The sequence below is a fragment of the Delphinapterus leucas genome, chromosome 2 (genome assembly GCF_059928025.1).
Source record: "Delphinapterus leucas isolate spDelLeu-1000000601 "Yukka" chromosome 2, BTC_Dleu_Yukka2, whole genome shotgun sequence".
NCBI classification, from domain to species: Eukaryota; Metazoa; Chordata; class Mammalia; order Artiodactyla; family Monodontidae; genus Delphinapterus; species Delphinapterus leucas.
This window is the reverse complement of record NC_143130.1, coordinates 40,257,592-40,386,127: the sequence shown is the minus strand read 5'-3', so window position 1 is coordinate 40,386,127 and position 128,536 is coordinate 40,257,592. Positions and strand designations below refer to the sequence as shown.

The window sequence follows — 128,536 nt, the reverse complement described above, 5'->3', positions numbered from 1 at the left end:
GGGAGTGTGTGGGTGACAGTCCCTGTGGGGGCGTGGACCCCCTGGGACCCTCTCCCTGAGTCCTGGGTGAAAGTGTGCTGAGCCTGTTATGTGACCCTGCCTCCTCTCTCTCAATATCAAAGTGAATAAACACACATACACACACACACCCAAAATACCATTTAGACAATAATGCTCTATGTCCATGACGGGTGACTGTAACAGTGACACTTTGTCAGCTTCTGGTGAAGGACTGACAGTTCTGAATGTTCTTCTACGGTCCCTGGGCAGCTGTGCCGGGCTGGGGTTGGGCCAGGCTCAGGGTGAAAGTGTGGACTCTGTAGCCATCACCTCCCCGTGGCCTTCCACCTCCCTCAACTCCTGCCCTGCCTCACTTTCTCTCCTGGCCCCTCTCCTGGTGATGCCTGTTTGCTCATTCCCTGCCCTGGGCCTGTCCGTGTTCCCTGTTGTAGCCTCAGCCTGTAGCTCCAAGTCCAGGAGAAACAGGGCGATCAGGTAGGCCTGAAGCTGAGGCCTCAGCCCAAGCTTAGTTTGCAAGTCACAGAGCATGTCTGAGCTTACCATGCTTCCTGGGCAACAGAAGTTGCATATTAGTTCAATGACAAAGACAATGACCCAGTTGAGTTCTATTGGGAGCTGGCTGCCATCCTTTTGAATGGCCCTCAAGGATCAGGACACACAGGGCCTACCGGACTGCTGGGGCTGACTCACGCTAAGGCTTGTATAACAAATGCCTTGGCCCTCAATGCCTGGGTACTCCCACTGCCTGCCAGAGACCCTCTCCTTGTGAGGGTCCCGGGAGGCATACACAGGCCCAAGGGAGCAGAGGAGGGCACACTCCATGCCCACCTTGGAGCCAGGCCTGAGAATGCAAACACCCTTCCCCTTCACACCCTACTAGGCCCCAGGAAGCCCAGCCCTTTCTGTTATGCCTCTCACCCCGCATGGTAATTTGGTGTCTCTTTTCCTAGATTAATATGGTTATAAAAACTAAGTTAGGGCTTCCTTGGTGGCGCAGTGGTTAAGAATCCGCCCGCCAAGGCAGGGGACATGGGTTCAAGCCCTGGTCCAGGAAGATCCCACATGCCGCAGAGCAACTAAGCCCGTGCGCCACAACTACTGAGCCTGCGTGCCACAGCTACTGAAGCCTGCGAGCCACAACTACTGAGCCCGCATGCCACAACTACTGAAGTCCACGCGCCTAGAGCCCGAGCTCTGCAACAAGAGAAGCCACCACAATGAGAAGTCCGTGCACTGAGCAAAGAGTAGCCCCCGCTCGCCGCAACTAGAGAAAGCCCGCGTGCAGCAACGAAGACCCAGTGCAGCCAAAAATAAAATAATAAATAAAATAAATAATAAATAAATAAAAACTAAGTTAGCCTGTCCCTATGGCTCCAGGTGACATGCCAGGCACTGTTAGAGCTCCAGAAATGTTGGTCCCATCATGAAGTTCCCTGTGTGGTTTTTGCTTGGCTCACCATGATTGGATTTGGGTACTCTTTTCTTCTGGGTTTGTGCTTCTACTAGAATCCTTTCCTGTTTAAACAATTTGTCTTCTTGCATTACAAAAGCTATACGTATGTAAGAACCATCCATCCCACCCTGTGCCATCCTGACCTGATCTCATCTCATCGGTCCTCCCCTGGCTCACTTGGCTGCAGCACATGGCCTCCCTGCTGTTTCTCTATCCCTCCAATTGCATTCCTACCTCAGGGCCTTTTACACTGGCGGTTCCCTGTCTGGACCTCTCTTCCTTGACACCCATGTGACCACTCATCTCTCAGGACTTTGCTCAGATGTCACCTTCACTGCCTCCAGTATGTTAAAATGCAAACAGCACTCCCCACTCCCCTTCCCTTGCCTCACAGCACTTTTCGTCATTGGACACACTATATTCTCCTCATTTGTTTGTTTGTTGCCTTTCTTCTCCCACTAGAATGTCAGCTCTACGTGAGCAGGGATTTATATCCGTTTTGCTCATTGCTGTTCCTCAATGGCTATAACAGTGCCTGGCACATAGTAGGTGCTCCATAAATACTTGTGGTTTTTTTTTTTGTTTTTATACAGCAAGTTCTTATTAGTTATCCATTTTATACATATTAGTGTATACATGTCAATCCCAATCTCCCAATTCATCACCCCACCATAAATATTTGTTGAATGAATGATTTCATTGTAGAAAATTTGAATCTACCTAAAAGCACAAAGAAGAAGTAAAAGATGCCTAGAATTTCCAAACCTTCCAACTGAGTTCCCTGTCTCTGGAGGCATTTAAGTGGAAACTGAGCATCCATTTGGTGAGGGGTTGTGGAAAGGCCGCATATAGTGGGTGGAAGTGGGATTCCTTCTCTCAGGGAAATTCTGGGGTCCTGTAGAAGGCTCCCCACTGTGTTACCCCCTAACTGGGATCGCCTCTTGGTGGGTGTAGAGCCAAAAGACCCAACCAAGTCAAAGAGGGCAGGATTTATTACTTGCAGCAAGTGGGATCTTTCCTAAAGCAGTATCTCTTCAAATAGCAAAACTGGGAAACTTCTAAGCTAAGGGGACATGCATATTCATGAAGGGGCCTGAGCAGAGGAGAATTTAGCATAGAATTGGGGCAAAGGTGGACAGGGTCCAAGCTTTAGTTGACTGAAGTCACGAGGGTCAGAAAAAGTCATCATCGTTTCTTAGGTTCTGACCAATCTGGGGGTCTCAGCATGTAGTTACCATCCTCCACCTGGGTGGGGGCCTTAGTTCCAGCAAAACTCAAAGATGTGTATCAGGTTGTGATGTATATCCCTTGAGGAGGGACTAGGACTCTGTTTTATCGCTGAACTATTGTTTCTTGACTGCTTTTCCTTTGTTCCTGCATTCCCTCACTTCCCTTAAGATCATTAATTACTGAGACCTGTTCAAGGGCAAGCACTGTGGCCAGGCTTAGATCACTAAACGGCTTAGGCCAAAAATGGCTTCTCTTATGTCAAGAAAGTCATGCCTGGTTCTTTTTCTCCAGGGAACCCGTACCCTATCTGCTTACAACTGCCCAAGTCATTCTCCGCGATTTAGAGCCACTGACCAGCATAGGGCTCTTCCTTTGGCCCTCAGCACTGGGTGAGGAGTCCTACAACCCAGGAGGCTTGGGAAACAGGGTGGAGTGGAATCATCTATCAGAGCCAAACAAGACTGTCCCAGGAGGAAATACAGCAGAGACCTGCTCAGGGTTGGGCAAACAGTGACAAAGGTGGGGTGAAGCCACTCACTGGCCAGGCTGATTCAATGAATGTCAAACCATCCCCACATCCTCAGATGTGTCCCCATCTACCTGCCACAATGTCTGGAATTCCACCGCTAGATTTAAGTTTCTGCTTTTAGCATGCACTCCTAGGAGGGTCAGGTGTTCTGCCATCTCAGCCACATAAACCAGGTCTGAATTTGCATGTCAACCAAGAATGGGTCACGAGGAGGTGTAAGTTTTGGTAATGGGGGCATTTAGAAGCAGGGGCACTGCCAGGAAAGTACGCAGCCTACAAACACTGTTCTCTGTGACAGGAGTCCTCGGAATCGGAGACCTCAAAGTAGCGGTGACCTCACAGATAAACCCCAGTGCAGGCACTGGAGCTGGTTATCTGGGACAGGAAGTGGCTAAGGAAAGCATGAACCAATGCAAAATCCCCTCTCAACAGTTGCATAATTTCTCCAAGGACTCCGTCTTCCCAGAAATGAGGTTATTGGGGCAACTCACCTGTGGGGAACATTTCCCCAAATGAACTCCTTGAAGGTTCACTTGGGACAGACACTTGGGGGATGATATTATGGCAGACACATCACACATGCCACCACTTCTTTGTCCTAGCCTGTGGCAGACATTGCTAATCCATCACCACACAGCTGTGGACTCCTTTCCACAGTGTTCCAGACAGTCACTACTAATCTATCAGAATTCACTCATGAGGTGAGACTAAATGGCTATTGCTGGTGGAAGAGCCATTCCTGAGTGTGGGGCAAAATAAATGTGTCTACACCATCCCTGCCCCTCAGGAATCACAGGGTTAGGATTCCTCAGATGAGGAGGCCAAAGCTCAGGAAGGGAGTGAGACCCGGCCAAGGTCACGCGGGGCATTCTTCGGGGAAGGAGGATCTGGAGCTCTGGTCTTCCTACTCCTGGCCCGGAAGACTTGGCCTGTGACTGGACAGTTGGTCTGGGAGACAGAGCACACACGTGTGTGTCCCTGTGCCCACACGCCCAGAAGGAGAAGCCTTTATAGCCCCTCACGTCAACAAGCGCAGGGGGTGAAGTCCCAGGGTGGTTGGGTTGACCTTACAAAATTTGGACTTTCTGGGCTCCATGAGTCAGTGGGGCAGCAGTGGGCAGATGTCGGGGAGGCCTGGTGCCTGGAACATGGTTGTGGGCCCGACATGTTTGTTTGAGCCTTAGTATCTGGCCTGTGTCCAAGGCAAAGTCCCCAGTCCTCTCAGACAGAAGCAGCCAGGCTCAGTCCAAGGGACAAGACTTGCTTTAGGCCGGTCCCCACTCTGGGCAGGTTATCTCTGCTCTCTTGGCCTCAGATGCCTGATGCATCCATAAGGAAGCTGACCTGTGGCTTAACTTGGTTGAGCCTCAGTTTCTTCATCCATTAAATGGGGATAATAATACCTCCCCTGCTGAGATGTCACATGCATGGGATGAACTAATTCTATAAAATGTTTGGCATGAGGCCCTGCACACAACAGGTCCTCAGGGAGGGCAGCTAGAATTACCCGAAGACTTTTCCAGCTCTAAGAGCCCAGCCTGTGACCCACCCATACCTTCCTGCAGGAAACTGTCCATCTCACACTGGCTCTGTAGTCACCAGAACTCAAATACCTTGGCCAACCTTGGAGGGTGAGAAAATTGGTTTCTCCTGAATTTGGGGAAGGGCAAGAGGGATGAGGAACAGCCCAGAAGTTCCGAAACAGTAGCCCCCAGCGCCCACGTCCTGTGGCCTCCTTTGTGTGTTAGTGGGGGGAGCTATGGACAGAGGCCCCTCCCACTCATGGAGGGAATTCCCTGTGTGGCCGGGAACTTGGTGGGTAAATCAGCAAATCTCCTGCTTGGAAACAGGTTCTGGAAAGGAGTGCCCACCTCTGGCTTCCTAAGGGCCATTCCTGGGGACCACCGCTCTCTGTGCTCACCACATCACACGGGTGATGCTGGGGAAGGGGACATTGGTGGAACTGGGTGGGAGGAAGAAGAGCTGGCATTGACTGATCTATAGTGTTTTAAAACAAAAATCATATAGTTTTAAAATTTTAAATGGAGCTGGTAATAAGATAGTATGTAAAACGAAGCTTGTATACACACACACACACACACACACACGGAAAAAAACGGAAGGAAATATGCCAACAGGCTGAGAATGGTTGTCCTAGGTGACCGGCTGGAGGCTGGATTTTTACTTCTTTGTGCCTTTCAAACTTTCGACAATGAGCACGATTTGGATTTGCTTTTATCATCGGAATAGCGACAACAAAACCCACTATCTTTAAACAAAGGTACACAAAGCCTAGGGTTTGGGCTCCAGCTGTGAGCAGAGGGCCGACTTCCTGACCTGCTCCCCGGGGTGGTGACCCTCAGGCTGGGGGGCGGGGGCGGGTCAACCCCCGGGAATGGTGAGGTCTGGTTCTCTGTCCCTCAGGCCTGGAGGGGGGGGAGGGGGGAGGGGACACACACGTCCTCCCCAGACCGCTCCATCCCCCAGTCCTGAAGGCAGCACGTGTCCTGCCAGCCATGTTGCTGGCCCGCTGGCGGGGCTGGGCTGTGGCTTTGGCCACAGGGGGCTGCTGACTCCCTGCCTGCTGGGAACTGGGCCAGCGGACGGACGTGGTGACTGGCAGCAGTGACGTTTCCCCCACTTCCTTTCACCTGTCCTGCTGCGTCTGCTGCTGAATCAGGATCCCTTTGGGGACAGACAGTGGGATGTGGCATGACACAGCAGGATGTGGCGGGACGCTCTGGGCGGCCCTCCCGAGGGTAAGACAGGCTTCAAAGAGAAACAAGATGCTGCGAGGAAAACCAGTGCACAAGAAGAGAAGCTCTGTGTCCCCACTTGCGTGCACCTCCTGGTCCTGTGGTTGGTTTTTTGCAGTCTCTTCTTGGCCATGAGGCCTGGCAGGGTCCCAGGGGCTCTGGTCTCAGAGGGCCTCATCTGCAGTCTCTGGGCCCTCAGGGGACCCCAACATTTGCTTGTGCCTTCTTCTTTTTTAAAAAAAATTTATTTATTTTTGGCTGCGTTGGGTCTTCTTTGCTGCACGCGGGCTTTCTCTAGTTGCAGAGCGCTTTGTTGCGATGCACAGGATTCTCACTGTGGTGGCTTTTCTTGTCGCAGAGCACAGGCTCTAGGTGCATGGGCTGCAGTAGCTGCATGTGGCTCGCGGGCTCTAGAGCGCAGGCTCGGTAGTTGTGGCCCACGGGCTTAGTTGCTCCACAGCATGTGGGATCTTCCCGGACCAGGACTACGAACCCATGTTCCCTGCGTTGGCAGGAGGATTCTTAACCACTGCGCCACCAGGGAAGTCCCTTGCTTGTGCCTTGACCTGAGCACTTACCCATGCGCCTCGCAGCAGCCTCTGTCTGTGCCGTGGGCTGGCCGACCTGCCCGCATTCCCCACCCTTCCTTCTTCATTGCCCCCGCGATAGAGACCAGAAGAGCCTCAGAGTTTTTCAAAGGGGGACGCTTTTGGCATTGGGGGGAACAATGCTTCATGTAAAACTCTCCCCTGCCTTGCAGATGTCCAATCACTGTGGCAACCTGAAATGTCCCCACACATTTCCATAGGTCCCGTCGGGGTGAGAACCACTGAGCTGATGCTCCAGCCCTCACCCTCACTCAGGTGGGTGGTTCACGTGCCTCCACTCCGGACAATGAGTTCAAGGGCAGGTCTTCAGGGTGAAGAATTTTTTTGTTTGTTTGTTTTTTTAATTGAGGTAGAGTTGATTTACAATATTGTGTTAGTTTCAGGTGTACAGCAAAGTGATTCAATTATATATATATTTTTTTTTTCAGATTCTTTTCCACTGTAGGTTATTACAAGATACTGAATACAGTTCCCTGTGTTATATAGTAAATCCTGTTGTTTATCTATTTTATATATAGTGCTATGTATATGTTAATCCCTTACACCTAATTTATCCCTCCCCTCCCCTGAGCTTTTCTAAGAGAAGGGACAAAAATCCTCTGTCTGAGCTCCCCAACCAACACCAGCAACCATATACATCTGGGCTTTTCCAGATGAGAGGAACAGAGTCGCCATTTTGCCAAAACCACTGAACATTGGGGTCCTCAGTTACCTACAGCCAAACGCATTGCTAACTGCTACAAGTGGAGAAACAGAGGCACAGAGAGGTCAAGTCATTCACCCAGGTTCTCTTTCCTGGTGAGCAGTGGAGGCGGGATTCATACCCAGACATTCTGGGTCCAGCGGCCCCACCCTAACTACTGAGCTAGGCTGACTCTGAGCCCTGCAGAAGGCTTAGCCTAATTCCACGCGTAGGTGCCTGAGTGCATCTTTCTTCCCCTGAGGAGAGGGTTCATTCCTGTCATCAGATTCTCAAAGGGTCCATAATATGAATAAGAAACCTCCTTCTTTTGTTTGTTTATTTTTGTGCCACTCATTTTCCAGGTAATAAAGGTAAACTCCAAGAAGAGAAATGACTTGCCATGTTGGAGACCAAGCTGAGATGGTAAGTGGGCCTCACCTGCAATTCTGTGCCTTTTCTATTGCCCCCCACCCCATCCCTTCCTCCCAGCCCTTATGGCCCCACCTCACAAAGGCCTGGACTGGGTGCAGTAGCCTCCTCATTGGCCTCCCTGCCTCTTGTTCTCCACTTTGCACATGGCCTGAGAGGCTCCTATTCAAGGCCTGCTGTGAATCTGCCCCAACTCAGCTCTAAATACTAGCATTTTCCTATATCTACTGTCTAAAAATGGCCACAGAAATATTTCTGGTCCCACATGGTCTTCTAAAAGCTTGCTGCTCCCTCTCCATTTCTCCTCTCCTTGAGATTGAGCAGGATTTAGTAGCTGCTTTTTTTTTTTTTTTTTAAGTAAATTTATTTATTTATTTTTGGCTGTGTTGGGTCTTCGTTGCTGCGCCCGGGCTTTCTCTAGTTGCGGTAAGTGGGGGCTACTCTTTGTTGCGGTGCGCTGGCTTCTCACTGCGGTGGCTTTTGTTGTGGAGCACAGGTTCTAGGCACGCGGGCTTCAGTAGTTGCAGCACGTGGGCTCAGTAGTTGTGGCGCACGGGCTTAGTTGCTCCACGGCATGTGGGATCTTCCCAGACCAGGGCTCGAACCCTGCATTGGCAGGCAGATTCTTAACCACTGCACCACCAGGTAAGTCCTAGTAGCTGCTTTGATGAAGAAAATGCAGCGGAAGTGATGCAGTGTGGGCTTCAAGGCTAGGTCACAAAAAGTGGTAAGTCTTCTGCCCCCCTCTCTCTATTTCTCCCTCTTGAACTTTGACCCCATCAGCCACGTTGTGAGGAAGCCCAGGACACACAGCAGGGCCTCATGTAGAAGTTCCAGCCAGTGCCCAGCTAAGATCTCTGCTGATCCGTCTCCAGCATCAATCACCCCATGGGAATGAAGGTGCCTTCAGGGTTGCAGCCCTTTGCTTTCAAGTCCTCCAGCTGAGGCTCCAGATGCTGTGGAGCGGACACAAGCTGGCCCCTCGGAGCCCTGTCCCAATTCTTGGCCCACGGAATCTGTGCGCCTAGTGAAAAATGTATCACTCCCTCGAATAGGAGACCACTAAGGGTTTGGACTTGGAGTTGAGGGGAGCTGTAGATGCTTCTGAGCAGGGGAGCTGTGTGACTACAGCGCTGGGCTAAGAAAGCCTCTGAGGCCACGTGCAGAGTGGAGAACAAGAGGCAGGGGGGCTACTGCACTGGTCCAGCCCTTTGTGAGGTGGGGCCATTGGATGGGGAGGAGGGGACAGGGGGCAGAAGAGAAAGAGCTCAGAATTGCAGGTGAGGCCCACTTACCATCTCAGCTTGGTCCCCAATGTGGCAGGCAAGTCATTTCCCTTCTTGGAGCTTACCTTTATTACTTGTAAAGTGAGTGAGACAAAAAAAAAAAAAAAAAAGAAAGGTTTTTTTTCCTCCCATTTCTTCACATGTAAATTCTCCCCAGTGCTCAAGGCCCAGCCTGTGTCTCACCTCCCCATGGTCAGCCCCTTCAGGTGGGCTCTCTCTCCTCCCGAAGGCTCTGGTTTTGCTCCCACCTCTCATGTCTTGCCTTGAACACATGTCCTGTTTGCTGTATCTAATTGATAATTCACTTCTATTTTGCTTACTTTAATTGCCAGGCCATTTCCACTGCATGACTGTCTCTTACTTTGATGATGTTTCCAATTTCCCTCCCGGGGCACTCAGATGAGAGCTTCTGTAGAGTCTGTACTTGGGGGAGGAAAGGCTAGGTCATGGATATGCTTGCCTTCAACCTGGCAAGATACCACATCATGCCCCTGTCAAGTGGCCTTATCTGTTCCTCCACCAGCCGTGGGGGCCACATTGGGTAGCGCCAGTTTTGTTTTGTTTTAATTTTTGCCAATTTGATGGGTGAGACATAATATCTCGTTGTTGTTTTAATTTACATTTCTCTGATACCAGCAAGGTAGAGCCTCTTTTCTCATATGATTATTGGCCATACATACGGGTTTCTTTTCCTAGGAGGTATTTGTTCACAACTTCTGCTGAATTTTCTGTTGGGTTGGTTGTCTTCTTGATTTGCAGAAGTCCTTTATATATTCTGGAAACCAATCTCCTGCTGGTCGTATGTATTGCAAGTATCTCCTCCCAGATTGTGGCATATCTTTCAATCTTGTTTATGGTATTTTTTGTTGAACTGAAGATTTGAATGTTAATGTCATCAAACTCATTATATTTTCCTTCACAGCTGATGCTTTTTGCACCTACGATATTCTTCCCTATCAAAAAGCACAGGGAAGCTCTCCGAGTTGCTGGTTGCATCCTATTTCTTGGCGTGGGTGCAGAGTACAAAGCTGGGTTCACTTTGTGAAATTTTATGGAGCTGCACACTTATAATGTGCACTTTTTAAATGCATATTCTAATTAACAAAAGGTTTGTTTAAAAAAGAAATACTTCCTTACCCTGAGGTCATAAAAATATTCTCCTAGATTTTCTTCTAAATGTGTTAAAAATTTTGTTATTCACAAGTAAGCCTGGAATCCACCTGGAGTTGTGTGTGTGGTGTTAGTTGGGGATCTAATTTTACTTTTTCCATATGGATCACCACTTGTCCCAACACCATTTATAAAAGAGTCTGTCTTTTCCCCACTGGTTGGTGATGCCTCCCCGTCATATAGCAAGTTCTCGTTTATGCACAGTTCCACCCCTGGGCCTTTCTTCTCTTCTTCTGTTCATTTTATCTCTTTATAGCCTGATGCTGAAGGTGGTCTGCTTAATTTCCTTAAAAGGTTTTTTAAAAAAATAAATTTATTTATTTATTTTTGGCTGCGTTGGGTCTTCACTGCTGCGCACAGGGCTTCTCTAATTGCAGCGAGCAGGGGCTACTCTTCTTTGTGGTGCACGGGCTTCTCACTGCAGTGGCTTCTCTTGCTGCGGAGCACGGGCTCTAGGCACGCAGGCTTCAGTAGTTGTGGCTCACAGGCTCTAGAGCGCAGGCTCAGTAGTTGTGGCGCAGGGGCTTAGTTGCTCTGCCACATGTGGGATCTTCCCGGGCCAGGGCTTGAACCCATGTCCCCTGCATTGGCAGGCGGATTCTTAACCACTGTGCCACCAGGGAAGTCCCAAAAGTTTTAATATTTAGTAGGACACAGTGGAGGACTTGAAGACGGGAAATGGTGCAGTCAGAATGACGCTGTGTCGAGGTCACTTTGATGATTGAAGAAATGGATTTTAGAGGCCAAGGCAAAGGGTCAAGAGTCCAGCTGGTGGCTGCTGCAGTATCCAAGCCAGAGGGGAGCAGCATGGCCGAGGCGTGGGCTGATGTTGGATGTGTAATGGATGTAAAGCAGACAGGATTTGCTGATGGATCAGAAAAATTGGGGATCAAAGATGACTCCTTTTTTTTTTGGCCAAAGTAGCTGGTGGTGCCATTTGCTGAGATGGGAAGGTCTGGGGTGAAGCTGACAGGTGGGCCCTTAGAAAGTGCCTGACAAATGAATGAATGAATGAATGAATGAGTGGGGGTTGGTGGGGGGAGTGAGCCGGCAGGGCCACCCCACCTCCTGCAGCCCTTCCATCTGATGCCTTAGGGAGGATTAAGCACCATCCTCCTAGTTTAACACCATTAGTTGTTTCAGCACATGTGTGTCATTTCTCCCAACCACTGTCATCGCTGGTGGGGAGGAACATCTTCCCTGTCCGTGCGATGGCACCTCCCCACCCCCACCCTGGCTCAGAGCAGGGCCCCCAGATTCATGGTCCCAGGACACTGGCCTCCAGACTCACAGGAGGCGCGAGGCACCTGGGGAGGACTGAGCAGGCCGCTGAGGCTGCAGGACCAGCTTTGTTACTCAACTCCCTCCTCAGTAAAGGAAGTGGCCTGGGTGAGTCTCCATGTCATTTGAGGGTGGGGGGTGGGCGGGGCCTGTGCTATCAGCCAGGGTGAAGGAAGGAGCCCCTGGCACGTGGGCATGAAGGAGGCCCTGCCACCACTGTGGAGAAGCTTATAGCCTCAGAGGCCCTGCCTGTGTGTGGGGCCTCAGACCAGGGCGGGTTTTTTTGCTCTGTTTACAGCCTGCTTCTGGCTCATCAGCCCCGGCTATCATGAAAACACCTTTAGTCCATAAAACGTGGAAAATTGCATCTGAGCACTCAAGCTGAGTCATTTTTCTGAGCAAGCCTTCAGTCGGGGCAGTGTTTTGGGTGGGGTGGGGCTCTGTGTAGGTCTGCGTTTAGCCTGTGGGCAGCCCCAGGTGGCCTGGCCAGCCGGCCAGCTCGAGGCCCAGGGTGCAGGCTTCGTTCTTAAAATCAAGAACGATTTTAAGCCTCTTGTGTGTGTTGAGAGTGAAGCCCTGACACCAGGATGGCTGAAGAGCAGGGAGGGACCCCTGGGTTCTCAAGTCGCCAGATAAAAATGGGGGCGTGTTGGGCCGGGGTGGGGGGAAAGATGAGGAAGAGAAAGGGCAGGGAGTGTCTCAGCTGGGGGTGGGGAGGAAGGCCAGGCTCAGCCTGTGTCCTTCGCTGCCCGTGCACCCGGGAGCCCTTGGCTTGAGCACTGTCCATCCCACCACAACCCTGGCCAGGGGTGACCTTCACACTGGGGCCCGGCATGACTCTTGGCTGTAAGGGAAGGAGGGACAAGGGTGGGAGAGGAGAAACCAGTCTTTCTTAAGCAACTACTTCATGCCAAGCCCTTGGCTAAGCTTGTTCTTAGGGCCTCGCGCCTGGTCCAAGAATGCTGGATGCTTGCCGGCTGCAACGCCTTGGGCCAGTGACTTCACCTCCTAAACGTTCTGTCCTCATCTGCCTCATCTTCCTCATCTGGCCTCAGGCTTGTTGTGAGGATCAAGTGAGATGATGCAAAGGCACAGTCAATAAATGGCCCTTCATGTTTTTATAAACAGTAATGATATGGTTCACATTTATTGAGTACACCCTGTACCAGGCTCTATGCTAAGTGTTTTCCTCACAGTAACTGACTTGATCCCCCCCAGCAACTCTGAAGTAAGTTTAGTCCCATTTTATAGCTGAAAACACTGAGGTGCAGAGACATTAACTTGTCCAAGGCCACAGGAACACTAACGCTGGAGCCAGAATTCTGACCCAGGGGATAATAATTTATGTATTATTAAATACATCAAGTCAGTTGGATTAAATTGGTGTTTCTCAATGTGAATTCTCCAGAACCTTTGCCTTTGCTCCATTTAAAAACTTTGCTTCACCATCCGATAAGCATGTACAATGCTGGAACATTGCATTCTCCTTCTGAGAGATTCATGGGTCACTCTGATATATCAAAGGCTCTCAGATGTGCTGTGATGAAAAGGGAAAAAGCAAAGAAGCTGTTTATGTTTAACTCAGCATTTCCAAGCTTGTCTGCTCTCAGAGCCTTATTTCTGAGATGCCCTTAATAAGATGAAGCTGGAGACATACACATTTTCACGAGGCACTGCTGACCTTCAACTGCTGCGTCACAGGTCTTTTACTGTCTTATGGGGGCACCCTGTGGACCACCCTGGTTTAAGGACCCTGTATTGTTCCTTTGTTCTCTCATTCATTCATTCAACAAATGTCTCTTGAGTTCTCACAGGCACAATGACAGGTAGAGAAGATGCAACTTCTATTTATTTATTTATTTTTGGCTGCACTGCGAGGCATGCAGGATCTTAGTTTCCCAACCAGGGACTGAACCCATGTCCCCTTCAGTGGAAGCACAGAGTCTTAACCACTGGACTGCCAGGGAAGTCCCAAGAAGATGCAACTTCTTTTTTAAGAATCTCATAGTCTGACGGAGGAGACAGTGTGATCAGAAGTTGCAGGGACTGGGGGGCTGAGTGGATGGCACCTACCCCGCCTGGAGCCAGGGAGGGCATCCTTGAGGAGGCGTGGCCTCAAGCAGGTCAGGTGAAGGACGTTGGGTGGTCAAGGCTGAAGGCGAGTCTTTGTACAATCTGTGGAAAAGCTCTGCAGTATCTCAACTTGCAGGACATCCCTGGGATTATCGGATTCCAGTCTATGAAGGCTATTTTACAGCTCTGCACATTGCAGGTAACTGATAGTGATTCAAACTAATTCCTGTCTATGCTGTAGATTCTGAACCGACCTGTAGAACAGACTGACTTCCCCTCCTCAGTATTGCCTCTGTGTCCACATTCATTTCAATAGTCCTGATCAATAAATGTGTCTGTTCTTCACATTCTCTTTTGAACTGATTATAATACCTCTCTTATTGATTTGGGAGTATAATACACTTTCTTTTTTTTTTTTTTTTTTTTTGTGGTACGTGGGCCTCTCATTGTTGTGGCCTCTCCTGTTGCGGAGCACAGGCTCCGGACGCGCAGGCTCAGCAGCCATGGCTCACGGGCCCAGCCGCTCCGCGGCATGTGGGATCTTCCCGGACCGGGGCACGAACCCGTGTCCCCTGCCTCGGCAGGCGGACTCTCAACCACTGCGCCATCATGGAAGCCCATAATACACTCTTTAACACCTGTTCATTTTTATATATGTGTGACAGTCACGATTCTACCTCTTTCTAAAAGGACAGTAGCAGGAGGCTCCCCAGGCAGAGGGACACACAAGCAAAGGCCGGGAGGCTTGCCCTCAGCACCCAGCAGTGAGCAGCGGGTGGGATGACCCAGATCCTCACCAGAGCAGACGGTCAGGAGTTGCCGAAATGGGCTGGTTTTTCAGCCTCCACTTAGGAAGGGTGGAGGCAGCTGGAGTAAAACGAAAACATGCTAGTTGCCAGGCATCGATGTGTATGGAAACTGGGGATTGCGCGGCTCTGTGTCACCTCCTGATTAGTGTGTCTGCAGGGGAGTTGAATGCACTTCTGCAGTGGGATCCATTGCATCTTCTGACACCGCCATTGAAGCACTCTTTCCTCACCCGCGGTCAGGGAGCAGACAATCGGCATGGCCACTCTGTTTAATGAGCTCGCCCTGGCGCACAGACGCAGGGAAAACTTACTAAGAACAGAAGTGAGCAGGGACACCTGAAGCCTTGTGTCTGAAACCAGGCTTGTTAGAATCCCCAATCCTAGGCACCAGAGCCCTTAAGTTAATTAGCTAAAAAAATTCCTGAAATGCACAAAAGAAGGTGAAAGAAACTGGACTCTCTATCTAGGAATGTCATATAATATATGTACCATTTGAAGGAAGCTGGCTTGGGCTCCTCCAGCCTCGCCCCAAGTGACCTCAGGCTCTGGGGGAAGGATTTCTTCATTTCTCTTCCTCCTCTCTTGTTAATTTGTTGCTGGTAGCTCTGGCTGAAGTGCTGATGGAACCCCCCTTTCCTGTCCTCCCCAGGGTGGGTCCTGTTTGGGGGCCCTCGGCCAGGCACGGCTTTGTCCCCATTCCCTGCCGGTGTGCCGCTGTCAGGGTGTTCAGTGGGGCACAGCACTGGGCATCTGTGATGTGCCAGGCTCTGTGCTGGGTACCCATGACCCAGACCCACTCTGCTGTCACAGAGCTCACTACCATGCAGAAGGGTCAGGGCTGTGGGCACAGGGGAGGCCCCATTGGATGTTCCTGCATCAGTGAGGGACCCCGTGTAGGCAGCTGAGGGGCCAGAGCTGGCAAAGGGGAAGGAAATGGCCATCCAGTCTCAGTACCTGCCCAGACTGGCTTCTGAGCTCACGTAGACACTCTGGACAGACTCCCAGGAATGCAGGGAATAGGGCTGAGGGACTGGGGCGATGGCTGGACCCATTTCCCTGGGACTGGGTGGTCACCGCGCCTTCCCTGAACCCCTCAGGCCTTCTGCATGGGTGGGGCCCCTACATCCCCTTCTTCCCTGGCAGGCAGCCCAGCAGGAACCTCTCTGCTCCCCAAGCTCTGCTTTCTTGTTTGAGTTGCATAACAATCTGCCCACACCAGCTCTGTACCTTGTGCACCCAAGACTGCAGCCCAGCACTGACCTTTGGCTAAAAAACCCAACTAGCCAACCAAACAGACCTCTGGCATAGGGAAAGGCTATTGGTGGTTCTGGGCAGTCTTTCTGGGCAACTGGCTCTTGGGGACTGGCTGGGCCTGGAGTGAGCTTGGGTGAGTCCCAGTGAGGGGTCCTCCTGGAAACTGTGTCCTCCTGGCGAGAGGCCCAGCATCCCATCTGTGGGGCCTGCCTGGAGAATTTATCCTACACACACACACACACACACACACACACACACACACACACACACACACACTCATGCAAAGGGATGTCATCACAAGGGTAGTCATCACAGCACTGTTGTCTTAGCAAGACTAGAAATAACCTACATATCCAACAGTGGGGGATGGGGGATAAGGGATTCTGGGCGTCCCCTCAGTGGAGTGCTGCAAGCCCGGAAAAAGAACGAGAGTCCCTGGAGTGTGCTCACAGGGGAGGGGGCAGCTCCTCTGTGCCCATCCCTCAGAGGCTGCCATAAACCCTGCAGCCGGGGCTCCCATGTCCCTCAGAGGCCCCCTCCCCATGCAGCCTCACTCAGCGCCCTCTGCATCACACTGCTCTGTCCCTGCTGGGTACTGGGGCTGGGGCAGAAAGGTGAGCTGGAAGACCTCAGAGCCAGGTGGGCTGCCAATCCCAGCTGTGTGGCCTACAGCAACCCATTCGCTGCTTTTTTGCCTCAGTCTCCCCATCTGTAAAATGGGGACAATTTACCTACCTCGCAGGTGAGGTGAGCACCTGGTACACAGAGTAGGTGTCCGACAGAGGGGAATGTGACTTTCAAGTTCTGCCCAGTGGGAACTGTGGGCGTGCAGATCAGAGGCCGGGTGGGTTCAGGAAGGTGGGGGAGCCGCGGGCAGGGAGGAGCAGGGGCTCAGGCTGCAGCCTTGCCTGTCACACGCTCTGTGTGCGCCCACAGCAGACGAGGGGAAGAGTTCACGCCGCTGTTTCCTGAGGGAGGAGGAGGCACATCAGGGGACACAAGGTGACAGCCCCAGCCCTCACCCCGCCCCCCTCAGCCCCCGCCTGTATGGAGATTCACCTGGCACTGCTGGGGTGGTGGCGACCTCAATTCACCCACGGGTGCTGGGGGCTTGCCCCAGAGCTGCGTTTGCTCAGTGAGCTCGCTACGTGAATAGAGAAAACGATTCGAGGGAACTTCTGGGGGAGCTGGTGGATACTGTGTGGGGTGATGCTTCCCAGGGTTCTAAGGGGCACAGGGTATGCTGAGCTGGAAGGCACGGGGGTCTGAGAAGGAAGTTCCCACTGGGCCTGGAGGCCGGGGACCCAGCCCTGCCCGGGGTCCTCCATGGTGTCTGAGGGTGTCCGACCCCCTGGACCCACAGACCCTCAGTGGGCTCTGTAGGTAATCTCTTTCCCCTCAGGAAAGTTGGACTTTTTTTCTCGATTAAACTCTTCATCACTTTTCTTTTGTTACTGACTTGATGATTTCCCCCTTTCACTTCCCCTCCTCCTTTAAGCTTATATCTCATTGTTATTCTTTTAATATACTTTAAAATAAGAAATACATGTTATCTTTTTTATATCTTTCAAGGACCCCATGAAGAAGATTTACAACGTCCTTATTAAAAACAAACAAACAGGGCTTCCTTGGTGGCCCAGTGGATAAGAATCTGCCTGCCAACACAGGGGATATGGATTCAATCCCTGGCCGGGGAAGATCCCACATGCCGCGGAGCAACTAAGCCCGTGCACCACAAGTACTGAGTCTGTGCTCTAGAGCCCGTGAGCCACAACTACTGAGCCCGCGTGCCTAGAGCCCGTGCTCTGCAACAAGAGAAGCCACTGCAATGAGAAGCCCATGCACCGCAACAGAGAGTAGCCCCCGCTCGCTGCAACTAGAGAAAGCCTGTGCGCAGCAACAAAGACCCAATGCAGCCAAAAATAAAACAAACAAATAAATAAATAAATTTATAAAACAAACAAACAAAAAGGGACTTCCCTTGCGGTCCAGTGGTTAAGACCTTGCACTTCCATTGCAGGTGGTGCAGGTTCTATCCCTGGTTGGGGAACTAAGATCCCACATGCCTCCACACAGAGCGGCCAACAAAAAAAAAAAACCAACCGAAAAAACAAACATACAATGTCCTTATTTTTCAGATGAGGAAATAGTCAGCGAGGACAAGGGACCTGGCTGAGGTCACCCTACTGGTAAGAGGCCAAGGCCCAGTCTCACTCACATGCCTTCCTGGCTCCCCGACACCAGGCCCTGGCTGGCACTGGGCCATAGGGCTGAGCAGAGCAGGCTGGCCCACGGGGGCCGGGGCAGTTCACAGCCCACAGAAGCGCGCAGGGGCCTGACCTGTGGGTTTGGGAGGTATGTCAGGGAGGCCTCCAGAGGAGGGGGTCTTGGGATCTAGGGGTGAGGGAAGAAGGGTAGGAAGGGGATTCTGGTGGAGGAAAAAGCATGTGCAAAGGCCAGGTGGTGTGGGGAAGGCAAACTTAGGCCAGGGTGGCTAGAGTGAGGGTGCAAATGGAGAAGGATGGGGTCAGGGCTGCACTCAAGAGGTGGGAGTGGGAGGTGAGGGTAGTGGAGTCAGATGGGGTTTGGTGCCCCCAAGGCTACAGGGAGGAGAACCCTGGCCGGGCACGTCCCAGACACTTACCAAGGCTGGGCCGGGCCCTCAGCTGCCTGGGTCCAGGGCCAGCTAGAATGGGCATCTTGTCTCACAGGCTTAGGATCCCAGGACAGGGACAGGAAACTCTGGCCAAGGGGCCAGGAGACAAGCTCAATGGTTCTTCCAGCCGAGATGGGCTGAAGATCCTGGAAACCAACTCCCCTCTTCAGCTCTTCCCAGGATTTAGGTGCCCAGGTTGGGATCTGCAGAGACTCTGGGTCCTCATGCTGCCTTCCTAAAAACCTTATTTACATTAAAGTGTTAATGACTCATACAGCTTAAAATGTAGTGGTTCTCAACTCCGGCTATTCAGAAGAATCATCTGAGGTGTGTGTGAAGGTAATGACCATTGTTTATATAAAAATGACACATGCTCATTCTCAGACAAAACAAAACAAGCAATCTAGAAAAGTACAAAGAAGGAAGCCATAAATCCCCCCATTAGAATGCCAACTTCCTGAGCACAGGATTTTTCTCTCTTCTGTTCTCTGCTGTATTCTCAGCTCCTAGAACTTTCTGGCACAGAGCGGATGCTTAATACAGCCCTTCATTTACTGTTAACATTTGGTGAACGTCATATGTACACAGGGAACTTTGGAGAGACAACAAGGTACAGGTAGAGAGTAAGGTAAATAGGTGGAAATAATTTTTAAAAATGGGATTGTACCACACGTGCTATGTTTTAAACTACTTAATTTTAATTGAGTTTAACAGAAAGAAAATGAAAAAATTGCTGAATCTTAAATAAATTTTTACTTTCCACAGAGGTATTAGTTCATAATGAATGTCTCTAACAGTAAGAAAAAAATTATGAAACTCATTAAGAGATTGGAGTCTTGGGGAAAAAGAATAAACCCTTCACTTTGGGCAGGCTCAGTATTTCTTGGGATGAAAAAGATGATCACTTCCTGTATACATCCTCCCTCCTCACACGCTACAGTTCCTGATTTTGATGCTAATATTTTCACTTTGTCAAGGTTTATAACACATACTCTGTTCTGCAACTATAATTCTCCTAGTATTTCGTCTTAGTCCTGTACTTAAATAGATTCCATTCCATTTTGTAAGCTCACTGTGCCCCTGAGTTTTGCACTCGGAGTCATTTCTTGGCTGAATCAGGAAAATCTGTGAAGGACTTTGAATGAGACCAACAACAAAAAAGACTGGTGGGTGTCCTGCATTTAGGGACTCATGCCATTCATTGTCTTTGAGCAAATCTAAGTTGTAGAAAACCTAGAGTAGGGCTTGTCCATCAGAAATGCAAATGGATTTTGTCCAGTGGAATACAACTGACTGCTGTCTGTGGCCATTCATCAGTTTTACACGTATATGTAAATTCATTTCAGTATTTCTTATCTGCCTATATATGTGTGTGTTGTTCCAATTTTCCTTTGAATCAATTGGAAAATATTACTTGTTCCCTAATTACTTAATGAGTTTAATAAAAATTTTTGACATGTGTTCATTTTATATTGTCTGAGAGTCATGATTTTACCTTTGAAAAATGGACACTTTTTTTTTGGCTGTGCTGTGTGGCTTGCGGGATTTTAGTTCCCCAACCAGGGACTGAACCTGGGGCCATGGCAGTGAAAGTGCCGAATCCTAGCCACTGGACCGCCAGGGAACTCCCCAAAACGAACACTTTTAATGGTTAGCTAGATTTCACGGCTGAGTATGTTTTTTTTTTTTTTTCTTCAAAAAAAGGCTCAAGGGTGCTATTTTCCTCGACCCTTTCCATGTTGTCTACGAATCCAAACAACCTCACTAGGTGTCAAATTCTTGGTTTCCCCCTTTCCATACCACTTCGAACACTCAGCTCCCTTGTCTTCTGGTCCTGAATGTTGCTGTGGAAAAATCTGAGGCTGTCAACCAAAAAAAAAAAAAAACAAAAAAAAACAACCCTCACAAGGCTACAAATAAGGAAAGAGTTTATTTGGGGTCTTAAGGATTTTAAGTCAGGAGACACAGACTTGGGTAAAACCAAAGAAGTGTTCCAGGGGAGAGGAAGAGTCAGGGGCTTGTAAAGGCAAAAGCCACGAGGCTGTACTGACGCAAGAAAGGAAATATTTGTCCTTAAGGGATTGGCTGTCATGAATTATTTGAGGGTAAGGGTCCAATAAGTATCTGGAGTTTCTGGGACATTGGACAGATGTTCTGGATGCCTGTGTTAAGACGAGAAGATTCCATCTGGGCTGAGGCGTGCTTAAGTCACACTCCCTCAGTGGCCTCCGGCTCCATTTTAGAGAGCTCCCTTAGCAATACTGACTCCATTTTTATTTTCTTTTCATGAGGCCAGACTGATTTTTCTCTCCCCTCATTGTTGACTTGGTTTTTCCTCATGGGTGCCTGAAGGGTTGTTTTCTTTATCCTTAAAGTCCAGCAACTCCACTGGATTCAGTGTGCTCCCGGTGTCGATCAGTCTGAATCCCTCTTGTACCCTTTCAATCAAAACAGTGGGTTCTCTCTTTGTTTCAGGGAGAGTTTCTCTAAACATTCTTTTGCTTTAGCTGTTGGATAATCTACTTCAGGGACTCCAAGACCTCTGAGGTGGGAAGGTCTGTGTTCCATAATGATCATCTTCTCTTTAGTTGTTTGAATTTATGTGTCCTCTTTCTCTGAATTCACTGTGACTAGTTCAAGTTTCTCTCTGTGCCATGAATTTGCTTTTCAGACCTGGGCCCTGTGTTGCAACTCCATTTTTAGATGTGCAGTGGTCCTGCTTGGGTCCTTAGTGTGTGTCCTTTCCTCTTCAAGCTCTCTTTGCATCTCCTGATGCTATATATATATATATTTTAAATTAATTAACTTATTTTTGGCTGCGTTGGGTCTTCGTTGCTGCGCGCGGGCTTTCTCTAGTTGCAGCGAGCGGGGGTTGCTCTTTGTTGTGGTGCGCAGGCTTCTCATTGGGGTGGCTTCTCTTGTTGTGGAGCACAGGCTCTAGGCACACAGGCTTCAGTAGCTGTGGCTCGCGGGCTCTAGAGTGCAGGCTCAGTAGTTGTGGCGCAAGGGCTTATCTGCTCCACGGCATGTGGGATCTTCCCGGACCAGGGCTCGAACCCGTGTCCCCTGCATTGGCAGGTGGATTCTTAACCACTACGTCACCAGGGAAGCCCCTGATGCTATTTTTTAATCATCTCTCCTCTGTGCTCTTTTTATATCCGACTCATCTTCTCATTAACTCTTCTCTCTCCTGAAGCTATTAGTTTCAGGGAAGCTGCCTTTGATCCTCAGCCCCATCCCCTCCCAGCCGTGCCCTCATAAGATTTCCTTCCCCTTCCTGGCAGTTGGCAGGGTGGCCTTGTGAGTTCTTTTCATCTTGTTCAGTTAATTTAGCAACTCCACCACTTCTCACATGGGAACCAGGCTGCCTTCCCCCAGAAAGACGGTTTCGAGAGCTGTGTTGTTTTTAGTCTGCTTTTTGGGAGCCCAAATGTGCAGGGGCTGGGGGAGACTCCCCACACCGAGGCCACCCTTGCTGGGGGCACAGGTCTTCTGTTTCCTGCCATCCCTCACATACCCTGCACCCCAGACCCCCTCTGCCCAGCCAGTCAGGCCTGTGTCCTACTCCCATGTCCCAGGCAGCCCAGGATTCGTGAGGACAGAGGGCCCTGGAGGCCACTGCTCTGGAGATTGTTGGCTCATTCTCTTCATAACTTGTCGTTGTTGCTCACTTTGTCAGGTACTGGGGTAGGGAGAGTCTGTGTTCTCCCCTCACTCTGCCTTCTAAAGTCTGAAATCCTCTCCTAGGCAGCCTCTTAACAAATGCAAATCTCCAGGTCCTGCCCACCCAGAGGCCTAGAGGCCCAGAGACTTGGATTCTGTGGGTCTGGGTGGGACCTCTCCCTTCCCATCCCAAGTGATGTGGGTGTACAGGTCAGGGTTGAGGACTGCTGAGTCATTTACCAGGGCCATCTACATTTTTGTCAGATTAAAGGAATGTGTCTCTGATTATGTAAAATCACATGGCTATGAACATTTCATAGTTTTGGAATGTCCTAGTGGGTGGGCATATTGGATCATTCATTCTATTGGTGAGGATTCGGAGGCCCAGAGAGGGAAGTGACTTGCCCAAGGTCACGTAGCAAGTCAGCAACAGGTTTGAAGAACTGAACAGACAGGTTTGAAGAACTGGAAATTCCAACCCCAGATATGGGGCCTCGGGATCAGGGTAGCCAACCTCAGAGAGCAGGAAGGTCTCTGCCTGTGGCATGAGCAGCTCACTTCCCATCTTGGGGCCTTGAAGAGAATATATGGTTGTGGCCCTTCCCCTGGGGAAATTCGGTCCGGAGCGTCACTGGGGACGGGGGCCAGGCCAGGAGGCACACCACCAATCCAAGCCCTCCCAGGAGGAGTGACCCCACTTCCCCTCATGCCTGCCTCACCCCATTCACCCACTGTCCCATAGCCACGCTCTCATCACCAGGCCAGGACCTGGTCAGGACCTTGGGCCAGGTGGCAGGTTGAGTTGTCCTGGTGAGGAAGCAGCATCCGAATAGGTGGGGAATCTGGGATCAAGGCTAAAGAAGGGTCGGTCAGGCCTTTCTGGGAGGGTCCCCCACCTGCCCAGGGAAGGGGCTGCAGGAGCAGTATGGGCCAGGACAGGGCAGTGCAGCTTGACCCTCCATCAAGAGGATGGGCCAGGGACTTCCCTGGAGGTCCAGTGGTTAAGACTCTGCGCTTCCACTGCAGGGGTGTGGGTTCAATCCCTGTCAGGGAAGATCCTGCATGCCGTGGGACTTGGTCAAAAAAAAAAAGGATGGGCCAGGAGCCTCTGGGCAGCTGGGTCGAGCTCTCAGCGTGTCCTGGGTGTTGTCAGCCCCTGGCCTGTTCTCGTCCTGCCCCACCAGCCTGGTGACATCAGGCAGCCTGAGGAGAATCCCGGGCCCAACACCTGCCTGGTTTCAGGGCTCAGCTGCCTCAGGGACTAGCAGGACCCTCTCACAGGTTGCGGTAAGGGTGGATTCCTGTAAAGGCATGGGAAGCGCGGGCTTCCTGTAATGGAGCTGCTGAGCTCGGAATAGATCCATTCCACAGGGAAACAAGAAATACTTGATTGGAGTATTTTTGTGAGGAGATGGGGAAAAGGAATCTCATCCTTCCCCATAATAAAGCTGCAACTGCTTTTCTCTCTGGGCCATTTCTGCTCTTTCCTTGCTAAACGCCCCCTCCTCCTCCTCTCCCACCCCCACCTGGATTCCTCTCTGTTGTTCAATCCCAGCCCTCTGTTTGCACAGCTCTTACCAAAACAGGGGGGGCTGACAGTAGACCCCGAGGGTGTCCCGCTGAGTGTGTGAATGAGGACGGTGGCCACGGCTTGCCCAGCGCTTGCCATGCTCTGGGAAGTCCAGGAAGCGAGCCTGTGGCAGGACCATCCTGACCCCATTAGACACAGGAGCGCCCAGGGAGGAAGTGCCAATTTGGGATTCAGACTCAGGCCACCCAGGCCCCAGCTGCTGCTGCAGCTGACCTTGAACCCATCACAACATGCACGGGCTTCTTGGCTCTACAGCAAGCCCAGAAGGAGACAGGCCAGGTATCTACCACCATCCCACCAAATCCCATTTTTCAGATGAGAAAGCGAGGCTAAGGGAAGCTAAGGGCTCACGTGGCTGATATGCCCCAGAGCCTGCACTCACCCTGTTCTGCAGCTCTTTCGACTGTTTTAGTCTGAGCTGCACCATGGACTCTGTACACCTCTCCATGCCCGATCCTCCAGCTGTCCCGGCCACCCTGCCGAGCACACCATCTGCTTGGTCTGTGATGGGGCAGCTCCCTTCCTCTTCCCCAAGGCTTGTCTCCCCCACCAGATTGCAGGCAGCCGGTCATTATGGCGAACTGTCATCAGGCTTTTTTGCCTGGTGTTCACAATTCCTAATTTGTTCTCCCCATTTTGTAGTGTCGAGTCCTCTCCTCACTTTGGAGAAGGCTTGGCTCTCAGGTAAGGAGGTGCAGAGCTAGCTCAGTCCTGGGTCTTGGTTTCAGGGAGCCCCTGTGTGCTCCTGGGAGGAGCTGTACTGTCCAGGGAGCCTGCTGAGGCCTTCTTCAGTCTCTCTGAGGCAGGGTCTCTTAACTTTTTAGGGGTGCTGGCCTCTTTGACCATCTGAAGAAAGTCGTGGCCCTCCTCCCAGAAATCTGCACAGACATACAAAAAGAGTACATACAATTTAGAGGTTTATACGCCCTCTGACATCCATCCCTGGGTCTTCCAGGGGTTCCTAGAGTCTGTATTGAGACCTCCTATGTTAGGAGGTGCTCTCTGCCAGTTTCCAGAACCCAGAATCTGGTTGCTTATGACGATTAGATAGCTGGATGTGTCCATGCCTGAAGGAAGCTTTTTTTTTTTTTTTTTTTTTTTTTTGCTTTTTGTAGATTCATTTACTGCTTTAAAGTTTTTAATGGTTCGGCAGTTACAGGAATTTTTTTTTAATCAGAAAGAAAAATATTTACATCTCAAATACAAAAGAAAATTTTAAATTATTCTTGGTTGATCTCTAAAACCCAACCACTTACATGCTCATGATTTTTTTTTTACCAACTCACTTTATCTATTCAACATGTGCATCCTGTGTACTTACTAAACATTTACTTGCACTTGTATTTTCTGTGTCAGGTTTATTCTCTCACCCTGGAGAGAGATTTCACATGTTGCTTCCTCTTCTCAATTGCATTGTCAGGATTAAGGCTTATGGCATCAAAAGTTCCTTTGTCAATACAAATATGAAATCCAGACAGCTTCGTGGAAGGATTCAAAAAGGCTTCTTTTTTTATAACTTAAAGAAAAAATCAATTAATTAATTTTTGGTTGCATTGGGTCTTCATTGCTGCACGTGGGCTTTTCTCTAGTTGCGGTGAGCAGGGGCTACTCTTCACTGTGGTGTGCAGGCTTCTCATTGCAGTGGCTTCTCTTGTTGTGGAGCATGGGCTCTAGGCGCACGGGCTTCAGTAGTTCTGGCACGTGGGTTCAGTAGTTGTGGCTCTCGGGCTCTAGAGCGCAGGCTCAGTAGTTGTGGCACACGGGCTTAGTTGCTCAGCAGCATGTGGGATCTTCCTGGACCAGGGCTCGAACCCGTGTCTCCTGCATTGGCAGGTAGATTCTTAACCACTGAGCCACCAGGGAAGCCCCCAAAAGTCTTCTACGTTCAACATAATGTTAGATAAACCTTCTTTCTCTATAATACTTCCAGAAAGCTGTATTGCAGAAGGAGAGTAATCCATTTCAGAAGTATTAGAGAAACAAAATTTTGCCTCCTATTCTTTTAGTGATCTCAAGCCATATTCTTCAAGATCTTCATTTTCTCCCAGTTTCCCTCATTTCCTTCTCTATCAGACCAACAAGGTTAGCCAGTAAAACGCCATTCCCGTTCCAGCATCAAGCACTGATGCATCCAGTGGAATCTTGTGTTTCTGCCTCCACCTTATTAGTCAAGCCATAACCAGATTTCTCCTGTATCCCCATACTCTTGGAAAGTCTGCAGCTCTCTCTCGTAGACAGCATCCCAATGCTCTCAGGTGCCCAGTGCAGACGGGGTGAAGTCATCCTCTCCAGGACTGCCCTATCGGGTGGTGGCTTCTTTTTTTGAGAGAGCAATTTCAAAAAAAGGATCAGGTTGAGAATGGCTGAGCTGAGTGAGGACTACACCCAGTTTATTCGCCAGTCAATTTCTGCACAGATATATGCAACAGACGACACATGGGGGGGGTCTATGCTACAATAACAAAAGTTCATGTTCAGTGAGTGCCAGGCAGTGTGCTACCTGCTGATCACGCATTATCTCATTAAATCCTCATAACAATCAATCCCACAGGGTTATGCTATTATGATCACTCTCAGGCAAAGAGAAGTTAAGTAACTTACTTAAGGTCACACAATAAATGGATTCAGTTGGCCTGTGACCTCAAGCACTCTGACTCCAGAATCATTTGATAGTCTTCCTTGCTATGAACTGGTTGAAACACAGCCCGCGGGGTGACTGGCCCCATCCTGTTCTGAGGTTTGGCTTTGGATGTTGTAGGGTCAGGGCAAAGGGACCAGGCTCTAAGTGGATGCTGAAATGACAGTTTTCTGGAAAGCCTCTGTAGCACACTGGTGCCCCAAGCCCCCTATCTCAAATCCCCAGTGGACTGTATCATGAAGTGGCATTTGCCTGGCTTGGCAGGGAGACAGAACTCCGCTCTCCAGCAAATTTGGGAGGTCATGTGACCCCATTTGACTCCATAGGCTGGCAAGGACTGGGAAATCTCAACTTACACTCTTTCCAACGCTTTTAAGGTTTCCTTTACCTCCAGTGCTCTCTGCAAAGCGCCTGCGGGAAACAGCGTTCCTGCTTCTGCTTCCCTGTTGCCGAGTCTGTTGAAGACGTACTCGGATGCTGGAGGAGCTTTTCTGTGACAACAGACCCCTTCCTGCAAATAGCTCTCACCAAGCAAGGCTGTTCCACCTGCACATTCCTAAACACCCTCTGGAGGCTTCCGGCCCACCCTAAAGGCTCGGCTGACATTGCGGGAAGCCAAGGATGAAAGAGGTTGCCTTGCCCAAGGCCCAAAGTTAAGTTCCCAGCAGCTAAGGTTTGTATTCGCCCTGAGGGCTGACCCCTGGTGCCCTTTCCTCTGCCCTAGGCAGGTCTCAAAATGTGGGCCCGGGGACTTCCCTGGTGGCGCATTGGTTAAGAATCAGCCTGCCAATGCAGGGAACACGGGTTTGATCCCTGGTCCGGGAAAATCCCACATGCCAAGGAGCAACTAAGCCCGTGCACCACAACTACTGAGCCTGCGCTCTAGAGCCCTCGAGCCACAACTACTGAGCCCACGCGCCACAACTACTGAAGCCCACGTGCTTAGAGCCCGTGCTCCGCAACAAGAGAAGCCACTGCAATGAGAAGCCCGCACACGGCAAGAAGACCAGCCCCCGCTCGCTGCAACTGGAAAAAGCCCACGTGTAGCAACAAAGACCCAAAGCAGTCAAAAAGAAAAAAAAAGAGTGCCCGGGGTGGCTGGTGGCCTCAGCATCACCAGGGAGCATGTTAGAAATGCAGACCCTTAGGCCCCAGCCCAGATCTTCTGATCCAGAAACTGTTTTACCCAGCCCTCCAGAGATGCTGAACCTTTGAGAACCACTGACCTAGGCTTCTGCCTTCTCAGCTGTGATGAAGCTCTGCACAGGTAGCGATGATTAGTTTGAATTCCAAGTCCTCCATGCATTCTGGTCTTCCCCACACGTGAGTGGACTTCAGAAAATCACTAAATGGGGAAATCGGCCAGCTTTCTGAGAATGAGTAAGACACTAATAATCAAAAGCATCAATGCACACATACAAAAGGAAATCTAAGTGAATACTGAGGCCAACTGGAAGGCAACTTTCACTTGTCTTGGTGAAGCCAACAGAAGCAGTAAGGGGGGAGCCTCCCCACAGGCCTGGCAGTACCAAGTGGGCAGCGGGATTTTAAGATCCAGTGGGCCCCAGGCCCCCGTCCCCATCCTCCTATCTCATCCTCTCATGGGGAGGGCCGTCTAGGCAGGTGCCTTCAGAGCGGCCCCTTCACCCACTCATCCAGCATGTTATTAGGCACCTGCTGTGTGCTAGGTCCTTCCAGCCAGAACCCCGGTCTGGGGCAAAGTGCAGACCTCAGCTAAGGAGTGGCAGGACTTGTAGGGTGGGGGTCCTTGCAGGCCACCTGGGGCCTCCTTCTCCTTTCCCCCGTGCAGCACCCTCTCCTTGAGCTGGAGCTCCTGCTGTGCTCCCCATTGGCACCTAGGCAGGTGACCCAGCACAGGGCACTCGTCCCCTGGAAGTGAGAAGGGTGGCCAGGTGGGGAAGTGTTGCCTTCTGCTCAGGAATGGGCAGGGTGGCCCCAGTGGCGATGGCCAGACCCTGGGGTCCCCAGCCTAGAGGCCACAGGGCCACTCCAGCCTCAGCACCCTGTGCAAGTTCAACTCCACTGACGCCTGCTGGCCTCGCTTGGTCCTGGCCCTGGGCTGGCCCTGGGAGGGGGTGCTTGCTCCAGGCCCACAGCCTATTCCTAGTCCACTGGGGGCTCTGACCCCACAGCCCTTCTGGAGCAAAGCTAAACCCCAAGGTGGCCGAGTGGCTCTCCCTTGCTTTATTCTGATTATAAAAATGATAAGAGTTTTTTGTAAAAAGTCAAGCAATTCAGAAAAGTAAAAATCATCTCAATTCTACTACTGTTAATATTTTGGTGAGCAACCCTCTCTATCTAAACACACACACACACACACACACACACACACACACACACAGGTAAAGTGACAAAATCTTTACTAGCCATGTTGTTCTGTAGCCTTTTAAAAAAAATGAGCTGAGCTGTCATTTAAGAGACATACAATGCCGAGTGCTGTGCCTTATGGCATGGTCCTTCCTGCAGCCCACAAGGGACCTGGGGTCCCAGGCTGGGCAGCAGGGTGGCATGGATTTACAGCAAAGGGGTAGGACTCTGTTCGGCTTCTCAAAAACATGCTGTGGATGACTTTCTAGGTCAATAAGCAGAGCATTCATCACATGCTCTTAAATATAAAAAATAAGTTAGCACAGAGTTGGCATTTTTTTGTGGGGTGTTGGTGTGGTCTTTGCGGATTTACTTGCCAAGCTCAGAGGAGGCAACATGGGCTGGACAGAACCCTCATGCGCACACGCATGCATACCCCACACATCGCAGGAGATCCTGGGCCCCAGGGGGGCTGCACTGGGGCCTGGACCAGGGGCTCCCAAATTGACCCCTCCGGCAACAAAGCGTCCTCCTACCTGGAAAGGGCCAGGACTGTCGGTCTGCCTGATGTGGGATCGCTATCTCTCAGGGATGTCTTCAAAGCATGTCAACAGCCCCTGTCCCTGCCCCATGTCCCCTCCTTGGCCAGTGGGATCTGTCGACTCCTGTCACCTTGCTACCCTGAGAGCTGCTACTTCTCTTGCTGGATGAGCAAGAACCTCCCGCCTGTCTGCTGGCGTCCGGCCTCACCCACTCCAATCCTTTTCTGACCCTGGGGTCAGAGTAATTTTTCGAAGGCAAATTGGATCACGTCTCTCTGGCTTCAGAGCCTTCCCTGGGGACAGGTCCCGCTCCTCAGCCAGGACCATCTGGGATGGCTTCTCCACCTCCCGCAGCCCGTCCTTAACCCTGGGGAGGTCCCCTCTCAGGCCAAGCTTCATCACACCTCCAGCCTTTACCCCTGCGGTTCCCTGGGGTGTCCTTCTCGTGTTCTGAATTCCTACTCATTCTCCAAGGCTCAAACTTCATTTCCTGTGCCCTCTGGACTGGATTAGGTCTCCCCTGGGGGCTCCCACAGCACCCCCACACCCCAATGCTGCTTCTCCTCTCCTTCCCCCGGGGTGAGCGATCGCTGTTTCCCTCCCTGACTGTGACCTCGCCGAGTGCCAGGGCCATGCCTGGGTCTCTGTGTTTGGCCCAGCAAACATTTGTGGAACATCTGACCAGAGGTGCTGGCAACCAGCTCGGGCGGCAGGGCCAGCGGCTACGTTTACCGTGCAGATGAGAAGTTGAGGCTCAGAAAGGCCACAGAGCTTGCAAAGGTCACACAGCGAGTGCGAAGGGAGCAGGACCGCTGGGCTGGGAACCGGGACCAGGCGGTGACAAGTGGATGGCGGTCCCCCGTGGCAGGGCACGTGTGGCCTGCATGTGGTAGGCTCGTGGGGCTGGCGTGGGAGGCCTGCTCTCGCAGTAACTGTCAAACCACGGCCACCGCAGAGGTTGATGCTTCCGTCTTGAGGTTAGTAGGGATCCCTGCTCCCCAGGTCACGAGAGGCTTGGGGGCCCCTCGCTGGGGAGGAAGCTCTGGGGTGCTAGCCGTGAGAGGGACTCTGGCCGCAGGTCTCGTTTTTCAAACACGCCTCCTTCCAGGCTGGGGTTTCAGACCTGTCCTGAGAGCAGTGAAGGTCACCGGGTCTGGATGTCCAGTCACCTGTCCTGTGGAGGGGGACGCAAGGACCTGTGTGCTCTGTTCCCACACAGAGCTGGGCAGGGGCCGAGGCCCGACTTCTGTGGGAACTTAAGGCTCCTGGCAGAGGCTGAATACGTGGGACCAGGACAGGCCGTGTGTGTGGGACCCACAGGGATAGACAGAGGCCCCCTGAGTAGGCTGAGGGGCCATCCAGGCTACTGATGCTCACCAAACTCTCTGTGGGATGCTGGAACCACGCAGTCAAGCTGTGATGACACCAAAACCCCATCCCCCACACCTGCAGGCAGTAGGGACACGGCCTCAGGCCCTCCTCCCTGGTTGGGAAATGCCTCCCTTCCTCAGAACCACTTGGTTGTGTGGACTCAAGTTCAGGCTTCCGGCTAGCCTCTTGTCCTGTCCTCTGTCCTCTGCCCCGCAACCAGAACAGGGGCCCAGCAGCCCACTCTAACCTCTATGGGATTCGGTTTCCTTCTTCCTTCTTCTCTTGCCAACATGGAACATGGGTCTGGCTGAGGAAAGCCGGTCTGGGGGTGGGGAGAACAGGAGAGTGAGTGTTTTTTAAAAGGCAGGAGCTTTCTAAAGGCCAAGGGTACTTGTCTTAGTAGCTCTGGTGGTGTCTGGCACAACTGTGGAAATTGAGCCCTTGACTCCTAGCAAACGGGGGCTGGGCCCATGGCCTGGAGCACCTAGCAGGGGCCGGTAGAGGCTTGGGTCCCCCGAGCACGTCCCACCAGCCTGCTTCTCCAAATCCTGTCTGTGATGCCACGTGGGGGACGTGATTTCTGCCTTGAGTCAGAAGTGACTGCTGGAGCCTCCTGGGGACTCCACCCTGGCCTCCACTAAAGGCCTTAGGGGCCATTGTCCCTCTGCTCAAGGGCCTCTGTCAGGATGGGGGCACAGGCTTGGGTGAGATTCACCCCTGCCACCAACCCAGGCTGCTGCTCAGAGCAGGAGAGCCAGGGTGGGGACTCTGGGAGCCTCCCAAGCACAGGGTGGGCCTTAGGGGCTCAGAGCAGCTCCAAGCTGTAGGAGGAGAAGCAGTTTATTAAGAAGAGCAAGAGGGCCTGGACCACAGCCTCCGCTTCCTCTTCTGGATAAAAAACCACAGCTTAGCTGTGCTGGCTGATAATTCTGCAGCTTCTGTCCCTGGGGCCTGCCCCAGGGGCCTGAAGTTTTGAGCAGGCAGCCCCTGGGGCTTTGGCTGGAAAAATGGGGTTGGGAGAGGAGGTTGGATTGTTCAGGGAAAGAGCATAGACCTGGATTCCTTATAATTTATCTTCTAAACTGGAGCACTTTCAAGAATGAAAGGGAGCTGTCTTAATTATTACACCTGGGCAGCAGATGCAAACTGAGATGTATGTTACCCTAATTACCACCATTTCCTAGCTGTGTGGATTTGGGCAATTACATAACCTTTCTGAACTCTAGTTTCTGCATAAAAAAAGACTGATATGTGCCTGTTTCCCAGGGCTGGTGGAAGGATTAAAGAAGTGCATTACTGTGTGTGAAAATGCCTGAACAGCCCTCAGCATAGACCGGGCTCTCCATGTTTGCTCTCTTCCAGTGAGATAGTGGGTTCCCTGTCCCTGGAGATAAGCAAGGACTTGTCAGCTCTCTGGAGCAAGTTCTCATGGTGGGAGAGGGGCTGGGGAAGGTATGTATATAGCTGGAGAGTCAGATTCTAATCCTTCCTGTGCCCTCCAGAGGGGTGACGGTGAGGGTGGGAGAGCCCGAGCCCCCACCCTCAGGCCTACCTGTACCTGGGGAGGGTGGGCCAGTGAAGGGTCCTAGGCTGGAGCTCCTTCGTGGATTTGTCCCCGCCCCTCCTCCCAGGTGGTGGTGATTTCGGCACTCATGGAGGACCCCTACCAGCGCCCAGCCTGGATTGGCTTCGCTATGACCATCTCTGTCTTCAGCTGCCAGAGGTCCCAGTTTTGGTTCAGGGAAAGTCCGTGTGCTTCTGTCCTCCTAAGATGGCGCTGTATGGATACGGCTGCATTCTCTGGGAGCTGGAGGCTGAACTGAAGGAGGCTGCTTGCATTTTCTGTGGCTGCTCCTGGGGACTGAGAAATTGAACAGACCCTGCTCCAACCCAACATTTTTTTTTCTAATTAATTATTTTTGGCTGCACTGGGTCTTTGTTGCTGTGCGCGGGCTTTCTCTAGTTGCAGCGAGTGGGGGCTACTCTTTTGTTGCGGTGCGTGGGCTTCTCATTGTGGTAGCTTCTCTTGTTGCGGAGCACGGGCTCTAAGCACGCGGGCTCAGTAGCTGTGGCTCGCGGGCTCCAGAGCACAGGCTCAGTAGTTGTGGCGCATGGGCTTAGCTGCTCCACTGCATGTGGGATCTTCCCGGACCAGGGCTCGAACCCGTGTCCCCTGCATTGGCAGGCGGATTCTTAACCACTGCGCCACCAGGGAAGCCCCGCAACCCAACATTTTTAAAGAGGTGGGTGTGGGGCCTGCCTGACCCCGGGCTACCCTAAGGTCTCCAGGCTTCAGGTTCCTGCAGCGAGTTCCTCTTCAGTGCTTGGTGAAAGGCGTAGGTGACAGGGGTGGGGGTGGTGCTGGCCCTGCTCACAGACTCTGCGTTCCACCCTGGGGCTCCCACTGCACTGCCTTCGCCTGTCCTCCCCATTGCTCTGGGAGCCCCTGGAGGCAGAGTGGGCACTGCCGAGGGCACAGCTAGCTCCAGAGTCCGGGCAGAAGAGGGGCTCAGTAAAGGAATGAATGAACGAGTGAGGTCAGAGCCGGGAAGTGACCCGATGTCTGTGGCATCAGCTCTGTGCAGAGGCTACCCACTCTGTCCCCAAAGCCAGAGCTGCTGAAGGTAGAAGGGTGTGACCTCCTGCCAGACACCCTCGTGCACTGCCAGCTCTCCAAGGCGACCTCAGGCCAGCGACATTATCCCAGCAGCCTCGACTACTGGCTGCTTTGCCCTCCATCTCCTCTCCTCACCCCAAGGTTCTTCTGGCCACTTGAGTCAGAGCTTGCCGGAAAGATGGTTCCTGAAAATGTCAGCTCTTGTAGGCATCTGGAGGTTAACAGTGCATGGCCCTCAGCAGACTCCTGTCTGGCCAGTCTCTTGCATTAAACGAGGGACCAAGGGCCCAGGTGGAGGTCGAGGAGGCAAGAGGTAGGCGTGCAGCTACAATGGCGGCCCCTAGGGGTGGGTGCAGGGTCTGCCTCAGCACCGTCTCCAGGCCAAGGCCACAGACTTCCAGCCAACTCCGTCTTCCAACACCTTTGGCCCAGGCAACGTCTCCTCAGCTCTACCCTCTTGACGGAGGTCAAGGAGAGAAGTGGGACACCAAACAGGTGTCACCAAGGTTGCATGACAGCTAAGAAAAGATGTCTCCAAAAATGAGGGACTGGAAGTCCGAAAAGAGGTGCCAAAACACTATGAGACTTGCTGGCTCATTAGCCGATTCAGGGAGGGGTCTTGAAAAGTAAGGCTTCCCTGATGCTAAAGGACGTCACCAGCATTTAATGCATTCTTAACATTTGACCCTGTTCTTGTGGACCCCAGATTCGGAATATCATCTAAGTGCTGACAATCTGCTAGGCAAGAGAATGGCATCTCATTGTTCTAATTGGTACTTTTAATGAGGGAGATGGAGCATTTTTCACATATTTGTGGGCTGTTTGCATTTCCTTTTCTGAGAACAGCCTAGTCACATCCTTTGTTCATTTTTCTACTAGGTTGTCTTTTTTTTCTTAATGATTTATAGATACTCTTTGTATATTATGGATATTAATCCTTTGCCATATATTTTTTCCCTTTTTCCTCTGTCATTTATGTTTTAATTTTGTTTACGTTGTCTTCTACAAAAAGTTTTACAGTTTCATGCTGTCCCATGCGAGTCTTTTTCTTTGGCTTCTGTGTTTCATGATGTTGTACTTAAAATTTCTCTCACTGAGATGATTCAGCTGCTGCTTCAGATGTTCTGAGAACGACGGCCACAACACTTGCAGTGGCAGCAAATCATGCATGTGTTTCAAAAGAAAATGTTTATTTTAAAAATAAGAACTGTCACCCCAAGCACTTATTTAAATATTAATAGATATGGATAAAAATTACAAATGGTATTATGAAACTAACAGCTTTATATTCACAGATGGTCAGATGCTGACAAACAACAACTAAGATCTATGTACACTGAGATGAGATTTGGTTGTTATGAAAATGCATATGAAGGCTTAAGAAACGGCCTATTTACAGGCTTTGGTGGAGCCATAATCCCCAATTTTCTACTGACTCCTGATGCCGCTTGAGAGCCATGCAAAGCTGAACTGGGTCCAAATATGCTGGAGGATTTAGTTTTAGAAGGTATCCTTCTGCATGTGCTGGACCCCCTAAAATGCGACAAAGAAAAGAAAATTAAAATGTCAAATAAAACCAAAAGTGAACAGTTTTCTTTCTCTTAACCTGCATGCAGCTATATAATCCATGATTTTCCTTGGTGTTCCATGTCTCTGCATTTTCTGCCTATAATGGCCCTGGATGGGGTCAGTTTCCTTTACAATTCAAGGAGTAAATGACTGTCACCCTTTACACCAATTTGTCCTACGTTTGTCCTCTTAAAACGTCAAGGATTCTGTGACTTGAGCCCAACCCCATGTGCCTTCTCTCTACCCTTTCACAGACCCCTCCCTCCAGGCATCTGAGCTGAGATCCATGCTCCCCATCTACTCCGACCACAGAAAGGAAGTGAGAATACCTTGTTTTAAGGCCTCAATGCCCAGACAATAGACACTGTGGAATTACTGTGCTCCCACAGTCCAGAGGAAGGGGGCTTTGTGGGTGGGTGGAGACAGAGCAGAGCGAGCCTCCTCCTGCAGAGGGGAAGGCTGCAGATGTGGTTCCCCGGGCCCGCAGCAGCGGGGGCCTGGCACATCTCTGTCAGGGCCCCGTTGCCAGAGGCTTGCTTGCTCGTCTACATTCCAAGATCTGCCTGCTCTCACTTCCCACTCGCTGCCTTTAAAAAAGGGTGAGGGCTTCCCTGGTGGCGCAGTGGTTGAGTGTCCACCTGCTGATGCAGGGGACACAGGTTCGTGCCCCGGTCCGGGAAGATCCCACATGCAGTGGAGCGGCTAGGCCCGTGAGCCATGGCCGCTGAGCCTGCGCATCCGGAGCCTGTGCCCCGCAACAGGAGAGGCCACAACAGTGAGAGGCCCACGTACCGCAAAAACAAAATAAAATAAAAATAAAAAATAAGAAAGGGTGAGAGGCCCCTGCCACAGCCTATTACAAAGTCCTTCCAGCACCTCACTTCCCCCACTGATCTGAAGATAACAGCTTTTTCTCTCCGCTGAAAATAAATGGTAAAAAAAAAAAAAAATCACAGGGTCAGCATGTTAGCCTTTCCCTAAACGAGTATTTCCCGCCCCATTGTAACCAGGCTGAATTCATGCCTGGTGTTAATTCCCTTCCATCAGGCACACAAGTGGCCTCTGATCTGATCTCTGAATTTAGGGGCCCGGGTATGAGGGCCACCAGTCTGCTAATGACATTTTGGTGGGGCTGAGGGAAGAGTGGTTTTTTAAAAACTCTTGCTCGAGGGCAATTTTACTGCAGAACTGGCAAAGATGTGCTAAACCAGCAGAGAAGCAGCCTTAAATTTCCCTATGCTGATTTCCTGCTGAGATATTAAGTCCCCAGCAAAAACCTGCTGTTTATGTTGATTTGCAGAATGAATCTGCCTTCAGCAGCCTCTATTTCACCAGAGTCATCCATTTTACTCCCACTCAGAGCCCAGAACACAACCAGTTCATTGCGTGTTCTTCTGAAGATGTGAAACTCTGAGGGTAGGGTGGGGTGTTAAGGGTTCTGGCAAAGAGCCACGTTTATTTTGTGGCTGTGTGGATCCTCAGCTAGGTGAGCAGCCTGGACACGTGGGAAGCCACCTTGCAGAGTGGTTCAGTGGAAACGAGGATAACGGGGCACAGATACAAAGAGGCTGCTACAGGGTAAAGCAAAGTTACACTACTTCCTGGTTTTAGCCAGTAGGGACCAGAAAATAATCCCACCTTAAACACACGGGCTAATTAAAAACTAGCATCAAAAGTGGTACTGGGGCTTCCCTGGTGGAGCAGTGGTTGAGAGTCTGCCTGCCGATGCAGGGGACACGGGTTCGTGCCCGGGTCCGGGAAGATCCCACATGCCGCGGGGCGGCTGGGCCCGTGAGCCATGGCCGCTGAGCCTGCGCGTCCGGAGCCTGTGCTCCGCAACGGGAGTAGGCCACAACAGTGAGAGGCCCGCGTACCGCAAGAAACAGAAACAAAAAAACAAAAGTGGTACTGGCTTTTGGACAAATATGAGTTTTACTACTTACTAGCTTAGGTTCTAGGCCATAGGGCAAAGTGCTTCCATCTTATCAACAAAAGTTGTGAAAACAATAAGAGAGCCAATGGTTTACTCTGTTCTAACTAGCAACAATGAGGAGATCATGATGGGTTTTCAGGAATCTCCGTGGACCACGTGCAACAGTGAAAGTGCTCCAGGCAGGCCTGGGTGAGCCAGTGTCCAGTCCTACCTGTGAGACTGGTACCAGGCTGGGGACAGCTTCACATAAACCTTCCCCAGGGGAAGCTTCAGGAAGCCTCAGCTTTCTCATGATAAATCCCAGGGAGTTGGACAGAGGCCTTTTAAGGTCTTCTACTCTGTGTGAGTGCCTGAGGAAATGAGTATTTCCCAAGATGGGGGAATAAATGAAGAAAATAAGAAAATGTCCCTACTGAAGAGCGTCTGCAGGTCACTTGCACACTGAAAACCACAAAAATTATTATTCGGCCGTAAAAATGAATGAAATCCTGCCATTTGTGACAACATTGATGGACCTCGAGGGCACTATGCTAACTGAAATAAGTCAAGGACAAATTCTGTATGAACTCTCTTACATGTGGAACCTAAATATATATATATATACATATATATAAACCATGTTTGCAGATGCGAGAACATATTGGTGGTTGCAAGAGGTTGGAGTGGGGTGGGTGTAGGATAAATGGGTAAAGTTTTTTTTTCTTTTAAAAGTTTAAATAGAATTAAAATAAATAAATAAAACCCACAAAATTAAACTAATATTTACTAATGCCTTTAATTTCTGTACCCCAACAGAAGGATTAGCACATACAAGATGTCTATTTATGGACTTAACAAGGAAATGACAATTTGGTAACATCTGCCTTCCTTTCTTTTCCCCCACTCAATTTTTGGTCTTTATTACCCAGAAGGAAAAGAGGTAGAAAAACTGAAAAAGAAAAACACAACAGGGCTTCCCTGGTGGTGCAGTGGTTGAGAGTCCGCCTGCCGATGCAGGGGACACGGGTTCGTGCCCCGGTCCGGGAAGATTCCACATGCCGTGGAGTGGCTGGGCCCGTGAGCCATGGCTGCTGAGCCTGCGCGTCCGGTGTGCTCCGCAACGGGAGAGGCCACAACAGTGAGAGGTCCGCGTACCGCAAAAAAAAAACAAAACCAAAAAAACCACAACAGCTTGCACAAGTTTCCTGAGGACTTGTTCCCTTTTCCTGTAAGCATTTCTGTTACAATACATAAATGCTTAGGGCCACATTCTCCAGACTGATGGGGTGGTCACAACCCTACCAGACCTTACCTACAAGGCAAGGGCAGAGCATGTCCTTGCAGAAAACAGGAAAAAGGGGCTGTCAGAAGCAGTGTGATTATGAAGAAATAAGACGCTGCCCGGATCGTCACCAGGACCTTACAGTAGTGCTATCTTTGTTCTGCCTTGGTAAGCAGAGAGCACCCAAAGTGGGTGCAACCCAGCTTAGGAGCCAGGCAGATGTAGGAAAGGGAAGATGGCGGCGCTGGACTGACCTCTTGGGGTTCCTGCTGTGGCCTCTTCTCTGCTACCCTGCAAAGCTTGGGAGGCTGGCTCTCCCAGGTGTTACTGAATGGCAGGGGGTGTGCGGAGCCTCCGGGTGGAGGCCCTGCAGATTCTGCAGCAACAGAAGCGGTGTGGCAAGTATTGGCGAAAGCATAAGGGTGATGAGAAAACAAAACCCTTTGTTGGGACTTCCCTGGTGGCGCAGTGGTTAAGAATCCTCCTGCCAATGCAGGGGACACAGGTTCAATCCCTGGTCCGGGAAGATCCCACATGCCGCGGAGCAACTAAGCCCATGCGCCACAACTACGGAGCCTGCGCCCTAGATCCTATGAGCCACAACTACTGAGCCCACGTGCCACAACTACTGAAGCCTGCGTGCTCTAGGGCCCCCATGCCGCAACTCCTGAGCCCGCATGCTGCAATTCCTGAAGCCCGTGTGCCTAGAGCCTGTGTGCTCCACAACAAGAGAAGCCACTGCAATGAGAAGCCCGTGCACTGCAACAAAGAGTAGCTCCCGCTCGCCGCCAACTAGAGAAAGCCCGTGCACAGCAACGAAGACCCAACGCAGCCAAAAATATATATATAAATAAAAAGAAACTTTAAAAAAACAAAAACCCCTCTGTTTATTCAGCTAGTATATGATTTACAGTATTATAGGTGGAAAATTCACTTAAGAGCAACTGGCAGAAAAAAAACGTTTTTTTCCTAAGGTAATGTCAAAATTGGAGAAGTTTTTGCAAACTAGAAAACTTTGATCATCAACCTAGGAGTAGATATCTTAAAAATCTGAAACAAATGTTTTTGTTTGGGATCAGACCTTAATCCTCACTCCACAAACGGGAGAGGCAACATTTAACAATGGCAATGGCTTATTTTAATAAATGCTTCAAAGCAAATCAGAGCAGCTGTACTTTTATATTTTTCTCCCTTCTACCCTACATTGCAGAAAAGGTGGCAGAACTTACCCTTTTGTCTTGGAACCACTGAAACCAGTTTTTCTCCTCTTAGACCTTTGGGAGGCTGGCATCCTTTTCCTCTTTCTTTCATTTTTGGTTTTATTTGCAAAGTAGTGAGAAGATATGGGTGTTTCCTCATCCAGCTCCTCAGGGGCATTTCTTCCAGTGCGTCTGCTGCTGGAGGGGCTTCTCCGTGAGGAATCGTCCTCAGCTACAAATGGACAATGCAGACATTTACCCGTGATGCCATTCTGATCCAAGTGTGGTTACAGTCTACGCGGAGATACACAGCACGGAGATACACGGAGTGCAGTTCAGCCAAAGCCCAGCTGCTTTCCTGTAGCATCTTGCCATTTGGATTCAAACACCCCACAAGAACTGAGCACTTCTTTTATTTCACAAAGCCCCAAAGTAGTCAATGGCAATTTATTTTTAAAGTAAGGGGTTCAGAGTTCATTAAGAAAACGTGTGATGCTCTTTAACTTAAACAGAGATGTCAGGTTTTATTAGCTCACATTCTGTAGCCCACGTCCCTGTTATTGTTTGGGCAATTAATCCTGTTAAGTTCTTTGCAAAGTATAAAGTGCTAAAAAAAGACAATTTTATTTATAGTTCTACACATGCTGAAAAAATAAGTCCAACATAAGGAAAACATAACTATGTCCTGCACCTCATCTTTGGGCGATAGTTACTTAGTAAATGGCTGTCAGAAAATTCTAGACCACATTTTACTCTTCTTTGCATAATAGTTGTGAACATTTCACATACTATGCAGGAAATGGGTCTGTATGAAAGCACACATTTGCAAAGAAGATGGTAATTTCCATAGGTATTTGCAACCCAAGGCACACCCAAAGCACGAAATCTCCTTCTAGGTTAACAGTGACCAGGTCTTCATTTTCTGAAGATATTTCCTGGCTGGTCTGGTTCACCCTCAGGCTACCCTACCTTACTGCATGGTAGGAAGGGCACACGGGCAGACAGTGCAGCTCGGGTGAAGTGTGCTGTCATCCCAGCTGGGGGACTTTGAGGAAATGAAAAGGCCTCACCACTTTTCCCCTCTAAAATGGGTGTTGGGGAATATCCAGCGAGGTCCAGTGGTTAGGACTGGGCTCTCTCACTGCAGTGGGCCTGGGTTCAATCCCTGGTCAGGGAACTAAGCTCCCGCAAGCCACGTGGTGTGGCCAAAAATAAATAAATAAATTTTAAAAAATAAAAATAAATTAAAAAACAAAATAAAATCAGTGTTATAAGGATTGAATGACACAGGATAGGCAAAGCTCTTGGCTCTGTCCTCCCTCAATAAGTGGGAGTGATCATGACCACACTGTGGGCTGTTTTTGCAGAGCAGCCCTACCTTACGTGGGCAAAAATCCCTATCCAAACAAGTTACTATACTAAACAAACATTAAGTTCCCACTAAGAGGTTAATGTATTTGAAGTAAGGATTTATGGAATAATTACCATACAGAGGAATTAACGAAAACCTGACTCTTCGGCGTTTTGTCAATGGATAAAACACGACCGTGGAGAGACAGAATGTGAAATGCATGCTCACTCATGTCTCATCCTGCTACTCTGAGAAGGACCTCTCCCGTGGTCCATTACAGAAACAGGGAAACATTTCACTTGGCTAGTCTGCATATGGCAATACGCTGGAGGAGGGCGCCCGACTCCTGCACCTGTATCTCCCACAACGAAATTTTTCTTTGTTCTCGATTTTTCCCTGCGTCCATGCTTTCTATAGCTCAGCGTTGAGCTTCGTAATTAGAGGTGCTACATGACAGGCTTCCAGCAACCTTTGGGAACGTCCACTAATGATGCACTCACTCGGGCAGATTCTTTCAGTGACTAATAACAATAAGATTCTCCAGTAGTCCAATTACATGTTCATTTTCCCAAAACATTTAAACTCCACTCTTAAACTTTAGACATGATTGTCAGATAACACTTCCCGTCCTCAGACATAGAAACTGAAAAACAAAGAGGCTATGTGTGGCCTGCCAAGGATTACAGAGTGAGATGGTGGCAGATATGTGATCTGCACCCAGGGTTCCAGATTCCTCAGGCACTTGCCTTAACAGAACAAGCAACTCCTGGGCCCAAAGGTCGTCCTCTGGGTCCTGTTAGCAAGTTCAGTAACGGGTCTCCCCTGGGGGACCTGAGCACCGGTGTCCTCTAAGAGGTGCCTGGCACACCACTGGGGTCTCCTCTGAGAACCTGGATGTCAGTGTGACAAGGTGTAGGGACCATTAACACAAGCCAGAAACCACATGATTCTAATCCAGTGAGATGCATCGTTTAACATTAAAAGAGGCTTTCAGAAAACCCATATTTGGCTGTATACTGAACCTGGTAATGTCCACTCAGAATATTTCTGTAATATTGGAATCACTTCTGCACCATATTTTTCCAGTTTGTCTTCAGTAACACCATCAATTTGAAGCAAAACCTCAGGATCAGACGATAAAGATTCTGTGCATGGGCATAAAATTAGAAATTTAAATTACCACCCAGAGAAAACCCACTGAATTTATGCTCATTCACCCATTCAGCACATGTTTGTTAAATGCCAACTAACTGCAGAGCACCGGGTACATGGGCTGATTTTCTAAAAGGCAGTTAAATGCCGACAGAGGCAGCGCACAGGCCCAGAGGGCAGGAGCCTGTGGTCCAATCCCAGCAGCAAAGGTGCGTGGAGTCAGGGCCGAGAATGGGAGGGAGCACGGGATATGGGGGTAAGCGGAGTGGGGGTTCCTGGGCAGTGTGCCCGAGAGGTAACTGGACTTTGCTCTTGGCCCACTGTTCTCACAACCAAGGCTTGTCTAGCTACAAGTATGGTGATGCTTGTTTGCAGAAAAGGCCCACATCTGTATTTCCAGCTCTGACTTCTCCCCTGCACTCCACATTTGTATACCCTACTCAGTAAGGCCTTAACTGAATTCTTACTTCCCCCCAACCCAAACCTGTTCTTCAGGTCTTTCTGCACGTGGGTGAAGCAAGTACTCTGCCTTTAACAAGTAGGTCATTAAGAATCTTCTGCGTAGGGCTTCCCTGGTGGTGCAGTGGTTAAGAATCCGCCTGCCAATGCAGGGCACAAGGGTTCAAGCCCTGATCCAGGAAGATCCCACATGCTGCGAAGCAACTAAGCCCGTGCCTCACGACTACTGAGCTTGCGCTCTACAGCCTGTGAACCACAACTACTGAGCCCACATGCTACAACTACTGAAGCCTGTGCACCTAGAGCCCGTGCTCCTCAAGAGAAGCCACTGCAATGAGAAGCCCACGCACAACTGAGTAGCCCCCCCTCGCCACAACTAGAGAAAGCCCGTGCACAGAACAAAGACCCAACGCAGCCAAAAATAAATAAATTTTTTTAAAAAAGAGTCTTCTGCGTAGAGAAGGAACAACAGTCTTATAGCTAGACAAGGCTGTTATTTTAAAGATCACTCTGGCTGCTGTACATGGGAAATGGATTGTAAGGGAAAGAGGGGAAAGCAGAGCCTGGTGGAAGCCACCACAGGTGCGAGAGAGGACGCTGTGAACTAGCGGGTAGTAGTGAAGACAGAGAGAAGAAATAGATTCGGACATGTTTTGGAGGCTGGGTCTGTAGGATTTATTGATGCACTGGCTATGGGCAGTGAGGCAGTAATAATTCCCATGTATCTGAGTTGAGCAAAGGGTGGATTTCAAATCCGTGATTGTAACATCATTTCTACGTTTAGAGGAAAAGAACAGACCTGTGGGACAGACCAGAAGGTTTATGGAAAGGGTTACTGGAAGATAAAGTGGGGGAGTCCCAGATCCCTGGGACTTCCCTGGCGGTCCAGTAATTAAGACCCCACGCTTCCACTGCAGGGGGTGTGGGTTCAATCCCTGGTCGGGGAACTAAGATCCTGTATGCTGTGAGGGTGTGGCCAAAAAATATAAATAAATAAAATAAAAAGAAATGCAGATTCCTGATAGAATTTGTACCTTATCTGGAGAGCTGTTGGAATTTTAGCCAAGTATTTAGAAGATTAAAATGAATATCATGTTCACATCTGGAGATAAGGAGACCAGTTAGGAAACTTCACTAATAGCCTAGGAACAAAATACTACATTTCATGGTTTCTAAGATATACTCTTTTTTTTTTGCGTTTTGGCATTCCTGAGGTCAAGAGGCGCCTTACAAGTGCTGACGGCCAAATGGCAGCTGTGCTGTCACTGCCTCCACATGTGAGATCTCAGTCATAGCTATCAGTGCTGCCGGCATGCCGACAGCGCCACTGCAGTGCTGGTTCCTCACGTGTTGAATTGAACTGCACATGAAATGTGTTAGAAAAGACTAGATTGTGATTAGCACTGAGAAAATGATTGTGCATGCAGAAAAGCTCAGAAATGGAGTAACGGGGGATAAATTTGGCATTAACAAAGCAAATTGTATGTCCTGGAGGAAATGACAATTCCACAGTTTCTTGCAAGAAACAACCAAGTGCTTTACATGACCTGAAGTAGATGAAGCAGTGTTACATTTGTGTTACTGAGAGACGTGCAGCCTCCCGCGGACACTTTCTGGTATCATCAAGAAAGTGCCACCATCAAATTAGAACGGGTGACAAGGATTTTGATTAAAATTTTGGGGAACAGAGTGGAGCATGCTAAAAAGGCTGTGTCACTAATGTTCCTGATGACATGAGGGAAAACAAAGACATGGACAACTGACTCAAAAAATAATTCAGAAGAGTCAGGTTTTGAATGTGAATTTTTACAAGTACTTAAATCAACCTACTTTGATTGTATGCATTTTCCATATATGCACAGTTATATATGATAAAAATCTAAATAAAGTAAAAACAACTCTTTCAATAAAAGCACTGTGTCACAGTTTAATTAGTAGAATTTTTTCTTTCTCAATAGTCCATAAAATAACCATGTGGCATTTTAGAGTTGATGAAATACTGTAATGACCTATGGTGGCAGGAGTGGGAATGGAAGAGAGAGAAGTGATGATTATAAGCTTTTATGAAGGAAGAGGGTGGAAGGAAATGTACACTAGTCAGTCAACCATGTGGCCAACTTATTTTCCAGGGACTCTACTATTAGAATTCTGGGTTGAGCTGTCTGAAGCCATGGAAATAACTCACGTCAGCAAGGATTTATCAAAAAATACTTAGACACAGCAGTGTGCTAGATCCGGATTCAGAGAAGCATAAAACAAAATCTCTTTTCAAAAGGAACTTAGCTCCGCATTGCAAAGACACGTACACACATAGTAAACATCATAAGGCAGGCAAATAAGGCACACAGATTCATTAAGTGACATCTGGTGTTAGTGATGAGAATTATCCACATCCTAACATGCAGCATTAGACTGAAGTATAAGATTGAAATGATACCATATGTCTGAATAACAAAGTACTGTGTATATCTTAAAAAATATATTTTATCTCAAGAATGAGTTTAAACTGTTTTTCTGAGCTTTCAATTCAGAGATCAAAAAGACTGAGATATATTAATGCTCTTGATAAGTTCCTTAGCAAGATTAACTTTTAGCCTATTAACTTATGCCATGCAACAGAAGACTCACACACACCAACCTGCAAGCTTCTTGAGAGTGACGGTATTAAAAATATTAAAGTAATGGACACCAAAAACTTTTCCCAGAGATTTGCAGACTTCTGTAAGCTCTCCAAGACATTTCTTAACCATCTCTTCCCTCTGAGATACCTTTGTCACTAAAGCTTTTTGTTTTTTCACACTGCTGGAATTTTCCGTTTCCATAAAGTCTACCTTTGTGAGAGAAAATGAGAGCACAGGAATGAGTGCATGCACATAGAGGCTTTATTTAATGCTTAATTACATTTTTTGGGGGTACTTCTGTTATGCCAAGTAGATAGTAAGTCCCTTGGGAACGGGGCTGTATATTCTCCATCTTTATATTTCCCATGCCAGCACAGACTAGCTTTCTGATAAATGTTTATTTAATGAATATACGATGATTTAATGATCTGACAACCAACCCACTCAATTCATTTTGACAGGTGTTACATTACTTGGGTTCAATTTTAAGATCTCTTTCTAAATTAAGAAGAATAGAATATGTTCATATAGGACAGTATATATAAATTCAGTATCCATAAGCTTTGGAAAAGACACTTGAGTTCACAGTAAAATAGTTCTGTCTACTCATTGTGAGATAATAAAATAAAATAAACATTTAAAATACCATACCTTTAAATGCCCATTTAGTACATGTTGGGCTTTATTTCCAGGCATCACATATGCAATTGGTTGATCATTGGCATTGATATATAAGTCTTCATCCAAAATCCTGTCAAGTATCAGCTTTTTAAAAAGTCTTTCAGCATTGTGTCTTGAATAAGCGGATCCCTTTCCAAATATTCCTGATTGAATTTTTGCACTCTTACTCCCTGGTAAGAAGGTAAGAGAAATTAGATCAGTAAATGTAGGTATACCATAACTCTAACAGAAGAGGCTAAAAAAGCCATTTATGGACAGGTCTGGGTAAATGAGATAGCTAAGCTCTTCCGCAGGAAAAACCATGGCACAAATAGACACTTGTTTCCATGAAGTAAGAATATTTGAGTAGAATGCTAAAATAATTGTATGTACTTCTCTTCATCTTTTTATAACGTGCATTGGCCAAAAACAGCAGCAAAATTAAGCTTATCATTTTAGCATGTTGCATGTACAGCTTATAAAATTATATTAGAGCAAACAAATCAAAGACAGTTCATATAAACCCTAATAGCTTCATATCACTGTTGCAGAACACTCCACAAGGCTGTATACTTCCCTCCTCCTCCCACTGACTGAGAGTCCCACCCACAGCTGGATCCTTGGTTTCACATCCACGCTGCACTAATGACTAATGTTTTCATCATAAACACAATTTAAAAAATTTTATTATTTTTTTGGCTGCATTGGGTCTTCGTTGCTGCGTGTGGGCTTTCTCTAGTTGTAGCAAGTGGGGGCTACTCTTCCTTGTGGTGTGCAGGCTTCTCATTGCAGTGACTTTTCTTGTTGCGGAGCACAGGTTCTAGGCGCATGGGCTTCAGGAGTTGTGTGGCACGTGGGCTCAGCAGTTGTGGCTCGCGGGCTGTAGAGCGCAGGCTCAGTACTTGTGGAGCATGAGCTTAGCTGCTTCGCAGCATGTGGGATCCTCCCGGACCAGGGCTCGACAAGTGTATTCTTACCCACTGTGCCACCAGGGAAGCCTCACAATTTTATTATAACAATCTACTTAAGAAGGCTTGTGACACTGATTATAATCAGAATTAACAATTACTTTGTAAAGCTTTAGCTCTATTTTAAGAGTTCCAAATAATTACATTATTGTAAATTTCAGATGGCTTCTGGTCATAGATGCTGAATGATTCAAGTTTTTCCTTCGTCAAGTGATTTGTATCCCTGAAATGTCACAGTCCTGGGGCAGGACTACTGCTCTGATAACCGGCTGGCTGATGTGGACCAACCCTAATGCTGAGAATAACTAAGAAATCTGGATGAAACATAAACAATTTTCTTAAAAAACACCTAAGAGCTAATGAGAAACTGAAGAATGTGTCAGAAAAATGTCTGACTAAGCAATGTACCTGAAAGGTACAAACAGAGATGTAGATGAGGGTGTATTTAAAAGGCTATCACATCACTATTTACAATAGAACAATATGTCCTAAAATAAAACTATTTAAATATATTTCATCAATATGATAAAATATAAATTAAAAACTACTTAAGAATAAAAAATAAGAAAATGCTTATATCTTGTTATATAAAAATGACAGAAACTATACATACAATATGATAAATATGTGATTGTGGGCAAACACACATTAAAACATTAGCAGTTTTTTTGGGAGTTATTTGTATTTTTCGGTTTTCTACACATTATAATGTAGAATGATCATGTATCATTCTTATAACAAATTATTTTATCTGCAGCCCCTTGTACCCCCAAAAGAGTCCAAACTAGGAGAAGGCAAGAATCCAGAATAGGAAGACCAGCATTAAAAGTTGCTTTGTCCTGAGAAACGTACAGATCCAGGAGACACAGCTGAGAAACTGAACAAACCATCTTCCTACTCCAATCTAGGCTACTAATTTTTTAATTGCTTTATAGATTTTTAATTAAAGTAATACATGTACATAGGAAAAAAATACAATATAGCACAGGCGGATTTATAATTAAAAGGAACATTTCTCTGTTCCACCCTTCCCCTCCCTAGTCTCACTCTTCTCCAAGGGAATCACTTTTTTTAAAATTTTAATTTAATTTTTTTATTTTTAATTTTTTTTGGCTGCGCCTCGCAGCATGTGGGATCTTAGTTCCCTGATCTCTGGTCGAACCCACACCCCCTGCAGTGGAAGCACAGTCTTAACCACTGGATCGCCAGGGAAGTTCCGTAAATCACTTTTTTTTTTTTTTTTTTTTTGCGGTACGCGTACGCGGGCCCCTCACTGTTGTGACCTCTCCCGTTGCGGAGCACAAGCTCCAGACACGCAGGCTCAGCGGCCATGGCTCATGGGCCCAGCCGCTCCGCGGCATGTGGGATCTTCCTGGACCAGAGCACGAACCCGTGTCCTGCATCGGCAGGCGGACCCTCAACCACTGTGCCACCAGGGAAGCCACCGGCAATCACTTTTTAAATAGCTTGTTTTCAGCTCTTCTGGTGGTTACCTCTGCATGGAACCCATACTCTTGCTGTCATGCCACTGGCCAGAATCACCACCTGACATTTATTTATTGACCCTTCACAATGAAAGATGAGGCTTTATCTCATTTATACCACCCCCTTCACTTTACCCTGCCCTGAATTTTGCTAGTTACATAATACTGGTTCATCTATTGGTTTTTGGGGTAACTTTAGAGTGTCTGACCACTCTCCCTCCCCACTATGTAGGAGGCTACCAGCACCCCAAGCTGTCCATATACTCCCCTTTTATTTTTATTTATTTATTTATTTTAAAAAATTAATTATTTTTGGCTGCGTTGGGTCTTCATTGCTGTGCGCGGGCTTTCTCTAGGTGTGGCGAGCAGGGGCTACTCTTTGGTGCAGTGCGTGGGCTTCTCATTGCGGTGGCTTCTCTTGTTGCGGAGCGCAGGCTCTAGGCACGCAGGCTTCAGTAGCTGTGGCATGTGGGCTCAGTAATTGTGGCTCGGAGGCTCTAGAGCGCAGGCTCAGTAGTTGTGGCGCACGGGCTTAGTTGCTCCGCATTATGTGGGATCCTCCCGGACCAGGGCTCAAACCCGTGTCCCCTGCACTGGCAGGCGGATTCTTAACCACTGTACCACCAGGGAAGTCCCCCCTTTTAATTTATTGTACTTTTATTTTTACATCATCAAGATTAACGTCTATATCCTGCCCTGTTCTCTAACCATGTTTAAGTCTATACATTGATTCTATTGCAGCTAATCAGCAACATTTATATTACAACAAGCTTCCTTCCCCACTTAGAACTCATGACTCTTGTGCAACTCTAAGGAGGATGTTCACTGTATTCAGACAAACGGATTATGTTTTTGCATATTTTATTAATTACTCAAAATCATGCAGCCATTTCCTTTGTTTTCTATTTGACCTTGGCTCTCTTTTATAATCCTTCCTTGGGAGTTTCTTTTTTTTTTTTAAGATTTTTTTTGCTGTGGGCCTTTTTTTTTTTTTTTTGTGGTATGTGGGCCTCTCACTGTTGTGGCCTCTCCCGTTGCGGAGCACAGGCTCTGGACGTGCAGGCTCAGCCGCCATGGCTCACGGGCCCAGCCGCTCTGTGGCATGTGGGATCTTCCCGGACCGGGGCACGAACCCACATCCTCTGCATCGGCAGGCAGACTCTCAACCACTGCGCCACCAGGGAAGCCCTGCTGTGGGCCATTTTTAAAGTCTTTATTTAATTTGTTACAATATTGCTTCTGTTTTTTATGTTTCCGTTTTTTGGCCCCGAGGCATGTGGGATCTTAGGTCCCCGACCAGGGATTGAACCCACACCCCCTACATTGGAAGGCGAAGTCTTAACCACTGGACTGCCTGGGAAGTCCCTCCCCAGGAGTTTCTAAGTGCCTTTCTCCTTTTGTTGTTGAGAAGTAACATTTGTGTTCTTTACTGTCATCAATAAAAAAATTCATTTCTTGTTCTTTCTCTATATTGCTTGGGACTTATTTTTCCCGACTTTCTGTTACAATTTGTACAGACTGCTTACTGGACCTGCTGCATAGCTGTGACTCTGGGATTTCTTCTCACTGGACCCATGGGTCAGTTCCTCTGTTTATGGTATACATGATATCACCTTCTTTGCCTTCTAGTCTCCAGGGCTACTGGCATTAATCTGATGTCAGTTTGGTTTTGGTTTGCTTTTTCTTTCCAAAGCTTTCTGGAGTATTTCTGAAGGGGTCCAGAACATGCCACAGTGGCATAAAAATTATTTTGAGCAGAAGGTACTTGAATTTCTGAAATCCATCTGCCAAAAAGCAGAGACTCCCAAAAGAACTCAGTTGTCTTAAATCCCCTCCCCAGGAGCAACCAGAGAAAACTGACTCTTAGCATTGGAGATGAGAAGTCTCCATACAACACCTAAACAGACACTGTCACAAAAACTGCCATGTCTCCCGCTATCTTTCTCCTAAGGGCCCATTTATCTTTCCCTCAAATCATTTGTTTCCTCCTAACCCTTCTCCCACCTCTACTTCCTCTATTAAAATGGTACACCAGCCTCAAATTCTAATTGCCCCTTTGAGTCACATTTTCTATGAACTCCCACACATACGTGATTAAATCTGTCTTTTCTCTTGCTAATGTCCCCAACAACTAAATATAACAGAGTGGAGAAAAAGTTTTTCTTCCCTAACATCTCGTTACTCTTGGTATTCTTTTTTTTTTTTTTGCAGTACGCGGGCCTCTCACTGTTGTGGCCTCTCCTGTTGCGGAGCACAGGCTCCGGACGCGCAGGCTCAGCGGCCATGGCTCACGGGTCCAGCCACTCCACGGCACGTGGGATCCTCCCAGACTGGGGCAGGAACCCGCATCCCCTGCATCGGTAGGCGGACTCTCAACCACTGCGCCACCAGGGAAGCCCCACTCTTGGTATTCTTAAATTTCATCTTATAAAGCATCTTATTTAGCATTAAGTGGGCATATTTAAGAAAAATTTTGGCCACGCTGCGTGGCTTGTGGGATCTTAGCTCCCTGACCAGGGACTGAACCCAGGCCACAGCAGTGAAAACACTGAATCCTAGCCACTAGACCACCAGGGAACTCCCCAAGTGGGCATTTTAATTAAGGGTTTTTTTCTTTTCCATTCTGGGAAATTTTCTTTTATCATTGGTTTGATAATTCCCTCTCTCTACTTTCTATTTCAAAATTTTATTTGTCAGATTTTACATCTCCTAAGAATTGATCTATATTTTGTCTCTCACATTTTCCATATAGCCTTTTGCTCAGGTCTTAAGAAAATTTTCTTGACTTTATCTTCCAACCTTTCCACTAAATTTACTTGCGTCAATCATTTAAAATTTTTAACAGCTCTTTCTCTATTTTCTGTAACATTCTATTATTATTTAAGTCTTTATGAAGATACTAATAAGGAGTTTCCCCTCCCATATCCCCAAAGCTATTGCTTATTTCCTAAATTATCTCTATCCCCAGGGTCAAATACGCTACTTATTTGGTCTTTTGCTTTTTTCTTTTTGGCTGCACCTTACGGCTCACAGGATCTTAATTCCCAGACCAGGGATCAAACCCTTGCCCCTTGCAGTGGAAGTGGGGAGTCCTAACCACTGGACAGCCAGGGAAGTCCCTTGGTCTTCCTCTTGACTTTTTTTTTTTTTAAAGATTATTTATTTATGGCTGCGCCAGGTCTTAGTTACAGTGAACGGGCTCTTTGTTCAGTGTACGGGTTTCTCTCTAGTTGTGGCACGTGGGCTCAGTAGCTGTGGTGCGTGGGCTTGGCTGCCCCGCAGCATGTGGGATCTTAGTTCCCTGACCAGGGATTGAACTGTCGTCCCATGCATTGCAATATGGATTCTTAACCACTGGACCACCAGGGAAGTCCCCTTGATTGTCTATTTATATTTAGTCTTTAAGGACCAGGTTAAACTTTTTAGGTGGATTTCTTGTTATTTTATATCTAGGTCTATTTCCCCTCAAATTCCTCCCCTGAATGGGGATATCTAGTTACCAGTTTTGCTTTACGGTAAGTGGGCTGGGTGGCCCCCAAATGCCACTTAGGGGTGCTGGCTCCCAGCTCAGATGTCTCCCTACTCCTCAAGCAGTTTATCTTTGTTCTAGAATCAACTGCAGGCTGCTATTCCATGCAGTTCTTTTGTGAGCAGACTTTCTTTTAACCGTCCCCTCCTATTTTTGGCTCCTCTGCTTTTACTCCCACTCCCCAGGCCTCTGAGCTTCCAAGTCTGAGTCAGCCTGGTGATAATGGGGTTCTACCTGGTTGACAGCCCCTCTGCTGTAACTTTCTCTACATTTATTGTGCATTGTGATTTACTGCATTTCATTCCATTTTTCAATATGCTTCCATCCATTTCGTCAAAGATTTTTAAAACCTCTAATCTGATGATGGTCTCTTTCTGGTTTTCTATGCTGTTATGGATTTAATCCTCATTTTATTTCCTTGCTACTATTTTAATGGGGCCTCAAGTGAAAAAAGAAGACAGATACTTATGCTCATGCTGCCATCCTGAACTGGAAGTCAGTCAATGGGTAATTCTCCAGGGAAGTTATATTCCATTCACTCAGATGAAATTGTATAAACTTTATTATTTTCTTTTTTGTTTGTGGAAACTCATCTTAGTGACTTACATAAATTCTATAAAAATACTTGGTAATAATTCATAAAAACTGTTTTTCTTTTGTTACTCAAAATGGTTTTATTCTAAAACTCTTAGCTTCTATAAGAATACAGAAGAGATTTTTTCTATGCACTTGTAATGAATTCTTTAGAGGTTCAACTTTTTTTTTTTTTTTGGCTGTGCCGTGCAGCTTGTGGGATCTTAGTTCCCTGACCAGGTACTGAACCTGCGCCCCCTGCAGTGGAAGTGCAGAGTCCTAATCACTGGACCACTAGGAAATTCCCTAAATGTTCCATTTTAATCGATGTAACTCAAACAATAAAGCAGATGACTTACCCAAGAAAATGTCGACCAGCATATTCATAGTAAATCTCCCAGAAGGACCTACATGTTTTATATTTCTTGTTCCTTGTGATGAACTGTGTTCTTGAACAAATCTTACAATATTTTTTACATCATCAGTCACATCTCTTGTCTTATAATCCTATGAATAAAGAGATTACCTTTTGCTATAATTAAGATACTGATACCTAGATCGCTAGGATTTAATACTAACTGTAACAGTCCCACAATAAACCATTTCCAGACTAAAACCAAGACCAAAAACCAAGGAAGTTTCAAACGTTCATTCTTTTCTAAGTTCTTATATTAACCTTATGTCTAGAATAATTAGCACTCTATTATATCTATTTCATTTCTGTTTCATAGACAGTTACCTGAGAGCATTCTGTGGGTAGAAATATTCTTTTTCTTTCAAAACCCTTCATACCTCTTTTGGTCACTTACTGGATGGTGACCTTTAGGGATGAAAAACATTGTCCAACCATGCAGATGTATGAGTTCTGATCTCTTTTGGGTCTTTGGTGCCACAGTCAATCCTTTTTATCATCTCCGGTCAGTTCCCTTTCTCATTCCCCTCAGTTGTCTCCAAACTCTGCCTACCATTACTATGTGGTCTTTTGCTATTGTCTATCCTAGTTCTCTAACCCAATACTAAGCACCTGCTGTTCTCAAAAGCTGCATCGTGCTTCTGTGTATATGTAGTTCCTCTACCTTCTAATCCTTGTTCATCCACTACAGTCCTGAAGACAAATAGGTTTCTTGTCCTATACTAACAATTGGTAGTGATTCTGAGGCTCTATCTGGCATCATCATGAAAGAGTGCCCCATCACTCTCTCCAACATCATTCCTGCCTTAATTCTTGGTGACTAGTGTACAGAGATGATCCTCCCACACCTTGGCCTTTGGCAACTTGATCTCCTATACTCCAGTGATCCTGTCCTCCACATATGTCAGCCCCTCACTCCCATGCTCACACCCACTACCTAGCCTTACTAGTATCAGCAACCCTTTTGTTCTCCGACTGCTACCTCCTGCCTTTCTAACTCACGCCATCTAGTTTCTGACTCCAGCAATCCACTGGGACAGCCTATCCACTGATCCTCGTCCTCAGATGTTCAGCTTCAACTCCAGAGCCGATCATTATAACATAACCTTTCATATGCCTTCAACTCCCCTGCCCTTGGGTCACACTGTTTGACAAAACACATGAGATCCAGTTCTCCACCATTCCATGCCTACAGCTGTGTAGCTGAACTTGGCAGGAGAAACACACACAACTATGCTGTTTTCACTTTCAGTACAGGGCCACAAACCTCAAGTGGATCCTTAACGCTGCCAGGTAATCAATGATACATGCTTAGTCTATCTCTCCCCCATTCTCTTGGAATAGGAGTCAGTAAATTATGGCCCATGAGCTGTATACCTGTTTTTGTAAATCAAATTTTATTGGAACACAACTATGGAAAAATCGGTGTATTTACTGTAATTTATGTCTGCTTTTGGGCTAAAATAGCGGAATTGAGTAGTTGTGACAGAGACTGCCCACAAAGTCTGAAATGTTGGGTTGGCCAAAAAGTTCGTTTGGGTTTTTCCAAATAAGATCTTACGGAAACCCGAATGAACTTTTTGGCCAAGCCAATATTTACCACCCTCTGGCCCTTTAAGATAAAGTTTGCTGACCCCGGCTTAGATGACAATTTCACACTTTCTCCTTTCTCTTCAATCCCCACTCTTGTCCTGTCAGATGACTACCTTGCTTCCTACTTTGCTGAGGAAACAAACAATTGGAAGAGAGCTTTCAAAACTTCCTTCACTACATCCATCCCCAGCACCTGCCCCGCATTTTCTCTTCTTTCTTGCTGTTATTATAGACGAACTATCCAAGCTCCTGTCTAAGCCAGTCTTTGTCCTTCTGCACTAGCTCCCAAGCCCCCTTGCTTACTCAGGGACACTGCTTCAGCAATTCTTCCCTCTCCTCACACATCAATTTCCATCCTCCGTAGGTACGTTCCTATCAGCACACAAATATATTATTTCTCCTGTCTCTTCTTGACTCCACTTCCCCTGGCAGCTACGGTTTCATTTCTCTGTTCATCCTTGAAGCAAAACTTGAAAGAATTCTCCATATGCACTGCCTCCAATTTTGCCCTTCTCCACTGAAACTGGTCAAGTCCAGGTCCCATATTTCCGCGGTGCTAAACCCAACGGTGACGTCTCGGTCCTTATAGTACTTGGCTCGGCAGCAGCAGGTGACTAGGGAGCGCTCCCTCCTCCCTGATGCACTCCTATGCTTAGTTGCCTTGGTCTTCCTCCTACCTCACTTGTTCTATTTCCTGGTCTCCTTTCCTAGTTCTTCCTCTTCTCCTCAACCTCTTCAAGTCTCAGGGCTCAGTCTTTGGTTTTCTTCTCTTCTGTCTAAACTTATACCAGTGAAGATTTCATCTGCTTTCATGACTTCAAATTCAACTATATGTCAACCACTCCCAGAGTTATGGTATCACCAGCCTCTCTTCAGAATTGCTGGATCCAAGACATATCTAACTCACTACACCCCAGACCAAACCCCTGATCTTCTCTGCCAGCCTTCCCCAAATGTCTCGGCTGAGGGCTGCTCCACTCTTCCAGTTTCTCAGCCCTTCAGGCACCGTTCTGACCGGCCTCCCCTCTCCCCCTGGGCAGGCACTACCCCTCAAAGGCAAAGGCATGCCCCCCACCTCAGGGCCTCTGGTCTTGGCTTTAGCCAAGAACATCCATATTTGAGAGCTGCTCAGCTAACTCCTTTCTTCAAGTCTTCGCTCAGGTCTCATCTTTGCAGTAAGACTTCCCTGGGCCACTGCATCCTGCACCCCATTCATCGTTCCTGACTCCTTACACTGCTGTACTTTTCATCAAAGTTCTTTCCTCTTAACATGTACTTGTAACGTATAGTCTTTATTTAGCCTCCCTCTGCTAGAATGTAAGCTCCACAAGAGTAGGGATCTTTATATTTTGTTCAGTGATGTATCCCAAACTCCTAGAACATTGCCTATCACAGAGCAGGCATTCAACAAATATTTGTTGAATGAGTGAACTGATTAGCAATGTCTACAGAGTGGGGTGTGGTGGGTTGAGATGGCCATAAATCCACGATTCCACCCCAAGAGAGAGTAAATCACCCTCTGCTTGGCTAGCGCTGCCTACGGTATCACAGTGATATGAACACATACATGTCTGTCTCCCCTCCTGTCTGTGAATTGGCTATATCATGTTCATATGTGAATCCCCAGCACCTTGCACAGATATTTCAAATAATATATCAACTGTGAAAATGCTCTGTAGGGGGCTTCCCTGGTGGCGCAGTGGTTGAGAGTCTGCCTGCCGATGCAGGGGACACGGGTTCGTGCCCCGGTCCGGGAAGATCCCATGTGCCGCGGAGCGGCTAGGCCCATGAGCTATGGCCGCTGAGCCTGCGTGTCCAGAGCCTGTGCTCCATCCACAACGGGAGAGGCCACAACAGTGAGAGGCCCGCATACCACAAAAAAAAAAAAAAAAAGCTCTGTAAACTGTGAAGTACAGTAGACATTAAAACATAGAATTACCATGATAGGTACAATACAGTACCTAACGATTGAATTTAACAACCTCCCAAAGTTATTTTTAGGACAGATGATAGCAAACGCATCCTGAAGCTATTGCCCTTACTCTTTACAGTTTTTTAAAAACCAGTTTACAGAGTAATCTAATTGATCTGAATTCAAACACATAGTACACTAGTTACAACCCTTTTGAGAATGAAGATGTTTAAATATAGAGTTGAATGTAAAATATTCTACCTGCCCATGCTGGATCTTTTTGGGTATTTACAGATTAATGATATTTCTTAAATATCCTATAACCACCAAAACAGGTCCAGTATATATATATATATATATATATTTTTTTTTTTTTTTCTTTTGCGGTACGCGGGCCTCTTACCGCTGTGGCCTCCCTTGTTGCGGAGCACAGGCTCCGGACGCGCTGGCCCAGCGGCCATGGCTCACGGGCCCAGCTGCTACGCGGCATGTGGGATCCTCCCGGATCAGGGCACGAACCCGCGTCCCCTGCATCGGCAGGCGGACTCTCAACCACTGTGCCACCAGGGAAGCCCCAGTATATATTTTTTAACAGGCTTCTAGTTCTACAGATATTCCACAGAAATACTATTAAAATGTTTCTATTCCCAATTAACATGGGGAGGAAGCCACCGTCCCCTTGTTAAAATCCCTAGGGCCCACTTACTGCAATCTAACTTGTATCTAACTTTTCTAAATTAAGAGAAGAAAAAAAAAAATCTTGGCAAGTTCCTCATCACAAAGAATTTAAAACTTTCTTATTTTACCTTTGTTTTACAGCAATTATCACAAGAAACATCTGGGTATTTCTTACAAAAATAAGGATTAAATCCATTTTCGCCAAAGTAAGCCAAAAGCTGTATTCTCCTGCATTCTGTTATATTTTCACAGTAATGTACCATACTATACAAATTATTGAAGTGAGTCTCTTTCGTATGATGGTTTCCATCTTTTTCCACTAAAAGAGATGAAGAACACAGCAAACATACTTATTAGAGTAGAAAAATAGAAAAGAATATCACAGAAATATTTAGAATAGGTTCATATAACTTTAAATATTAAATGAAATAAAATTATTCATAGCACTATATATCAACATGACATGAAGCTATATGATAATTAACTGAATATTTATGTTCATCTTCAAGACTGTAGTTTTGCAGGAATAAACATAGGTTGTCAGGAGTAGCTGAAAAAATTTTGCAACTCTTCATCATTCCCAACGATAAATATCTGAATTATATTTACTATATTTATCAGACAAGGATGTACTGAACCCAGCATCCAAAGCAAGCAGAGCATGGAGCCACGGCAGTGGGCTGTGCATCTCCCTGAGTATCTGGGATCAAAGTGGTTAAGCCAGTGGTTCTGAAACTATGTCCCAAGGACCCCCCAGGGCTGGGCGGGTGCTGCAATGAATTCACAGGGGTGCTGGCAGGTGTTTTAAATTTAAGGGAAACACAGCAATACCTGACACCTGTTGAACACCACACAAGCAACTAGTTGGAGGTAGTTTATGATGTGCTACTTTCCTTCTAATGACATTGTGAAGCTGAAATTTTGGCAGTTGCTATGATAAAAATAAGTACCTCCAAAAAATCAATGCGAAACAGGAAATGAGGGTGGCAGTGTCCAGTCTGATTCCAAGGTCTGAGAACAACATGTACATACTTTTCATTTGTAAGCAATTGTTGTTAGTTAAAAATGAAATAAAAATTTTTTTTCTGGTTTATGAGTATTACTTTTTTCAAATGGTTGCTAAGTGTTTAGCATTTAAATACTTACTAAATTATTTGGACCTAACTTAATATAGGTTCTGCTTAAAAACACAAATGGACACACTAAGTTTAAAAGTTTCATTTTTGCACTGAGAATTATCTTGTTATAGTGCAAGAGACATGGAATTTGCAATCAGATGAACCTGGATTCCATCAGGGCTCTGCCACTTACCTAGCTCTGTATCTCATTTTCCTCTTCTGTAAAACGAGGAGAATAATAGTGGTATCTTTTAGGGTTGTTGTGAAGATTAAATGAAGTGATATACATAAAGCATTTAAGACAGCAGCATACAGTAAGTGGTAAGGAAACTTCATCATCATTATCACTAACCTTCCCCTTACCGCTGCTGCTGCTCTTGGGGGCAAGTTACAAAACCTTTCTGAAGCTCACTTTTCTCACGGGACTATCTCAAAAGCTAGTGGTTACAAGCAAATAAGGTGAACATTACTTGGCACAGAGCTTGGTAAGTGCCATTTCCCGTGCTTAGTATCTCTACCAGAGTTCATTCAAAAGTGGTCTCAAAACAGGCAATTTTACTTATTTATCTATTAGAAGGGGACTGGTTCAATAAACATGGAATACCATACTACGGAACTCTTGTAGTCAAGCTATGTGTACTAGTTGGAGTCATAATTACACCCTAGTGTTGACTGGAAAAAAATCAGGTCAACATATACATATTAAAAAAGCACATTTATATAATAACTATAAATAGAGTATAACCTTTAAAAATTGTGAATCACTACGTTGTACACCTGAAACTTATATAATACTGTAAATCAACTACATCTTAGGGGAAAAAAAAGCACATATAATGGAATCGCATTTATATTGTAAAAAACCCTGCATTTGGGAAAGGTAAATATCAAATATAAGATATTGCCTAACTCCAATGAAGAGGTAAAGGGATGAGATAGGAGAGGGCTATGTAGGGGTTTTATTTCCTAACCTGGACGGTGGTACGTGACAGTTCATTATTTTTTTCCATTTTACCTTTCTGCATGCTTGAAATATACCAGGATGCATGCAGAAATTGGGCCTGGAAGGATACAAAGGAAATCAGTAACTGGAGTTATTTCTTAGGGCAGGACTGTATATGAGGCATGATTTGGAAATTTTTCAGTCCTCAACACATCTGTATCATTTGAATTTTACATAACAAGCATGTAATACTTTTATCGTAAACATGAATTAAAATAAAACTTCCATATCTATCTAAGTGCCTCTATTTTAAGGAAAACTGGACCCAAAACACCACAACTGCAGGGGTAGATGACAAAAACGAGACTGAGGAGGACAGCATGTGTCCCCGATGGAGCTCAGCTTACTTAGTATAAGCCTCTTCAGTCTGGTCACATCGTGGTAGGTATAGAAGAGCAGGCAGTGAGAGATTTCCCCATCTCTTCCAGCTCTGCCAGATTCTTGGTAGTAACCCTCCACGGATTTAGGGAGGGATGCATGGATCACAAATCGCACATCAGGTTTGTCAATCCCCATTCCAAATGCAATCGTCGCACAGATAACCTGATGTAAAAGCAAAAGCCTATTAGGCTCATAATGCATTTAAAGGAACATTTTTAAAATCAATCAATCAATTAATTTTTGGCTGCATTAGGTCTTCGTTGCTGCACGCGGGCTTCTTTAGTTGCATTGAGCGGGGGCTACTCTTCGTTGTGGTGCGTGGGCTTCTCATTGTGGTGGCTTCTCTTGTTGCGGAGCACGGGCTCTAGGCGCACGGGCTTCAGTAGTTGTGGCTCACGGGCTCTAGAGCACAGGCTCAGTAGTTGTGGCGCACGGGCTTAGTTGCTCCGCAGCATGTGGGATCTTCCCAGATCAGGGCTCAAACCCGTGTCCCCTGCACTGGCAGGTGGATTCTTAACCACTGTGCCACCAGGGAAGCCCTAAAGGAACATTTTAATAATAGATGCTTCTAGAAGCTTTATCTTCTATCTTTCTTTAAAATGTACTCTATATAAGAGTCTAATATCTTAACTTGGTTCCATTATTTAGCATGACTAATATGAGATTTTCATACTGATAATTTGCAGTTCTATTCAGACCCAGGAAAGTAAAGAGAAGCTCGGTGTGGCAGGCACTTGCTTGTGTGATTTGGGGCTATCACCAAGGGAGCCAGGATCAGCAGCAGTCGCCTCCTGATGTGTTACCACTGTTTGCTTTCATATATATTTTTTTTTTTTTCGATATGCGGGCCTCCCACCGCTGCGGTCTTCCCCGTCGCGGAGCACAGGCTCTGGACGTGCAGGCTCAGCGGCCATGGCTCATGGGCCCAGCCGCTCCACAGCATGTGGGATCCTCCCGGACCGGGGCATGAACCCGTGTCCCCTGCACCGGCAGGCAGACTCCCAACCACTGCGCCACCAGGGAAGCCCTCTCCTATGTTTTTGATATGGAGGTGTGGGGGTGTAGCTCACCCAGCCATGATACCCCTGTTGCCTCGGTAACTGTGTTTCTCAGGAGCTCTGGTTGTTCCCAGGGCTTGGGCTTTTAGAGGTCACTGCTGCTAGATTTTCCAATGACTCAGGAACAGTGGCGTTCTCACCTGCTCCAGGTGAGAACTTACTATCTGTTTTTCCAGTGGTAGCAAGTGATCACACACCAGCTCCTTTTATTCATCAGCTAACTTCAGAGTCAAAACTTGTGAAAACTGTATTGGAACTCGTGGGCAAAAGTCTGAGAGTTGCTTATACTAGGGAAGAAAAAAGGCTGGAGACCGTGGATCTTGGTCTATGCAAATTACTCAGTGGAAGCAAGGTGATAGGTAAATTTCAGGAGCTTGATATATCAGTTTTTAGTAAAAAATCTCTTTCAAGCCTATCCATTTCGGTGGCAAATTTAGGACCTATAACCCAGCCAAAAATATTATATCTCCAGGCAAAATTACATTATATAAATAAAGCTGCAATGCTTTTTTTACCACCTAAAAAAATGAATTGCTACTTCAAAAATAGTATTTCAAAAGCAACTGGACGATCTGGCAGCCAGACTGAGGCTAATGACATGATTTCAGTAACTGTAAGTACCACAGCTAGGAACTGCACGCCATGGATGGCAGACGGGTGGTGCTCATCAACGCTGGAGATGCTGGTGGCCTGTACTTTAGGTCAGCCATCCGTCTAAGTTTATGGCACTGCTATCAAAGGCAAATCTCCTTGGAAAGAGAAAGTCTACTGTAGTCTCTAGAGGTGGGAGAGCAGGTGGAGAGGCTGTAAAGCAAGGTGTGTCAGCTCACAGGCGCACAGGTTTCCAAGAAGCCTGGGTGCATCTCCCAAGGTCGGGTGAGCACAGGGCTGTGAGGGAGGCTGCAGGCTCATGAGGTGACTATGATACCAATGCCTTCTGAGACTCTTTACTTCTTATAACTGGGAACACTGGCTTTGCGGAGTTGTTAATTCCTTCTTTATTTCTGTGTTGCTTTTAAAACTTCAGGCTAGGGACTTCCCTGGTGGCACAGTGGTTAAGAACCCGCCTGTCTACGCAGCCCTGGTCCGGGAAGATCCAACATGCCACAGAGCAACTAAGCCCATGTGCCACAACTACTGAGCCCATGTGCCACAACTATTGAAGCCTGCACTCTCAACCACTGTGCCACCAGGGAAGCCCAATCATCAGTGTTATTTTTAATAGTAAATAGCTTAAATGTCCTGAGAGCATGATTGGTTACATTATGGTACATCCCTGCCATTAAAAAATGGTTTATGAAGAAATCTTTAATGATATGAAAATGTTCGAATGTTAATGATGGATAAATGTAGGGGAAAATATAATTCAAAAGCGTGTAATCTCGGGCTTCCCTGGTGGCGCAGTGGTTAAGAATCCGCCTGCCAATGCAGGTGACACGGGTTTGAGCCCCGGTCCAGAAAGATCCCACATGCCGCGGAGCGGCTGGGCCCATGAGCCATGGCCGCTGAGCCTGCGCGTCCAGAGCCTGTGCTCCACAACGGGAGAGGCCACAACAGTGAGAGGCCCGCATACCGCAAAAAAACAAAAACAAAAACAAAACACTGATGTAAATTCCACATCCATGTTTCAGATTTGAGGCTCTTAAATATGGTCTACCACATTGTTTTCCAGAAAGGCTCTCACGAGTACTACAGGAAATCGTCTCTGACAACACTGTCCCCGACAGTTAATAAAAGTTTGCTAATACATGATCTCACTGTTTTAAATTTTAATTCCTTTGATTATTAGCAAAATTGCACTTAAAAAATTTGTATTTAGCCCTCTGTAGTTCCTCCTTTCCAACAGTTTCTTGATAGCCTTGAGTAATTTACTATTTGAGAAATGTTTTTCTTCTCACATTTTTACAAGCTCTTCATTATGTTTTATTTGAGGAAGCTATAGTTCCCATTTTGCTGTTGCCTTTAATTTTTTTCTACAGATATAGAAGTGTTTAGTTGTTTAGGTTTTTAATCATTTCTAGCAATTACTTCCTTTTGGGCTGTTTTTAAGCTTAGGTTCTCTTTCACTCAGCATGCATACATTTAAAAATATCTATACCTTTATTTACCTATAATAAACTTTAATATGAGGACTCAGAACAATTCTCCCCATCAGGTAACCAGTACCACTAGTTGAAAAATCCTACTTTCCTAATTAATTTTGAATGCCTTCCTTATCATATGTTTTTACCTGTTTTCCAGTCTATTTCTGGATTTCTGTTCCATTGATCTTTAATGTATTGCAAAGCCAGTGTTCGTGTGTTATTATTTTCTTGCCAAATTCTTTTGGTTATTTTCACTTGAATATTCTTCCAGGCAAACTCTGGGAAAAGTTTATCAAAGGAAGAAAACACTGCAATTTTGATTAGCTACATATTAATTTGGGAAGAATGCCTTCTAGTTATGTCAGTGAAAATAAACCAGTATTTTACATATCTGAAAAAGCCTTTCTATTGTTTCCAACATAAATGACAATGAGCTGGCGTGAAACTCTTAAGTCCCAGCCTTCCCTCTTCTGATTCTGGAGATAGTTCGCTTCTGTTTTTTTAATTTAGTGTAACTGTCTCAGGCATGTCTATTACTCGTTCTTTTTTTTTTTAAATTTTATTTATTGATTGATTGATTTTGGGCTGCATTGGGTCTTCGTTGCCGTGTGCAGGCTTTCTCTAGTTGCAGCGAGTGAGGTCTACACTTCATTGCGGTGCGTGGGTTTCTCATTGCAGTGGCTTCTCTTATTGTGGAGCATGGGCTCTAGCACACGGGCTTCAGTAGTTGCAGCATGTGGGCTCAGCAGTTGTGGCTCGCGGGCTCTAGAGCGCAGGCTCGCTATTTGTGGTGCACGGGCTTAGCTGGTCCGCGGCATGTGGGATATTCCCGGACCAGGGATTGAACCCTTGTCCCCTGCATTGGCAGGTGGACTCTTAAGCACTGCGCCACCAGGGAAGTCCCTCTCGTTCTTTGTTGAGTAACCTATTTTTTTATCTTCATGAATACAATTTCTTATAACTGTAAATCAAACAAAATGTTCTGAACTATGTCTACATGTAAGTTTTTCCCCAGTGATCTTGAGATAACTCTTAAATTTGTTACATATTTGTTATGTATTTATTTATAATACCTTTGACTACTCTATTGATCTCAACTATCTCTATTTCTTTTTTGGGTATACTTATTATTCTTAGGCTGAACCCCTACTCTCCCAGCCACCAATAATTTTTTTGTTTTTTTCTGTTCAATTTTCATATGTTTTTTTTCCTTTCACATTCTTAAGTTATTCAGTACATAACTGATTCAAACGTCTGCATTGAACTGAACCATTTGTGTCTTGATATATAATTCTATTTGTTTTATTTTTCTTGTATTTTCCTATCTGGATAAACTGACTTTTTATTTATCCCTTCATCTCAGCCTCTTCACAACATCTTCTTATGGCAAACTGTTTCTAGTTCATATAAGTCAAGTCTTCTTAAATCTTTCTGAGGATATTAAGCTGATATCCTCTAAGATTTCCTTTTGTTTTCCCTCAGGAAATAATTTTGGGAGATACTTTTCCTTCTGAATCTTCACAGTAATGATTTCTTTTTTTGTGAGCTGAAAACTTCATAGGCTACAAAAAAATTATTAGTCATTCTCCTCAAATTCATCCTTGTATGTAGAGAGATCTATCCAAGTTTCATATTTGCCACAGTATGGGATGCCCTAGAATGTTCTTGCTTCCTTCTTGATCTACTTGGGTGATAAATTTATCCTCTCAGAAGTAGATGCTCAATATCATTAGTTATTAGGGAATGCAAACAAAAATCACAACGAGATACCACTTTACATACACTAGGATGGATATAGTAAAAAAAAAGACAATGATAAGTGTTGGTGAGATGGAGACATGGGAACCTCATACATTGCTGGTAGGAATGCAGAATTTTGTAGCTGCTTTGCAAAACAGTTTGGCAGTTCCTCAGAAAGTTAAACAGAGTTTCCATATGACTGAGCAATTCCAATCTTACATCTACCCAAGAGAACTGAAAACATGTTCACACAAAAACCTGTACAGAAATGTTCACAGACGCATTATTCACAATAGTCAAAAAGTGGATACAGGGACTTCCCTGGTGGCACAGTGGTTAAGAATCTGCCTGCCGATGCAGGGGACACGGGTTCGAGCCCTGGTCTGGGAAGGCCCCACATGCTGCAGAGCAACTAAGCCAGCGTGCCACAACTACTGAGCCTGCGCTCTAGAGCCCGCGAGCCACAGCTACTGAACCCGCGCGCCTAGAGCCTGTGCTCCACGGCAAGAGAAGCCACCGCAATAAGAAGCCCACGCACCGCAATGAAGAGTAGCCCCCGCTCGCTGCAACTAGAGAAAGCCCGCACGCAGCAACAAAGACCCAATGCAGCCAAAAAAAAGAAAAAAGGAAAAAAAAGTGGATATAACCCAAATGTCTACCAAGTGATGAATGGATAACAAACTGTGGTACTTCCATACAATGGAATATTATCCAGCCACAAAAAGGAGTGACGTACTGATACATGCTACAATATGGATAAATCTTGAAAACATGCTAAGTAAGAGAAATCAGTCACAGAAGAACACATATTGTATGATTCCATTTATATGAAATGTCCAGAATAGGAAACTCTATAGAGACAGATAGTAGTAGTTAATAGATTAGTGGTTGCCAAGGACCGGGTGTTAGGGGAGTGAGGAGTGACTGCTAGTAGATATGGGGTTTCTTTCTGGGATGATGAAATGTTCTGGCATCAGACAGTGGTGACAGTTGCACGACCTTGTGAATGTACTAAACTCCACTGACTTGTAAACTTTGGAAGGGGGAATGGTATGGTATGTGAATTACATCTCAATAAAAAGTTTTTTTGATTTAAGAAAGAAAAAGTGGTTTCCCTGGTGGCGCAGTGGTTAAGAATCCACCTGCCAGTGCAGGGGACATGGGTTCGAGCCCTAGTCCAGGAAGATCCCACATGCCGTGGAGCAACTAAGCCCGTGTGCCATAACTACTGAGCCTGCATTCTACAGCCCGCGAGCCACGACTACTGAGCCTGTGTACCACAACTACTGAGCCCACGTGCCACAACTACTGAAGCCCGTGCGCCTAGAGCCCATGCTCCACAACAAGAGAAGCCACCCCAGTGAGAAGCCCAAGCACTGCAACGAAGAGTAGCCTCTGCTCACCGCAACTAGAGAAAGCCTGCATGCAGCAATGAAGACCCAATGCAGCCAAAAACAAACAAACAAATAAATAAAATAAATTTTAAAAAAAGAAAGAAAAAGCAATTTTAGATGTCTCAAAAAACATCAGTTTTTAAATCTGCCTTATTTTGATGTTTACTACCTTTAAGGTGAAAACAATTTTCATCCTACACGTACAAGGTGGCTTATATACTATAAAATATTGTTTCCTTTGTTTATTTTTAAAAATGTTACCTGGCAGCCATCCTGATTAATCCACTTGTGCTGTACTTCATCTCTGGCAGAGTCACTGAGGCCAGCATGATACGCCAGAGCAGCGAGACCATCTTTCTGTAATGTGTCAGCCACTGTGTCACATTCTCGCCTGGAAAGGCAGTAAATTATCCCTGAGTCATCTGCCAAGAAACCAAACAGTATTGTGAAACAAGGACTTTTAACATAAATAACACAACCTACATTATGTTCTCAGAAATATCTGAATTGTAAACAGAGGTATAGTTTTCTCCATAGTTTTCTTACAGCAGAGGAAAACCACATAGGTAGAATAAGTCAAGCAACGTATCACGTGCACTGGAAATGACAAGATTTAACCTTTAATCCTGTCCCTCCAAATAACTCCTTAGGTAGACTTGGAGGAACTCTGGGCTCTGTTTCACACTTGCTATAAAATGGAAAGGCACTCTTCATAAACTGTAGAAAGCATATGGCAATACCTATCAAGAGCCTTAGAAATGCTCTTTTTTTTTTTTTTTTGCGGTACGCGGGCCTTTCAGTGTTGTGGCCTCTCCTGTTGCGGAGCACAGGCTCCGGACGCGCAGGCTCAGCGGCCATGGCTCACAAGCCTAGCCGCTCTGCGGCATGTGGGATCTTCCCGGACCGGGGCACGAACCCGTGTCCCCTGCATCGGCAGGCGGACTCTCAACCACTGCGCCACCAGGGAAGCCCAATGCTCCTAACTTTTGATTCAGTTTCTTTCTAGGAAACAAATCTAGGAAATAAAGTGATCCAAGGACTTATTGTATAAGAAGTTTTGTTTGTAATTTTTAAAATTATAAGGGCCAGAAAAATCTTAAGGGCCAGCATTAGGACAGTAATTAAGAAAGGAATTTATAAACTAAAACAAATTGCAACTATTAAGTGTTTTCTAAGTTTTTAAAATGACATGAGAAAATGTTTAAAATATAAAACAGGGTAAAGGTAGAAACACTGTAGATACAGTATGCTAATGGAAAGAAAAATGCATACAAAAATTATTGGAAGGAAATAAACCAAAATGGTAACAGTGACTTGTCCTATGGTGAGGCTTGTCTTTTGATTCTTTCTTTCTTTTTGTTGCTTTATAAATTTTCTTCACTATATTTCTTGCTGTTTGTATATATGCTATTTTTAAAATCAAAAAGTAAAAGGTATTAAAGAAAAAGTCTCTCTCTGTGGCAGAGCCAAAGATACAGATACACACACAAGCTATTATTTATACTAGGTGCCTGGGAGAGGGGGGGACTGGAAAAGGAAATTACTGACTTTTTCTTGGTCTATCTCTGCATTGTTTGATTTATTCAAACAAATACGTACACTAATTAAAGAAAATGAAATAGAGATGTTTAACAAAAAAATTCTCCATGGAAAAGTAGAAAAGAGGTTACATGGAAAACTACCATGAATTTCAGAATCTCATTTTAGTTAATATAACTCAAGGGCAGACACACTTGGGAGAAGGCACTAAAACAGAGCTGTGTAATTCATTAACTGATAGAAGCCAGAGGAAAGACAGTGAAACCATGAATTACAATACAGGTGTGTAGGAGGGAGTATTTAATACACTTTTTGTTAGGGTTTATTGTTAACAAACCAAATGAGATTTTATAATTTCCAGAATTGAGAGAGTTGCAATATTCTGCTCTATGAATAGCAAGTTAGTGCTATCATAATGAGAAAAGAAATGTTTAATATGCAATTTTATATATTCAATTGTGGTACTAAAAAGACACTTATTACTTCTAGACATGATTTATCACATGGCTGTACTCACGTGGGTGATGCTTTCTGATCCATTCTAAGCAATCAAATGCCACCTTTTTTGGTTTTTTGGGTAACACGTAGTATTTTAGATTATGTCTGTTGAAGCTCATGCTAAACCTAAAAAAAGTTGCAAACGTAAAATTTTGTTATTATGAGAAAATACAGTTTTAGCCATCTTCAAAAATTAAATGCTGATTTTCCACCATGCAAACCTAACTATCAAGTTGTCTTAAAGTGAATGTAGCTACTGGCAGCTTACATGATAAAACACAGATGGAAGTTAGGTTAAGGATTAAGAATGGTGATAAGGAGGCAACGTCTACAGGACTAGTTATTAACAAAGAATCAGAAGGAATGCAGAAGAGAAAAACCTGTAGAAAAGACAGCAGCCAGCCTCTAAGATGAGGTGGATTAAAAGCAGAGATGGCTAAAACGTTATTTAAAAGATTAAGAAAATCATAGAGAAAACATACGTAACTTTAGGCCACCAACGCCCCCAAATTTTGACTGTGTACAGAAGAGTGAGGAACCGGTTGCAGGGCTGCAGGAGCTCAAGCCTGCAGACCCTGATCTCTGTACTTTGGCTGTATGCCCAAGGGGAGTGTGGCTGACTCCGAGACAGATGTGCTCCTCTTTCTCTGGCCTTTTGCTCTTGGTCCCACACTTCCTCCCACTTCCTTAGTGAGCTCTTCCTCTCCATTATCTCCTTTCTTGTGCTTCAGTCTCTTCTGTGAACTCTTCCCTTTTATCTCTGCATATTTTCTAGGACCCCCAATCCTAAAACCAACAAAAGCTTCTCTTGACCCTACATACATTCCACTGCAGCTGGCATCCCTCCTCGTTCCTTCCCTCCAAAGGCAAGTTTCTAAGACTCATGCCCCCAACCAACCAACCATACATCCAATTTCAACTCTCATCATTTCCATTCTGGCTTTCGCCATTACCATTCTACCAAAATTGTTTTAGCAAAGCTTTTATTTTATTTACTTATTTTGTGGCTGCACCACGCGGCAGGCGGGATCCTAGTTCCCCGATCAGGGATGGAATCTGCACCCCTTGCGGTGGAAGCGCACAGACTTAATCACTGGACCACCAGGGAAATCCTATCAAAGCTTTTAAAAACTGAAGGGTAAGGGAATTGTTACAGGGCCCTTGGCCCTGACGACACCCTCCAGCTGTGCCAGGTTCCAACATTGCCACAGAAAGGAGAGAGAACACTATCTAATGAGTTAAAGTTAGAGCACAAAGACATCTCAGTGCCTGGGTGGACGGAAGGAAACAAAGAGACCATGAACAGCAATAACCTGTGGTAAGGAGGTTGCCTCTAGACAGGGGGTGGGGATCAGAGGGAGGAAAGATCGGGAATAAAACCACTGCCTTTCTGTCTTTGTATCTAAGTCCAAGCTAGATGGGTCCAGGTTTTGTTGCCATTGATAAGATAAGCATTTAGTTTTAGGACTAAAGAACGCAACACTTCACATGTGGAGGGCAGTAGTCGTGTTCCTGAAGGGGCTGCAATACAGATAAGAAGGCCATGCAGTAGGCAGTGGTTCTTTCAACTGTGCAGGTAATCTTTCAACTGTGTCTGGTGCGCGCACTGGTCTGTAAGTTAGTTAGTTACTTATTTATTTATTTATTTATGGCTGCGTTGGGTCTTTGTTGCTGTGTGTGGGCTTTCTCTAGTTGCGGCGAGCGGGGGCTACTCTTTGTTGCAGTACGCGGGCTTCTCATTGTGATGGCTTCTCTTGTTGCAGAGCACGGGCTCTAGGCATGCGGGCTTCAGTAGTTGTGGCATGTGGGCTCAGCAGTTGTGGCACGTGGGCTCAGTAGTTGTGGCACGTGGGCTCAGTAGTTGTGGCTCGCGGGCTTAGTTGCTCCGTGGCATGTGGGATCTTCCTGGACCAGGGCTTGAACCCGTGTCCCCTGCACTGGCAGGCGGATTCTTAACCACTGCGCCACCAGGGAAGCCCCACGCACGCTGGTCTTTTGTCAGACCTCATTCTCTTACCTCTCCACGCGGTTGGCTATCCTTACTGAAAACTCTATTAGTGCTCACACCCATGGGGTTTCTCCCCCTTACCTCTCTGACTTCTTCCTCTCCTTCTCTCCTTTCCTTGCTTACTCCTTAAGTGAGAATCACCCCCCAAAATGCTTGGCTCTTCTTTCTTCTTCCCCTATATTACCTTCTTCAGGGACCTCACTCTCACTGCTTTAAACAGCACCAAATATCATTCCTGCAAGTCCCAACTTGCACCCCCAGCTTAGACCTCTTTTCAGAGTTCTAAACCACAGTCCAACTTCTTTCAGGTCAGTGGTCTAAAGTTGGGGTGTGCATACCCCTAGGGTTCACAAAGACTTTCCAAAGGTACATGAGCAAAGACAATTTTAAAGGAATCAATTTCCAGATCCTCTGTTTTCACACTTACGAATTTCCCCCTAAAGATGGATCTGAGAATGCCTGTAGTCAGGACTCCCTGCTTGTTACTCCTACCCTGTTTTTTCCTTTTACAATTGTCTCTCACTTTTGGAAAACAAACAAATTTTACTTTTCACCCATTCTCAACTTTACCACTGTGCATTGTTTTGGACATAAAAACCTCCAGTACACCAAATAAAACAAATTGAAATATAGTATGGGTGTAGATGAAACTTTCTCTAATCCAAATACCAGAAACTCTTGGTAGGGCTTCATGTCTCTAAGTGTTTTACATTATTTCTGTTAAGAGTAAAGTATAACATCAGGAATAAAGTATTTTGGCCTTTATTGGGGTGTTCTGATTTCAGATATACTGAGAGTAAGGTGGTGGGAGAGAAGATGATTCTCACTTTATGAAGTTGCTTCTTTCATTCCTATTGTCATAAAACGCATTACTCTGAGGGTCTTGTGAGACTACTGTTAAACAATACTTTGAAACCATCCCTCTTAAGATATCATTTAGGGCTTCCCTAGTGGTGCAGTGGTTAAGAATCCACCTGCCAATGCAGGGGACACGGGTTCGAGTCCTGGTCCGGGAAGATCCCACATGCCGTGGAGCAACTAAGCCCATGCACCACAACTACTGAGCCTGCACTCTAGAGCCTGCGAGCCACAACTACTGAGCCCGTGTGCCACAACTACTGAAGCCTGCACGCCTAGAGCCCATGCTCCGCAACAAGAGAAGCTACTGCAGTGAAAACCCCGTGCACCACAACAAAGAGTAGCCCCCGCTTGCTGCAACTACAGAGAGCCCGCGCGCAGCAATGACGACCCAACGCAGCCAAAAATAAATAAATAAATAAATAAATAAAATGTTTTAAAAATGCTGAAAAATATCCATTAAAAAAAAAGATATCATTTCTATGTACAAAACACTTAGAGATCTTTTAGTGCTTGAAATGGCAGAAGAATGTGTAGCAGATTGTGGCAAAAAAGATGGTAGATAAAGGACTTGATATGCCCATAGACTTTTTTTTTTTGTGGTACACGGGCCTCTCACTGTTGTGGCCTCTCCCGTTGCGGAGCACAGGCTCCGGACGCGCAGGCTCAGCGGCCATGGCTCACGGGCCCAGCCGCTCTGCGGCATGTGGGATCTTCCCGGACCGGGGCACGAACCCATGTCCCCTGCATCGGCAGGCAGACTCTCAACCACTGTGCCACCAGGGAAGCCCGCCCATAGACTCTTTTGATTGTTCTGTCAATCATTTACAATCACTGCCACAGCAAAGGAAACTGCAGTCCTGATAAAATTAAGGCATAAAAAGAATTGCCCAGGAATACAAATGATGTAGATATTCTTGAAACTTATTTGATATGATTTGGGCTTAAGTTGGGAATGGTGCATGTGTCTGTCTCCCTACCAATAGGAATGCTGAAATGATTATACACAAGAATGGCTTTACTGCTCTTCCCTACAAATTACACTTTAATTTCAGAACCATGTTTCATACATTAAAAAAAAAAAGCTTTGGGTCAAAAAAAGAGAGACAACAGCAAGCGCTGGTGGAATCAGAACCCACTATACCACCGGCGGGAATGTAAAATGGTGCAGCCACTTTGGGAAACAGTCTGGCAAAAGGTTAAAACAGTCCTCAAAAGGTTAAAAATAGTTACCATACGACCCAACAATTCCACTCCTGGGTATATACCCAAGAGAAATGAAAATACAGGTACACACAAAACCTTTTGTTTGTGAATGTTCATATGCAGTTCAAACCCATGTTGCTCAAGGGTCCACTGTATTCACACAATTTGTTATAATGAGAAAGTTAACAGTCTCTTACAGTTCATTACATATAACATATCTTACTTGGCCTGTTGGAAAATGGGATGTTTGGAATTAACAGATATTCTAGTTAGGGAGAGTTCACATCAATTGATGAATGGATAAATAAAATGTGGAATGCCTATTCAATGGAAGATTATTCAGCCATAAAAAGGAATGAAGTTCTGATATGTGTTACAACACGGATGACCCTTGAACACAGGTTAAGTGAAAGAAGACGGGCACAAATGAGGAGAGAATGGGGAGGGCTGCTGAGTACTAGGTTTCTTTTTGGGGTGATGAAAATGTTCTAAACTTAGATTCAGGGGATGGTTGCACAACTCTGAAAATACAAACAAACGCACTAAATTCTAACCTTTAAATGGGTGAATTTTGTGGTGTGTCAATTATATCTCAATATTTTCTTTTCTAAAAAAGCTTTGGATTCCAAAATATCTTCACGATGGGAGTACTGATGTTGCCATTAAAATGGTAAATATTATTAGTTCCAGGGTGTCAAACTCATGTCATTTTAAGTGATGTGTCAGGAAATGGAATCAATTTGCACTCAGCTCTTGTTGCTCTTGGAACTGAGGCACTGTCATGAGGATACGCACTAAGTAGTTTATGTGAACTGAAAAACAAAGTTAGAATTTTTTTTTATATGTAAGAAAATAAGTTTGGCCAATTGGTTTGGCAATGACAACTGGCTTTGCCAGTTAGGTTATATGGTAGTCATGTGCCACTGTTTGAATAGTTTTGACAAAACTATTATTTAAAAGCATATCAGGGACTTCCCTGGTGGTCTCATGGTTAAGAATCCGCCTTCCAATGCAGGGGATGCGGGTTCGATCCCTGGTTGGGGAACTAAGATCCCACATGCTGCCGGGCAACTAAACCCACGTGCTACAACTACTGAGCACGCGGGTCACAACTAGAGAGCCCATGTGCCACAACTACAGAGCCCACATGCCCTGGAGCCTGTGTGCCACAACTACTGAGCCCATGTGTCACAACTAGAGAGAAGCCCGCACCCTGCAATGATGAGCCCGCTCACTGCAGCGGAGGATCCAGCATGCCGCAACGAAGGTCCAAGTTAACAGAAACTAAGAACCGACGCAGCCAAAAATAAAAGGAATAAATATTAAAAAAAAAAAAAAGTTGAGGACTAGGAAAGCATATTAAGAGTCCCTGCACACAGCAGAGAAGACAGATAAGCTCTCTGAGGGACGGGTATAAAGAAAATTATTTAAAAAAAAGAAAAGCATATCACCTGATTAAAAATATATGTCAAAAATATACTAGGAAAGGTGTACTGAAACTAATAGTATTTTGATTTCCCCAACTCCTTCAAATATACTGGACACAAGATTCACCTGACTGAAAGAGTAACACAAATACTTAATAGTCATTAGAAAAGTTTTGGTAAAGCATTTTTTTTAGGGTATATTTCCCAGAAAAAGTAAAGTGAGTAACTAATGATCTGACTTATTTTGTCAGTCAGATGGTTTTCAATTCTTCCCTTTTCACAATATTTGCAGGACTCAATTGAGATGTCAGCTGACAGATCATTAAAAATAATTTTTGATGACAGATCATATAATTTTGGCATTTACATCAGAAGGAATTCGAATAACTGAGCATTAATACTGTAATAAAATGTTTTCCATTCCTATCTACATGTTTATGTGAGCAACATTTCTCAATGCTATAAAATATACCTATAAAAATAAGAAATATGAACAGACTTGATTTATCCATAGATATATGTACTAATTGGGAAAAAGTCCTATCTCATTAAGTTACACATTCCCCATCAAAATTTATACTTAAGAATTATTTTCAAAAATATTTAAGCTATTCTGATCAGTCAGGTACTACTAATGATTATATATAATTAGGACAAAAATTTTGGTATAGGAAATTTAAAAATAATTTATATATATATTTTTCTTGCAGGTAAATATGACAGAGTAAGCAACAGGCTTCATGCATAAAAATAGGATAAAATTAGGATAAAATTCTGTAGGGAAACTGAAAGAGATATATGAGTTTGAAAAGAAAAGGGGATATTAAAAAACCTGTTAAAGAGTTAAAATTTTTATTATGTCTTCTATAAGTGGGAGATAGTAGGTACAGAATTGCTATATTATGTTTATAGTCTACTGGATACATTTAAAAGAGCTAAGTAACAATTCTGTTTAAAAATGTTATTTACAACAGACCACTGTTCTCTTTATTTAAACTCATGTTGAGGAATTCCCTGGTGGTTCAGCGGTTAGGACTCCATGCTTTCACTGCCGAGGGGCTGGGTTCAATCCCTGGTTGGGGAACTCCCTCAAAAAACCAAAACAAAACAACAAAATAAAAAAAAGTCATGTTGAAAAATTTTAGGTGTCAGGTTTAGAAATGTACAAGTGGTACAATTCTCCAAAATTCTTTTAAGTCTCGTTGATTCAACTCTGCTTTCTCTCTGGATTCTGTCCCCTCCTTCCACTTCTGGTGTTGCCAATCTCTCTCCTAGATGGCTACAACTGGGTTCCTAAAGGGCCACCCTACCTCTAATCTCTTGTTCCTCCATTCCATCTTCTGTTCCACTGCCAGGGTTATCATTCAACCATACAGTTCAGATCAAGCCACTTCCCAGGTCAAAATGCCTACATAAGAAAGTCCAAACACTTTACCATCATGATATGCAAGACCCTCCAGACCTGGCCTCAAGCCACCTTTCTAGGGTCATCCCTTTATATTTCTCTTCTTATCCAATGCATTACCCACCATTCTTTGGGCCTGACCTGTAATTTCATGCCAGAAACTTCAGCCCTGAATTCTCACTCTTCACCTGTTAAAATGCCATTCACCTTCCACTTCATACCCACTAGGATGAGTATAATCAAAAAGATACAGTAACAAGTGTTGGTGTGGATGTGGAGAAATTACAACCCTCATATACTACAGAAGGTGAAATGGTGCAGCTGCTTTGGAAAATAATCGGGAAGCTCTTTAAAAGATTAAATGAAAAAAAAAAAGATTAAATGTAGAGTTACCCTATGACCCAACAATTCTACTCCTAGGTATATGCCTAAGAGAAATAAAAACATACATCCACATGACAATTTGTATACAAATGCTCACAGAAGCATTATTAATAACAGCCAAAGAATGGAAGCAACTCAAATATCCATTACATGATGGATGGATAAATAAAACAGAATATACACACAATAAAAAAAGGATGAAATACCAATATGTGTTACAACATGGATGGACCTTGAAAATGTTATGTTAAGTGAAAGAGGCCAATCACAAAAGGCCACATAATATATGATTCTATTTACATGAAATGTCCAGAATAGGCAAAAATCTATGGACACAGAAAGTAATTAGTGATTGCCTAGAGTTGGGGCGATAGGGAATAGTGGGAATTGACTGCTAATGGGTATGGAGTTTCTTTTAAGTGAGAAAAAAATGTTCTAAAATTAGGCAGTGGTGGGGTTGCACAGCCCTGTGAATGAAAAATAAAGCAAAACATCAACCCATAGAACTGCATACTTTAAATAGGTGAATTTTAAGGTATGTAATTTATATCTCAGTACAGCCGTTTAAAACTTTAAAAAGACCATTGTTCCTACAAAGTCCACTTCCTTTATAAAACCCTACCTGACCCTCCTCGTAACTGTTAGTTGTTACTTTGGGTTACAGTCAATCTTGCCTTCCAAGTTCCAGCAGTCAATTTACATCTCTAATCACCACTTACTTCATTCTGCATTTGGTACAGTATTTAAAGGGTTCTGAAAGCAGACTGTTTGGGTTTAAGTCCTCACTCCAATACTTGCTAGGTGTATGACTTTGTTTAAGCTGTTTAATTTCTCTGTGTTTCAGTTTCCTCATCCATAAAGTGAGGGAAATAGGAGCACTGACCTCATAAGACTTTTGTGTGGATAAATGAGTCAATACACATAAAATGCCAAGAACAGTGCCTGGCACATTGTATAGGCTAGATATGTAAGTGTTAGCTATTATTGTGGTATTATAGTATTATTGTTGTATTTACTGTCTAAATGTCTATCTCTTTTCTCTTTCTCAGTTTGTATTTTAAGGCCCTAAGGAAAAGGAATAAAGTCAATCCATTTTACTTATTTCCATCCTCATATTTCCCAAAGATGAAGAATACTATCACAGACTGGCAGTAGGAGAGAAGCATGGGGGCCATGGCTTCAACCCTAGGGACACATGCCTTCACCAGGGCCATGACATAGCAGCAGTTGGGAAATGTAATCCAAACAAGAGGCCTATGGGCAGAAAAGAAGATCAGGGAAAAAATGTAACAGAAAGTGTTTGTTAAAATCTTTTACTTCCACTCAGGGATTTAAATTCTCCCAAATATAGAAGTACCAAATATATTAAGGAGTCAACAGACCTGCCCAAATTTTCATATTTTACCCACATTTACCAAAGTTCCTCCATATGTTTCATTTATTCATTCTTACTGAGTGCCAAATATGCACAGGGCACCACATGCTAGACTCAGGAAATGTACAATCTATTACTTTTCCAAGCAGACCTCCCCCGCACATTACTAGGAAAAGATATTAAACCTGTATGTGCAATGTTTACTCAAACAAAAATGACAAATTCTACACTTTCAAAAGGTTATTCAAAAGGTGAATTGAATTTATATCACTTCTTTTAACTATGGGCATTTGGCAATTAATATTAATAGTCTAAAAGAATAGTAGATTGCATCTGGCATAAAGTGATGGAAAAAAGCTAAAAACACTGCCTATTTTAAAGAAAGCTTTTAGGGCTTCCCTGGTGGCGCAGTGGTTGAGAGTCCACCTGCCGATGCAGGGGACACAAGTTCGTGCCCTGGTCCGGGAAGATCCCACATGCCGCAGAGCGGCTGGGCCCGTGAACCATGGCCGCTGAGCCTGCACGTCCAGAGCCTGTGCTCCGCAACGGGAGAGGCCACAACAGTGAGAGGCCAGCGTACCGCAAAAAATAAATAAATAAAAGCTTTTATAGATCAATGGAGTACTTGTAGAAGCAAATTTCTAGCATGTGGGTTCTTCACGAGAACCTGAAGACACCTTAAATATAATGTTGTAATGTAAATCAATTATGGAAGAAAATATCTTTTTCCCCCAAATTTTATACAAACACTCCTCTGCAAGTAAGATTAAATTACAATTTTGCATTCTGGGGCATCCCTGGTGGCGCAGTGGTTAAGAATCCGCCTGCCAATGCAGGGGACACGGGTTCGAGCCCTGATCCAGGAAGATCCCACATGCCACGGGGCAACTAAGCCCATGTGCCACAACTACTGAGCCTGCACTCTAGAGCCCGCAAGCCACAACCACTGAACTCATGTGCCACAGCTACTGAAGCCTGTGCACCTAGAGCCCGTGCTCCACAACAAGAGAAGCCACCACAATGAGAAGCCCATGCACCGCAACAAAGAGTGGCCCCCACTCGCCACAACTAGAGAAAGCCTGCGCACAGCAACGAAGACCCAACACAGCCCCCCCACCAAAAAAAATTTGCATTCCAATTTTTTTGATTACACGCACAAAATTCTGAGGACTCTAAAATCCTTGGGCTTAAGAATGTCAGTTTAATCTGCAAAGGTCTCTGAAGCTATCTTAATCTCAAACCCCCTCATGTCCCCTCATATGGCACTTAGAATTCTTCTCATTACCACTGAGATGCTGTGATTGTTCTTACTGGTTATAATATTTACAGAGCCAGCTTATTCTCTTTGTCTCCAAATGAACAAAGCTTTAAAAATTCACCCCAATACATTAGTCATTATTCCTTCAGACCTTAAAACACCCACTAATTCCATTCTTCAAAGCATTCCATTCCTCAAAGCACCCACTAATAAATTAGAAGGAAAAAATATTTTAACCTTGGTAGACAACAGCTGTTAAGTAAATATTCGCTGAGTAAATTAACCCGTCAGAGAATGTACCTGTCTCTACAAAGTCATACAGAGGCACAAAATAATTCAGTGCAACCTATATTGGGGACATTTTTTATAGTAGTTTTTGCTATTGAATAATTATGGATTTGGCGGCAGTAAGAAGCACTTTGCTGTTGAGATGAAAACAAAGTTAAAAAAGCAGTATACATAGTTTCTGGACTGTTTTCAACATCCTGGATATAGCTGGGATGTCAGAGGAAAATGACAAAGCAGGTTCATCTGTTCATTTCACCATATACTCTAGGATATACGCGAGCCAAAACTGGATAAATAAAAGCTAGTTTATTACTGGGACTATCCTAGGATTTAACAGGTATGGCATGCACTTTATCCCTATTTCCAAAACAGGTACTGGGATAGAGTTTTAATTTCAGTGAGGAAAGAAAAGCCCTAGGGTCCTGGCTCCCAAATTTTGCTGCACATTGGAGTCACTTGGGAATTAAAAACAAATACCAGCTGGGACTTCCCTTGTGGGTAGTGGTTAAGAATCCGCCTGCCAATGCAGGGGACACCGGTTTCAGCCCTGGTCCGGGAAGATCCCACATGCCATGGAGCAAATAAGCCTGTGCGCCACAACTACTGAGCCTGAGCTCTAGAGCCCGCGAGCCACAACTACTGAGCCCATGCTCCACAACTATTGAAGCTGGCACGCCTAGAGCCCGTGCTCTGCAACAAGAGAAGCCACTGCAATGAGAAGCCCATGCACCACAACAAAGAGTACCCCCACTTGCCGCAACCAGAGAAAGCCTGCGCGCAGCAACGAAGACCCAATGCAGCAGAAAAAACAAAAAACAAAAACCATACTGGCTCCCAGCCCCCCAAATTCTGATATAATTGGCATTGGGTACAACCTGGGCATTGGGATTTTTAAGACTCCATAGATGATTCTAATGTGCAGCAATCTGGGAACCACTGCCCTAGGGTTTCAAAATTAGTAACTTTCAACAACTTACACCTGAGGTCTAAGAATCTTCAGCTGAGTGAGGATGTCCTTCTGTACCCTGGGATTAGCTGTGGCAGTAAGAGCCATCACTGGAACAGAGGGAAACTTCTGGCGAAGCATATTCATTCTTTTGTAATCTGGACGAAAATCATGTCCCCACTAGTTGGAAAAAAAAAATACTGCTTTTCAGACTATTTGGATCTTCCTTATATAAAGCAAAGACTGCTCACTATATTAAGAACCACCTTATTCTTCAGTGAAATAGCAGAATAATTCACTCAATACTTTTTCTCTTGGCTCTGAAAATATATATACTGTTGGTAGTACAATCTATTGCTATCTCAAGACATAGAGAACAGTATTTACCTGACTGACACAATGTGCTTCATCAATAACAAAACGCGCCAAGAGCTTCCTCTCATACAGATTCTCCAGAGTAGAAATCAGTCTGTTACTTGCACAGACCTAGACCAGAAATGCATTAATCAGACATTTAAAAACATTTAAACATATCACCTTAAGGATTTGGTTGTCTTTAAGTTCCACTATGACTTAAGTTGTATTAAAACCTCCACAAAAAATTGGTTCTGATTTCGATCTACAAATAGAATTAGAAGTAATAGGAAATAGCAAATGAGACATTTTAGAATGTTTACCCACATTTAGCAAACAGTTTTGTGTTAGGTCAGTGGTTCTAAAAGAATTTTTCTTCCTCAGTGTATTTGGGAGCCACCACATGTTTACACTGGTAGCAGGGTTACAGACGTGTGTTACGTGTGTGTGTTGTCTGGGGGAAATATATACATATATATGTACATATATACATATATATATGTACATATATTTATATTTTGTAGCTCTGTCCATAACTGGGCCTGGAAGCAATGACATGCCAGTAGCAATGACCATCTCTGGCACCCACGTCTTGATAGACATGTCAAAAGGTCACGGAAGCCAGTCTGATGGAGCTTTCCCACTGGCCAAACCTAGGACAATTAGAACATCAAAATACATAATAGTAAATGATTATAACCTACTGAATAAATTAAGAATCCATGACTTCATATTGATACAAATAAATATGTGGGTAAAGGGAAAAGCCTGTCCTTACAGCAGAATGCCAACTAAATTGGAAAAAAATCATCATTTGGCACTCACTACAATAATAACTGACGGGGAATCATCAATGGATGACGAAACTCTTGGGTCAAAGTCTGATGAGTAATAGGATATTTACATAGTCTCAAGAGTATTCCACAACAGGATACCTACAATTACAAAAAAATTACATTTATTTTTGTGATTAATAATCACAAAAAAAGAGTAATTTTTCAGTGGAAGTCTGGCAGACAACAACACCTTAACCAAATGATCAAAGTTAACTAACATCACCAGTAATATTATAGAATGAATCAACACCAAATGCCTCCTGATAGGATACACTGAGAACATATCACCACTTCTGTGATATTCCCCTCAAAAATGACGAATACAAATCCAATCAGGAGGAAACATAAACTGAGAGACAGTCCTCAAAACAACTGGCCTTCACTCTTCAAAACTGTCAAAATCATGAAAGACAGAATGCAATGCATAATCTAGGATTTTCTTTTGCTAGAAAGGATATTATTGGGACAACTAGTGAAACTGGAATAAGGTTTACAGATAAAGTAATAGTACTGCATCAATGAATATTTTCTAATTTTGATAACTGTACTGAGGTTATGCAAGAGAATTCCTTGTTTTTAGGAGACGTACAGTGAAGTATTTAGGGTTAAAAGGATATGTCTGCAACTTACTCTCAAATGTTTGAGGGAAAAAGAGAGAAAGAATGATAGAGCAATTACAGTAAAATGCTACCATTTGGGGTTTCCTGTGAAAGTTATATAGGAATTCTTGCACTAAACTGTACATCAGAAATTATGTCAAAAAATTTAAAATATACGTATTCTAATGGGCTTTTATGAGATAATAGAAAAGATACACTGGTCTCTGCTCCCAGTTCCTGGGCACAGGGTTCCTGGAACTCTTGTAAATTCTTAAGTGATAAAGCAGTACAAGCGGGACTCCCCCGGTGGCGCAGTGGTTAAGAATCCGCCTGCCAATGCAGGGGACACGGGTTCGAGCCCTGGTCTGGGAAGATCCCACGTGCCACGGAGCAACTGAGCCCGTGAGCCACAACTACTGAGCCTGCGCTCTAGAGCCCATGCTCTGTAACAAGAGAGGCCAGTGCACGGCAACAAAGAGTAGCCCCCACTCGCCGCAACTAGAGAAACCCCACGCGCAACAACAAAGACCCAACGCAGCGGAAAAAAAAAAAAAGAGCACTAGGAGCATCTTTTGTTCTCTTGAGGCAACTGTGGGTGGGCTCCTGGGTGGGGGATGGTCACCAGAAAGACCAAGCCATGATTAGAAACTTGGAATTTTCGGCCCTACCTCCATCCACCAGAGAAGGGAGTCAATAATTGTTCATGCCTACGTGAGGAAGCCTCCATTAAATCCCAAGAGTATGGGGTTCAGAGAGGTTCTAGGTTAGCAAACACATCCACGTACTGGAGGCTGATGCACCCCAACTCCACAGGGACAGAAGCTCCTGTGCTCAGGACCTTCCCAGACCTTGCCCTGTGTATCTTTTCATCTGACTGTTTATCTGTGTCCCTTACCATAGCCTTTAATAAACTGGTAAATGTAAGTAAGTGTCTCCCTGAGTTCTGTGAGCTGCTCTTGCAAGTCACTGAATTCAAGCAGGAGGAGGTCACGGGAACCTCTGATTTGTAGCCAAGTCAGACAGAAGTTGCGATACCCTGTGGATTGGCCCCTGAAGCAGAGTGGTAAGAATCTTGTGGGACTGAGTCCTTAACCTGTGGGACCTGACACTATCTCTGGATAGTTGACAGAGAACCACTTGATATAAGGAAAAACCTCCATACATTTGGTGACTAGAAGTGAAATATTCTATGTGAGTAGTAAAGGAGAGAAACACAGAAGGGAAAGATTGGGTTTTTCCTTACTCAGTAGGGAGAAATGGGTTGTTTTTCTAAAAGAGCTTTAATATAGTATTTTAAAATAATGATATAAATACAAACCTTCTCTGGAGTAACATAAAGAAGTTTTATAATCGGGTCTTTTTTTGATAACTGGAGGTAAATATTTGTAGCTTCTGAGTCAGTCTTATCACCTGTCAGATATGTAGCCGGAATCTAAGCATAAAAGTAGTAAACAATTTAAATTTTACCCATTAATCTGACTCAAGATTACATTTATCCATAGGTTTCATAAATATTTTACAAGTCACATATCACACCTGTCAAAGGAAAGAGAATCTCAACATAATAAAAAGTAATCAGTACATATTTTTTAAAAACCCTTGTTAACCATAAGTCAAATATTCTTCCCATTGTTTACTTCCTTTTCTTTTCTTTTTTCCCATTTCTTTACTTCCTTAGCTTTTCATATCTGTAAGTAAGATAAATATGAATTCAGCATCCAGAAGGTTTCAGTCCTAATGTATGACCACATTTTTTTTTTTAAGGTAAATGCATCTTTTGGGTTTTAATGCATAACAACACTGAAAGGACCATAACATCATGAATGGCTGAACAATGGCTACCATCACTGTACTAAAACATGCTTGGGAAGAAAAATCAAACCAGTGGTCTTGTTGAGGGGTGGTGGTTCATAAAGCTGAACACAGTTCTGTTTGATCACAGTATGTAGGATTTAATAGACTGTATTCATATACTTTCTTAACCTCAGCCAGGGGGAAAAAGGACATATGTGTGTGGGCATGCACATGTGTATGCATTTTAACATATTAAGGGAGTGAGAGAGAACTAAGCTGATCTGACAGGAGTAAAAAAAGAAATCCTTCCATATTAGAAAAAAAATTTTACATCAGTAAAATACAGGTTAAAAATTCTTACCAAAATACATTCTTCTAGAGTAAAATCAGACTGAACTCCAGAATGTTGCCTGTACCAGAATTCTCAAAGACTTGTTCTTAAATGTACAACTTAATATAACTGCCGTGCTTTATTCTTATAATCCATGAACTATTTAATGAAAAAGGTTACCCAGAGTACTGAAATATAATTGTTTTTAAATTATGTTTTTATTAGCATTTTTATTATAATTGGTAGTGTTTTAACTTACATCAAAGGAAGTCAGCTTTTGGACTTGATCTATTATAAGTGATCTCAAGGGAGAAATGACAATAGTGACCCCGGGAGAAACACAGGCAGGCAGCTGGTAACACAAGCTTTTACCACCTCCTAAAAGAAATCACAACAACAAAAAAATCTGTCAGATTCTATTTTGAGAGTATGAAGGCAAAAGTTACAATACAAATTACATATAATATTTAAAGTAATTAATAGGACACCAAGCGATATTCTCCAAGGTGCCAAAATATGCCATATTTGAATGAGCCAAAATACTTGGTCAATTTAAATGTGTAAAAATGATCTCTTGGGATATCTTATGTATGTGCATATCATAGCAAAAGAAAGAATCAGGGCAGGAAGCTTAAATGCAACAGAATTACTTTAAAAGTCTACTTGAGAAAGACCCTGAAAAATGCCCCCTTGAAACCCTAGAGGATAATGGAAAGCCATGAAAACCACTGGACGAGGGAGGCGAGAATTCTACCATTGAACCAACGGCTCAAACGTCTGGACGAGATCAATGCCAGGGTCCTCTCCAGCTTTAGTTTTGGAGTACCAAATTGGAGTCAAATCAGAAGACACAGACTGAACAAGTTAATGAAGTATGAAATGCTGCTGATTAAACAAACCAACACTGTCTAAAATTTAAAATCAGCTTGAAAAAATTCGGATACCCAGGCAACATTATTTAATGACGACGGCAACAACTGATTGGAGGTCACAACAAAGGTGAGTAAAAGGCAGAGGGAAGACATGTGAATAATGAAACTCCAAACTCCCTATGCTGCTGCTGCTTTTTTTTTTTTAATTGAAGTATAGTTGATTTACTGTGTCCCCATGCCTCTTATCCTAATGGCTTATTTAATATTCTTATTTGGATGACGATAAATCATTGAACAGCTGTTATAAACTTTAATAGCATGATGAAAAGTCCTGGATCTCTTCAAAACTGAGGACAAGAAAGAACTACACTCAATGCTTTTCACTTAATCCTCAAGACATTCTGTGAAGTGGGCACGTTGGTATTATCCCCACTGCACACACGAGGAGACTGGGGTTCAGGGAGTGAAGTGCCTTGCTCAAGTCCACACTGTTAATAAGTGGCAGAGCTGTGCTTTAAGCCTAGGGCATCACTCCAAAGCTGATGATTTTTAACCACCATACAACACTAGGTTGTACCAAATAAACTGCCAGAAATGGTCGTGGTCTCTGACAGTAATTTTTTGGCTCATGTTCCAGGCTAATTTCGACTAGAAAAAAGAAAAATTCCCAAAGGAAAATCCTAGATCAATTCAACACAATGAGCTTTGAGTTGAAAATCTTAAAGGGCAATAAATGCTATCATATCAACAACTAGAATAGAGGATTGAGGTGATACACTTTCCTAACTATGGCATGGGAGGTTTAGAGGTCCCTAAATGATAGAAATACTGTGTAGGTTCTTTTTATTTTTATTAAAGGGCTTTCATTTAACATCTGCCAATGGACTCCTGCCAATTCATATCTAAAAATACATACCAGTGGGCATTAAGATAAAACAGTCTTCACCAAGGAGTGCAGCATTGATCGCCTCTAGCTGATTAGTTCTAAAATTATGCAGGCCAAATTTTTTATGAAAAATCTTCATCATTTCTTTTGTATGAGGAAAATTGAGACTTTGGAAACGCTCGTGTTTCAGATCTCTGGATGCTAAACTTTGCTCCGACTTGTCTAAGAAAATAATCAATGTTAAGAGAAATCAGGGCATTACTGCAACAAATCAGTTTTAGCATTTTAACCCTTTGCCCTGCATAATCATTGGTGTACATTTCCCTGCAGCACATCCTTCTTTACCTGTTTATCAGGGTTTCCTCGCTGTCCAGTGTCAAAGCCACCAGAGACTTCCTAAGGGCCAAATTCAAGTCTTTCCTTGACTTTTCTGTAGCATCTACCACTACTATTTATTCTCTCCTTCTTCTCTCTTGACCTTCAAGATAATCATGGGTTTTCTACTCGCTTTAAATTCCCTTTCCTGGCTCCATTTCCTCCACTTGCCCCTTAAATTTGGGAATCTTTCGGACACTTGGGACTGGGCTTTTTAGACTGGTTTTTTTTTTTTTGGAATTTTCCTAGTCCTATGACCTTAAACGTCACTGATGTGCACACAACGCCTAGATCTCTTTCTTAAGACTTGACGGATGCCCTCCTAAGTTCCAGTCCTGCACGCACCTCGAACTGTCTGCCAGACATTTCTACCTGAATGACTTCCCAACACTTCATGCTCAACAAGCCTTAAAACAGCCCTCCTCAGCTTTGCTCCAAATCTGCCTGCCTCCTGACTTCCCTGTTTCTGCTAACAGTGTCACGGTTTTCCCAGTCACTGGGTCTGAAACCGCAGAATCACCCCAACTTCCTCTGGTTCTTCTTCCATGGCATCTCTCGCACCTGTCCCATGCTGCCTCCTCGCTGTTGCAACTCTGGCTCCGCACAGAGAACAAGAGGTGCTCACACCAGCGCTGGCGGTTACATCAACCCCGGCACTCAACCACCGCAAAGATAACTGCGAACACCAAGTATGACATGCCCAAACATGACACAAAAATAAATCCATTAATGGTTATTTTAAAGGTCAACAGAGGAACTGTAAGAACAACCTCCGTGGCATTAAGTCATCAATGGCAAAAACAGGGAGGACTGTACTTTACAAAAGCTTACACGTATAAACTAGTTTCAGTTTAAAAAACCCACTTTTTGATAACTTTATAAGGTCGATGTAAGGTTTTAAAATTAATTTTGGGTTTTCTCTGCAGACTTTACAACGGCTAATTTCACTCTTCTAAAAACTTCTCTCAGTAAACTGTGAGCTCCAAGAGGGCAGGAACTCTTCATTACTCATCTATTACCAGGACCTGTGCACAGAACATGGCACACAGTGGGCACTCCATAAATATTTGCTCAATGAATTAAAATGATTCTAGACCAAAAGAAATAACTTGACTGATTTAAGAAATTTCTGACTTCTTATCTTTCTTAGGCTGCCCTAAATTTTAATATTTGAAGACATAAAACATGTTTCTACTTTATAAACTGATCAGTTCTCATCAACCCAGAATTCTAAAAATACACACAATTACAATTTTAACATAAATTCAGCTTTGCTTTTTATCCATCCCCCATAGTCATTAAAAACTTGGCCCTCATGCGCTTTATTGTTTTAGGGACTGAAAAATGTTAATTTAAAGGCAAAGCACATTTGTAATGACTTTAGAGTTTTACTACAATAGGTTATAATTACACATTTTATAAAACTACAGCTGCTACAGAGACAAAAGAGCAACTTGCTTTTGAAATTGTGATTTGTAATTCATATTATCAGCAGAAATTTGCATAGAAACAATGTTGTTTTCAGGCCATGATGATTTGCTATGGTTTTTCTTATACGATTCCTATTTTGGACAGTTTTGTTTTCATATAAAATATAAGCATTCAATTTATTTTAAACTTACCAGTGTAATTCTGAATTGACTCTGAGAAGTTTTTATTCTGAGCAGTAGATGCCAGAAGACAGTCTGTCTTGGCTGAAGAAGAAATTCTTTCTGATACTGATTTAACGGGCCGACCTTCCTTAATAGGTTGATAGGCAGCTGTGGAAGACTTGCTGGCTGCTAAATTATGCATCACATTTTCCCAGTCATCATCATCATCACCAAAGTCATCTATGTCAAAACTGTCAATATCATAGGAAGCCTGGATTTCTCTTTCCAAGTCATTCATAGAGGCAGTGTGTTTATTCTGATCTTTCAAAGCAGTGCTTGTGAGAACATTTCCTGGGAAATAAGAGCTTTCATTTCTTTTTTCTACCCTTGGTGTTTCAGCCCAGTTGCTACTTACAAAGGACTCCTGTAAATGGGAATTGAATAACGCTCTTTCAAAGAGATTCTTGGTGGTGGCTGAGAATCCTGTCTTTCCTGGGGTAGGAGTCAGTAAACACTCCCCAGTAGAAATGGAATTTGAGGGAAGGTTTGGAAAAGTGAACTCCTTAACAGAATTCCCTGTAGGACAGGAATCACCCTTTGGAAATGCACAAGGTGGGAAAACAGATGGCATATCCTTCACAGAGCTACCAAGTGAATCAGGCCTGCATCTCCACAATGAGCCAAGAACACTGGCATCACTCGTATTAAAATCTGCTTCAGCTAGGAGTTTCCTTCTGAAGAGAGAGCACAGAACATCAAATTAATTACAAGTAGTCAGCTATGGTAGGCACACAAGTTTATCTTTAGTTTTCATGCCAGATTGTGGCAAAATATATCCTCTTTTTTCCAACCTTAAAAATTTGAATACAAATGCTAAAGGAACAGTTGTTGTTGCTGTTGTTGTTTGCAGCAACTCTAAAGAGACTTTTAATGACTGGGGTGTGGCTGGACCTAAATGTTGAATGGTTTAGGGCACTGGGGACTGAAGTCAAGCAATCAGTAGGCCATCTGAGACTGCTGCTGGCGATAGCCACCCTGGTGCAGGCAGCCCTCATTTGAAAAAGTAATAAATTTAAGACACAGTGTATAGCACAGGAAACTTTACTCAATACTCTGTAATAACCAAGATGGGAAAAGAATCTGAAAAAGAATAGATATATGTACATGTATAGCTGAATCACTTTTTTTGTATACCTGAAACTAACACAACATTGTAAATCAACTACATTCCAATTAAAAAAAAAAAAAAGACAATGTGATCATTATCTTATTCAATTTCTTGGCCAGAATGCCTGGAAATCTTGCCCCATACATTTGTGACTTACAGTGGTGTTGGAAAGGCAATCAGATATATTCCAGAAGGAGAAAAATTGATACCTTATGTCCCGCTGCTGGAGCAGTTTGTTCCCACAATCCAAAGTTTTCAGCTTGTCATCAGGAATAGTGTCAACTAATTCACAGATATGGTCCATCACACGAATAAGTTGCTGCTGTAAACTTATCTGTCTAGCTATAAAGTATTTATGTTGTTAATATTTTTTGTCAACAACAAAAAAGACAACAGTTTGAAAGCCATGCATGTAAAACTTGAAGTAGTTTACAAACGAGATTAGAAACAACCATATATTCTCCCATTATCTGCCTATGAAATAATGTGAAGTCATACTGTCTCTATTCTAGGTCATAAGAGCTCATAATTATGTTATCCTTTCATTTCATGTTAATTCTTATTATTTCTCTTAGGGTAACCAAAGTTGTAAGACACAAAAGTTTATGACTTTTTACTAACTTCAGGTGTAAATCTCACCATGCCCATACAAAGTACATCATAAAGTATGGACAGGTAAGAACCTCACCTGTTGCTCTGGTTTGCCTGCCAACCAGTGTTTCCTAACTGTACAGCACTTCGACTTTCTTTTTGGAGACTACTCCCATCCCCACTCCCACGTCCTCAGTGGGCATCTGATGTAAGGCAGCTCAATGAGAATGAGATCTAAGAGTTTTTCGACTGACTGGAAAAGAGGACCTCTCTCTTTAACAAGCTGGACAGGCTGCTGGTGGCCATCTCTGCCACCACGGAGAAAAACACAAGCTTGAAAATAAGACCAACACAAGGAAAAGCAGAAAACAGAGATGGAAGGAAATGGGAGATTGAGATGGAGAGATGGGATGAAAGAGAAGAGAGAGGAGGCAGGTGTGAAAGAGAGAAATTCCTGATAACAATGTCTGGACATCTGAATCTGGTCAGCCCACTTCACACTTTTAAATTTCAGCTATGTAACTAAGAAATAATGTCAAAGGAGGGGTGGCTTTATATGACGGAAAGAAAAAAAAAATGGGTTAGGGTAGCAATGGGAAGCAAGGAAGATGCCTACCTACCTCTGGGGCCTAAGGTATGCAGGAGAAATAAACAGTTTAGGTGGGCTGCAGAGGCAACAGTATTCTCAGAAGACAATCAGAGAAGAGAATGACGCTACTGGGAAATTGTTGACCGAGGGCAGCTGGTTGAAGGGTCTAAGGGGCTGGAAGGAGAGGAAGAGAGGACAGACAGGCGTGGTGGTGGGGACATAACACAGACGATGGGACGCATGCGTCTGTGTGAAAATGACCTGGGGGTGTGGACTTTTACTAGTTTTGGCTGATGTAAATAGGGTCATGAAGTATGAAATGGTAAAAGTGGACTTGCTGGGTTCCTGTTTCACATCTGTTTTCTCTGCAAGGAGAATGGGCATTGGATTGGAGAGAGGAGCATAAACAACAGTCCAAAGGAAATGAAAACCAAGACAGGCTCAGAGAGATACAGCTATTGGAAAGGAGCTCAAGCCTTCGTCTAGACAGATTACACCTCAAGTACAAAGGAAACCTGCAAAGAAAATGTCACTGATGCATGCGGCATCTAGTGAATAGGAGAGGTGATGGAAGAGTGAAGACAGGCAAATATTGTTTTAATTTTCAAAAAAATTCTAAAGGGATGCCAAAAGCTTCAGGCTGGTGATCTTAAAGTTAATTCAAGGCAAAATTCCAGAACATGTTATCAAGTGGCTGCTTTGTGAGCTCTAAGGAAAAGAGGAAACAATTATAGAGTTAGCAAGAGTTCATAAAAATAAACCAGCCATCTCAATGTATTTCCTTCTTTGAAAGGATTACTAGACTAGCAGATAATGACAGCTACCATTTATTGAAGGCCTAGAGTGTGCTGGGCACTTTACCTTGAATCCTGACAACTACTGGGCAAGGCAGGCACTATTTTCCTCATTTAACAGAAGAAGAAACTGAGGTCCAAAGAAGGTTAATTAATTAGGCATAGTCACCCAGCCAGGAGTGGGAAGAGGCAGGCTTGTATACTAGGTCTGCATCACTCTAGAGCCAATATCCCACCTGTTCCCTCTTGCTGCCTCAGACCTTGAACTTCTAAAGTCATATGACTGAGTCTTTTGCATCCCCGTGGACAAGGGAGAGAAACAGTCTGAAGGCAGATGTGTAACAAGATGAACAAGAAGTGGTGATGAAGGGACTGATGTCAGCTGAGAGAGAGGCCGCTAATGACATTCTGTGGGACTCTGTCCTTGCTCTCGTCCTCACTAACCATTTTACCAGTGAAACTTAATGAGGCAGAAACAGTATACTGCAGTGGCTATCAATGTAAACTCAAGAGCCTTAAGACTGCTGGGTTCAAATCCTAGCTCTGCTGCTGTCTAACTCTATGACCATGAGTAATTATTTAACTCTCCTGTACCTGGGTTTCCTTATTTGTAAAACAGGATAACAGAAACCACCTTAAAGGATCACTGTGAGGATTAAATTAGTTAATATTAAGGCACTTAGAAGAGTGCCTACAACATCAGGTTTTTCAGAAACATCTCTAACAATAAACTCAGAGACCAAAATAAACAAAAAGAAATTCAGAGGAAACAGGAACAACACACAGAGATCACTACACATGTGCGTGTGCCTGCACACACACACACACACACACACACACCATAAGTACAGCACCCATCAAACAAGGATAGAAAACGTTACAGAAATACTCAGAGAATACAACACAGCTCTTGGAAATTAATTTGATGAAAATGAAAAATTCCATCAAAGAGTTAATTTAAAAATGGAGGAAATCTCCCAGAAAGCAAAAAGGCAAGAGATGAAAAATAGAAAAGTTAATTAATGGACGTCTAATAGCCCAATAATTAAAGTTCCAAGAAGAGTAAAAGAGAAAAGAAAAAACAAAAGAGAAAATAAAAAGGAATGATACCAGAAAAAATTTCAGAATAGAAGGACACAAATCTCTAGCCTAAAAAAGCCTCTGGGAAGTAGGAATCAGGAGTGGGAAAGGAGACAGCTGTTTTTCAAAGCCTTGTAGTGCTACTGGATTATTTATACTAGATATTTAATAGAAAAGTTAAAAATGAATTAGAGACAAATCAAACAAACAAAAAGTATTAAACTTCAAGCGGACACCAAGAATCAAACCCAGAGAACGAGGAGGATGAAAGGTCTAGAAACCAGTACCTATAAAGAAGAGGTAAAAGATCTAACATTATTTAGCGCTAGGCGCTTCAGACTTATCTCACAAAGATTAAAGTTACAGGAAGGCAAAATTTTGGTTCAGTAGGAGAAATAATTCATTGTCTATTTTGAAAACGTTACTTGTTAGAAAGTCACCTTGTGAGAAAACAAGTTTCTCGGTTTCTGAGCTGTTTGAGCAACAATGGTTAACCCATGGTGGTTGGTTATTATGGATGATTCACTGTTACAGGAAAAGGAACTATGAGCTCACCATCATGTACTATACCGTCACAGGTTAAGAATACAATCTTACTTTGTTTTCATAAGTAAGCAGTTACAATACATGTTATGTCCCAAACACTTCTGTACCATCATAGCTTGTGCTGGTTTCTTGATTAGGCTGCTTCGTAGTCATTTTCTCAGATTTTGACAAGTCTTCTGATGTGCTAAGACCATCCTTGCTGTCAGAGGTGTCAAGGTCCTTCAACACACTACAAAATAAAAAATATTAAACCGATCACAGTATAGACTAGACCAAATGCATACTTTTTCCTCTAATATTTTCCACAACTGGTCAGATGCTACGTGACAGAAAAGAGGAACATGTCTGTCTCCTCTATTCTAAAACCTCTTTAGCTGGCCCTCAAAGTCTTCCATCTTTTGGCCCCAATATTATTTTTAATTAATTAATTAATTAATAATTTATTTCTGGCTGCATTGGGTCTTCATTGCTGTGTGCGGGCCCTCTCTAGTTGTGGCTAGCGGGGGCTGCTCTTTGTTGCGGTGCACGGGCTTCTCATTGTGGTGGCTTCTTTTGTTGCAGAGCACAGGCTCTAGGCGCGCGGGTTTCAGTAGTTGTGGTACGTGGACTCAATAACTGTCGCTCACGGGCTCTAGAGCACAGGCTCAGTAGTTGTGGTGCACAGGCTCAGTTGCTCCGTGGCAGGTGGGATCTTCCCGGACCAGGGATTAAACCCGTGTGCCCTGCATTGGCAGGTAGATTCTTTTTTTTTTTCTTTTTTTTGCGGTACGTGGGCCTCTCACTGTTGTGGCCTCTCCCGTTGCGAAGCACAGGCACCAGACGCGCAGGCTCAGCGGCCATGGCTCACGGGCCCAGCCGCTCCGTGGCATGTGGGATCCTCCCGGACCGGGGTACGAACCTGTGTCCCCTGCATCGGCAGGCGGACTCTCAACCACTGCGCCACCAGGAAAGCCCTTGGGAGGTAGATTCTTAACCACTGTGCCACCAGGGAAGACCCTGGCCCCAATATTAACACATATAAACATGGTCAGTCTGATTGGATATAAAAAATACTTTAAAAAAGTAACAAAATAAATTAGTACTAAAGGAGTATTAAAGAGAGGGTACTATGGCAATCCAAAGAAAGATAACACTTTCTGGAACTTGACAAGACTTTGCCAAGAAGGTAGGATTTGAGGAAACCTTGAATGATGGGTATGGAAAAGTGACAGCTTACGAAGGAGAGATAAGAAAGACAATTCTATTTACTCGATATTCAGGAATCAACTGTACTTTTCTAAAGCAGGATTTTGGAATGCAATCTTCTAACTAAATCAAAGAATGATGAATAACTATGTTATAAGTCTCATTAGGCTATTAAGCTTGGGTTACTGTAAGAGCATAACTGGAGATAAAGCTGTAAAGGTAATTTGGGGTCTGAAGATGAAGGATTTTGAGGCCCAGCTAAAGAGGTTTAGGAATACAGGAGTTACAAAAACATGTTCTCTTTTCTGTCATATATTACCTGACCATTACACCTCTGAAATTAATTCAGAAGTCACAACCAGCACTTTAAAATGAAATAAAATATAACAGAAAATTTGTGTGCACTGCACATACAGTATCATTTGTGAAAATTCTATTTTAGTTTTATAATGTATACAAATATGTATACTAGGTTGCAATGGAAAAATATAGAGAGAATTTACCTTGGAAACAACCATTTTCCAACTGCTGAAGATCTAGGTAAAATAAATTATGGTATGAAAATTCATTAAATTATGTAGCCATTAAAAGGACTAAAAATAATGACTATGTAGCAATATGTAAAATGTTTTAAAAATAATGTTAAAAGAAAAGCAGACTGAAAAATTATAGCTACATGTTGATTATGGCAATGTAAAAATCATATACACATGTAGAGAAGAAACAAAACAATGTGGCTAGGGAATGGGGGAGGAACAAATTAGGAGTACAGACACAAAATAGATAAGGAATAAGGATTTACTGTATAGCACAGAGCATTATACTCAATGTCTTGTAACAACCTATAATGGAATATAATTGAAAACAAAACAAAACTGAATCACTATGCTGTATACCTGAAACTAACAATATTGTAAATCAACTATACTTCAATTAAAAAAAAATTAAAAAACTTAATGTGGATACAGAAAATGTTCGGTTTGTTGGACTGTAAGACTACCAGTAAGTATCCTGTTAATGTGGTTACAATGTTATCTGTGCAATACACACTTTTTTAATAAACAAAGAAAAAAGCCAGGCAGTCAACAGGGAATGGTATGGCCCACGAAATAACCCTACACTGGATCTTAGTCCATTTGCCGTTAATTATCACCCCAGACAATCCCCTGCTCCTCCTTAGGCCTCAACTGCTGCTCCTGTTAAAAGAGAATGCTGATGAATGCTATATGAACTCTTGCTCAGTTTTTTTCCTACAATTCTGTCTCAATTTCTACTGGGAGATGAAAGAGGGGAGCTCTTACAGTTTTTCTGTTTTGTTGTCTAACAGCAATCATGCTTCAACCTTTCCCACCTCCTTTAACTTCTCAACCCACCTGTTAAAACAAAAACCTAGAGAAAACTAGGTTATGCAGGCAAACACCTCCTTCCTGCCTTCAGGTGATATACTAGAGGGATTTGTTTCTCATCAAAATATGGTTAACAGCAGAGTATATACCAGACCACTCAACTGAACTGTGATTTAGACTGGGGTGAGGATGGAGGTAACAAAGACTATTAGTATTTTCAGCTATTAATGAACTATAATGAATTATGTGGACTCTATTTTTCCCATAATACTACCACTTAACCACAATCATGTCACTAGTTTACCAAAATTCAGTGAATGACAAATACAATGGTCAATTCTATTTGGATTTTAAAAAAAAAAAAGACGAAGAAGAACACATTACATACTAAGTCACTTCACAAATAAGGTGTTAGTTTTGGGTCATTTCAGGTACATGAGATTGGAAATACAGTATCTTTAGGACTATATTCCACATGCCAAGATCAATTACATAAAACTGTTTAGAGGTCCCATGTAATGAATCATAATGGAACTTTACAGCTTTAGAATACCAACAATTAAATAAAATGTAAATAAATAGGGACTTTTTGATGCTTTCATTTGGATACAAAATAAATTGTGCAGAAGCATGAAATTAATCAATTTTGAGATGATACTACATAACTAAAATTATTTCAGCTACCCAAGAATCAATGTTTATTAATTAATAAACTATTTTACCTAGAGCATTTTAAAGAGGATGAAGAGGTTGAAGTCATTCCTTCTTCTGGAGAAGGTGGAACAAAATCTATGTCATAATCATCTTCATCAAGCTCAACACATGAAGATTTCTCAATTGAATGTAATTCCACTTCCAAGTTTTTCTTCTTTTCACAATTATCTAAAGTACAAAAAAACAGCTGATAAACATAGGTTATTTTAATATTAATGAGACAGAAAGAACAGGGTGTGAGCACTTGTGAGTGCTCTGAGCAAGTCATAAGCGCTAACACCACTCTGTGCGATATGAGTTCTCTCCTCTCACACGTTAGTGTTGCCTTGTTTTTTCATAAACGATGATTGAGTCAACTGGATTAAGTCCAATGAGCGCTGGATTGAGGCTGACGATTTGCTTAAGGATTTTCATGACTGTCTCCGGTTAAATTATGAAACCATCCTTATTATCAGTACTTTCGTTTCTCTATTTTTCATTCACACTTAAATAAGAGTGAAGTACAAGTAAGCCTGACAATTGTACAAACACTTGTTTATACAGATAAACAATCTCTACTTTACCACAAAGGTGTCTTAGTTATTTAAGTCTCCCAGAGTGTCTCTCTCTTGACTATGTGGGAAAACACTGCCAAACTGTTGCTCTCTAACCTTTTACCAAATTTTCTCTTCATAAAGAGCAACATGTTTGATTAGACTATAGTTTTGCTTATTATCAATCACTTTTCAGTCCTCTCTCACCCTATAGTAACCTTGATGGGATTCAGGTGTTTAAAAATATTAGTCTCATATTTACAACTGTTTCATAACGTGGGTACCTCCACATATGGCTAATGTCAGCTATTAAGTTCTAGACATCTAATAACTATGAGACCTAAACAGAAAACAATTTGCATGTAATTTAAAATACTTTAATAGCATGATTAGATCATATCATACATCAATATTAGGTGGTACAAACCATAAAAGAATTATAACACAAAGGCTTAGTTTCACATCCCATTTCTACTACCAACCAGCCAGTAGACCATTAAGAAGCCATTTTAACTTCTATGGACCTTCTTTTCTTTTCTTTTTATTGAAGTATAGTTGATTTACAATATTGTGTTAGTTTCAGGTATACAGCAAAGTGATTCAGTTTTTTTTGCAGATTATATTCCATTATAGGATATTACTAGATATTGGGTATAATTCCCTGTGCTATACAATAAATCCTTGTTGCTTATCTATTTTACATACAGTAGTTTGTATCTGTTAATCCCATATTCCTAATTTGTCCCTCCCCCTTCCCTCTCCCCTTTGGTAACCATAAGTTTGTTTTCTATGTCTGCAAGTCTGTTTCTGTTTTGTATATAGATTCATTTTTATTATTTTTTAGATTCCACCATGTGATATCATATAGTAGTTTTCTTTCTTTGACTTATTTCACTAAGCGTTATATTCTCTACATATTTCTTTTTTAAAAAATTATTAATTAATTAAATTTATTTATTTGGCTGCATTGGGTCTTTGTTGTTGCACACGGGCTTTCTCTAGTTGTGGCGAGAGGGGGCTACTCTTCATTGCAGTGCGCGGGCTTCTCACTGTGGTGGCTTCTCTTGTTACGGAGCATGGGCTCTAGGTGCGCAGGCTTCAGTAGTTGTGGCTCATGGGCTCTACAGTGCCGGCTCAGTAATTGGGGCTCATGGGCTTAGTTGCTCCGTGGCATGTGAGATCTTCCTGGACGAGGGCTCGAACCTGTGTCCCCTGCACTGGCAGGCAGATTCTTAAACACTGCACCACCAGAGAAGTCCCTCTACATACTTCTTCATATATAAAATCACGGAGCTATCCTTGTTGTTTATATAAATAGCAGAATAAAATCTTTCATTTCCTTAGTATGCCCTGCCTCAAGAACGTGGCCAACAGATGGTGCTTAGGATGTATAAGCACCTCTGTACATCCTAAGGACAAAAGCTAAATCATATTTGCTGCTGTTACCAATGCCTAGCTTTGAATAAACTAATACAACCTTTTGAAATGAAATAAAACAATAATTTTTACCTCTTTCCTCTCCCAAATGAGTTTTTAAAGGATGATTTTCCTGAGTATCTTCATTTATAAGCTCTTCGGAATTGGGGTCATCATCAATGCAAATCACATCACTATTTAACCATTCTGAGTCATCCTTCTGTTTCTTAGTCAAAAATGCCTGCTTGCTCTCAGAGGAGGAAGGAGTCAAATTAGTCTTTACTGTATTTGTTTTATCAAGGTGTGCTTTTAGAAAGTTCCTCTTACACTTTTTTGATTTCTGAGCAGTGCTTACTCTTATGAAGTGGTTTTGGCGTGGTGTCACAAATGCTTTTGAATCTCCAGAAGTATCAAAGTCATCCATATCATCCCAATCATTGAAGGTAATAAGAGAATCTGATGAAGAACTAAATTCTAATTTCTTGAAAGTAGCATCGCGGGATTCCTTTACAAGCAGTGTGTTCTGGGTAGTGCATAAAACTTCCTGAGGAACCTGTGACAAATTTGGCAATAATGGTTTTGAACCAACTCTCTTAGTTTGCTGTCCAGCTGGAGTATTTTTAAAGTCATTGATCTTTGTCTGCTGATTTGTGGTGTGGGGAAAAGGTTCACTGAAGGAAAAGGCTCCAGTAATATTAACATCTTTATCATTCAACACAGGAGCTTTTGCTACTGACACACTAGTTACAGACACATCGTTGGCTGAAGATACTTTCTTTTTAAAAGTGAAACCTCTGAAAAATAATCGAAAAACTGAATTAGATGGATTAATTTCAACAAACCCAGCAAGTACACAAAACCCAGCAAGTATACAAACCCAGCAAGTATACATAACAAAACCCTAATTTATATAACAACTTACTTCCTTGTATCACAAATGAGCGAGCGAAGAATCTATCTCCCTCTCTGATTTTAAAATGTGTAAGGTAACTTAAATTATGCTTTGTATGCTCTGATTCTTCCTATTCAGAAGCTAATTATTCAGCTTTGAGAGTATCTGGACCATTCCTACTACTTTGTTTCTCAGGCTCATAGTTCTTAATTAATAGCCTCTCCAGAGGGAGGGGACGGAGTAAGCGAAAAAACGTGGCTACTTGTCTCTACTCTGATAAAAGTTTTATGGGGAAGAGTCAAAAACTGCCAGCTATGCTGAAATCTGAAAGACAAGTGAAAGAGGCAAGAGTCCCGGACATCGGATGGATTTAGTGACATGAAGGTCAATGGTGACTTTGAAGTCAAGCACACAGAATGGTGTCTATAATCTGGTAAGGGCACAATAAAGATTATAAAATGTTAGGTACTGTTAGAAGGAGTTTGGAATATAGCTTGGAGGAAAGAACAGAACTGGAGAGCTATAGTTTCCTTAGAAACGGTTTTTGAAAAGAATATAAAATTATATTAAAATATTAAAAACACCGATCTGCCCAAATTTACAAGATTTGTATTCATTCATTCAATGAATATTTACTGAACAAAAACCATGTGCTAGAAACCATGCAAAGGTGCTGAACAATACATTACCTAGCGTTGCTAAAACATGCTCTACCATTAATTTGCAAAGTAGGAAAATCACTGACCCTCTCAGCTTCATTTCATCATCTCTACAATGAAAGAGTTGAAAGAGATGGTATTTCACTTGTGTGTTAGTGCCTGGATGGAAGCAAACCAACCAAAATACTTACGAAGATTTTGGTTTTGAAGGACTTAATTTATTATTAAGTTTTCTGGCTGAATGACGTTCCAGTTGCTCCTGTAGATTATTTTGAGGAACAGCAGCCATGATCCTAAAAAGTGAGGGAAAAAAATATCAGTGGAGTTACGTACTTTGCATTAATCACACTATTTATTGGGGGGTAGAGCACTGTTCCAACTGTGTCCAGAGTAATGACGGTTTTTTTTGGGTTTTTTTGGTCAAAAAACTGTTTTGACATTTACAACCGGTAACATTTGAAATATATAATCTTTAACTAACTGAAGTCTCACTTAAATAGCAAATGACCTGGTTTTCCCCCAATGCTAAAATAAGCACAAAAGACATTAGGGAAGGGCTTATTAGGAAAAGGCTTGCAGAAAAATGGGACCTGGCCTAGGCTTGAAGCATAAACAGAAGCCAAATGGGGAGTGAGGTGGGAGAAAATGATCAAAGCACACTGAAAACCCAAAGAACAAAGGAATAACTGAATTCTCTGCCTAAGGGGAAAATCGGGAAAAGAAGGAAGAGCACCACCAATGACAGCCATGGTTTACCAGCAAGATACTGTGCTTCATAATTACCTAGTTTCAACCTGAAAGAACACTTTTACCAAGCATATTTACACCTCTTGTGTAACAAATTGTGACACTGCTGAGCTACTGCCTGGGATAATGTGTAGCTTAAGCCACCTTAAAATTACTGGGGCCAAAGGAAGATGGGATAGCAGAATATACGGCTAGTAAACAATGCTCATTCATTTGAGCTGAGAGTTATAACCCTCTTTCCCATTCTATGTTTACCAGAGATCTCCTTTTATTTTACGCCATATATCTTAGAAGGAAGGATTAACAATACTAAATGATATTCATGGAAATATGAAGTTTTACATATATCATACTCCACTAGCTAATAATTAAAATAATCTATGTTTAACAACTGCTTTACTTTGGATAACAGTGAAAAAAGAAAAACTTGGTAGAAAGTTCAACTGGGAAATCTCCATGTGTTGAGCTTCATGAAGATGATTATGATATAGATTTTGTTCCACCTTCTCCAGAAGAAGGAATGATTTCTGCCTCTTCTTCCTCTTTAAAATGCTTTAGGTGAAACAGCTAATTAATAAACACTGAATAGTTCACACTGATATGTGAATTATATCTTAATAAAGTTGTTACCAACCCACCACCCACTTTCAACGTTTATCAACTCATCAACTATTATCAGCTCATCCAATACTGTTTCATCTGTACACACATCCTAAGGTCCTCACTTCACCATTCTGGAAGTCAACCTCCCAAAATAGTGATATTTTAATTCTGTCATTCCTTCTTCATTCATTAGCTGGAATAGTTCTATCAAGAGAAATGTTCTCTGATCTATTATTTTGTTACCCAGTGGTACAGCTGACATAGAAAAGACAGGATAAATGTTGGATTCTTTTCCTTTATTTATTAGTTTTCAAAATAATGAGTTAATTCTCTAGCAGCCTCTAATGGTTGTGAATCTTTTTCTCAGCATCATTATAAACTCATGAATTAACCATTAGGTATGTTTTAATCCAATATAATTATCATCCTTATCGATTCTGAAACTGTTTCACGTTTGCCCAGTGGGAGCCTTTCCAGGTTGACTCTTCAGTACTTTTGACATAAACTTAGTAGGTTTTGAGAGCTTCCTTACTAACTGGAATGAAAAGACACCCCAGATTTATCTTGTGCATTTTTTTGCCCCAGACTTAGAATCAGCCATTTCCCCAAGGAGCTCTGATTTTTATTTTTAGTGGTGAATATTTTAAGACCACAGTCCCTGCACATCCAAAGGCACCTCTCCATTTTACATCCAGTTTAAAAGCACTGGCCTTTCACTGAAGTATGCTCTCTCCAAGGTCCTGTCCAATATGGAAGTTTTTCACAGAATAAATGATAAAGAGTGAAGTCACACTACTGCCCTCTCAAAATTTCAACCTCAAACGATTAGATGGCTGACACGGAGGCAGAGGCACACAGTCCTTCAGGCTTAAGACAAAGCAGGACAAAATGGTCCATGGCATCATTACTTAACCTTTCCCCACATTCCTTCTAAGTTTGTATTGTTCCTGTCTCAACTTTCTACAATTTTTCATACCTTATTTATTTTTATATCAAAACTGGCCATGGTATTCTTTTTTTTTTTTTAGAAAGAGGGTTTATTTATTTATTGGCTGTGCCATGTGGCATGCAGGATCTTGGTTCCCTGACCAGGGATTGAACCCGTGCCCCCCTGAAGTGAAAGCACTGCGTGCTAACCACTGGACCACCAGGGGATTCCCCTAGCCATGGTATTCTAATAGAGTTTTCCAATATTATTCCACAGTACGACTTGATATGCATATTTAGTCATCTCAATAGTACATGTGTTTGATTCGTAACTGTAGTGACATATTATGGATTCATAGCTGGCATGTAGTCAACCTTAACCCTGGGGCACCCTTCCCTATTTTCAAGCTACACTGCTCTTTGGTTATTCCCACAGGGTAGCATCCTCTAGTCAGTCATATTCTGAAGCATGGTAGCAAGTACACAATTTTCCTTGTCAACAGCCTTCAGCAGTAATGCTTTTAAGGAGTTAGTGAGTACTGAGAAGCAAAAAATATCAATAAAATTGTTTGACACGCAAAAAAATTGTTCATCAACAGCAAAGATCAGTGATACAAGATTAAAAGAAGAAAATAAATGGAAAATAAATAGAGACTAGTGCAAAGTTTCACAATACTAAAGGGGATGAACAATGAGAGCCCAGAAACGGATAAGGCTTCTGAATTAGACTCACCACAAAAGTCACAAGTATAATTTGGAAAATGATTAAAAATTTCTCTCATGTACATGAAGGAAGTTATCATGGCATTGTAAAACAATATAAATAAGTAAAAAGCTGACTGAACAGTGCAAAAAAAATTATTGAATGAAACAAGTAAACTAGAAAACCATATCCATACATAGAAAGAATAAATAAATCAATGAAAAAAAAGGTATGAGAGAATGACAACAAACCAGGGCTGGAATATAAAAAATATATCCAGCGAATGAGACTTCTTGAAGTAGTAAAAGAAACCACTCACAAATAATAAATGATTAAAGGAGTCCTATCTCAACAGTATCTTGAACAAATAAAAATAATTCAGGCCAGAAATTGAGAGGACCTTTATTGAACTAGATAAGACTAAGACATAGTCTCCTGAAATTAAACTAAAGGGCAACATTCTTTTAAAACCCTACAAGTGGCTAAGCAAGAAACATCACATTTACAGTAACAAACAGAATTACTTCTAACTACTTCTCTGATCTTAAGTGTATGTCTCAATATAGTTTTACTTATGTATATAACTGCATGAACAACATTCAAATAGAGATACAGAACATTTTTAGCATATCAGTATGCTTTCTTGTGCCTTTTCCCAGTTAATACACCCCAGATATAACCATTAACTGACTTATTCACCATAGGTTAGTTTTGCCTATTCCTGAACTTATATGGATATATGGAATCACACAGTATGTATTATCAATGCATATTTGAAATGGCATCTGTTAAACTCAAAACATTTCTAACAGATATATTAAAACATAAAATTAGAAGTACTTAAAATCAAGACCCAATACAATATCTTATATTTTACAACAGGGATGAATCCATTAAAAATAGGGGCTAAAATGAGACTGTTCTCTTATTTTCACTCTCATGTTAGACATTCTTACCAAGGCAAAGATATTCAAAAAGGGAACTACTAGAAAAGAAGAGATGAGGATATCATACATGTAGACAATTCGATTATATACCAACACAATTCAAAGAAAATCAGTCGTAACAATAGATAATTAAAACTTCAGTAAAGTGGGTAAATAAAAGGTAAATATAAACCCACAAAAGTCAAATGCATTCTCATGTAGTAGTAATAACGAGCTAGAAAATATAATTTTTAAAAAGCATTCAATTAACAATAGCAACGAAAAACATTAAACTACCAATTAACCTAACAAAAGACATACATCTTCATGATATAAAGAAAATGACCAAATATTACTAGGATAAATAAAGATTTGGATAGAGAAATATTTCATGTTCTTAAATGAAAGGTTTAAATATCACAAAGGTAACAGTTTTTCATAAATTAATTTGTGAGTTCAACAAAATTCCAATTAAAACACCACAAGAATATTTCACAAAACTCAAGAAAAACACTTCTAAAATTCATTTGACAAAAGCATGAAACAAGAATACTAAATAACAATGGGTGGGAACTAGCATTAGAAATATTATAATCATATTAAATGTAACTAATTTAAATGGCATGGTACTCAGCTATTTTTTTTTAAACATTTATTTATTTATTTGGTTGCACTGGGTCTCAGTTGCAGCAGGCAGGCTCCTTAGTTGTGGCTCACGGGCTCCTTAGTTGCGGCATGCAGGTTCCTTAGTTGTGGCATGCAAACTCTTAGTTGCAGCATGCATGTGGGATCTAGTTTCTGGACCAGGGATCAAACCCAGCCCCCTGCATTGGGAGCATGGAGTCTTAACTGCTGCGCCACCAGGGAAGTCCCCAAATGGCATGGTACTCATCTTTGAAAAAGAAAATCCTAGGGCTTCCCTGGTGGCACAGTGGTTAGAAATCCGCCTGTCAATGCAGGGGACACGGGTTCGACCCCTGGTCCAGGAAGATCCCACATGCCGCGGAGCAACTAAGCCCGTGCGCCACAACTACTGAGACTGTGCTCTAAAGCCTGCGAGCCACAACTACTGAGCCCACGTGCCACAACTACTGAAGCCCGTGCAACTAGAGCCCGTGCTCCACAACAAGAGAAGCCACTGCAATGAAAAGCCTGCACACCGCAATGAAGAGTAGCACCCGCTCGCCGCAACCAGAGAAAGCCCGTGCTCAGCAACGAAGACCCAACGTAGAAAGAGAGAGAGTGAGAGAGAGACAGAGAAAATCCTAGTCTCCAAAATACAGTGTTTAATGTTTAATGAGAGAAACATAACAAAATAGGGTAATCAATATTTAACAAATGTTATTGGCATAATCAGTATGCAATATATTCTACATCAGGAGTTGGCAAAACTATGATTCACAGGCCTGTTTGTTCACATACTGCCTAAGGCTACTTTAGCACCGTAGTTGGGAAGTTACGACAGAGAATGGTCTACAAAGCCTAAAATATTTACTATCTGGTCCTTTACTGAAAAGGCTTATTGACAATTATTCTAGATTATTGCTGGATAAAATAAGAAATTATTAAATACAGGGTGAGGGTGAGGGATAGATTGGGAGTTTGAGCTGTGTACACACAGCTATATTTAAAATAGATAACCAGGGACTTCCCTGGTGGTACAGTGGTTAAGAATCCGCCTGCCAATGCAGGTGACATGGGTTTGATCCCTGGTCTGGGAAGATCCCACATGCCACGGAGCAACTAAGCCCGTGTGCCACAACTACTGAGCCTGCGCTCTAGAGCCCACGAGCCACAACTACTGAAGCCCACGCGCCTAGAGCCTGTGCTCCACAACAAGCGAAGCCACCACAATGAGAAGCCCATGCACCGCAACAAAGAGTAGCCCCCACTCACCACAACCAGAGAAAGCCCACGTGCAGCAACGAAGATCCAATGCAGTCATAAATAAATAGATAGATAACCAACAAGGGCCTACACTACAGCACAGGGAACTCTGCTCAATACTCTGTAATAACCTAAATGGGAAAAGAAGTTGAAAAAGAATAGATACATGTTTATATAGAACTGAATCACTTTGCTGTACACCTGAAACTAACACAACATCGTTAATCTACTATACTCCAATACAAAATAAGAATTAGGGCTTCCCTGGAGGCGCAGTGGTTGACAGTCCACCTGTCGATGCAGGGGACACGGGTTTGTGCCCTGGTCCGGGAAGATCCCACATGCCGCAGAGCCGCTAGGCCCGTGAGCCATGGCCGCTGAGCCTGTGCGTCCGGAGCCTGTGCTCCGCAACGGGAGAGGCCACAACAGTGAGAGGCCCGCGTACCGCAAAACAAACAAACAAATAAAATAAGAATTAAAAATAGAAAGCAAAAAAAAAAAAAGAAATTATTAAATACAGTAAATCTCTGACAAGAAGTTAAAATGATCAGGCCAAAAATGGGAACCCAGAGAGGTAAGGAGAGCATTGACAGTTGTTTTCGTCCTGTCTAATCCTGAGAATCTGAACATCAGTTTTGCTAGCCTTGGAGGAAAAAGATGGACAGAATCAAAGTTAGGGAACAACCATGGTGGGAAATGTTCCCCTATAAAACCAGCACCCCAAAGGGCTATACCATCTGGGCAAAGGTAAACCAAAATTAAACCTCACTTCTATCCCCAGGTATCTATAAGTAAAGTTATCAATTGCTGAGGGACTGAGTGGGAGAGACTCTGAAACCACAAACCTGAGAATCTTCTGAACCCAATTTTTTTTTTTTTTTTTTTTTTTGCTGTACGAGGACCTCTAACTGTTGTGGCCTCTCCCGTTGCGGAGCACAGGCTCTAGACGCGCAGGCTCAGCGGCCATGGCTCACGCGCCCAGCTGCTCTGCAGCATGTGGGATCTTCCCGGACCAGGGCACAAACCCATGTCCCCTGCATTGGCAGGCGGACTCTCAACCACTGTGCCACCAGGGAAGCCCCTGAACCCAATTTTTATCACCCACATATTTTTTAAAAAATCCAAGTCATGAATTTAGATTAAAGTGATCCTGACTCCAAGGCATCTTCCAAATGCAAATGCAAAAATGTCTCTGGAGGACTATGCCTTTATCTTAGGCCTTAAATAGTTCCCACAACAAGACAATATATAGCAAATACAGACAAAAATTGTCAACCACACAAGTAAACAAGGCACCAGGAATGAGAACTAGTTGTAACAGAAATAGTCAAACAGTATCAGACATAGCAGTATAAAGCAATTAAACTTATGTTTACAAAAATAAAAGACAAGCTTGAAAATATCTACAGTAAACAGAAAACTATAAAGTTGACCTTGCCAGTAGAACTTTTAGGAATGAAAGATACAATAACCAAGATTCAGAATTCAACAGATAGATTTACCAGTAGACTACACACAGCTAAAGAGATCATTAGTAAAGTGGGGGGAAAACCAGAAGAAAGTATCCAGGATCTGGCTCCATGGATTTCTCACATTCTTACATGGTCCAAGCCTTCTGAGCAAAGGACATGTGAAGTAGCAGATGGTCTTGGCTGCTGTATTCCTCTGGTGAGATTTGGAGTCACACTTCCCCCAGAGACATCTCACAGTAGTAAAGATAAAGCCCTTTCTTTTCTCTCCCTGGAGACATTTCCCTACATTCAGGATAATAATCCTCAAGGCTCCTTCCCCTCTCACCCAGGGGAGATTTGCCTACATTCTAAGGTAAAAAGCGATCTCTCTGGAAGGGAGTTTGTGCAGATGTGCCAGAAACCCTCAAGTGCTCAGAGTCTCTGAATTTTGGGGTTTCTTTCCTGTGATGCACTCAACTGTATACACAGGTATCATCTAGCCCTTATCACATCACCCTGTGGGAATTAGGGTGTAGGGAATGGATGCAAGGTATTGCTGCAATAAACCATCTGTATCTCTGACCCAGGAGTCTTGTGTCTCGTCAGTACACGTGTAAACATTTATGTGCATGTCTGTGTGTGTGCACGCGCACACATAAATAACTGTTAGAGGCTGACTTGTTAGCTTAAAAGTAGGGTAAATTTTAAGATTCCCACAGTTTCTGACTTAATAGATGCATACACGGAAAACTAAAGAAAGAGATGGAAAATACGAGAAGTTAAAAGACATGGGAGATAGAGTAAGAAAGTCTAACATAAATCTAGCTAGAAATCTAGTTCCAGAAAAAGAGGAGAAACTGGGGCAGAATATTTTAAAAGATAATAGCTGGGATATTTCCAAAATGAAAGACACAAATCCTCAGATTCAAGAAAGCAAACAGCGATTTCCCTGGTGGTGCAGTGGTTAAGAATCCACCTGCCAATGCAAGGGACATAGGTTTGAGCCCTGGTCCGGGAAGATCCCACATGTCGCGGAACAACTAAGCCCATGCACCACAACTTCACTCGCTGCAACTAGAGAAAGCCCGCACGCAGCAAAAAAGACTCAACACAGCCAAAAATTAATTAATTAATTAATTATTTTTAAAAAAGAAAGAAAGCAGACAAATTCTGAACAGGACAGAGAAAAATAAATCCACACCAAAATACATCATTGTGCAAAACTTGGGGTTCTTTTTGGTTGTAACAAGCAGCTTGTTGGATCTTAGTTCCTCAACCAGGGATTGAACCTGGGCCCTGGCACTGAAAGCACTAAGTCCTGGGACGTCCCTGGTGGTCCAGTGGTTAAAACTCCATGCTTCCAATGCAGGGGGGTGCGGGTTCGATCCCTGGTTGAAGAACTAAGACTCCACATGCCATGAAGCACAGCCAAAAAAAAAAAAGAAAGTAAGCATCGAGTCCTAACCACTGGACTTCCAAGGAATTCCCCTCATTGTGCAATATTTGGACAGATAACTGATTTCTCTTCAGCAAAATTGGAAATCATAAGACAGTGGAATATAACACAACATTGTAAATGACCTATACTTCAATTAAAAAAAAAAAAAAGACAACGACGACAGTGGAATATCTTCAGTCTGCTGAGTAACCTAGAACTTTTCTCCCAGCAAAAATATCCTTCAACAATTGAGACTGAATTGCATAAGGGTGAATTTTATGGTATATAAATTATATCCCAATAAACCTTTTATTTTTAAAACTGGCTATAACAAAAGCAACAAAGTGTTGGTGAGGATGTGGAGAAATTGGAACCCTTATCCATTGCTGCTGGGAATGTAAAATGGTGCAGCTGCTTTGGAAATCAGTCTGGCAGTTCCTCAAAAAGTTAAACACAGAGTTACCATATGATCCAGCGATTCTACTCCTAGATATATACTCAAAAAAACTGAAAACAGGGCTTCCCTGGTGGCGCAGTGGTTGAGAGTCCGCCTGCCGATGCAGGGGACATGGGTTCGTGCCCCGGTCTGGGAAGATCCCACAAGCCGCGGAGCGGCTGCGCCCATGAGCCATGGCCGCTGAGCGTGCGCGTCCGCAGCCTGTGCCCCGCAATTGGAGAGGCCGCAACAGTGAGAGGCCCGCGTACCACAAAAACAAAAAACAAAAAACTGAAAACAGGTATTCTAACAAATACTTGTATCTGAATGTTCACAGGGGCATTATTCATAATAGCCAAAAACTAGAAACAACCCAAAGTCCATCAACTGATGAATGAATGGATAAAGGAAATGTGTATATCCATATGGAATATTATTTGATCATACAAAGGAATGACCAAAGCATACTGATAAGTGCTACAATAATGATGAACCTTGAAATATTATGGTAAGAGAAAAAAGCCAGAGCTTCCCTGGTGGCGCAGTAGTTGAGAGTCCACTTGCCGATGCAGGGGACATGGGTTCGTGCCCCGGTCTGGGAAGATCCCGCATGCTGCGGAGTGGCTGGGCCCGTGAGCCATGGTCGCTGAGCCTGCGCGTCCGGAGCCTGTGCTCCGCAACGGGAGAGGCCACAGCAGCGAGAGGCCCGCGTACCGCAAAAAAAAAAAGCCAGTCATAAGGAACCACATATAGTATGATCCCATTTATATGACATGTCCAGAATGAGCAAACCTGTAGAGAGTAATTACTGACTGCCGGCCGGGGGTGGTTGCTGGTTAGATTGGGGGTTAATGGCTAGGGGTGTGGGGTTTCTCTTCAGGCTGACAAAGCTGTTCTAAAACTGAGTGTGACAACTGCTGCACAAGCTTATGAATATACTAAAAGCCTCTGAATTATACACCTAAAATGGGTGAATTTTATGGTGTGTGAGTTATATCTCAAAAGAGTTGTTATTAAAAAAATCAAGGCAAAATAAAGACATTTTCAGATCATCAAAAACCAATAGTTTGTCACCAGCAGACTCTCATTAGATGAAATTCTAAAGGATGTACTTTGAGGTAGTAAAAAAGTGAGCCTGGGTGGAAGTTTTCAGATGATAGCTGGACTGAAGGACAAAGAAAGAGGTAAATATTAGGTTAAATTTATGCAAACCTTGCCTGTGCAAAACAACAACAATGATGTCCTCTGGAGTTAAAAAAAAATAGTTAAAATACCCAACAATAATGACCCATAAGTGAGGAGGGAGGTAAAGAGAGTGAATGTGTTCCAAGGCCTTTGTATTGCCTGGGAGTGTAAGGTGTTGATAAGCTTTAGACTTGGAGAGGATAAATATGCATGTTGTACTTTCTAGAGTAACTACTAAAGAACAAAAACAGAGCATGTAACTTAAAATCTACAAGGGGAAATGATTTTTTTAAAAAACACTTCACCTGTAAGAAAGCTACATAAAAGGGGAAGAAAGGAAAAATATAATACAAAGAAAAAAATAAGGTAGTAGATTTTAATCCAAAAATTTATGAATTATAATAAATGTAAACAGACTAATTGCCTTGATTAAAAGATTACAATCGGAATTTTTAAAATGATATCTAACTACTGTATTTGCTGTTTATTAGAGACACATCTAAAACGCTAGGTGTATAGCAAGGTTAAAAGTAAGAAGATGGAAAAAATATACATGAAGTAAAACTGATAGAATGACAAGAAGAAACAGAAAAAAGATTGTAATTATAGTATAAAACTAGCTCTCTCGGTAATCGATAGGACAAGTAACTAAACAATCAGTAACAACCCAGAGATTTGAATAACACAAATTTGACAACAGCAAAATGTACACATTCTTTTCAAGAACAGACATTTACAAAAGCTGACCATGTACTGGGTCACAAGGCATGTCTCAACAAACTTCAAAGGACTGACATCATAATGGCATGTTTCCAACCAAACGTAAATTAGCTAGAAATCAATAATAAAAAAGTTAACTAGAAAAAAACTGTTTTCATATCCACTGGAGATTCATACCTGAAGAAATAATATGATTATATAATGATGGTCTTTCTAACCCCAGTCATTCTTTAGTAGCTGGCATCATCATTTAGTAATTGGCATTCCACTATAAAGAACTTCCCCTTCTTCCCTACTTGTTTTCTATCAGTAAAGATTCTTAATTTATTCAGTGGGTTGTAATCCATAGTCATTATTTATGCTGATGCTCAAATTGTTTCATATATGGGCAGTGGGAATAGAATTCCTTCAAGCTGGCTCCTTTGTCCTTTTTTATTTTTAATTGTGCTAAAACATACCTAACATCAAAAATTTACCATCTTAATCGTTTTTAAATGTACAGTTCAGTGATGTAAAGTATATCCACATTGCTGTGCAACAAATCTCCAGAACTTTTCTGCCTTGCACAACTGAAACTGTGTGCCCATTAAACAACAACTTCCCATTTCCCCTTTCCCCCCAGCTCTGACAATCACCATTCTACTTTCTGTTTCTATGAATTTGACTACTTGAGTAGAATCATACAGTATTTGTTTTCTTTGTGACTGGCTTATTTCACTTAGCATAATGTCTTCAAGGTTTATTCATGTTGCAGCATGTGTCAGAATTTCCTTCCTTAAAGCGTGAATAATATTCAGTTGTATGTACATACCACATTTTGTTTATCCATTCATCTGTCGATGGGCATTTGAGTTGCTCCCACCCTTTGGCTATTGTGAATAATGCTGAAATAAACACAGGTGTACAAACATCTCTTTGAAACCCTGATTTCAATTCTTTTGGGTATGCACCCAGAACTGGAATTCCTGGATCATACGGTAATTCTATTTTCAATTTTTTGAGGAACTGCCATACTATTTTCCACAGCAGCTGCACCATTTTACATTCCCACCAACAGTGTGCACGAGTTCCAATTTCTCCATAATCCTCATTTCTCTACATCCTTACCAACAGTTGTTATTTTCTGGTTTGTTTTTTAAATATATATATATATATATTTATTTATTTATTTATGGCTGCTTTGGGTCTTCGTTGCTGCGTGTGGGCTTTCTCTAGTTGCGGTGAGTAGGGGCTGCTCTTTGCTGTGGTGCGCGGGCTGCTCATTGCAGTGGCTTCTCTTGTTGCAGAGCAAGGAATCTAGGCTTGCAGGCTTCAGCAGTTGTGGCTTGCGGGCTCTAGAGCGCAGGTTCAGTAGTTGTGGCGCACGGGCTTAGCTGCTCCGCAGCATGTGGGATCTTCCCAGACCAGGGCTCGAACCCTAGTCCCCTGCATTGCCAGGTGGATTCTTAACTACTGCATCACCACAGAAGTCGTTTCTGGGGTTTTTTGATAGTAGCTATCCTGAGTGTGACGCGATATCTCATTGTGTTTTTGATTTGCATTTCTCTGATGATTAGTGATGCTAAGCATCTTTTCAACTGTTTGTTGGTCATTTGTGTATCTTCTTTGGAGAAACGTCTATTCAAATCCTTTGCCTCCTTTTTCATTGGGTTATTTGTTATTTGTTCGTTTTAAAGAACTGTAGGGGTTCTTTACAGATTCTGGACTGGGGAAAGGGAGCAAGAGTGAGGCGTTACACAGGGGCATGAAGAAACTTTTGGGAGAGATGAATATGTTCATTGATCTGATTGTGGTGATGGTATCTCCTATATATCAAAACTGATCAAATCATAACTTAAATATGTGCAGTTTATTGTAGGTCAATAAAGCTGCTTCAGAAAAAGTAAACTCAAAGAGCATCTAGAAGACTGAAAAGTGTTTTGGAAATTTTACTTCCTTTCAGCCCCTTGACAACAACTAGAGATAGATGACTAAATCAGTGACTATAATATGAAGTATCTAATTAAAAAAAAAAGAATTTCAAAGTTTTCCTTCCTTCATCTGAAACAATTTATTAGCATTGTGATTATCTAGACTCTTGAAGTTTGGTAGAATTTCCCTATGAAACCATTTGGACCTAGTGTTTTTTTGTTTTCATTGGGATGGTTCTTTCAAAACTTTGTTTATTCTATGGAAATTGAGGTATTTAACTTGTAATCTTTACGGGGATCCATTTTGTTAAATTGTATTTCCCTAAATAATTATCCATTTCATATAAATATTCAAATATGTTTAGAGGTATGCAAATTAATCTCATATTTTAAAAAATTTCTTCTATATTAGTGGGTTTTACCCCACTTGTCATTTGTTATTTTGCATTTGCGATTTCCTTCTATTTTCTTAAGTTAGCTATTAGTTTGCTGGCTTGTTAAATTTTTCAAGATACAAGATTTTGATTAATCACATGTTCTTCCGTCCTCTATCTCATTAATTTCTGTTTCTATCTTTATTATTTTTTAGCCTCTTGTGCTTTCGTTTGGTTTACTTTTTGCTCTTTTTCTAACTTTCCAAGTTTCGAATTTAGTTCATTTATTTTCCATCCTTCATTTATAATGCCTTTAAAGCTATAAATTTCCCCCCTTCACCACTGCTTTATATGTCTTACAAAATCTGATTTGTTGTGTTTTCATTTCGTTAATTTTCAGGAATCCTTTATTTCAGTTTGTATTTCCCTTGTATCCAATAGTTCTTTAATAGAAGATTTTTAATCTTCCAGATGGAAGGGGCTTTTCCTTTTTTTTTAATTTCATTTTAAATTTCTAGTTTTGTTGTACAATGATAAGGACTGTTCATAATCTTTCTACTTTTGGAAAATACTAATGTTTTCTTTCTGACCTAACGTATTGTAAAAATTAATAAAGGGAAACCTCATTTAAAATGGAGTTGTGAAGTCTTAAAGGGGGAGCTCTCCACACATGTACCTTCCTTCACAGCTTACTTCACGTTCTTGGGAGGGAAGCTTACTTTATTACCCAATTCTCTCCTTGTTGAGCAACAGTCCAGTCAATGAGAACTCCAACAACTCAGCCACTCTGAACATTCACATTCCTCCAACGGACTGTGGTTTGGAGCAGCCCTTCACAACTTCTCCTTTTTCTATATAAAGTAAGGTTGCTCTCCTTTGTTCTCCAGACCTACCCGTGGTTTGCTATAGTTTTCTTGTCCTAAATGGCAATTCCTCTGCCATTACTGAATAAGCTCATTTTGCTAGTAAAATAACTGGCTATTTTATTTTTAAGGTTGATAATGTGAACTCTTTTTAGAATGCAAAATGCACACTTGAGAAGACATATTATTACTGGACTAACCCTGCTACTTTTCCACCGGGTTTTAATTTTTCAAAGAAAAAAAAAAAAGAGAGAGAGAAAGAAGGAGAGAGATGGATCCAGAAAATCCTCATGTTTGGAAATAAAGAAATATACTTACTAAAAAAAAACCATGGATCAAATAAGATAACAGAGTGGGCATTAGAATATATTTTTGAACTGGATAATAATGAAAGTGTACATATAAAAAAACTTGTGATACGCAACTAAAGAAGTAATTACAGGGAAACATACAGCCTTAATTGTTAGAAAGGACAAATGAAAATTAATGCGTAGAAGGCATCTATCTCATATCTCTTTCATTTGTGAAAATGAGAAAACAAAATAAGCCCAATGAGAATACAAAGAAGAAAATTATAAAGATAAGAGCTAAAATAATAAACATAAAATAGAGGGAACCAATAAACCAAGTTTGTTCTATGAAAAGACTTATCAAAGGGGCTTCCCTGGTGGCGCAGTGGTTAAGAATCTGCCCACCAATGCAGGGGACATAGGTTCGATCCCTGGTCCGGGTAGATCCCACATGCCGCGGAGCAACTAAGCTCATGTGCCACAACTACTGAACCTGTGCTCTAGAGCCTGGCGAGCCACAACTACTGAGCCCATATGCCACAACTACTGACGCCCGCATGCCTAGAGCCCGTGCTCCGCAACAAGAGAAGCCACCACAATGAGAAGCCCACACACTGCAAAGAAGAGTAGGCCCCACTTGCCACAACTAGAGAAAGCCCACACGCAGCAATGAAGACCCAACGCAGCCAAAAATTAATTAATTCATTAATTTAAAAGACATCAAAAAGAGAAAAGGCAAAAATAAACCAATATCGGGACTAAAAGAAGAAACTCAACCACATATAATATAGATATTAAAATATAGTAATAGGTTGTTATGAACAACTTTGGGCCAATAAAATTTAAAATTTAGATGAAAGGGACAAATTTCTTCACAAACTTATCAAAACTCACTCAAAAAGAAACAGAAAGCCTAATAGCCTATAGCCATTTTAAAGAAATATCTGTGGCTAAAAATCTACCCATAAAGACAGCATCAACACCTGAGAGCTGGTGAATTCTTCTGAGCATTTATGACAATATTCCAATTTTTAAATGAAAAATTTATTTAAAATTCCAGTTTTATGAACGATTCCAAAGTACAGAAAGACTGAACCTCGCAACTCACTCTATGAAGCTATCATAATTTTGGTACAGAATTCTGCAAGGGCAGTTCAACGTGAAAAATTACGGGCTAATTCTTATGCATAAATGTAGCTGCAAAAAATCCCAAACAATATGTTAGCAAACCAAATCTAGTCATGTATAAAATATACTATGACCAAGTTGTATTGTCTCAGGAATGTATGATTGACAACATTAAAAAAATCAATTAATATAGTTTACCAAATTATTAAAGAAGAAAAATCATATGACTTTTCCCAAGAGCTGCAGAATAAGCATACAATAAAATCAAATATCCATTCACAATGAAATCCATTCATTATGAAAACTCTTATCAAGCAAGGAGTAAAAGGGAACTTCCTTAACCCTACAGAGGGGATATATAATTTAAAAATAAACAAACCTCCAATAAGGTGATATTTAGAAAGCTTTTCCTTTTAGATCAGGAACAGTACAAGGATGCCCACTCTCACCACTTCCATATGATGTGCACTGGAAATTTAAGCCAGAGCAATAAAGCAAGAACAGTAAATAAACTGGAAAGAAGCAAGAACCTTAACGTTCACAAATGATACAACCGTGTATATAGAACAACTAAAAGAATCTTCAGATTAATGGAGGAGGAAAGCCTCAAGAAGCTGTAAAGGGCAAGGAAGCAGATTCTTCCCTAGAGCTTCCAGAAAGGAACACAGCCTTGCCAACACCTTGATTTTTAGCCCAACGAGACTCATTCAACTTCAGAACTAAAGAACCGTAAGATAATAAATCTGTGTTGATTTAAGCCACTGAATTTGTAGTAATCTGTTACAGCAGAAAACTAATGCAGTGAGTTTAAGTAGACTGCTGATATGAGGTCAATATACAAAAGTTAATTCTATTTTTATGTACCACCAATAAACCATTAGACAATGAAATTTCAGAAAACTTACCATTCACAATGGCATAAAAATTTAAATATCAAAAAAATAAATCTACCAAACTATGTCTATGATTCCATTCAGAAAATTATAAATAATTATTAAGAGAAATTAAGGAGTAATCAAACAAATATTTGTACCATAATCATGACTGGAAGACAACAATACTGTCAAGATGCCAATTCTCTCCAAATTGATCTATAACTTCATGCAATTCTAATCAAAATTCTATTTTTTCCCCCTGGAGGAACTTAATAGCTGAGTGTAAAATTTATATGGAGATGCAAAATTCCAAAAATAGCCAAGATACTGTTGAATACCTATAGGATGAGAAGACTTGCTCTGGCAGACATATAAAGACTTATTAAAAAACTTCTTTAAAAACAGTGAGATATTGATGCTAGGATAGGCAAACACCAGTGGAAGAGAATAAAGAACCCACAAGCAAGCCAATATAAAGACACTTAATTTATGACAAAAGTAGCATTGCAGAACACTATGGAAGGAGTCTTTTCAGTAAATCGTGCTAGAACATCGGATATCTACGTGGGAAGAAATGAAATTTAAATCCTACTTCACTCCATACACATCAATCATTTTCAAGTGAACTGCAGATCTAAATGTAAAGGGCAAAACAGTAAAGTTTCTGGAAAATAATACAGAAGAATAATTTTATAACCTCCAAGAGATTTCTTAAACAAGATACAAACAGCACTAACAAAAAAGAAAAAGATTAGAAAAACTGAATTGCATTTTAATTGAGAATCTTACGTGTGCCAACTAGCTAAAACAGCACCAAGACTTGAGACACCTGAATATAAAGAAAAGCAATGTATTGATTAGCACAAAAGTCAGGATAATAGTTATCTTTGGGGTAGAGGATAAGACAGGGGCAGACAGGAGGCTTCCTGTTTTTTTTTTTTTAGTTTTATTGAAGTATAGTTGCTTTACAATGTTGTATTAGTTTCTACTGTACAGCAAAGTGAATCAGCTATACATATACATTTATCCCCTCTTTTTTGGATTTCCTTCCCATTTAGGTCACCACAGAGCACTGAGTAGAGTTCCCTGTGCTATACAGTAGGTTCTCATTAGTTATCTATTTTATACATAGTATCAATAGTGTATATATGTCAATCCCAATCTCCCAATTCATTCCACCCCCCCTTTCCCCTTGGTATCCATACGTTTGTTTACATCTGTGTCTCTATTTCTACTTTGTAAATAAGATCGTCTATACCAATTTCTTCAGATTCCACATATATGTGTTAACAGGAGGCTTCTGAGGGTGTTAGCAATGTTCTATTTCTTACCTGGGACATAGGTACAGAGGTGTTTGCTTTGATACATGTCATTAAACTGCTGTTTCCAGGGTCCCCAAAGACCACTCCCTCATGTTCAGTGATGAACGACCGCAGGCATACCGTCCTAACTCACAGCTAAGTTTTATGACAGCAACAGTAAGGACACACCAAGAGAGCAACAAGAGGAAAAGACACATCAGTCTGCAGGAATCCATGTGCTGGCTTCTACATGCTCTCCACCTCCCAGAGAGCACATTCTCTCTCAAGAAAACTGCAGCTACACGTACACAATGTTTTTGCCCTAGGAAACACACCAGAGATGCATTGTCTAGGGTTTTTATCCAGGGCTGGTCACAGAGGAACGCTTTAACACCAAAATTTCAGATTCTCAGAATGAAAGCAAGTGTTAGTGCCACAGGTGGGCAAAAGAACCTTATCAGCTTAGGAAAGGTTTCAAAACCCAAGTTCCCAGGCCTACTATGTTAACCCATTCCTGCACAGCTTATATAGATGTTTTCTGCACTTTTCTCTATGAAATATATAATATTTCACAACAGGGTGGGGGGAAGGGATAGTTAGAGAGTTTGGGATTGACATGTACACACTGCTATATTTAAAATGGATAACCAACAAGGACCTAGTGTATAACACAGGTAACTCTGCTCAGTATTATGTAACAACCTAAATGGGAAAAGAATTTGAAAAAGAACAGATACACGTATATGTATAACTGAATCACTTTGGCATACACCTGAAACCATCACGACATTGTTAATCAACTATATTCCAATATAAAATAAAAAGTTAAAAAATATTTCACAATAAAAGTGTTTAAAAATAGTTGACTAAAATTATATTAAATCCACTTTTAAAAGCCACAGAGTAGAAGATATTTGCAATATATATAACTAACAAATAAATAACCACTATGTGGAATGAAAAAATAACTCCTACAAAATAAAAAGATAGACAACTCCATGGAAAAGACAGAAAACTTGAAGAGACACTTTTAAAAAGAGGAAACAGTCCATAAATACAAGGTGCTCAACTTCATTAATAATCCAGGGAACTAAAACCATAAGAAAATACATACACCTACCTGATAGACAAAAATTAAATACGCAATATCAAATATTAGAAAGGATGTGGAGCAACAGAAAGTCTAATAACACTGGTAAGGGACTTCCCTGGTGGCGCAGTGGTTAAGAATCCACCTGCCAATGCAGGGGACACGGGTTCGATCCCTGATCTGGAAAGATCCCACATGTCGCAGAGCAACTAAGCCCGTGTGCCACAACTACTGAGCTTGCACTCTAGAGCCCACGAGCCACAATTACTGAGCCCACGTGCCACAACTATTGAAGCCTGTGCACCCTAGAGCCCATGTGCCACAATTACTGAGCCCACGCGCTGCAACTACTGAAGGCTGCGTGTTCTAGGTCCCGGATGCCGCAAATACTGAGCCCGTGGGCCTAGAGCCCGTGCTCCGCAACAAGAGAAGCCACCGCAATGAGAAGCCCGTGCACCTCAATGAAGAGGAGCCCCTGCTCACTTCAACTAGAAAGCCCATGCAGCAATGAAGACCCAACGCAGCCAAAAAATAAAAATAAAATAAAATAAATAAATAAACAAACACTGGTAGGAGTGCAACCACTTTTGAAGACAATTTGGCATTAGATCGAAAAGTAAAACCTATACATATCCTTAGACCCAATAGTTCTACTCTTAGTTATATACAAACTTATGAACATGTGCAGCAGGGAATATGAACAAGAACGTTCACAGCAACATTAATAGCTCAAAACTGAAACCAAACTAAATGTCATCAAAAGCAGGATGGATAAACTGTGGCACAATCATACAATGGAATATTCTATGGCAACAAAATAAATTTTTATTAACAATTATAAAATTATTTAAAAATTTTAAAAACCTGTATCTACAATATGGAAGAATCTCACAAACGTAATGTTGAACTAAATGAGAAAGACAAAGTAGAATACACAAACTACCATCCCGTTTATAGAGTTCAAAACCAAGCAAAACTGCACTACATTACTTACAGGTTGCATATACGGGTAAATTAGGAAGACAAGAGAATTATTATTACATAAAACAGGAAAACAGTTACCTCTAGTGTAGGGAGGAGGTTATGATGAGGGAAGCATACTTCTGGGGTACTAGTAAGTACCCCAGATTTCTTGATTTGGATGACAGTTACATGTAATTATAATTTTATAATTATTCTTTACATTTATATAATTTTAGTGTAAAATTAAACTTTATAATTTTTCTTTATATTTATATATATATACACACACACTACATAGTTTGAAAAATGTATCTACTTTCACATATGAAATTTTTTTAAAAGAAAATTAGCAACAAATAACAAAGGATTAATATTAAAAACACATAAAGTTCCTGTGAACAAATGATCAGGGAGTATAAACACATAGTTCACCAGAATATACACAGACAAAATAATCTCATGGAAAAACGTTCAATTCTTCTAATAATTAATAGCATGAAGCAACATTTCACACCTATTAAACCACAAAGGAGAGTGGGATAATGTGATAATTTACAAAATAAATGACTACCATGGAGACTGAGAAGCTACATGGAATAATTTAAAACTGAAAAAAACTCAGTAAATTATGAGTATATTAGGCTTACAGTAATAAATTTGCATAGTTAAAATTTAGAAAATTAAAAATTTAAATTTTATTTAAAAATAAAAATAGCTGAAGTGTTTGGAAGACAGGATTATGACTGCAATATTTTTCTTGACATTGAGAATATGGTTCATTAAGATATAGGACTTGGGCTTCCCTGGTGGCGCAGTGGTTGAGAGTCCGCCTGCTGATGCAGGGGACACGGGTTCGTGCCCCGGTCCGGGAAGATCCCACATGCTGCGGAGCGGCTGGGCCCCTGAGCCATGGCCGCTGGGCCTGTGCGTCCGGAGCCTGTGCTCCGCAACGGGAGAGGCCACAACGGTGAGAGGCCCGCATACCGCAAAAAAAAAAAAAAAAAAAAAAAGATATAGTACTTTTTAGACAAAGTAAACTCAGTAGTTCCCTGCCATTCTAGAGAACAAAGTCTATATGTCATAACACCAAGAACTTCCATTAGTTGATTTTGACTTGTATTTTCACTCTGTGCCAGGGATTGTAGGAGGCACTAGAGGACAGAGAAAAGAAACAATTACTTCCTTCAATGAGCTTCTAGACTAGCAGGAAACAGACATGTCAATAAAAAAATTACAATGAAATGGGTAAGTCCTATAATAAAGTCTTTTCTTAAAAGTCTTATGGCTTCCCAGATGAAGGTAAAACTCAGGAAAATCATAGAGCAGTTTTCCAAAGGACACTGAATTGGATCTTGAAGGACAACTGGAACCTTCCAAACAGGGTGGTGGTTGTGAAGGGTAGTCTATACACTATTCATGTAAAGACTGAGGTAGACTAGCAGGTGGTTAGAGGAGACTGCTCAAAGGCCTCATGTATCATGCTACAGGCAATGGAGACCCACAGGGGCTTGTGGCATTTAGCTCCCCCAAATATTCTACAATTACACTGGACCTCTTTTTCTACCCTTCCTTCCCTTAAAAGAAATATATACAGAATATAACCCAAAGCAATATACAGATGTAATGCAATCCCACAACATTTTTCACAGAATTGAAACAAATACTCCTGAAATTCACATGGAATCATGAAAGACCCCGAAGTGCCAAAGCAATCTCGAGAAAAAAGAACAAAACCGGAGGTACTGCCCTCCCAGACGTCAGACTATACTACAAAGCTACAGTAATCAAAACAGCATGGTACTGGCACAAGAACAGACACATAGATCAATGCAACAGAACAGTGAGCCCAGAAATAAAACCCACACACGTATGGTCAATTAATCTACAATAAAGAAGACAAGAATATACAATGGAGAAAGGACAGTCTCTTCGACAAGTGGTGCTGGTAAACAAAAAACCCAATCAAAAAATGCGCAGAAGATCTAACTAGACATTTTTCCAAAGAAGACATACAGATGGCTAACAGGTGCATGAGAAGATGCTTAACACTGCTAATTATTAGAGAAATGCAAATCAAAACAAGAATGAGATATCACCTCACATCTGTCAGAATGGCTGTCATCAAAAAGCCTACAAATAACAAATGCTGGGGAATTCCCTGGGGGGGCGGGGTCCAGTGGTTAGGACTCCACGCTTCCATATCAGGGGGCACAGGTTTGATCCCTGGTCGGGGAACTAAGATCCCACAAGCTGTGGGGTGCAGCCAAAAAAAAAAAAAAAAAACCCAAAAAACAAATAACAAATGTTGGAGAGGAAGTGGAAAAAAGGGAACCCTTGTACACTCTTAATGGGAATGGTGCAGCCACTATGGAAAACAATATGGAAGTTCCTCAAAAACTGACAATTGAATTACCATTTGATCCAGAAATTGCACTTCTGGGTATATAACCAGAAAAAATGAAAACACGAATTCAAAAAGATACATGCACCATATTTCTCCTACTAGACTACAAGCTACTTTCTGACAGCAGCCTGGCTAACTAAACGTTGGCTCAATTTAATACTATTTACTATTCCTCACACAGAATACTCTATCTCCCGCCTTCTCCAATTTCTGGTCGCTCACCCAGTCTCTCTCATTACTGCCCGTTCATCTTGACAGGGGCACAGGAGTGCTATTTATCCACGCTGGTGGCACCAGGAGCTGTCAGGTACCTGCTCCATCTCAGGCCACTAGGTGTCCAAAGTGCCAAGTAACCTAAGGGCAGGTGAGGGGTAAGGGTGAAATCCCCATGTTGTGCAAGATGTTTTGGAGTCAGGCAGTTCTTAGTTCAAATCCTATTTCTAGCATTTAATCACCAAATGCCCTTTCATCACAGAGACAATTGTTTGTGCTTCAGAGTCTCCATGTATAAAATGAGGACAATCTTATCCAGTTCTCTGGGTGGTTATAATAGAGCCCTTACTATGTTGTCAAGTACTCTTTGAAGCACTTATTGCATATATTAAGTCGTTCAATAATAACAAAATCTCCAGGAGGTTGAGTAGGTCATTTCCCTCATATGACAAAAGGAAACTGAGGCACTTTACGTAACAGTTCGATAGTCACATAGCTAGTACATGCAGGAGCCGGCTTCCGAACTCAGGCAATCTGATAGTCTGTGTCCTTAACCATTTCCCTTTGCTGGGGTATTGCGAAGCTACAACTATAAGGTAAAGGGGTGCCGGGCACGTGGCACACAGTAGATACTAAGAATACACACAGCCTGGCTCATGATTGTAGAAAGCCATAGACAAAGTACAGAGTTTTGGTTATCCCTCAGGAGGGAAATGGGGGTAGTGCCAGAAATCTGGGAAGTGACTGTTCCGTGCCAGGCATCTTGGTAGGCACTGGAGGACACGAACAAGAACATACTGGGTGCTAGGCCGGTTCTGCCACCAAGGTCCTGGGACAGCCTGGCAAAACTCGCCCCCGCCCCCAGGCCTCTGTTTCCCCATCTGAGGATCTATGTGCGTCTGCGCTCTCCTTCCATGCTGTTCGCCAGACGAGAGGACTCAGCGGGCCTAGCCGAACCGGGGAGGGAAACGGGAGGAACCGGAGAGGCCTTCCTCTCCGGCCCCGGGCCGCGTGGCCAGTAGCGGGGCTGGGACAGGCGGACGGGCCCATAAGTCAGCGTGCGCTGGTACTCACCTCTCCCACAGTCTCGAAGCGGGCGGAACCACGATACAAACTGCCCGCGCCGCAGCCGCGCCCTGACGCCGCGCGCCAGCTCACTTCACGCCGGAAGTCGGCAGATTCCGATTGGCTGCGTCCTGAAGAAGCCGACCAATACCGTCGCCCCGTGGCACCTTTCCCCGCCCCCGTGGGCTGCTGGGACGGGGTCCCCGGAAGGGTCTGAGAAGGAAGGGCACGTATTCCCAAAGCCCAATCAGAGCCTGGAATGCAAGGTCAGATGACTACGGTTGAACCCAGGGCTTCCGGGGCTGGTGGGGTTCTTTGTTTTCAGTATGTTACGTGGCGTCGATAAAGACTTAAGTAAAGCACGCACCTGGAATTGGACCGTGGCCGTATTGAAAACCCCGGAGTTTAAGCGAGCCTGAGATTTACTAGTTCCCACAGACCAGGCCAAGGCTCTACACCCTGATCTCTTTGGTTCTGACCGTCTGTCTCTGAGGCTTTGGCTGTCCTCTCCACCCTCCTGGTAACGCTGGCCTCTGCCCCACCCATTCTCTTCTAAATGAGCAACTGGAAATTGTCATTGACGGAGAAAGGGGTATCAAACTCAGATGCCTCTAGGGACGTTTGCAGTACCTGAGGTTCCAGCTGATTGTTTCCACGAGGGACTGTGGGCCCTGTGATGCCAGATCTTTCTTTTCTTCCTTCATTTATTTCTCTTTTAAGAAAAACTTAAAATCTGCTTCTGCCCTATTTTGTGATATCTGCCTTTTTTTTTTAATGTTACAAAAACAAAACCGAACGGTTCAGCCAATCAAAACGCATCGCTGTTAAATTACTCTGTAGGAAAAAGCAAAAGCAGAGTAAGTTAAGCAGACTTTTAATAGCAAAAAAGGCCACATAGGAAGCAGGATAGGGACAAAGCCCAGTGTGAATAATTTACCAAAAGAATAAAGCCTCTAACATTTAGACTCAAAGGGTACACAAGCTATAAGAATGCTGACCCATGTTATGGAGGCACCTAGGATGGCAGATTTGCACACACACAATGAAAGGTATGGAGCCCAAAAGAATCAGATATTCCAGAAGGGTGTGCTAGACAGCACCTTGTTTTTCACTGGATACTCTAATGTTTTTTAGACCATTTCAAAGTTTTTCACAGTTTTCCTCTACATTACACAGTAATAAAAGAGAAAACTACTGGTACACAAACAGATGAAGCTCACAGATACTATGTTCAGGGTAAAAAAAGGCAGACAAAAAAGAGTATATACTGTATGATACCAGCTTACTCTGGGGATAGAGGTAGACTAGATAGACTTAGTAAGGTAAGGCTTTCAGAAGGTGTCCTGATACCTGCGAGATAAATAACAGGTATGATTTGAAGGCAAAGGCCATGAAACTGGAAAGACTAAGTAAGGTACTTTTGAGAAACTGTCAGGAAAAGGGGAAATAGAGAGAAATGGTACACAAGAGGAAACAGACAACAGACCTCAAGTTTGGACTTCACTCTGAAGGTAAATGGCAATTGTTGAATTTGGGGGCAAGTGGGATAGGGAGAGTCTTATGTACTAATCTTAAGTAAAATCAATGATTTTACATATATTTTATATATATTTATATATATATATATATATATATATATGCCATATATATATCTCCACCACCCAAATCAAGTTATATACCATTTCCAGCACCCCATAAGATTCTCTTGTGGAGCTTCCTTTGTGGAGTCTACCTCTGCCCCCAGCGTAAGCTGGTATCATACAGTATATACTCTTTTCTGTCTGCCTTTTTTTTACCCTGAACATAGTATCTGTGTGCTTCATCTGTTTGTGTACCAGTAGCTCATTCTCTTTTATTACTGTGTAATGTAGAGGAAAACTGTGAAAAACTTTGAAATGGTCTAAAAAACATAGTACTGAGTATCCAGTGAAAAACAAGGTGCTGTCTAGCACACCCTTCTGGGATATCTGATTCTATGAGGGCTCCATACCTTTCATTGTCTTTGAGGTAAAGAATAACTCTGTTAGTTTTTTAAAAGACCTATTCTTGTGTATAGAAATGCAAATTGTGTTCAAGGAGATGTATTTTATTATTGCACTGTGGGTCTGATCAGTTCTGCCAGGTTTTGCATCTATTTGTAAAGCATTTCGTTATTCCTCATCTGAATATATATGTGCGTGCGGCACTTTGAATTTTCCTCTGAACTTCGTAATATCTTTCTGGGTCTCTCATTAATTAATGTCTTAAATAAAACCTTTGACACATTCATTTTATATCTGTGTGAGTCATGATTATACTAGATTTTTAAAATTATTCTTTAACAAGTGTATGCAATTGTATAAACACACCACAGTTTATTAATCCATTCATCTACTGATGGGCATTTGAGTTTTTTCCCTTTGCCTATTATAAAGCCGCTATGGACGTTTTTGTATAGGTCTTTTTGTGAATATATGCATTAATTTGTCTTGGGTAAGTATCTAGGAATGGGATTTCTGGGTCATAGGGTAACTGGTAAAAATGGACTTGTTTTCAAAGTGATTGTACCATTTTACATTCCCACCGACACTGTATGAGTTTCTTATTTTCTGCATCCTTGCCAACACTTGGAATTGTCAGTCTTTTCCATTTTAGCTATCTGTAGATATTCTATGGTATCTCATTGTGGTTTAATTTACCATATGTTTTTATGAGGGAAGGGACTGAACAGAAAGCTCTTTTTGGCTGTTATGTAGAGAATGATATTTGTACACCAAAGCTCATAGCAGCATTATTTGCAATAGTCAAAATGTGGAAAGAAACCAAGTGCAGATGAGTGGATAAACAAATGTGGTATATACATGCAATGGAATATTATTTGGTTTTAAAAAGGAATGAAATATATGCCACAACATGAATTAACTTCGAAGACGTTATGCTAAATGAAATAAGCCAGTCACAAAAAGACAAATATTTTATGATTCTACTTATATGAGGTACCTAGAATTCAGAGAGAGAACACAAAATAACGGTTACTAGGATTTGGGGGTGAGGGGGTGTCATAAGGAGTTACTGTTTAATAGGTAGTGTTTCTGTTTGGGGTGATGAAAAAGTTCTTGAGATGGATAGTGATTATGGTTGCATAACAATGCAAATGTAATTAATGCCACTGAACCATACATTTAGAAATGGTTAAAATGGTAAAATTTATATCACATACACTTTAACGCACACACACAGATGCACATACGTGCACAAACCTGGTGTTCCAGTTCTGAGAACTCAGCAGTGGCAGCTCCTGTCTCAACTGTAACTGCAGAATTTTAATTTATGGAAGTGATTGAGTGACAGCACGGAGAGAAGTGATGCCATTGAAAGAAAAATTTATTACTTATGTTTCCCAAGAAGAGGAGGCACACCACATGTGGCCACATGGGGAAGCATCAGGTTTGGTCAAGAGGCAGAAAGGAGCAAGGGGAAAGCCAAAGTCAGAGCCTTTACTGGGGTTTCTGCAGGAAAGGCAAGCTATAGCGGGGAAAATAGCTTAGGATCGGCTAGTTTAAATAGTTCTTTTGAACTGTGGGGGACAGGAACTGTTCCTAGATGTCTGGTACCTGGCCTTGGGTTGATTTACGGCAGAGGAAATATTGACATGTTGTGTGGGATTAGATAAAGGAGGTAGGTGGCTGTGGATATGAACTTGAGATTGGTTGGAGAGTTTGTAATATGACTTGCATGCTCACAAAAGCAGGATTGTAGGGGAAATGTAAACAACCTTGGTTATTAATTGGGCCCTGTGGTTAATAGATGTCAAAAGGCTAAATACAGAATCTAAGAAAACACAAAACAATTGGCCCTGTGGTTATCTGGCATCACTTTAAGAAACTTTGGGGTGATTATAAGGAGACTTTTAGGCAGTAAGGCATAGGATGTCCTAAACGATACAGGAAACATTTTACTATGAAAGTAGAAAGGAGGAACACAGGTAGAAGTATAAGGAGTGCTTCTAGGTCAGTCCATAACTGACTGGAAAAAGTGGTTTTCCATTTATATGGCATTAGGCAAGAAAATAGATCTGAAATTTCAGGAGTCTCTAATAATATTTTGGTGGAGTTGTACAGTGTGTTAAAAGTATGAGTGACAATAACGTCTTGGTGTATTTCTTGGGTCAGGCAGTTATGTTGTGGGAGGGTATGAGCTGATAATTTAGCAAAGTATATGTAAAGATTAGTGGTATTGTGTGTAACCAAGGGGAAGGAGAGATCATGTTCGAGATGCAGAGCACAAGTAGGACACAGCACTGGGGAGTGAGTGGTCCTCTCCCCAAGGGGTCAACGGGTTGACTGACATGAGGGAGGTGCCTTCTGGGGAAAGTAATAATCTCTATAATTTTTAGAATGGCACAGATAGTAATAATCTCCACCAAATTTCCCTTTAGGCATGGGAGTTTAGGGGTGTATGTTTCGGCAGAGAACAAGGGATATACCAGAGTCACAAGCTAAGCAGACAGCAAGCTCAGAAACAGAATATCTAATATCAAAGGAAGAAAAGCAAAACTGCCCTGTGTCCAGTTTTTACCTTAGGAGAGGCCATCCATGGGCATCACTGGGGTGGAGGGTTCAGTGTCCACGTGAAGTCATCTCTGGCACAGGAGGGCAAATCATTTCCAAAGGTGAGGTCTTGAGTTGGGGTGATGGCATCTCCAGTGGTGAACTCCTGGGCCAGGGCAATGCCATCTAGGATATGGGACTTGGGATATCCCTTTTAAGTGGGCATCCACTCAGGTTAGTGTGGATCTTAGCATTTGCCACGCTTGGTTGAAACAACGGAGCTTGGAGAATTTGGCCCGTGGATTGTAAACGAATGAAAGTGCCCCAACTTTCTGTAATCAACAGAAAGTGTACAGCTGCACTTGTTTTTTAGCTTTGTTTATGGTGGAAGTTTAGGTTCAGCTGGGTCCCATATCAGGCAAGCAGCTGCCTGGCCCATGGGACAATCTATAGTTAATGGGTCTCAGCGGAGTATGAGCCTAGATCTGGCCTCCAGCCCTTATGGAATGGAGACAGGATTGAAAATTTGCAGATAGGTTAAAGGCAAGGGGCAACATAGAGACACATTTAGAGGTTTATTTCCTGGGCTGGAATCTTAAAAGGAGTTATTTTAAGAGACCATTAGTTCTCTCAGTTAAAATGGCTATTTAGGTCCTATTAAGGACATGCAGTTCTATTGAATGCCTTGTCCAAGAGCCAAGCATTGTGTATTTTGAAAAGTGAAATGTGTGTCTTGGTTACTACCAGTAACATCTGTAACCCCAAAGGGAATAAGGAGGGTCCTGACAAGGCCTTGTATTGCGGCCTCAATATATGTAGAGACATGTGTGATTATGATTTATATTTTGGGTATCTATGAGGTAAGAGATTGCCAGTCTTTTACCTTGGAAGGGACAGTTTTTATGTAAGAGCCAAATAGTTTATAATAAATGTGAAGGTGGGACCATTTGTTGGCCAGAGCATCCCGTGTGAAGATGACTGCCTAAAGTTTGGCCAAGTGTGTTGACCTTTGGGTCCCGTACTTCATCAGGGACATCCAGGTTAAGGGATGGAAAGCAGCAATATTCCATGGAGCTCCATCACATATGATGGTTAGCAGTGCCATTCGCATCATCTACAAACAGCATTGCTGTTCACTCAGTTAATGCCAATGGGCTTCTCAGGAAGCCAAGGGGTCTCAGAGTGGGGAGACTTCCTTCAGCACCATGGCATCTGGCAAGGGACTGAAGACAGGGGAAGCCACCCCCAACCCCCTGGAGGTGGAATATGCCAGAGGGCCCATGTTTGGTTCCACCCTGTCTTAGGGAGGACTCTGTAGCTGTGCTGAGCTTGTGGGATGCAGTGTCCATGACCCAAAGCATAATGGGTAGCTGCGTACAGAGGGTCACGGTCTTGGGGGTCTGTGATAGCCTCTAGTTCCAGGAGAGCCCAGTATGTAGCCTGCTATTTGTTGTTTTAGTAGTGTACAGCATGAGGCTAAGACAGGTAGTTTCTTGCATCACAAACTCTTGGGCAAAACTTACGGCCATCAAAAGTGGTATAGATACAGATGAACCTATTTGCAAAGCAGAAATAGAGACACAGACATAGAGAACAAATGTATGGACACCAAGGGAAGAAGCAGGGGTGGGATGAATTGGGAGACTGGCATTGACATATATATACAACTATGTATAAAATAGATAACTAATGAGAACCTACTGTATAGCACAGGGAACTCTACTCATTGCTCTGTAGTGACCTAAATGGGAAGGAAATCCAAAAAAGAGGTGATATATGTATACATAGAGCTGATTCACTTTGCTGTACAGTAGAAACTAACACAGCAAAGTTTACAGCATCCTGAAGCAAATATACTCCAATTAAAAAAAAAACAGTGGTGTAGAGACACCAGGAGACATGAGAAGAGGTTGCCAAAGACTACGGTGAAGGAGTTTCTGAGGGCACTAATGGAAGTGTCTGCTGATTTGGAAGTAAAATTTGTAAATACACTGCCACCGGACGCAAAAAGGACTAAAAAATGTTGGACTTATATGTCCGTAAAGAGTGTGTTAAATGAGTCTCATTGGAGGAGGATGTCATCAATATAATGCCATACCTGTGCTCCTGGAGAAAGGTGAACACAGTGAAGATCGTGTTGCAAAGATTCTATGTGGTGGCAAAACTGTTGAGTTACCCCATGCCTGGAAAAGGTATTTTGTGTCCTTTCAGAAGTGAAGGCAAACTGCAGCTGAAAGGCTGTTGAAACAGGCATGCAAGAGAATGTTTTTAACCAAATTTATCAGAGCAAAATATTTATTAGTTGGATAGAGTCCGTAATTTTAATAGTATCGTATATTGGGTATGGGGGCCCTAATAGCTGGGAACAGAGCATTAATGTTGTAGTAATCCACCATGAGGCACCTGTTATGGACTGAATGTTTGTGTCCTCTCCAGATTTACAATGTTGAAGCCACAACCGTCAATATGACTGTACTTGGAGATAGGGCCTTTATGAAGGTAACTAAGGTTAAAGGAGGGCGTAAGGGTGGGCCCCTAATCCAAAAGGACTGGTGACTTTAGAAGAAAAGGAAGAGAGAAATACCTCTTCCTCTGTCTACCATGTGCAGCCATGGCAAGAAGGCTGCTATCTACAAGCCAGAAAGAGAGGCCTCACCAGAAATTAGATCAGCCAGCACCTTAACACTTGACTTCCCAGCCTCTAGAATTTTTTTTTTTAAGTTATTTATTTTTGGCTGGGTTGGGTCTTTGTTGCTGCGCGTGGGCTTTCTCTAGCTGTGGCGAGCAGGGGCTACTTTTTCTTGTGGTACATGGGCTTCTCATTGTGGTGGCTTCTCTTGTTGCGGAGCACAGGCTCTAGGCACGCAGGCTTCAGTAGTTGTGGCACATGGGCTCAGTAGTTGTGACTCACGGGCTTAGTTGCTCCACGGCATGTGGTATCTTCCTGGACCAGGGCTCAAACCCGTGTCCCCTGCATTGGCACCAGCCTCTAGAATTTTGAGAAAATAATTTTCTGTTGTTTAAGTCACCCAGTCTGTGGTATTT

The 128,536-nt window shown here is 43.3% G+C and overlaps 1 protein-coding gene across 12 annotated transcripts; it reads right to left on the bottom strand.

Annotated features, from left to right (window-relative positions):
• Positions 1 to 9,087: 9,087 nt before the first annotated feature.
• BLM (BLM RecQ like helicase) lies at positions 9,088 to 121,439 on the bottom strand. 12 transcript variants are annotated; one of them, XM_089906762.1, is made up of 25 exons: positions 120,972 to 121,148; positions 97,655 to 97,756; positions 96,006 to 96,706; positions 93,972 to 94,131; positions 90,826 to 90,947; positions 87,328 to 87,460; positions 85,981 to 86,684; positions 84,014 to 84,205; positions 82,485 to 82,603; positions 81,419 to 81,532; positions 78,699 to 78,797; positions 78,343 to 78,491; positions 67,176 to 67,282; positions 65,381 to 65,541; positions 58,810 to 59,005; positions 56,470 to 56,660; positions 52,106 to 52,253; positions 45,184 to 45,383; positions 44,550 to 44,742; positions 41,323 to 41,445; positions 38,980 to 39,181; positions 30,618 to 34,520; positions 27,356 to 30,173; positions 23,874 to 24,369; positions 9,088 to 16,549 (listed from the first exon to the last, which is right to left on the bottom strand). In XM_089906762.1, the coding sequence occupies exons 2-22, from the start codon at positions 97,750 to 97,752 to the stop codon at positions 34,343 to 34,345; spliced, it is 4,290 nt and encodes a 1,429-aa protein (XP_089762888.1). In that variant the 5' UTR covers positions 97,753 to 97,756; positions 120,972 to 121,148; the 3' UTR covers positions 9,088 to 16,549; positions 23,874 to 24,369; positions 27,356 to 30,173; positions 30,618 to 34,342. The 12 variants fall into 12 exon arrangements, with proteins under 12 accessions (XP_089762888.1, XP_022419710.1, XP_089762889.1 ...); XM_089906763.1 differs by lacking the exon at positions 9,088 to 16,549 and having other exon boundaries at positions 20,149 to 24,369; positions 27,356 to 27,474; positions 29,732 to 30,173; XM_089906764.1 differs by lacking the exon at positions 9,088 to 16,549 and having other exon boundaries at positions 20,149 to 24,369; positions 30,618 to 30,692; positions 31,923 to 34,520.
• Positions 121,440 to 128,536: the final 7,097 nt, after the last annotated feature.

What these genes read in the sequence shown, in the direction of transcription:
- BLM (XM_089906762.1), bottom strand. Translation starts at nt 97,752, where the DNA reads ATGGCTGCTGTTCCTCAAAATAATCTACAGGAGCAACTGGAACGTCAT. An exon ending in TCATTTGGGAGAGGAAAGAG is followed by an intron (nt 94,132 to 96,005) that starts GTAAAAATTATT and finishes TTTGTACTTTAG; the next exon opens with ATAATTGTGAAAAGAAGAAA. An exon ending in TTCTGAGTGGACATTACCAG is followed by an intron (nt 39,182 to 41,322) that starts GTTCAGTATACA and finishes GTCCATTTGTAG; the next exon opens with CTGAGGACGATTCCTCACGG.